This window comes from Eubalaena glacialis, chromosome 17 (genome assembly GCF_028564815.1).
Source record: "Eubalaena glacialis isolate mEubGla1 chromosome 17, mEubGla1.1.hap2.+ XY, whole genome shotgun sequence".
Classification (NCBI taxonomy): Eukaryota; Metazoa; Chordata; class Mammalia; order Artiodactyla; family Balaenidae; genus Eubalaena; species Eubalaena glacialis.
This window is the reverse complement of record NC_083732.1, coordinates 88,523,477-88,657,893: the sequence shown is the minus strand read 5'-3', so window position 1 is coordinate 88,657,893 and position 134,417 is coordinate 88,523,477. Positions and strand designations below refer to the sequence as shown.

Sequence of the window (134,417 nt, the reverse complement as noted above, 5' to 3'; positions counted from 1 at the left end):
AGACATCCCTGAGATCCCCGAGAGCATCAAGTTCTGCAAAGCCCTGGAGATTGCAGATTTCAGTGGGAATCCTTTGTCCAGGTGGGTGGTGCCCATGGCAGGGGTGGTAGTGGGGCTTGGGAGGTCCTGCAGCCTTTGCCTGGGCATCTGAGGACCCCTTGCTCCACTTAGGCTCCCCGAAGGTTTCACTCAGCTGCGCAGCCTGGCTCATCTGGCCCTGAATGATGTGTCCTTGCAGGCGCTGCCTGGGGACGTGGGCAAGTGAGTGCATTCTTGGGGGGTGGGGGGGCTCAGTAGAGCCCTGTTCCTGCACCTCTCCCCACCGTCCTGCCTTTCTCACGCCCCGCCCTGATCTTTTTCAGTCTCGCCAATCTGGTGACCTTGGAGCTCCGGGAGAATCTGCTCAAGTCCTTGCCTGCGTGAGTGGGCTTGGCCCTGCCAGCGGCCGGCCTAGGCCTCTTGGCCCCAGGGACCACGGGCCGTGTGGCCACGACAGAACTTGCTCTGTTTCCTCTGCAGGTCCTTGTCTTTCCTGGTCAAGCTGGAACAGCTGGATCTGGGAGGCAACGATCTGGAAGTGCTGGTGTGGAGAGGGCGGGGCTGTCGTGGGTGGGGCGGGGCCAGGCAGGGTAAGTGAGCCTTGGCCGTCACTCTGTCCCTGTCTCTTCTTGCAGCCTGACACCCTGGGGGCCCTGCCCAACCTGCGTGAGCTGTGGCTGGACCGGAACCAGCTGTCAGCCCTGCCCCCGGTGAGTGAGGGTGTGGCTGCTCCCGCTTCACGCTTGTCCGTCCCCTGACTCTCTGCACCTCCCTCCAGGAACTCGGGAATCTACGGCGCCTGGTGTGCCTGGATGTGTCAGAGAACCGGCTGGAGGAGCTGCCTGCGGAACTCGGGGGGCTGGTGCTGCTCACCGACCTGCTGCTCTCCCAGAACTTGCTGCAGTGCCTTCCTGACGGCATTGGTTAGTGCTGGGAGGGGTGTGGCTGGTGGCGAACCCAGGTCTAGAGAGGGGTCCTGGGGTAAGGACCCTGATTTTGCTGGGTCTTGGGACACAGCCGTGAGGAGAGGGAGACTGGCCTGAGGCCGGAGTGGGACGGCTGGTGCTGTTCCTGAGGAGCCGAGGCAGTTTGTGGTGGCAAGTGGGGATGGTGAGCTCGTGAGGGCACGATGGCAGGTCGGGGGCAGCGGGTGCGTGGGAGCTGGTGGGCGTGGTCAGGTTGGCAGCAGGATGGCAAGGGTTGGGGGGGTGAGCTCTCAGTGTTCTCGAGGCACAGGAAGCAGGGTGAGGGGCAGGCTGTTTCAGTCGTGTGGGTGACTGGCCTCCCTGCCTCACTGAGTCCCGTCACCATGTTTTCCTAATGCCAGGTCAGCTGAAGCAGCTGTCCATCTTGAAGGTAGACCAGAATCGCCTCTGCGAGGTGACGGAGGCCATTGGGGACTGTGAGAACTTGTCAGAGCTGATCCTCACGGAGAATCTGCTGACGGTGGGGCCCAGCCCTGCTGGTGGCTGGTTTCAGAGTTAGCATGGGATGCAGAAGGGGGGACGTCTGGAGGCGTGCAGAGTGGCGGGAGACCAGCGGCTGGAGGGGTCGGGGCCCCGGAGCAGGAGCAGAGACCGCCCCCCGAGAGCACTCATCTTCCTTCTCACGCTCCCCGGGGGCTTCTGCTATCTCTGACCCTCCCTCCTCCCGGCCAGGCCCTGCCCCGCTCCTTGGGGAAGCTGAGCAAGCTGACCAACCTCAATGTGGACCGGAACCGCCTGGAGGCGCTACCGCCTGAGATTGGGGGCTGCGTGGCACTCAGCGTCCTCTCTTTGAGGGACAACCGCCTGGCTGTCCTGCCGCCGGAGCTCGCCCACACGGTCGAGCTGCATGTGCTGGATGTGGCCGGGAACCGGTGAGTAGCCCCCATGCCCGCCCGGCCTGGCTCCCACTGAGCTGACCGTGCCCGCTGTGCCCCCCCACCTCCCCCACCCGGAGCTAACCGCGCCCCCGGACCCCAGTCTGCAGAGCCTGCCGTTCGCACTCACGCACCTCAACCTGAAGGCCCTGTGGCTGGCGGAGAACCAGGCGCAGCCCATGCTTCGGTTCCAGACTGAGGACGATGCCCAGACCGGCGAGAAGGTGCTCACCTGCTACCTGCTGCCCCAGCAGCCCCTGCCCAGCCTCGGTAGGTTGCTGGGGGGCGGGATGGGGCGTGGCCTTGGGCGGGGCTGGGCTTTCCCTTGATGCGCGCTTCCGCAGAGGACCCCGGGCCGCGGAGCAGCCCTTCGGAGAGCTGGGGTGACGCCCCGCTCAGCCGCGTCAGCGTCATCCAGTTCCTGGAGGCCCCCGCGGGCGACGAGGACGCAGAGGAAGCCGCTGCCGAGAAACGGGTATGGGGGGGGTGGGGTCCCCGGGGGGCTCCCTCCTCCCCACCCCCGCCTGACCCCGGCCCCGCCCCGCCCCTCACCCCTGTGCCCACTGCAGGGCCTGCAGCGTCGGGCTACGCCTCACCCCAGCGAGCTCAAGGTGATGAAGAGGGGTGTGGAGCGTCGAAGCGAAGCCGCCTCCTGCAGGCCCGACTCCGCACAGCGCTCACCCTCACCCCCGCCCTCGGAGGAGGTGCCTGGGGGGACCCGCGGGGCGCGGGAGGGATGCCTGCCTTACGGGCTCTCCTGCTCGGGAGCCCCAGGCTGGGTGCAGGGTTCCGGGGCCCGGTGTGGGCATGGGGAACCGGCCAGGAGAGGCCCCAGGTTGCAGTGGGGCAGCTCAGGGCCAAGCGCCCACACCCTCCCGCAGAGCAGGCCGCCTCCACTGAGGGCTGCCAGGCAGACACGGGGGGTCGTGTGGCGTGGACGTGCGGGCAGCTCCAAGAGAGGAACCAGAGGCAGCTGGGTCCTTGGCAGGGGGGACCGAGTAGTGGGCCCATTCCCTGTGGCGTCTTTCTTGGGCGCCTACGTTGTCAGCTTTTGTGAAGGGGGCTGGGGCCGGAACCAGGCAGGCCTAACTCCACTCATTCAGGAGTTTTGGCAGCAGAGTCAGGGGAAGCTTCAGGGCCCCTGGGGTACAGCAGAGCAGCTGGTGCCTGGGGGACAAGTGGCAGGGCCTGTGTCTGTGACGCAGAGCCCTCCCCCCTGGGAAGCTGCCGCAGCTCGTCTGCAGAGGTGCGCTCACGTGGGGGTGCCTGCCCTTTCCCGTGCTGGCATCACCGTGGGTACTCGCAAGACCTTCGAGGGTCCGCAACACAGAACAGTGGCTTTGTGTGCCCATAGCTGTTTGGTGGAGCGTGGCTTCCCTGGGGGTGGGACAGTGGGCACCCCAGAGGGCTGAGCACAGATTCCACTCCCTGCAGGGTAGGGGCAGCTGGGAGGGGGAGCCCACGAGGTGCTGTGGTCAGGCAGCAGGGAGCCCCGGGGTGGGTAGCCTGCACTGTGGGGTCCCCCGGTAGGCGGCCTGACCCACCACCTGACCCCGCCACAGGAGAAGAGGCTGAGCACCGAGTCTGGCCTGAGTGCGGACTCGCACCTGTCTGCCAGCACAGCCTCCCAGGGTGAGCCCGAGGGCCCGCTGGCCGAGGTGGAGGGGCCGAGCCAGCAGGAATCCACGCCAACCACCCAGGAGGAGGTCGTAGAGGAGATCTATGAGGAGGTGAGACTGGCCTTGGAGACTGCTTGCCCAGGGGTGGGCCTGCCGGGGTGGGCCTGCCTCCCCCTGCCCCTCCTCCTTCCCAAGTAGGTTGCTGTCAGGACCAGTCAAGGTGCAGGTGGGTCCTGCAGGTGTGCTCTTTCCTATGTGGAGCCCAGCAGGAGCCATGCTGCCCCAGGCAGGGGTGAGGGCCTGGGGATGAGGGCCTCCACCCCATGGCCAAGTTTGGCATGGGCCCTGCCCTCCCACATCCGTCACCGCCTCACATCCCCCTTTTGGGTTGTTCCCAGACCCCCCAGGGACCTTTATCGTGGCCCTGACGGGAACCCCAGCATCAGGCTGCTGAGAGCACAGTGCACGGGGTGGGCAGAGCCTCCTGGCACCCCGATCCCCATCCTTCTCTGATCCGAGCGGCGGGGAGCCTCTCAGAGCCCCTGTCTGCTGCCACCTTCCCTGGGCCCGAGTGGGGGTGGGCCAGACCGACGTCCTCTCGCTCGGCCTCTCACAGCCCACAGTGCGCTTCGCGGAGGACACGCTGCTCCTGCCCAGGGAGGATGGCGAGAGCGAGGAGGGGCAGCTGGAGGGCCCCTGGCCCCTGCCGGGTGAGAGACAGAGGCTCATCCGCAAGGACACGCCCCACTACAAGAAGCACTTCAAGATCTCCAAGCTGCCCCAGCCGGAGGCCGTGGTGGCCCTGCTGCAGGGGGCACAGCCAGATAGTGAGGGCCCAGTAGGGTCTGGGGGCTGGCACAATGGCCCCCACGTGCCCTGGGCTCCTCGAGCCGAGGAGGAGGAGGAGGAGGAAGACGAGGAGGAGGAGGAAGCAGCAGCAGGAGCTGAGGAGGCGGACGAGGAGGAGGAGGAGAGGGAGGAGGCCGTGGCCTCTGCACCCTCTGTCAAGGTGGGTCTAACCCCACGCGCCAGCCCAAGCCGGGCCGGCCAGGCCCCTCGGTCCGCGCTGGCTGGATCTCAGGTGACACTTGAGGCCCGTGTCTTGAAACCAGCTGGTGAGGGAGGTGCCTGTCCCCACCTGCCCGCCCTCCTCCTCAGGCTGGCTGCTGACTCCACCCAGAGCTCCCTGCTGGCCTCGCAGCCCCATCCCAGGGCTCTGGCGGCCACTCTTTCTCTGCCCGGGCTCCTCTGCCTTCCCTGGCTCTCCTGAGGGTTGGCCTTCAGGCCAGCCGTGGGGCCCTCACCCGCCTCCTTGTCCTGGTCCTCAGGTGGCTCTCACGGGGCTCCTGGGGTCCAGTCTCCTCCGTGGGCTGCCCCTCTGCCACAGCGCCCCTGTGTCTGCGTCGTCAGTGATTCTGCCCTGAGCACGGCGGCATGATGCCGTGACAGCTGAGAGGGCCTTGGACAGTCAAAACCGGGACAGCCAGGCCTAGGCTCAGTCCGCGGTGGTGCCCTCCTGTGACCCCGTTTGGCAGGTTGGCAGAAGCAGCCAGGCCTCCAGACTGGAGGGGACCCCGCGCCTGGGGCAGCGCCAGGCACAGGCACAGGCAGGAAGGGCCCGGCACTCAGGCTGTGGGAGCTTGGTGTGGTCTTTTCTCTCTTTCCTGCTGAGGTGGGGCCGGGCGAGGTGGTGGCGGGGCTGGGCGTGGCTGACCTGCATGCCCTTGCTGGTCCTGTCCTGACAGGGGGTGTCGTTTGACCAGGCCAATAACCTGCTGATAGAGCCCGCTCGCATTGAGGAAGAAGAGGTCTGTACTCGCTTGCCGCTCTGTGCTCTGTACCCCAGGCTGCCGCTGGCCTCGCTTCCCGGGCTGCGGGCTCTGCGTCTCCTTCCCCCGCTCCTGCGCAGGCCTCCTCCTGCCACCTCAGAGCCGGGGCCTGGGGCGCCTGACGGCCCTCTGGCACAGATGGGGGGGGACAGGGCGCTGGCCTCCAGGTGAGGGTGGCCAATCTCGGGGGGGTGCTGGGCGTCTCCCACCTCCCTGCCTGCGGCACCCCGGCCCTGGCACCGTTAGGCAGCCTCGTCACCCTCAGGCGAGGGCTCTCTCCGGGTTGTGCTCCCTCAAGCCCCGGCATCGCCCGCCCCATCCAGCTCCTCTGTGGCCCGAGCCAGCCCTGGGAGAGGTGGTCGGTGGCCGGAGGGGACTGGGCCCTCCCCGCCTCCCGCTGAGTCCACCGGCAGCCCCGCTCCCTCGGCCCTCTTTGGACACCGTGTGTCTGTTCTGCTTCCAGCTGACGCTCACCATTGTGCGGCAGACGGGGGGCCTGGGCATCAGCATCGCGGGCGGCAAGGGCTCCACCCCCTACAAGGGCGACGACGAGGTGAGGAGCCGCTGCTGCCCTGCCCACTCTGTCCTGCTTGCGCCGCTTGGTGGCCCTGAAGACTGTGGTGTCCCCGTCCCCCAGAGAACGAACGGGGATCTGGAGGTCGGGGCTGCCCCGCCTGCCCGCAGTCTTCTTTAGCCTCGCCTTCCTTCGCTAGTTGCCGCTGTGCTAGGCATGGAGTCAAAATTCTCTGGAAGCTTTTGACCGGCACCTTCTCGCTCCCTGACACCCGGGACCTTGTGACGGCCCGCGCCCAGCCCCTCTGACCACCCCAGGCCCACTTCTGCTTTTCCCGCACCCTTGGGCGTCTCTGCAGCCCAGACTGGGGGGCCTCTGGGCCTCACAGAGCTGCCAAGGGCCCCTCCCCCAGAAGGGCAGGGTGGAGGCCCCTCCGTGGCCTCTGCCTACGCTCTCGGGCTCAGTTCCTATCTATCCTCCAGGGCATATTCATCTCCCGGGTATCTGAGGAGGGCCCTGCGGCTCAGGCTGGGGTCCGAGTAGGTGACAAGCTCCTCGAGGTGAGTTGGCAGCCCCCGGCCCCTGTCTGAGTGAAGTACTGGGCTCTCGGGGCCTCACATCCTGGCTGTCGGGTGCTCGGCTGCCTCTCCTGCAGCCAGCTCTTCTCCTGAGAGCCCCAAGCACAGGACCTCTGGTGAGGCGTGCAGCTCATTAGCCAGAGCTTCAGGGGGCCCAGATGCCAGCCCCTGAGGCAGAGACCCCCGTCTGGGCGGGAGGCCTGGTGGGGTGGGGCTCTGGCCATGCCAGGAGCAGAGATCTCAAGGAGGGATCCGCTCCTGAGGGCTGGTCTAGGAGGGGCTCAGACTTCTAACACGTTTGGGTGGCGGGTTGGTTCCTGCCCTGGAGCCCTTGCCTGTGCACCTGGCCACCCAGCCCTGGCAGGTGAGCTCATCATGGGAGGCCACGTGCCGGTGCTCACAGCTGTCACGACAGGGCAGGGTCTGGGGGCAGTGTGCCCGGCCCACGGGGCAGGGGGGGCCAGTGGACAGAAGGCTGCAGGGCCAGGCGGGGCTGGTCCTATACCCGAATTTTATGGAGGAACTGCTGTACCCCGACGTCTGGGAGAGCCTGAGTCAGGGTCAGGGTGGAGGCAAGGGGCCAGAAGCCCAGAAACCACAGGCACGCTTGGCTGTGGGATTGCTCAGATGAGAACGTGGCAGGGGTGTCCAGATCTGGGAGGCCAGGTGTGGACCAGCAGGAGGGGCCTCCGCCTGCTCTTCTCGGCCTGCTGGCGTCCTGGCCCTGGGCTTGCACAGGTGGTGGGCTCGTAGATAGCCAGTGCCCACAAGCAGGGGCAGTGACGGCCCACCACTTTCCCTGTGGCCTGTCCCCTGCTCTGCCTGCCCACCTGTAGAGGGGCCTGCCCTGACGAGCGCTGTGGCCTGCAGGTGAACGGCGTGGCCTTGCAGGACGCCGAGCACCAGCAGGCCGTGGAGGCGCTGCGTGGGGCGGGCACCACTGTGCACATGCGCCTGTGGCGGGAGCGTATGGTGGAGCCCGAGAACGCGGTCACCGTCACGCCTCTGCGGCCTGAGGACGACTACAGCCCCCGGGAGCGGTGGGGAGGCGGCCTGCGCCTGCCCCTGCTCCAGCCCGAGCCCCCCGGGCCCCTCCGCCAGCGCCACGTGGCCTGCCTCGTGCGCAGCGAGAAGGGGTTGGGCTTCAGCATCGCTGGGGGGAAAGGCTCCACACCCTACCGGGCTGGAGACCCGGTGAGGCGGGTGGGCGGGGCCAGGGAGGGGTGCTGGGGGGCAGGGCCAGGCCAGCCTGCAGTAAAGAGCTCTCCTTCCCTCTCTCCTGCAGGGTATCTTCATCTCCCGCATTGCTGAGGGGGGCGCCGCCCACCGGGCGGGCACCCTGCAGGTCGGCGATCGCGTCCTCTCCGTGAGTGGGGGCAGTGGGGCCCTCCCAGTACCCAGCTGCATCACTCACCCCATGGGGCCCCCTGACTGGCCACACTCTTGCAGATCAATGGGGTGGACATGACGGAGGCCAGGCACGACCACGCTGTCTCCCTGCTGACCGCTGCCTCTCCCACCATCGCCCTGCTGCTGGAACGGGAGGCCGGGGGGCCACTTGCCCCCGGTCCTCCGCCACACTCCCCCCCACCCCCTGCTGCTACCACCACCACCGTGGCCACTGCCACCCCTGGGGAGCCCGGGCCGCTAAGGCTGGCCCCCAGTTTGCTGGCCGCTGCCCTGGAGGGGCCGTACCCAGTGGAGGTGAGACCCCAGTCCCCAACCCTAACCACCCCCCAGCCCCCTCCTCTACGTCCACACGGCTTTAGGTATGGGGTGCTAGCTGCACCGGTGGGAAAGCAAGTACTTACGCCCTCTGCGGCTCCAGGACACCGGGGCATCGTTCAGTAGCGGGTCTCCTCCTCTTGTGGTCTCTTGTGCACCGCAAAACGGCCTCCCTGCAGTGGAGCGCCCTGATCCCACACACTCTCTGGGCTTGGAAAGCGCCCCTTTGGTACTTTGCCAGGCCTGTTCCAGCCACCCCTCCCACCCCTCCATGTCCCCAGGAGATCTGTCTGCCGAGAGCTGGGGGCCCCTTGGGGCTCAGCATTGTCGGGGGCTCCGATCACTCCAGCCACCCATTTGGTGTCCAGGAGCCCGGCGTGTTCATCTCTAAGGTAGAGCAGACCCTGCAGGCATCTTTGTGCACAGAGGGCCCAGCCCAAGCACAGGGCGGCCAGAGCCCCAGCCCACTGTGCACCACCCTCCCCCAACAGGTGCTCCCCCGGGGCCTGGCTGCACGCAGTGGCCTGCGGGTTGGGGACCGCATCCTGGGAGTGAATGGGCAGGATGTGCGGGACGCCACCCACCAGGAAGCGGTCAGCGCCCTGCTCCGGCCCTGCCTGGAGCTGGTCCTGCTCGTGCGGAGGGACCCGCCGCCCCCGGGCATGCGGGAGCTCTGTATCCAGAAGGCCCCTGGAGAGAAGCTGGGCATCAGCATCCGTGGGGGCGCCAAAGGCCACGCAGGGAACCCCTGTGACCCCACGGACGAGGGCATCTTCATCTCCAAGGTGAGCGCCCCGCCTCGTCGGCCCCGCTCCACTGCATTCCTCGGGGCAGAAGGGGGCTCCGGCATGGGCTGGTCCTGAGCTCTGGGGCCGGGTCTCCCCACAGGTGAGCCCCACAGGAGCAGCCGGGCGAGATGGCCGCCTGCGGGTGGGGCTGCGGCTGCTGGAGGTGAACCAGCAGAGCTTGCTGGGCCTGACGCACGGCGAAGCCGTGCAGCTGCTACGCAGCGTGGGCGACACCCTGACTGTGCTTGTCTGTGACGGCTTCGACACCAGCGCCCCCGAGGTCAGTGCCCCCGCCCGGCCGGTGCTCTGCCACGGGGATTGGGTCCTTCCCTGGACGGGTCCCGGTGACCTGACCCTGTGCGGGCCGGGAGAGCTGACCCTTTCCGCCTCCAAGCCTGGGACGCGCTCGGCCGTCGTGAGTCAGCCCCAGGGGTGACCAGGGCGGTGCCGGGCCCTGGTCTTGGCCACCGCTCACGGCCTGTGGAGGCTCTGGCCCAGGTTGGACGAAGCATGTGCACATACGGCCTGGTCGTGTCTTGAAAGAAAAGGCTGAGTCACCTGCCTCCAGGTGAGCCTGTACCTGTACCGCGTGGCCGCTGGGCCAGGGCAGGATGGCGCAGAGCCGGGCACACGGCCTCCCTGCAGACTCGCACAGGACCCCATCCTGCTGGCCCAGGCGCCGTCCTGCTCTTCCTGGCAGCGCCTCAGCAGGGAGCTCAGCGCCCAGGATCCCCCCATCCCAGGTGGGCCTGTGGCGGAACCCAGCTGTCCTCCCTCCTAGCCCCCTGGAGAGTGTCTGGGCTCTGGAGGCCTGGTGCCTGGCCCGGTCTGTGTCCTGGACAGGCCTGGCTTCCGAGCCTCAGCGTCCTCTCTGCTCGGGAGGGTCCCGCTGTCCTGCTCTTTGCCGTTTTGTTTTCTTCACCGCTGTCCCCGGGCCCCCGGCATAAGCTGATGCCTGCCCGGGCCTCCGAAGGCTCGTCACCTGCAGTGGCTGCCAGCTCCACCCTGAGGGTGCCCTTGCTGGCACAACCTCTGGGATGGGGCAGTCACCTTGGTTTCGCCTGCAGTGGATCTTTGGGATGGTGACTTACTGCCCCACTTTCCCTGCGCTGCCGGGGAGGGATCACCCTCATTCCGTGTGTTGTCTCTTGAACGGGGAAGGACTCTGCATTCGTGTTCTTTGCTCCAGGGCTGGATGCTGGGCTGGAGGCCCCACTCCCGGGGTTCTGGGGCTACCCTCTGCTGGCTTCCGTGCCCACATCTCTGTGTAGTCACTGGAACCCTGTCGTTTCTGGGGAGCAGTCTCTCTCAGGTTTCCAGAGAAGGCTTTGCCTTCCATTTACTTAATTAAAATGTGTATTTAAGTGTTTTAGTCCATACATTTACTTATTTTAAAGCTTTTTGTACAAAGAAAGAGAATAAATACAGCTTCATGGTAAAGGGTAGGGGCTGGTGTGTTCCAGACTTTACAGGGGGCCTTCACTGTGTCCTGCCGGTGGTTCTTTGACTTCCTGCATCTGGCCTTCTCTCCAGTGTTGCCGTATCTGTGCTGTGTTACCAGCCAGAGCGCCCAGGAGCCCATCTTTATGCTTCGGGGGGAGTTTCTGCAGGAAAGAGTCCTGGAAGAGTGGGTGCTGGGCCAGAGGCCACAGGCTTGCCCTGTCTCCCACCCCCTCACAGCCTCAGGCAGCACCAGCTTCGGTTTCCGTGGGATCTGGCAGGCAGTGCCATCTCGTTTCCTCGTCCTTTTCCTTTTGGGAGTTTGTCTTTAGTCACTAATTCATGTAACTCGTGTAACTTGCAGTTGCTCCTTTGTGTTGTAAGTTTCAGTCTTTTATTACATAGGGCATGAGTGGTTTTGTCTTTTGCTGTTTAGGAACGGCCTCTCTGGGGTTACAGAAATGGAGATGTCTATGAATTAAGTCTTCCAAACTTCTTTATGATCTCTGGGTTTGGTTTTTGCTTAGGAAAATCTTCTCTGTTGCAAGATTGTCAAAGCACTTTTTTAGAAAACATACGGCTCTGTAATCCACCTGGAATTGCTTTTCAAGCAAATGGATCTTTTGTCCCAATGGTGTGCACTAGAACGCCTGTCATTCTCCCACTGATATGGGGAAATCTGACTTCCTTGTGGGTCAGATCCACATTCCTGTGGCCCAGGATGTGGCCCTGGGGAGCCGGACGCGCTCTTGGGCCAATGCTGCTGTCCTCAGTATAGCCACTTTAGACTGTGTTTCAAGACCTAACCGGTGAAGTCACCCACCTTTTTTTCTTCTTTTGAAAAGTTTTAGTCTGTTTTCATGTGTTTCCTAAATGGACCTGCCAAGTTCCCTAACAAAAGTTGGTTGGGACTCAGGGATTAGCTTTGATCTCTGACTGTGTAAGTTTTCCCCAAGCACATTCATAGGTTGCTCGTTTCCTTATTCTCGTCAGTGACTTTCTTTCATCCCCTAGCGGAAGCCCTGCGTGCGGCCCGATTGGTGGCTGCGGGTCCCCTTTTCCTGGGAGGTCAGGCCCCTCCGTCCCCCCGGGACCCGGTGTTGGTGGTGGCCAGTGGCCTTCCCTTGTGCCGACTTCCAGGCTGTAGTTTATATAACATTTTTTTTTAATATGGAGGGCTGTTTCCATTTATAATCTGTAGGAATTATTCTCTGAAGTGGGTGTTGAGTTTTCTGAAGTCCCTTCATTGATGGTTTTTACAGCCCTGTGCCAACTGGGGTTGAGGCTCAGCGCACAGGTTTCCTCTGGCTGGCTTGGTGCTTGAAAGGAAAAGGGGTAACACCATTCGTCCCCCCACCCCCATTTCTCTTAACCTCGGCCCACCTGACTTATCTGCATTGACCCATTCGACCCCTATAGGAATCAGAGTTTGCAGCCATTTCCCCGAACTTTGATTGGATTCTGCAAACCCACCTTCGTGTCAACCCGCGCCCTGTCCCTCCTCCCCGGCGCTCTGCACGGTGGTGGGGCGGACTGTCGTTAGTACCTGCCTGTCTTGCTCTTGGGCCGCGGCCCCTGGGGGCTCCTGTACAGTCGGACAGCCCTGGTGGCCGGTCTGCGGCTGGAGGGCCTTGGGGGCCGCTGTGCACTTTCCGAGATGCCTCCTTGCTGGAGTTCTCAGCATGGTGGTGCGAGGTTGGGAATATTCTCTCTCTGCCGCCTCTTCTCTTCTGTGGTTCTGTCACCTTTTTGATCTGATTTCTGTTGCCTCTCTTCCTTTTCATCATACTCACCAAAGTCTTGTGTATTTGAACGGACTTTTCAAGTAACCAGCTTTAGGATTTTGATCAAGACTGCCTTTCTTTGTCAGTATTTCCTTGATTACCGCTCTAAGGAAGGAGGCTTCAGTTACTCTTTCTACGTCTGTTGCTTTTAGTTATTCTACTGACCTTTCTGTAAGGAAGAAATTTTCTTTATCAGCTATTTTTTTAATCCTAAAATAAGATTTTATACAGGAGAGGTGTGATAAATACTTTGATTCTTTCCTTTCATTTGTTGATTTTTTAAATAACAAGCTGGTGCCTTGGAAAACCCCAAAGATGGCTACAGAGGTGTTTTTCTGTCTTTGTTTTTAGGGTCTGTGTATTCTCGGTGTGCCGTCCTCGTTGGGCAGTGTGGCTCCCGTGTCCTTTGAGTGTGACACCTGTCGTTCGTTAGCGTCCCGCTCTCTGGTGTGACCAGGTGTCCATGCATTTCCTGCCCCAGCCCTGGGCGTGGGGTTCAGAGCTGTCACTGGCCGGGTGCTTGTGGCTCTGAGCTGTCGTTGCTTCTGGGCCTCTGCAGCACACGAATCCTGGGAAGTGGATATTTTTGGAAGGAGAAAAATCATGAATTTGTACTGTTACTTTCAATTCATATTTAAGGTTACAGCGTTTTGGCTTTTTTGATTTTATATTTGTATTTCTTTTTCTCATCCTAAAAACTGTTTCAGTAAATTAAATAACATTACCATAATTATAATTTCAAAAAGCAATATCAATATTATTACTAATAATGAAACCATTTAATAGCATCTTTTTTTTTTTTTTTTTTAATTTATTTGGCTACACCGGGTCTCAGTTGCAGCATGTGGGATCTTCGTTGTGGAACGCAGGCTCTTAGTTGCAGCATGCGTTATCTAGTTCCCTGACCAGGGGTGGAACCTGGGCCCCCTGCATTAGGAGCATGGAGTCCCAACCACTGGACCGCCAGGGAAGTCCCCATTAATAGCCTCTTAAATTTCTTCACGTCCTTAGGGTTTATCCACCGAGGAGGCACAGTCAAAATACTGTGTGTTTAAGTCACTTGAAATAATTCTCTGAATTGTTCTACTGCCAACTTGACATACAGTTAGGCTTACTTGTTTTCCGTTTTTAGAGATGACTTTAAAAGATGTTTCTTATTATAAGTCTTACGTGGCCCCAAAGCCAAAACTACGGACACGCACCTTGAGGAATCAGTCCCGTCTCCGCCCCACAGGCCATCATCTGCCTTAGTGTTGCTGTCTCCTGCCACTCTTTCTTTCTGAAAGATATAAGCAAGTATATAAAATAATTTTAAAGTTGTAGGAAAGCGTCAAGAACACTCACTCAGAGGCCCCATGTGCGTCCCACCAGCGGTCTTGGGGCAACGCCGAAGGCCACGGTCGGGGGCATGCGGGTGTCTGGTTGCCACGCCTGCTCACGTCTCCCTGACTCTGGCCTTGAACTTCGGACGAGCACAGGCCATCACTGTGTGGAACAGCCCTCGCTGTGGGTCTGTCCAGTGTTTCCTCAGGACGGGCTTCAGTGGATGCCTTTTTGGCAGGGTTGTCACAGAGGTGACACTGTCTTCAAGGGCCTCCCCCCAGGACGCGTGGGTGGTGGTGTCCCGTCAGTGACCCTCCACGGGGGCGTCTCCGGGTTGCTGCACCGCAAAGTGACTCTTTCCCCTTGAAATTAACGAGTGCTTTGTGGGGAGGTGCTGTGAGACTGTGTAACTATCCTGCTCTTCACTGGGCTCCCCCCAAGCATCAGCCCCGCTGCTGTCCATGCCTCAGTCCCTGGTGGTAGCTCGTGCGCCGTCCCCGTTGTTCCTTCCACATGTATTGGGCGGCTTCCTGCCCTGACGAGGAGTTTTCCCTTCTTCCTTAGCATAGATTTGCCAGTTTCCATTTTACTTCACGGGTGATAGTTTGTCGCTACTGCTGTTGATTTTGCTGCTCAAGCCACCCCAGACTTGGCTGATGAGAGGGGCTTCTGGCTGGCCCTGGCCCTGTTAGCATGACCCGCCTTCCTTTAAGCAGCTTACTTTCTGGCACAAGATGTCTGGGGTCATTTCATACTTTCCCACCCAGGAGCACTGGCTCCTTTAGTGGAAAGTGATACTTAGAAGCCAAAATTTGGGCCCTGGGCATGCTCACGGCTGTCGGGGTGTCATGGTCTCAGGACCTCTCAGTGGCTGGAATCACACCTGTGAACGTAGGCACGTTTGCATCCGCGATTATCTCTGTTAATTCTGGAAAAGCGTGTGTTCACATCATGCCTTTATCACTCATTTCAGTCAACACCACGGATCAGCTCTTCCACGTTCGAACAGACTTTTCTGGTGTGAGAACCAGTGTTGGCCTCCTTGCCGCCTGGACTTCCGCCTCAGTCCCTCTCTGTGCCGTCAGCCACGTTGCTGCTCCACGCCCCCACCCCTGCCATCTTGTTGTCGGTTCTTTGCTCCCCGGGCTGATTGTTACGTGGCCAGCCTTTTCCGCCCCATGGCCCAGCGTCACTGCCTGGGAATCCTGCCCCGCATCAGAACATCCTCTGGTGCACGCAGTGGACAGACGTGACCTGTGGGTGCCCCGAGTCACAGACAGGATGATGGCATGGTTGTCCTGAGTGGGCGGCGGCGCTGCTCACAGAGCCCGCCCCCAGAGGCCACCTCAGGTACGTGTGGTCACTCAGCCCGCTCCTCCCGCAGGTGTCCCCAGGCGTCATCGCCAACCCCTTTGCAGCGGGCATTGGCCGCCGGAACAGCCTGGAAAGCATCTCCTCCATCGACCGGGAGCTGAGCCCCGAGGGCCCCGGCAAGGTCAGAACCGCCTGCAGCCAGCAGCCCCAGGGCTCGGGAGCCTAAGGCCATCAGTGCTGACCACTGTCTCTGCTCACAGGAGAAGGAGCTGCCTGGACAGACCCCACAGAGGGGGCCGGAGGCCGTGGTGAGTGTCCGGGTTGTCCCTGCCCTGCACGGCGGGCTTCTCCGCACGCGGGCCCGTGGCTCCGAGCTCTGGCTGCCCACCCCGCCCCCCTCGCAGCTGCGCGTCCCACACTCGGTGGCAGGCACAGCCCCTGGTAGCCCTGTGTCCACTCTGCTCCCCAGGGTTGGAGCCTGGAGAGCCTGAAGCTGGACTGCCGTGCCCTGGCCGCCACACCCAGCGCCGGCAGTGTGCAGAGGGTCAGTCCCTGATTGTCACACCCCTGTCCTGGCCTCTGTCTGCTTACCTGTCCGTCAGTCCTGCCCCCGTCTTAACCTCCTTCCCTCCGCCTGAGACCCTCGCAGGGCAGGGCTTTCAGGCGGCTGCCCCCAGGGGGCGGGCTGAGGCCTGTGGAGGGCCCTCGCGTGGCACAGGGGCTGGAGGAGGGGACTGGCCAGGGCGCCCAAGCTGGAGCGCCACCTCCCAGCCTGACGCGTGTCTCGTCCTCCCGAATCCGTGAACCAAGCCGTGAAGCGGATGCTCCTGCCCCCTCCTTAGAGCCCGGCACGTGAGGTGCGGCGTGGCAGGGCCGGCTTCCGAGAAGGCCCTTGGCCTCCGCCCCAGCCCTTCTCTTGCCCTCAGACTCACCCGGCAGGCTGGGCAGAGGGGCTGTGTGGGCCCAGAGGGCTTGGGGCAGGGCCAGAGGCAGGGGCAGCTTGAGGCCACCGGAGTGGTCAGGGTGGGATCGGGCCCCAGCCACGGTGGGGAGGACGGGCTGGAGCAGCTGCGGGAGCCCCGGAGACCATGGTTGGCGAGGAGGCCCAGCGCTCCCAGCTGGGGGTGGGGACGCCGGACGGGAGGCGTGTGGTTCTCATTCCTCTCCCAAAAGCTAGAAATAACCCCTCCCGGAGGGTGTGCCCCACCAGCTGCTGCTGGGAGACCCCGCAGGACCGACCGTGAGTGGTCGGGAGGAGGCTCCAGGAGTTGCAGTGGGGAGGCTGCGCTGGGTGAGAGGCCGGGTGGGGCCTGGGGGCTGAGGGAGCCTGCTCAGGGGCTTTGTGAAGACCCTCCCTCCCTTGGCCACAAACAGGCAAGAGCAGGAAGTCCCCAGGATGGGTGGGAGCCCAGTGTCCTCTGACCAAAAAGGGGCACAGCTACAGGGGTGGCTGGCAGGAGTCGGGGCCTCCCTGGCTCATGGATCTCTGAGGCTCACGGGGAGGGTGGGTGGCTCCGCTGTGGGGAAAGCCCGCCTATCTCGGGATGTTCCCTGGGCTGGTCAGGTCAGGGAGCTGAGAACCAGCCTCTGCTACCAAAGCAAGCACCCCACCCCCCAGGTCCTCCTTGTGGGGCCCCAGCCCTGCCCAGCCCTCATCCCACCCACCACTCGGCTCCTCCAGGTACCGTCTGGGGCAAGCGGCGGGAAGATGACTGAGGCCCCCTGTTCCCCTGGCCACCAGCAGGTGAGTGCACACGGGGGTGGGGGGGTGGAGGACTCCAGAGGGGTGCTGCCTGCAGAGCCCCCTCCTCTGGGAAGGGGGTTGCCAGGGGACAGCACCTCCCCCCAGCTGCCATCCGTCACTCTTGAGGACACAACCTGTGGGCCTCTTCCTGGCAGAGCTGGGTGGCGTGGGGCTGGGGAGCTCCTGTGGCTTCCCTGGGCAGATGGGCTGTGGGTGGTCAGGGTGGCCTCACCCCCATCCGTTCTCCCGTCTGGGAGCCCCTGGGGGCCAGCTTGGCCCTGCCCCCACCCCCACCTGCTTGCAGAGGCTCCCCGGTTCTGCTGTATGGGGAGGGCCAGGCCGTGGGCACCCCCCCTCTCGCCTGGTGGCAGGGTCGGGGTGGGCACTGGAAGTGCCAGCTTGGAGCCCAGCTCCCAGCCTCTGCCCTTTCCCGACACGGCAGATGGGTGAGTGTTGGCCTCACACCCTGGACACCCACCCAGCCGCCCACCTTGGCTCCATCTCTCTTTTTTCCCCGCCCTCCCCCCCATCCTCACATCCCCTCACCTGAACCGATTCCTCCTCCTGGCCCCTGCACCTGCCCTTTGCAGACAAAGCCTGGGGTGATCCAGCCAGTGGCTCAGGCCTGGCCAAGGGGCTCCCCGGCCCTCAGGGGCAGAGGTGATCCCCAATCCGTGAGTGCCCTGACCCGTGGGGGCGGGCGGGAGGGGAGGCAGTCAGCAAGGACAGCTGGTGGTGGGACGGGTGGTGGCTGCAGCCGGGACAGCTGCCACCACACGCTCACTGTGCCCCGTCCGCCAGCCCCCCTCCCCGCCCTCCCCTGATGAGCTGCCCGCCAACGTGAAGCAGGCGTATAGGACCTTTGCTGCCGTGCCCGGCCTGCACCCGCCCCTGGAGGCCCCTGCCCAGGTAGGTGGTGGGCGGCCCACCGGTCCCCTGCTGCGTGTTCCTGCCGGGGTGCGAGACCCGAGGGACCGGCTCTCAGGGCGCGCTCTCCCCAGCCCCCCACGCCTGGGCCCACGGCCTCCCCGGAGCAGCTGTCCTTCCGCGAGCGGCAGAAATACTTCGAGCTGGAGGTGCGGGTGCCCCAGACCGGGGGCCCCCCTAAGCGCGTGTCGCTGGTGGGTGCCGACGACCTGCGGAAGATGCAGGAGGAGGAAGGTGAGCAGCCGACTGGGTTGGGGGTGGTCGGGGAGGGGAGCACCGGCTCGCGGCCTGACCCGCCCCTCCCCTACCCCCCCGCCAGCCCGAAAGCTGCAACAGAAGAGGACGCAGATGCTGCGCGAGGCGGCGGGGGACGTGGCGGACGCGGGGCGCCCGGAAGGCGAGGCCCCCGAGGACGAGGAGCCCGAGGAGGAGCTGCCCTGGGTCGGCCGGGGCCCCGCCGCAGGGTGAGCGGGGGGAGGGGCCGCCCCCCAGCGTCTCCCCCTCCCCGCTCTCCGCCCGCGCGGCGCCCCTCCACCCGGCTCTCCTGTCGCCCGGCCCAGGCTTGGCCCCGCGTCCCCCCCGCCGCAGGGAGGCGGCGCTCCAGTGCGGACGGCCAAGGCCGAGCGGCGCCACCAGGAGCGGCTGCGCGTGCAGAGCCCGGAGCTGCCGGCGCCTGAGCGGACCCTGTCCCCGGCGGAGCGCCGCGCCCTGGAGGCCGAGAAGCGCGCGCTGTGGAGGGCGGCCAGGTGAGGCCCCGCCCCGCGCGCTGCTCCCGCCCCTCCCCTCCCCTCCCCCGCCCGCCGACCCTGCCCAGCCCGCCCTCCGCTCCCCTGCCCGCAGGATGAAGTCTCTGGAACAGGACGCCCTCCGCGCACAGATGGTCCTCAGCAAGTCTCAGGAGGGCCGAAGCAAGCGGGGGCCTCTGGAGCGCCTGGCCGAGGCCCCCTCGCCCGCGCCCACCCCGTCACCCACCCCCTTGGAAGGTCTGTGCGTCGTGGGGAGGCGGGGGGCTCAGCCTGCGGCGCGGACCTCTCCCGACGTCCACTTCTTGTCCCTCCAGACCTCGGCCTCCAGACCGGCACCTCCCCGGGACGCTTGGTGAGGAACCAACGGCTGTCACCCTTCCCTGCACTCCTCCCCTGGTGGGGGGCAGGGATCCAGACTCCCCCACCCCTCTTTCTTCTTACGCTCTGTACCTCTCTCCGCACGCTGTCCTTTCAAGGCCTTGTCTGGGAGGAAGTTTGACTACAGGGTGTTTGCAGCCCTCCCCTCTTCCAGACCTGTCTTTGACATGCAGGTACCGGGCCCTCCTGGCCCTTCTGCAAGACAGCCCAACCAGCTCCTGCCACCTTTCTGCTGTGCCTGTCACCCAGCCCTGTCCCCTCCTCTGGTACCCTCCCTGTCTCTCTGTGGCCCACCTCCCATCCAGCCAGGGCTCAGCAGGGAGCCACCCAGCCTCAGGTGGGTGGTTTCAGGCAGGTCTGGGGCGGAGCCCTGAGCAGCCCTTCTCCCCATGACAGTCCCCAGATTTTGCTGAGGAGCTGAGGTCCTTGGAACCGTCTCCGAGCCCTGGTGAGTCGGCAGGCGCGGCCCCGGGTGCTCCCAGGGTGCCCGGGGCCCATCAGCTCACTCCCTGCCCCCGTCGGCCAGGTCTGCCAGAGGAGGATGGCGAGGTGGCCATGGTGCTTCTGGGCAGGCCTTCTCCAGGCGCCGTGGGCCCCGAGGAGGTGGCCCTGTGCAGCAGCCGCCGCGCCGTCCGGCCGGGGCGCCGGGGCCTGGGCCCGGTGCCCTCCTAGAGGGTCAGGGTACCTCCCCCGACTTGGGGTGGGGGCCCTGCCAGCTCCAACACCACCCTTGCCTCGAGTCTTTTAACCCGGCCATTAGCATTTTAAAGAGGTCCCCTCAGGAGTTCTGGCCGCTAACTGCCCCCTCCCCAGCCGGGACCACCTGGCGAGACTGTAACTAGTGATGTTTGTACAACCAAAGACTCTATTTTGTGGTTTAAGGAGAATAAAATTGACTACGTTTTACCTCTAGTCTGTCTGTCTGTCCACCCGCCGGCACAACCAACGCCCACCCCTTCTGCTCCTCCAAATGTGGGGCCGGTGCGGCGACCATGAACTCCCACGTCGCCCCGACCGTGCACTGCCTCACAGCGGGAGGAACTGATTGGGCCCGCCGGCCGGGGTCCCCCAGCTGGGGCTCCCGGCCGGCCCCCTCCCCTGCATGGCGCACGCCCAGAGCCCTGATGCGGACGCGTGCACGTTCGCGGACCCGGCGCCCTGGGGCGCAGCGGCCACCGAACCTTGGTGCCGAAGAAGAGGCGGAAGTGCCCCAGGCGCGCCTCCTGGCACTGGCTGGGGCTGTACTCGGGCCCGTCGGTCGGCCGCAGCAGCGACAGGTTCCTCTCCCGCTCCAGCAGCCCGAGGCCCAGCAGCTCCTGCGCCAGGCCCGGCTGCACCGCCTCCAGCTGCCGCTGCGCCGCCAGGAACAGGTCCACTTCACGCAGGTCGGACACCCGCGGCTTCCCGAACCTGCGGGGAGGGCGGGGGCGGGGAGGGCCGGGGCGCCCCGCCTTCCGCCAGCCTCACCCGAGCGCCCCCAGCAGCGCCAGCCTGATCCTCTCCGGCCTCAGGTGGTCTGGGTTCACAGCGTTCACACAGTTGGTGTCCTGGTAGCGCAGGAAGGTGGCCGCCTGGCCCGAAGGGTCGATGACAAGAGGCCACCTGGGGGTGGCCGCCAGGTCACCGCCGTCGGCCCGAAGCCTCGGCTCACTCTTCGCCCCTCGCCGGCCGGGACCAATGAACTGCCGTCAGCGCGGATGCGATCACCCACGTCCTTCAACAGCACGTCGTGGAGCTCGGTGACCTGACACTTCAGCCCGGGCGCCTCCTCCTCCCCTGTGGGGATGTAAGTGGGGGGCCAACCGGAGGGCTCGGCGCCCGATCCCCCTCCCCGGGCCCCTCTGGCCCCCAGCCCGAGCCCCGCCCACCCTCCTGGGCCCGCCCCCCGCACTCCAGCCTGGCCAGGGCCAGCGTCTCCTCCGCCTTTTGGGCCTCCTACCGGAGCCTGTCCACTTGGGCCTCCGCGTCCTTGACGGCCTGGAGGAGGGGCCCTACGCTCCGCTCAGGGCAAGGCCGGACCCCCACCCCCGCCTGCCGGGCGCAGCCGGGACCCCTAAGGAAGGGGCTGGGAGGGGGGCCGCCCCGCCCCCGCCACGCGGCTGCTGGAAGGTGACACCCCGGGTTTGGGAGTCTGGGCCGAGGGGGAGTAGCCAACCTGCCAGGGGGAGTAGCCAACCTGCCGAGTGAGCTCAGCCATGCCCGCGCCCCTCCGTTAACCCTTGTTGTGCTCGTCGATCCTCGATCCTCGATCCTCGATCCTCGGGTTGAGCTCGCGGTAGGCCTGCTGCTGGTTGGGGGGTGGGGGGGGGGGTGGGGGCGGGGCCGGCTGAAGCCCTCCGGACCAGGCTGGGGGCTCGCGGGGCGCCTCTCAGCACCCAGCTCTCCCTCCTCCCACCGGCTCCTTCCGGGGGGCTGGCTGCACACGTGTTGGTGACACTTGCTGCTCCTTGGGCAGCTGTTGCACTTTGAGGTTCATGCTGGGGTGGGGGGAGGCGGGTCAGAGGAGCTCCTGGCCGCCTCCCCCCACGCCCACCCCCACCCCCACCCCCCTCTTCAGCACCACTTGGCCTCCGCCTCCCTGTGCTGCTTGGTCTCCTGGCCCCGGCGCTGCCGCTGGGCCTCCATGTTCTAGAGCATGGCATCTGTGAGGCTCAGGTCCCAGGACTGCAGCGTGCTGACCACCGCGTCCAGCGAGGCCACCTAGCGACAGAGGACAGTGGTCAAAAGCCCAGGGTGTGTTCTGTGTCCTGCCTGACCTGGGGAGATGCTGTTACACTCCCACTTCAGAGAAAAGGACACCGACTCACAGAAATGTGGCCCTCACAGCTGGCCAGGGATGAGCCCCGAAGCACTGACCATCATGGTGCCGCGCCCCCCAAAGCCAAGCCCCCGAGGTCCTTGCAGTCCCCCTGCCAAGACCACACGGGCCTCCACCTTCCTCTCCTGCCCTCCTCCCTCCACACCCCTGCCACCGGCCCCCGGGGCTCCCTGCTTGTGTCCACTGCATGCAGGTCCCTGGCTGCAGTTCCCTGCCTTCGCGGTCTCCCTACAGACCTCAATCTGCAGGACACAGCCCTTGGGGCCACACTTATCCCAAATCTCACCACTCCTGTTCCTCTGAAATCCCCCCCACCCCCACCCCCCACCCCGGAGTGATAAAGGGGCCACAGAAAGCAGGGTTCTCAGAAGGGAGGGATAGGGTTCTCCAATATTTTATTTCTTGACTCAGGAGGTTAATCCAGGAGTATTTCCTTTGTCATTTAATCGAGCCACACAACGTTGATTTGTACAATGTTCAGTATGTGGTTTGTGTTTTAGAAAGGAAAGTTCAAAGATGTGTGAAATCAAGGATGAGAGAGGAATGGATGGATGGAGCAGATAAATGAATGGAAGAGTGAACACAGGAATGGGTCCATGAATTATTAACTTAAGGAACTGTGAATACCTACTTAAAAGAATAACAGCTACCATTTATTGAGCACTGTGTGCCAGGAATTGTGCTAAAGAATTCCATTCATTGTCTCATTCGTCTTCAAAATATAGGAACTGTTATTAGCCCCATTTATGAATATATGGAAGCTGATATTCAAATAAGTTTAAAAACCTGCCAAAGGTTAGTTTGCAAGTAGAAGAACTGGAATAAATGGAAAACTAAATGAGTGAACAGATAAAATAATAATGTAATGGGTGAATTTATGAATGAGTTAATGAATGGACAAATAATGAGTAGATGAATAAGTTAATGAATGAATTAAATGATAAAAGAATGAAGGATTCTTGGATTAATTGAATGGATGAAATATGAACTGATACATGAAAATTAATAGATGAAGGGATTTAATGGATGAATAACTTAGATAAGTAGATGGTTGGTTGAGCAAATGGATAGATGAATTGATGGGTGAGTTCAATCATTCACAACTTTTGAGTGCCTTTCGTGTGACAACCAAAATGTATGACATTGGAGAATACAACTGTGGAGTGAACTAACATAGTCCCTGCTTTCTCGAAATTTTCTCTCAAGTAAACAGCATGAAATGTGTGTATGAATGCACGGATGAAGAGATGTGTGAATTAACAGTAGTTAAATAAATGCATACATGAGGATGACTTAAGATGGTAGTAAGGCTAAAGTGGATACAGTAATGAGGGGATAGACTGGCAAGTTTATCAATAAATGATTCATAAGTTAATGAGAAAATGTGTGAATTGATGAAACAGTGTCAAGTACTGGGAAAAAAGATTGTATTCAATGGATAAACTTATGAAAACAATGATAGATGGGTAGATGAACGATAAAGGGATGATGGAGGGAGGGACAGATAATGATTGATAGTTATTTAATTCTTCTACATCATTACTGATTTTTCTGTCTACTTGTTTCACCAATTATTGAGATAGGGATGTTGAAATCTGCTACTATCATTGTGGGGTTAGTTCTCTTTGTAGTTCTATCAGTTTTTGCTTCATGTATTTGGAAGCTCTGTTAGTAGCTGCAAAAACATTTAGGATTCTTACGTCCTCTTGATGAAATGATCCCTTTGTCCTTATGAAATGATTCTTTTATTCTCAGTAATATTCTTTGTTCTGAAGTCTACTTTTTCAGATGTTAATATAGTCATTTCAGCTTTCTTATATTTAGTGTTATACTGGCATATTTGTTCTATCCTTTTAATTTTCACCTATCTGTATCTATTTTATTTTATTTTATTTTACTTTTTGGCCACATTGCACGGCACGTGGGATCTTAGTTCTCCGACCAGGGATCGAACCCATGCCCCCTGCAGTGGAAGCGCAGAGTCTTAACTGCTGGACCGCCAGGGAAGTCCCATATTTTAAGTTTGTTTCTTACAAGCAGAATATAGTTGGATTTTTTTTAAATTTATCTTTATTTTTTTTGGCTGCGTCGGGTCTTAGTTGCAGCACGCAGGGTCTTTCATTGAGGCACGTGGGATCTTTTTCGTTGTGGTGCGTGGGCTCTTTGCTGCAGCACTCGGGCTTCCCTCTAGTTGTGGCCTGCAGGTTTTCTCTCTCTAGTTGTGGCATGCAGGCTCCAAGGTGCATGGGCTCTGTAGTTTGTGGCTCTGCGGGCTCTCTTGCTGAGGCGCGCGGGCTTAGTTGCCCTGCGGCCTGTGGGATCTTAGTTCCCCGACCAGGGATGGAACCTGCGTCCCCTGCACTGGAAGGTGGATTCTTTACCGCTGGACCACCGAGTAAGTCCCTATAGTTGGACTTTTTAAATCCGAATGACAATCTCTGCCTTTTAATTGGGGTGTTTAGACCATCTACATTTAATGAGATTATTGATATAGTTGAGTTAAAAATTACCCTTTGCTATTGTTTTCTACTGGTTCCATCTGTTCTCTTTTTCTTTTCTTTTTTTTTAAAAAAAATATTTATTTATTTATTTATTTATTTGGCTGTGCCAGGTCTTAGTTGCAGCACGTGGGATCTTCGTTGCCACGTTCGGGATCTCTGTTGTGGCATGCAGGATCTTTAGTTGCAGCATGCAGGATCTTTAGTTGTAGCATGCAGGCTCTTTAGTTGTGGCATGTGGGATCTTTTAGCTGTGGCATGCAGGATCTAGTTCCCTGACCACGGATCAAACTGGGGCCCCCTGCACTGGGAGCGTGGAGTCTTAACCACTGGACCACCAGGGAAGTCCCTGTTCTTTATTTTCCTTTTCTTCTTTTTTTGCCTCCTTTCTGATTGCATATTTTTTAGAATTCCATTGTATCTCCTTTATTATCTTATTAACTGTAACTGTTGATATTTAGTGCCTACTTTAGGGTTTACAGTACATATACACCTATAACTTATTACAATCTACTTTCAGATTATATTGTACCACTTCACATATAGTATAAGAACCTTCCACAGTATATTTCCATTTCCCCCTGCCAACCTTTATAAAATTTTTGTCACACATTTGAGCCAAACAACTATAATTTGTGCAGTTTTCAGTATGTGTATCTACATGTGTTATAAAATCCCATGACATATTGCCATTATTTTTGTTTCTTCAATTACCTTTTCAATAAATTTAAGTAATAAGTCCCTATCTCAGATATTTACCTAGGTAGTTACCCTTTCTAGTGGTCCTCACGTCTTTGAGTGGATCCATATTTACATCTGGCATCCCTTTCCTTCTATCGGTAGGGCTTCCATTAACATTTCTTATAGTGTGAGTCTGCTGGTGATTGATTCAGCTTTTGTATGTCTGGAAAGGTATGTCTTTATTTTGCCTTCAGTTATGAAAGATATATGCACTGGGTATAGAACTCAAGGTTGACAAGATTTTTTTTCCCCCTTCAGTACCATTAAAGATGCTCTCCACTGTCTCCTCACTTGCATTGTTTCCAACAGGAAATCTGCCATAATCCTTATCGTTGTTCTTCTGTCTGTAACATGTCTTTTTTTCCTCTGGCTGCTCTTAAGATTTTCTCTTTATCACTGGCTTTGAGAAATTTTATCAAATTGTGCCTTAGCCTGATTTTTCTTCCTGCTTCTTGCTGAAATTTGATGTTTGCTGAGATTTTGGGAATGTGGTTTATACTTTTCATCAAATTTGGAAACCTTAAGGTTATTATTTCTTCAAATATATATTTTTTTCTGTTTCCTTTTTTTAAAAAATAAATTTATTTTCAGCTGCATCGGGTCTTCATTGCGGTGCACGGGCTTCTCATTGCGGTGGTTTCTCTTGCTGCGGAGCACAGGCTCTAGGCACACAGGCTTCAGTAGTTGTGGCGCATGGGCTCAGTAGTTGTGGTTCACAGGCTCTAGAGCGCAGGCTCAGTAGTTGTGGTGCATAGGCTTGGTTGGTCCACGGCATGTGGGATCTTCCCGGACCAGAGCTCGAACCCGTGTCCCCTGCATTGGCAGGCAGATTCTTAACCACAGCACCACCAGGAAAGTCCATCCTTTCTCTTTCTTCTCTCCTTTGGAGACTCCAATTACATATATATGAGGCCTCTTGAAATTGTCCCACAGCTCGTTGATCCTCTTTTCGTTTGGAGGAATTCCTTTTTCTCTGTGTGGTTTTATTTGGAGTAGTTTCTATTGTTTAGCCTTCAAATTCACTAATCTTTACCTCTGTTCTGTCTAATCTGACATTAATCCCATCCAGTGTTTTTTGTTTTTCATCTCAGACACTGTCATTTTTACCTTTAGAATTTAAGTTTTTTATACCTTCCATGTCTCTATTCAATTTTTCAAGCATCTGGAATACAGTTATAATAGCTGTTTAAATGTCTTTTATGCTAATTCTAATATCCACATCAGTTCTGGGTTTGTCTTGATTGGTTGAGTTTCTCGTTATGGTCATATTTGTATGCATCTTTGTATGTCTGGTAATATTTAATTGGATGCCAGACAATGTACATTTTGCCTTGTTAGGAGCTGTATATTTTGTATCTCTATATGTATTCTTGAATTTTGTTTTGGGATATAGTTAAATTACTTGGAAAGTTTTATCCTTTGGGTCTTGCTTTAAGGTGAGGCTGTACCAGAGCGGCATTTACTCTAGGACTAATTATTCCTCCGAGGCAAGATCCTTCTAAGTGCCCTACCCAGTGCCACGTGGATTGTGAGGTTTCCTGCTTGGGCTGGTGGGAAAAGGCTAGGCACTGCTTCCTTCCCTCCTGACAGATGGCTCTGTCCCCAACCTTGAGACATTCCGTCACACACATGAGCCATTGAGTACTCACCTGAATCCCCAAAGGGGTCCCTACACACCTCTGGAATGCTCTTTATCTTTTTTTTTTTTAAATTTTATTGGAGTATAGTTGATTTACAGTGTTGTGTTAGTTTTATGTGTATAGCAAAGTACATCAGTTATACATATACATACCACTCTTTTCTAGATTCTTTTTCCATATAGTCCATTACAGAGTATTGAGTAGAGTTCCCTGTGCTACACAGCAGGTCCTTATTAGTTATCTATTTTATATATAGTAGTGTGTATATGTCCATCCCAATCTCCCACTTTATCCCTCCCCCCATTTCCCCGCTGGTAACCATAAGTTTGTTGAATACATCTGTGACTCTATTTCTGTTTTGTAAATAAGTTCATTTGTACTATTTTTTTAGATTCCACATATAAGCGATATCATATATTTGTCTTTCTCTGTCTGACTTACTTCACTCTGTGACAATCTCTAGGTCCATCCATGTTGCTGCAAATGGCATTATTTCTGAAACGCTGTTTCCCTTTGCAGCTCTCTTCTCTCTGGCACTTGCAGTCTGACTGCCTTGGAATCCCTGGACTCTGAACCCTGTCTCCTTAACTCAGGGAATTGACCAGGCTCTGCCTGGATTCCCCCTTCCTGCACCACAGCCTGGAAGTGCTCTCAAGGTGGTTAGCTGGGCAATCAAAGGGCTCACATAGTTTATTTCCAGCCTCTTGGGGATCACTGATTATTCCCTGATGCCCAGTGTCTTGAAAACCATTGTTTCATATATTCTGTCTGGGTTTTGTTGTCGTATTTCAGGTGGAAGGATAAATCAGGTTGCATTTACTCCATCCTAGAAGCAGAAATCTCTGTTCATTTTTTTTCAACCTTCTTTCTGTGTTTCATTTTGGGTAATTTCTATGTCTTCTAATTAACTAATTTTTCTTTCAATGTCTAATCAGCCATTAATCACATCCAGTGTGTTTTTCACCTCCAACACTGCAGTTTTCAGAAGTTTAGGAGTATGTACAAAAAAATAGAGACAGATGGATGTAGAGGTGTGCTGTGTGAGATACAGCTGTAAGTTTTAATGCCCTTGTCCACTTATTCTGTGATCTGTGTCATTTCTGAGTCAGTTTTGATTGATTTTGCTCTTCACTATGGGTTATATTTTCCTGTTTCCTTGCATGACTGGTAATTTTATTAAACTTTTATTTGCAGACAATTACAGGTTTACAGGAATTTGCATGTACCCTTAACAAGTTTTCCCCAATGATGGCATCTTATACAACTATAGTGCAATATACAAAGCAGGATATGGACATAGTACAATCCACAGACCCCACTTACTTTGTTTCAACAATTTTACATGTATCCCTTTGTATGTCTACAGTTACATGCAGTTTTATCATATGTGTAGATTTGTGTACCCGCCACCACAGTCAAGATGCGACCTGTCCCATCACCACAACGCTCCTCTGTGTCACCACTTCTAGTCACATCACCTCTCTCCCCTTTCCTTCCCTGCCCCTATTTCCGCCCCGCAAAGCACTGATCTGGCCTCCGTCTCCATTAATTTCATCGTTTTGAAAATGTTATGTGAATGGAATCAGACAGTGTGTAACCCTGTGAGATGCGCTCTTTTTTCACTTGGCAAAAGGCCCTTGAGATCCGTCCAGGTGTTGCTGTATCACTAGTTCCTTCCTTCTCACAGCTGAGGAGTGTTCTGAGGTGTGGACTGGCCTGAGTTGGCTTAACCTTTCACCTACTGAAGAACATCCAGGCTGCTTCCGGTTTGGGGCTGTTACAAGCAGAGCTGCTGTGAACATGCGTGTGCACACTTTTATGTGGACACAGTCCTCACTTTGCTGGAATAGAATGCCCAGCAGTGTGTGCTGAGTCCCATGGGAAATGTATGTTCAGTTTCTTAAGACACAGCCCCACTGTGTTCCAGGGCAGCTGCACCCCTTTACGTTCCCACAAGCACTGGGTGAGATCTGGCTTCTCTGCACCCTGTGCCATCCTCAGTGGTTTCCATTTCAGCATTTCTACCAGGTGTGATGGTGTTGAACAGCTTGTGTTTATTGGCATCATTATATCCTCTTCAGTGAAATTTCTCTCCATGCCCGTTGCTCAATTTATAACTGGATTGTATCACTTACCATTGAGTTTTGAGAGTTGTTTGTATATTATAAATATGGGTCCTCTGTCAGATATGTGGTCTGCAAGGATTTTCTCCCTCTCTGTGGCTTGTCTTTTCATCCTGTTAACAGGGGCTTCAGCAGAGCAAAAGTTTTACATTTTTAGGAAGTTCAATTTGTTGGGTTTTTTTTTTTTCTTTTATCGATTGATTGTGCTTTTTGTCTAAGAACCCTTTACCAAGCCATAGGTCCCAAAGATTTTCTCCTGTGTTCTTCTAAAGGTTTTACAGTTTACATTTTGCATTTAAATCCTAATCCATTTTGAGTTCGTTTTTTATAGGGTGTGAGGTTTAGGTGAAGGTTCATTCCTTCGCCTGTGGACGTCCAATTGCTCCAGCACCAGACTGTCCCTCCTGCAGCCAGTGGCCTCCCGCCCCCCCGCCCCCCCCACCCCCGCCACCAGTGTGCTGTCCTCTCAGTGCCCCCTGCCCCCTGCCCCACCCTCAGGCACCGGCGGGCTGGACATCCTCCTCAGCACCCCTCAGAAGGCCGCCTGCATGCTTCTCCAGCCTTCATGCCCCGTGCCCACCGCCCGGGCCTGCCCCAACACGACCCGCAGAGAGGTGGGCCTCCCTCTGCCCCCTCCTCACTCCAGCCCCTCTGAGGCCATGCCAGGCCCTTTGGTCCTCCTAGCCTCACATTTTGCTCCTTTGAGGAGGAAGCAGGAGGAGTTTGAAGCCAAAGGCTCTGCTGGTCTTTTAAAGCTTGTCCTGTTGCTTATTAAAGAGGAGAAGCCAAGAAGAGTGGAGGGGATGCCTTCCAGGACAAGGGGGCAGCACCCTGAGGAGGCAGCTGGGGGTGAAGGTGGCGCCCGGGACACGGGGTCCCCAGGTGGCAAAGGCCCTGGCACCCCACAGGTGGAAGCAGGGGCTCAGCAGCAGACCCGGGCCAGTCCCACATTTTCCAGCCAACACCTCGGCTCTACAGGCTGGGGTGGAAGGACACACGGCTGAGATGGGCGAGGGCCTGAGATTCCAGTCAGACTCATTTAAAGAAATTAAGGCCGTGGCACTAGGTGATCCAGCTTCATGGCTGCTCCCACAGGCCCTGGGTCAGCCGCATCTGACCTGGCCTCCTGGGCCGGGGAGAAGTCCAAGCGCCCGTGTCCCCAGCCTGGCCCAGGGCCTGGGAAAAGGCCCCTTGACATCGTTCCCGGGCGCCACGGAGGAGCTGCCAGGCCGAGCCGCCTTGCAGGGTCATGGCTCCGAGCCCTAGGGCTCAATTTTCTCAGAGACGTGGAAATTCTGAGTGAGGGGCCAGGTGGGCGGGCCTAGTGCTGCCCTCAATGCCCCAGAGCTCCCGCGCTGGCTCCCGAGGAGCCAGTCTGTTTCTCCACCTCCCATGGTAACACTGCTTCCAAGGTGGGCTGAGGGTCCAGGGACGTGAGTAGAACCCCGGCCACAGGAGGCCCTCAGAAACTGGGAGCTGTGGTCTTGATCGCACGTGCCCGGTAAGGCTCATAGCGAGGACTTCGGGAGGGGAAGGGCCTGCAAAGGCCTTGCAGGTGGTTCTGGGTCCTGGAAGGTTCGGGACCAGCCGGGGCGGGGCCCCCAGGCTCCTGACAGCTTTGGGGGTGGGGGAGCAAGCGCCCCGGCGGCTTCTGCCCACGCCCGCGCACCTGCTCGGGGGTGCTTCCGTCGTCCGCATACACCCGGGGGTCAGCTCCGAGCTTCAGAAGCACCTCCACGGCTTCCAGGTGGCCCCCGAAGGCCGCTCGGTACAGCGGCGTCCGGCCGAAGGCGCCCTGCTGGACGCGCTCACTGAGCACGGCCCGCCCCGGCGAGGCGCGGCCCCCAGTCCTCGCCCGGCGCCCACCTTGCTGTTGCGACTGGCGCCCTGCTCGGCTAGCAGCTGGATGGCCAGAGACTGCCCGCCCGCCGCCGCTGTCCTCGAAGTCCACCAGGGCCAGGCGCCGCTGCAGCCGCCGCGCCGCCCGCGCCGCGTCGCAGCTCACGCCCTCGCGGTTCAGCAGCGCGTCCACCTGCGCCGGGCGGCAGTCAGCGGCGCCGCGAGCTCAGGGCCCGCCGCCCCGCCGCCCCGCCGCCCACCTCCCGCAGGATCGCCTGGATCTCGCCCAGGTTCCCGTCGAAGGCCGCCTCCAGCAGGCGCGCCCCGCGCTGCCGCTCCTCCTGCCGCCGCCGCTCGGCCGCCGCCGCTTCTTCCCACTGCCGCCGGGCCGCCTCCTGCTCCCGCCGCAACAGGGCCACGAAGGCCTAAGGGCGGCCCAATGCGGTCACCGCCCCAGCCCTGGGCCCCCAGCCCCGATCCAGGCCCGGGAGCCCTGCAGTTCCCGCCCCCGAGCCCTCCTTCCCCGCCCCCAGCCCTGCGTCCCCCCGCCCTAACCCTGCGTCCCCGCCCCCATCCCTGCGCCCCGCCCCCAAACCTGCAGTTCCCGCCCCCGAGCCCTCCTTCCCCGCCCCCAGCCCTGCGTCTCCGCCCCCAGCCTTGCGTCCCCACCAGCGCTGCGTCCCACCCCCCCCGCCCTAGCCCTGCGTCCCCGCCCACAGCCCTGCGTCCCCGCCCCCAGCCCTGCGCCCCCGCCCCCAACCCTACAGTTCCCGCCCCCGAGCCCTCCTTCCCCGCCCCCAGCCCTGCGTCCCCGCCCTCAGCCTTGCGTCCCACCCCCGCCCTAGCCCTGCGTCCCCGCCCACAGCCCTGCAGTTTCCGCCCCCGAGCTCTCCTTCCCCGCCCCCGAGCTCTCCTTCCCCGCCCCCAGCCCTGAGTCACCGCCCCCAACCCTGCAGTTCCCGCCCCCGAGCCCTCCTTCCCCGCCCCCAGCCCTGCAGTCCTGACCCCACTCCGACACCCACCCCCGTAGACCTCACCTCCCTCTGCAGCTTCTCCATCAGCTCCCGGTAGTCCTGGTGGTCCTGATCACGTGGGCCTGCTCCTTTCTCGCCAGGAGCTTCGGGAAGGCTCACTGGATGGTGGTGGCTGCTTGGTCCTCGGCGGTTGGCCCTGCTAGTGGGGAGAGGGCTTATGGATCACAGTGCTCCCCGCCACGCTGCGGTCCACGCGGCTGCAGGACCAACACCAGGTGTGCCCGAGCTCCAGGTTAACAAGGCGAGCGGAGCAGGCGAACTCCCTCCTGACCTGACGAAAGGATCAAAAATGTTCTAAAATCCACAAACACGACTAAACCAGAGTAATCCACCGGCGGAGAGCAAGTGAGGAGGTACAAGGAGTGGCAGCCGAGAGCGGAGAGAGGAGCCGGGTCTCGGCACAAAGTCTCCTGCCCTTCCCCACCCCAGATACAGCTGGGACCCTGCGAATACCTTCTGAGCCCCCAGCCTGGGAAGATGGTCTGGAGATGTTGGTGGGAAACCCGAGGAAGTCTGAGAAAAAAGGCTTCTGGCAGAGAAGCCCCTTGTGGATCCCCACAAGACCCCTTCCCTCTGAAAGCCAGAAGGACCTCTTCCGAATTCAGGCACCCGCATCCATAGGCGGGGCTGACTGGGCTGAAGTGGGGGTGTCTCAACCCACAAGCCCACTGGAACTCAGAATAGGGAGCCCAAGGCCCCTGAGAGCTGTGATCCACTGGCGGCACACGCGGCCTCGCCCCAGCAGCGCCCTTGGCTACAGGGAGGGTCCGAACGCCTGCCCTAGGAGAGACGTCCACACCCACCTGCCACTCTCTGCCCATGTGATGAGGCGACCAGTTAGCCTCTCTGGGCCTCAGTGTCCCTTTCTCTAAAATGGGGTGATGGTAGCTACACCCCACAGGGCTTTCCAACAGTCCAATAATAGAACACTGTGAGTCCTGAAAGTAACTGCTCAACCTATGTTTCCGTAATTGAGACTCCAAGCAGAGGAGAGCCAGACCCAGTGGCCATGCTCACCGTGAAAGAACTGGCAGGCGAGAAGGTGCAGACATGCCATAGGGAAGGGATGACACGGCTTTCAGAAGACGCTGGAAGAAAACAAGCAGAAAAGCCAGCTGTCCAAAAGCACCGCAAGCTAGGGAGGAACTTAATAAAAACAAATTCAGTAGAACAAGGGATCAAAGACAAGATGGGAAAAACAGAATGAGGAGGTAAAAGAGTCATCACAGAAAAGAAGACAAATGGAAAACAATACTCAGTTCTGCAGACCAACAACTAAAGCAGGACCAGCTGAAAATAGAGCCGATGTGGTGCAGAGTGGAGCTCGGGGCAGGAGAGAAGGGTTTGGGAGGGTCACAGTGAATGCTAGCAAGGAGATGGAAACCGGAAGGAGGAGACACAGATGATGACAATAAAGCGTGACAATAATTAGTGTCTCTAGAATGCAGAGACTAGTGATGGGGAAAGTATTTAGAGATAAAATACAAAAAAATTTTCCTGAAATGAATCTTAAGACAAAAGGGACAAAGAATATACCAGGAAACAAAACAACTGGCAGGTTGTTTTTAAGGTTGCTGACTCTTAAAAAAAAAAAAAATGTTATTGGGATTTCCCTGGTGGTCCAGTGATTAAGACTCCATGCTCCCAATGCAGGGGGCCCGGGTTCGATCCCTGGTCAGGGAACTAGATCCGGCATGCCACAACTAAGAACCCGCTTGCCACAACTAAAAAAGATCCCACGTGCGGAAACGAAGATCTCACATGCAGCAACGAAGATCCTGCGTGCTGCAGCTAAGACCCGGCACAGCCAAATAAATAAATAAATATTATATATATATATAAAGTTACTCGAGGACCCAAGCAGAAAAGAAATCAAACTACGCTCTCCTAGGACTTTTTTTTTTTTTAATAAATTTATTTACTTATTTATTGGCTGTGTGGGGTCTTCGTTGCTGCGCGCGGGCTTTCTCTAGCTGTGGCGAGCACGGGCTACTCTTCGTTGTGGCACGCGGGCTTCTCATTGTGGTGGCTTCTCTTATCGTGGAGCACGGGCTCCAGGCGTGCGGGCTTCAGTAGTTGTGGCACGCAGGCTCAGTAGTTGTGGCTCGCGGGCTCTAGAGCGCAGGCTCAATAGTTGTGGCGCACGGGCTTAGTTGCTCCGTGGCATGTGGGATCTTCCTGGACCAGGGCTGGAACCTGTGTCCCCTGCATTGGCAGGTGGATTCTTAACAACTGCACCACCAGGGAAGTCCCTCTCCTAGGACTTTTTATAGCAGCATCAAATGTAGAAGTCGATGACTCAGTATTCACAGAATTCCAAAGGGAAAAGAGTAGCTCCAGAAGCTCCTGCACGTGGCTCTGCTTCTGCCATGTCAATGAAGGAGGTTAGGACCAGTCTTCCCAATGACAGCAATAGAAAAGACGGACAGAATGAATATGCTGTAAAACGTGTCTGAAGGCACTGCAAAGATGAACGAGGTGAGCTCAGGGCAGGAGAGCGCAGGAGTGGCCCCAGACCAGCAGACAGGCTTCCCCTGGCAGCAGCCACCAGCACCAGAAGCACAGCGCCAGGGGGAGGGCAGGGGCACAATGTGAGCAGGGCTTCTGCAGGTCTCAGCAACAAGGGGACAAAATCTGTATTCCAGAGCACTGGGTAAGGGCTTAGGGTTGCCAGGTTTAGCTAATAAAAATACAGAACATAATCCTGAGGACATACAGTAAGAAAGGATTTATTTTTTATCTGAAATTCAAATTTAAATGAGTGTCCTGTATTTTATCTGGCAATTCTATTGAGTAAGAATCCTGAAGAACTCCATCCTTTGGGAAATAAAGCAACCCTTGTGGGAACGGAATCCTCAGCTTCAAATCACTCAACCCCCTGACTAGATTAAGGTAATCTGAGTTGCCTCTAGCCTTGGTGCCTACCAGAAACTAAATAAGTCTCCTCTGGAGGAAGATGTCATTGTCCAGGACTTTAGCATACCTCCAACATTTTTAACAGGCAATGTACAGCAACCAAAAAATATCAGGCTAATGAGGAACCAAGATATGAGTGAAAAACAAGAAAAATGATGAACAATAGAAACAGACCCAGATGCAGCCAATAATGGAGTTCTTGGACATAGACTTTAAAATAATTATGAGTGATATATTCAAGGAATTAAAAGACAAGACTGAAAAGTTTGGGCAGAGAACTGGAAACAATAATAAAGAACCAAATGGAAATTCTAGAATGTAAAAATACAAAACATAAATTGAGAGTTCAATGGCTAAGTTTAACAGCATAATAGACATAGCTGGAAATAGAATTAGTAACCTGGAATACAGTACAAATGAAAATATCCAGATTAAAGACAGAGAGACAAAAGGAAAGGTCTGACGCCGATGTCATGGGAGTTGCAGGCACGAGGGAAAGAGAGGATGGTAGTAACGTTCAAAGAGAATTTTTCAAAACAAACAAGAGATCAAGTCAGAGCTTTGATACGCATGAAGAATCCCAAGCAGGATGAGTACAAAAACAAACAAGCACACACAAACACCAGAGCACACCATAGTATAATTGCCAAAACCTAATGAAATGAGAACAATCTTCTTCACCCCTTCAAAGGGGTAAAAAAACAGTTTTTAATGCAAAATAAACACACCTTTGGACAAACAAAACTTTAGGAGGATTCAGTAGCAGCAGACCAGCAATGAAGAGAAAGACAAAAGAGAAAGAAAAAAGGCAGAAGAGACAAAGCCAAATGGGACATGGAGGTGCAGGTAGGGAGGGTGCATTGGAAAGAATACACGTAAGAGTTGTGCAAAACAGTAGCACCAACATCACAGATATATGAAAGCTAAAACACACACAAAATAATAGCATATCTATTGGAAGAGGGTAAGTGTAGTTAAAAGGGCTAAGATTCTTGCATTGTCAGAAAAGTAGAGAGGTATAGTAGACTTGAGAATTCGAAGACATGTTGTAAACTCTAGGGTAACTACTAAAGATTAGTAAGAGAACGTTGTGGCAGACACACACTAAGGTAATGCCCTGTGGCTTATGCCCTGTGTGAGCCCTCTCCTTGAGCGTGGGTAGAATCTGTGAAGTAGCTTTAATCAGGCAAAGGTGATAGGCTGTCACTCCCATGGTTACGTTACATTCTGGAAGATTCCATCTTAGCAGACTGACTCTCCTGCTGGCCTTAAAGAAGCAAATGGCTGTGTTGAGAGCTGGCTGCAGAGGGGCCATGTTATGGGGAGCTGTGGGCGGCCTCCAGGCCTGGAGAGCACCTCCAGCCAATGGCCAGAGAAAAGCCAGGACTCAGTCCTCCAAGGAGACGGATACTGCCAACAACCCAAAGGAACTTGGAGGTGGAGTCTTCCCCACTCAAGCCTCCAGTGAGACCACAGCCCCAGCTGACACCTCGACTGCAGCCTGTGAGGTCCTGAGGGGCACCAGGTGGGTCACCCTTAGATGCCCGACCCATGGAAACAGTGAGATAGTAAATATGTGTTGTTTTAAGGTGCTAAGTTTGTGGTAATTTGTTATGCAGCACAGAAAATACAAATTTATACCTAACTGCTAAGAGTAGAAAAAATTGGAATAATAAAACATTTTAACAGATTAAAAGAAGGCCAAGAAGGAGAGTAAAAAGGGACACCAAGTAAATTGAAAATTATGAAGTAAACACTAACATGAGATTTAAACACACAAATGTGATTGATTACATGTATTGGGTTGGCCAAAAAGTTTGTTCCGGTTCAATATCTGCAAAGCAATCAATGTGCTACACCACATTAACAAACTGAAGAATAAAGATCATATGCTCATCTCAATAATGCAGAAAAAGCTTTTGACAAAATTCAACATACATTTATGACAAAAACTCTCCACAAAGTGGGTATAGAGGGAAGATACCTCGACATAATAAAGGCCATATATGATAAGCCCACATCATACTCAATGGTGAAAAATTGAAAGTGTTTCCTCTAAGATCAGGATCAAGACAAGGATGCCCACTCTCACCACTTCTATTCAACATAGTTTTGGAAGTCCTAGCCACAGTAATCAGATAAGAAAAAGAAATAAAAGGAATCTAAATTGGAAAGGAAGAACTGTCACTATTTGCAGATGACATGGTAATGTATGACTTTAGGATAGAAAATCCTAAAGATGCCACCAGAAAACTACTAGAGCTCATCATTGAATTTGGTAAAGTTGCAGGATATGAAATCAATATACAGAAATCCGTTGTATTTCTACACATTAACAATGAACTACTGGAAAAAGAAATTAAGGAAACAATCCCATTTACCATTGCATCAAAAATAATAAAATACCTAGGAATAAACCTACTAAGGAATTAAAAGAACTGTACTAGGAAAACTATAAGACACTAATAAAAAAAAAAAATTGAAGATGACACAAACAGATGGAAAGATATACTGTGTTCCTGAATTGGAAGAACTGATATTATTAAAATGACCATACTAACCAAAGCAATCTGTAGATTCAATGTAATGCCTATCAAAATACCATGGACATTTTTCACCAAACTAGAACAAATAATTTGAAAATTTGTATGGAAACACAAAAGACCCCAAATAGCCAAAGCAATCTTGAGAAAGAAGAACAAAATTGGAGGAATCACACTCCCTGACTTCAGACTATACTACAAAGCTACAGTAATCAAAACAGTATGGTACTGACACAAAAACAGAAGTGGAGATCAATGGAACAGGATAGAAAGCCCAGAAATAAACTCATGCACCTGCAGTTAATTAATCTATGACAAAGGAGGCAAGAATATACAATGGAGATAAGACAGTTTCTTTAATAAGTGGTGTGGGAAAACTGGACAGCTACATGTAAAACAATGAAATTAGAACATTCTCTAACACCATCTACAAAAATAAACTCAAATGGATTAAAGACCTAAATGTAAGGCCGGATACCATAAAACTCCTAGAGGAAAACATAAGCAGAACACTCTTTGACATAAATCACAGCAATATCTTTTTTGAATCTGTCTCCTAAAGCAAAGGAAATAAAAGCAAAAATAAATAAATGGGACCTAATTAGACTTAGAAGCTTTTGCACAGCAAAGGAAACCATCAACAAAACAAAAAGACAGCTTACAGAATGGGAGAAAGTATTTGCTAATGATATGACCAATAAGGGGTTAATATCCAAAATATAATAAACAGGTCATACAACATCAAAAAAAATTTAAAAATGGGCAGAGAACCTGAATAGACATTTTTCCAAAGAAGATATACAGATAGCCAAGAGGCACATGAAAAGATGCACAACATTGTTAATCATCAGAGAAATGCAAATTAAAACCACAATGAGATATCACCTCACACCTGTCAGAATGGCCATCATCAAAAAGACCACAAATAACAAATGTTGGTGAGCATGTGGAGAAAAGGGAACCCTGGTCCACTGTTAGTGGGAATGTAAGTTGGTGCAGCCACTGTGGAAAACATTATGGCAGTTTCTCAAATAACTAAAAACAGAACTACCACATGACCCAGCAATTTCACTCCTGGGTATATATCTGAAAAAAATGAAAACACTAATTGGAAAAGATACATGCACCCCAATCTTCAGAGCAGCATTATTTACGATTGCCAAGATATGGAAACAACCTAAGTGTCTATCAACAGATGAATGGATAAAGAAGATGTTCATCTATATATATAACAATGGAACAATACTTAGCCATTAAAAAAGAATGAAACTTCATCATTTACCACAAAAAGGTTGGACATGTCCAGTATTATGCTTAGTGAAATAAATCAGAGAGAGAAAAACAAATGCTCTATGTTATCACTCATATTCAGGATCAAAAAAAATAAAACAAAGAAATGAATATAGCAAAACAGAAACAGATGAACAGATATAGAGAACTAGTAGTTACCAGTGGGGAGAGGGAAGGGGAGGAACAAGATAGGAGTAGGGAATTAAGAGGTAAAAACTACTGTGTATAAAATAAATAAGCTACAAGGCTATATTGTACAACACAGGGAATACGGTCAACATTTTATAACTATAAATGTTTTATGGGACTTCCCTGGTGGTGCAGAGGTTAAGAATCCGCCTGCCAATGAAGGGGCCATAGGTTCCAGCCCTGGTCCAGGAAGATCCCACATGCCGTGGACCAACTAAGTCCGTGTGCCACAACTACTGAGCCTGTGCTCTAGAGCCCGCGAGCCACAACTACTGAGCCCACGTGCCACAACTACTGAACCTGCTCGCCTAGAGCCCATGCTCCGCAACAAGAGAAGCCACCGCAATGAGAAGCCTGCGCACCGCAACGAAGAGTAGCTCCCACTCGCCGCAACTAAAGAAAGCCCGTGCGCAGCAACAAAGAGCCAACACAGCCAAAAATAAGAATAATTAATTAATTAAAATAAATAAATAAATAAAAATAAATGTTTTATAATCTATAAAAATTGTGAATCACTGTTATACACTTGAAAGTAATATAAATATTGTAAATCAACTATACCTCAATTAATTTTTTAATTAATCAAATTTTTTAATTTAAAAATAAATAAAATAAAAATGCAAAACTATGTACCTCCTACAAATGTTATTTATTTATTTATTGCCATGCCCCATGGCATGTGGGATCTTAGTTCCCTGACCAGGGATCAAACCCAGGCCCCCAGCAGTGGAAGCGGGGAGTCTTAACCACTGAACCACCAGGGAAGTCCCCCTCCTTGCAAATTTTAAAGTTGACATCTAAGATTTTTCATAATAAGTTTAAATAGTTGCAAAAGATCAAATTTGTGGTATATGATAAAAATTTAAAATAAAACTCTTACTTTGTCAATGGATTACATATACCATAACCATTTCATACCCCTCATCACCCTTTTTAAAATATACACAAGCAACTTCTTTTATAATTAGAAATGGCACCTAGTGACTTTCTCCTTGAAATTTTATATCTATCCCACTTTCTTCAAAGATTTATATCCTAATATATTTCATGCCTTTTACTGATAATCCTGTAATATTTCCTATAATATATAGTCATAATAAATTCTTTTGAAATTCAGTTTTAAAGTTTTCCCTGTAAGTACAAGACTCTACATTAAAAAAAAAAAAAAAATTCTCCTGTATTGAGTTGTCATTACTGTTAGTGTTAGCACACAATTGTTCAAAATGACTAATGTATTACAAAATTTGGCTGTGTAATCATTGAACATAAAGAATGGAAGCTGTGTAGGAAAGGCATACTGTAGTGAAACGGGTGGAATTTGTATCCGACGCACCTAGCAGCCCGGCCGCCCCCTCGCTCCTGCCTGCGCCCCTCTGCGCCCCCTTCCTGCTCCCTGACTCCCCGCTTGGCGCGGACACCTGTCAATCACGCTCGGACTGCTGAGCCCACGTGGCTCCGGACAGCTCCCATGGCCGTGAGGTCCACCTGCCCTCTGGCTCTGCGCGACCCCACCTCTGCGCTCTGCTCGTGCGCCCACCGCCCCTTCACCGTCAGGCACCTGCCCTTCTGGACCGTGCCCGGACGGCTCAGGAGAGGTCAGGCCCCCAGCGACCCGTCCTCTCTGCCCGCTCGGAGGTCAGAACAGCCGGGTGAAGTCCCAGCAGCCCGGGCTGCACTGAGCTGACCGCTCTTCAGAGCACGTTCCCGGCCCCCACGGGCTCCCCGACAAGCTTCTGGATTCTGATCTCCCCGACAGCTTCTCTTTCTTCCCATGGTAAAGGAGATGGCTGTTTCTGAAAGGGTCCCTGTGCCTCTGTGTCCCCTTCTTGGTTTTTTTAGACTTCCAACAGCTGTTCAGCCAACTCTCATATTAAAATCCGTCTTTTAAATTTCGTTAGTCTCTTGTTTTCCTGACTGCACTCTGACAGGTTCCAGAAGGTGCCAGGAAACAGACCCTAAGAGGTACTAGCATGCAATCTACTCAGTCATGTTTTTGTCCTTGACCTGGCACCGAGCTCCCTACCAATGGGAAATGAGATGCCTGTAATCCAGGCGAGAAGCGGTAGGTGTCACAGCAAACCATATTCGCACCTGCATCCCTCCGGGAGGGAGCCCACAACCCACCCCGGTGTGAACAGATCTGCCTCCCAGCCTCCCTAAGGGCCCTGTCCACTTACTAGAGTGACCATGCCCTGGAGGAAGGGCAACAGCCAGACTTCTCAGGGACTAACCTCCGGTTCTGAATCAATTCCAGGGGCCCCAAAACACCACTGTGGTCCACTAGTCAAAGTGGGGACTTACCATGCGCAGGAGAAAATGGAATTTGGCTCCAAGTTCACGGTGTATTGGTCCTGGCAGTTCTGCAGACCCACCCTATGGTTGTTTCCCTGGTTCCTAAATGTGTAAGTAAAAGATACATTGTCAGATGCCCTCTGGAGAGGCCCACGTAACAAGACCGAAAGCCAGCAAGAAACTGAATCCCTCATCCAAGGTCCCCAAGGGAGCGAACCCTTCCCCAGTCGAGCCCCGAGGTGAGACCACAGCCCCAGCCAACGCCTGGTAGCAGCCTGTGAGACACTGAACAGAGGGCCCCGCTGAGCTGTGCCTGGATTCCTGACCCACAGAGACCACGCGGTAACACAACAGCCACTAAATCTGTGATCTGTGAAGCAGCGCTAGGTAACTGACACTGGTGCTCCCCCAGCCGAAGGACTTGCCAGGAGCCAGCAGGCAGAGCGGAAGTGGCTTCTCTCGCTGTTACGTCTAATGACCCACCGAAGGTATTTTTGTTTCCTCTCTCCATGACTCTGAGGTCTGCTGGTTGAGAAGTCTTAGTTCCCAGGATAGGAACACTTCCACCAGGTGACATGAGGATGGTTTGAATTGAACACTGAGACCTCTGCCTGACCACTAAATTAGCGGACAAAGAAGGGAGTCACTGCGCTGACTGGGGTAATAGATTCTGACTACGCAGGAAGGTCAGTTCACTGCCCCTTACGCAGGTAAGGAGGACTGTCTGGAACCCAAGGTATTCCCTGGGGAGCCTGTCACTCACACATCTGATAGTAGACGTTAACGCAAAACTAAAGCAACTGAAAACAAACAACAAACAAATAAGCACCGATGAGGATTCAAATCCTTCAGGTAAAGAGCCCAGACCAGCAGGTGTCCTAGCTGAGGGCAAAGGGCACATGGAATGGGAAGTGGAGGGAGGGAGCCCATGGTCAGTTACGGAGATGAGAACAGCAGTGGCTGTGTCTGTTTCTTCCTTGTTTGTTCCATGTATTTGTATATATTGACTAATTTCCTTTTCCACTCTGTTTTATTCTCCTATATTTTATGTCAGGTTTGTTGGTGTTGGTAAGCTTTACAATTCTGTATTTAAGTTTCAGGAAATCCAGGTTCCAGGTGAGACGTGAATGAATTTAAGGCGCAATTAATATCACCCAGGGATGTAGAGGCCCCCGGGACACTGTTTTCACTTTTTGGAAAGACAGTGAGACCATCTTCATCCACATCCAGGACAGTTGCACCCTGTCAGGAAGAAGCACACGCTGCCGTGTGGAAGCTCACACGCGTGGGGAGGGCGTGTGTGGAGGTCACAGCCCAGGGCGAGAGCGTCGGTCAGCACGCCCTCCCTCTCAGCATCAAGCCCACCCATCCACGGTCCGCTTTGTGCTGCTGGGGCCGCAGCAAACCACGCAGCTCCTGCGCCAGCAGGGGGCACGAGAGGGGACCTGCAGGCAGGAGGCAGCAGAAGGGCTCCGCTCTTCTGTCTCCTTGACGCTCTCGTGCTGCCCCGGCAGTGGCCACACTCGCCAGCATTAGCTGCTGGTTCCGCACCAGAAAACGTCTCCTGCCCCTGTGCCAGAGGAGAGAGGTCTTTGTGAACCACGATGACCTCGCCTGAAGTCCCTAGGTCCCCCTTTGCTGCACGCAGGCCAGCAATCAGAGTCAGGGGTCGGGGCAGACGGAGTGGGGAAGTGCAGGTCGGCTCCAGAAAGAGGTGGACCACTTCCAAACAGCGTTTGTTTGTTTGTTCTTACAGGAAATGGCTAATGTTAGCCTTGAAGCCTCCACCTGACTAGGACCCCTGGGAAGGTTCAGAGGGCACCCCTTCATCAAAACAATGAAAAAACACACCCGTGAGCTCAGTGGTGGCTCTCCTCTGGAGGCTGGGCTGGTACTGGGGAGGCCAGATTCACTGCCCTAACATCAATGGGGTGACGGGATTCCAGAACAGAAGAGGCTAAGCAGCAGCACTTAACTCTCAGAGGTAAGATGGTATCGCGATAGGCAGCAGGCAGGGTGGCGGTCAGGAGGCCTTGACCCGGGGCGAGATGCAGGGCAGTCTACGGGATATTGCTCAGTTTGTGTAGTCAGAGAAACACCAGGCTCTGCCAACCAGAAATCTGACATCAGCCACTAGTGTCTAGTTCCCAGACATAAGTCAAGGTCAAAGACTCACAGCTCCTAGACTGAAGAAGATGCCAGATGCCCTTGGAGAAGGACCGTGCGATGCTTCTACAAGTGCTCTCCCAATGATGACTATTCTCCCAAGCCTTCCCTGGAGGGGTCGGTGGCCTCTGCCAGCATTCATTGTGCACTGGGAGATTGGGATTGACATATATACACTATTGATACTATGTATAAAATAGATGACTAATGAAAACCTGCTGTATGGCACAGCGAACTCTACTCAATGCTCTGTGGTGACCTAAATGGGAAGGAAAGCCAAAAAAGAGGGGATATATGTATTCATATAGCCGATTCACTTTGTTGTACAGTAGAAACTAACACAACGTTGTAAAGCAACTACACTCCAATAAAAATAAAAATAAAAAGTCCATTAAAAGTATTAAAGAACAAATAAAAATAGTAAGGAATTCCTGGGACAACATCTAGGTTAAGGCAGAGCCCAAAGAGATAAGCCCAACATTCAAAGTTGCTTAATCCTAAGGGCATTTGCCAAATATCAAGCAAAAGCTATAAATCCAAAAAAAACAAAAGAAGAAGAAACAATTGATAAGCGGGACTTCATTAAAATTAAAAGTTTCAGGACTTCCCTGGTGGCGCAGTGGTTAAGAATCCGCCTGCCAATGCAGGGGACACGGGTTCGAGCCCTGGTCCGGGAAGATCCCACATGCCGTGGAGCAACTAAGCCCGTGCGCCACAACTACTGAGCCTGCGCTCTAGAGCCCGGGAGCCACAACTACCGAAGCCCGCGTGCCTAGAGCCCGTGCTCCGCAACAAGAGAAGCCCGCACACCACAACGAAGAGTAGCCCCCGCTCGCTGCAACTAGAGAAAGCCCGCGAGTGGCAACGAAGACCCAACGCGGCCATAAATAAATAAATAAATAAATTTATTTTTAAAAAAAATTTAAAAATTTCTGCTCCGCGAAAGACTGGGAGAAAACATTTGCAAAAGATACAAATGATAAAGGACTGTTATCTGAAATATACAAAGAACTCTTAAAGCCCAACAGGAAGAAAACAACCTGATTTTAAAATGGGCCAAACACCTGAACAGACACCTCACCAGAGAACATATACCGATGGCACATAAGCATATGAAAGCTGCTCCATATCATCTGTCATCAGGGAAATGCAAATTAAAACAACAGCGAGATACCACTCCACACCTATTCCAGACACTTACGACGCCAGATGCAGGTGAGGATGTGGAGCCGCAGGAACTCGCATTCATTGCTGGTGGGAACGCAGGGTGGTGCAGCCACTTTGGAAGACAGGCAGTTTCTTATAAAACTGAATATACTCTAATGATTCGGCAGTTGTGCTCCTTGGTATTTACCGAAAGGAGCTGAAATTTTATGTTCACATCAAATCCAACACACGGATGTTTATAGCAGCTTTATTCATAATTGCCAAAACTTGGAAGCGACCAAGATGTCCTTCAGTAGGTGAGTGGATAAATAAACTGTAGTCCATCCAGACAATGGACTGTTACTTAGCACTAAAAAGAAATGAGCTATCAAGACACAAAAAGACATGGAGGAACCTTAAATGCAGATTACTAAGTGAAGGAAGCCAATCTGAGAAGGCTATAATACTGTATGATTCCAACTATTTCACATTCTGGAAAAGGCAAAACTATGGAGACAATAAAAAGATTGGTGGGGACTTCCCTGGTGGTGCAGTGGTTAAGAATCCGCCTGCCAGTGCAGGGGACACGGGTTCGATCCCTCGTCCGGGAAGATCCCACATGCCGCGGAGCAACTAAGCCCGTGTGCCACAACTACTGAGCCTGCACTGTAGAGCCTGTGAGCCACAACTACTGAAGCCCACGCGCCTAGAGCCCGTGCTCCGCAACAAGAGAAGCCACTGCAATGAGAAGCCCGCACACAGCAACAAAGACCCAACACAGCCATAAAGAAATAAATAAATTAATTAAAAAAAAAAAAAGATTGGTGGTTGTGAGGGATTGAAGGGGGTAGGAGAAACAGACAGAACACGGGAGAATTTTAGGGCAGTGAAAATACTCTGATACCATAGTGATGGATACATGTCATTATACATTTGTCCAAATCCACAGAATGTACGACACCGAGACCCCTAATGTAAACTATGGACTCTGGGTGATGACGGTGTGTCTGTGCAGGCTCATTACTTGTCACCAGTGTCCCACTCTGGTGAGGGATGTTGATAATGGGGGAGGCTATGCATGTGTGGGGACTGAGCATCTATGGGAAAGCTCTGTGCCTTCCCCTCAATTTTGCTCTAAAAAAATAAAGCCTAAATTTAAAAAAACGAACAAAAAAAAAAGATTTGAGGAAAACAGGTGCGGTGGGGCCCATCACATCTCCATTAAACTCACCTGTCTGGCCTTTGCGAGAAACAAACAACCATGGAAGATGGTGGATGACAGGAAACTTACACAGGCAGCAGAAGCAATCAGGGCTGCCAGGCTGGAAGTGGCGTCTCCACTGCAGCAGATCCACACAGCCTCTGGCACTGTGGCGTGTAACGGCTGACTGGCCATGGCTTTCTCCTCCTGTCCGTGCCTGCAGAGCGTCCAAGCAGCAGACCTTCCCTGTCCTGTCTCAGGACCACGGTTACTCTCTGGCTTCCTGTCACAATATAGTTCATAGGGACCGTGGTGGGCAGAATGGCAGCCCCCCGACGACATCCTTGTCCTGTTCCCGGGAGCCGGTGAATCCACTGTGTTACATGGCAAAAGGCAATCAAGATTGGAGATGGAACTAAGGTTGCCAATCAGCTGACCTTAAGATAGGGAAACCCCCCGGGGATTATCTGAGTAGGTGCAATGTGATCACAAGGGACCTTACAAGTGGAAGAGGGGGACGGGGGAGACGCAGAGGGAGCTGTGACTTTGGAAGAAGGTTGCTGACTTTGAAGATGGAGGAAGAAGCCACCAGCCAAGGAATGTGGGCGCCTCTAGGAGCTTGCAGAGGACAAAGACACAGATGGTCCTCTAGAGCCTGCAGGAAGCATGGCCGGCTTGCCGAGACCTCGATTTTAGCCCACTGAAGCCCACGACGGACTTCTAACCCACAGACCTGCAAGATAATACATTTGTGCTCTTATAAGACACTAAATGTGCGTTCATTGTTCTTATAGCAGCTACAGGAACTAATACAGGAACCTGGGCCATCCTGACAGTTCACTGATCCAGAAGTTCCAGAGGGTGGGAGATAAAGCCACGCTAATGAAGTTTTTAGGGTTCATAGATCTGGGACATGCCAGGGCACCTTAAAGGAAAAGATAAATTGCTATGCCTTGGACCTCCTTCCGTCAAGAAAGAGGCCCAGCGCTTGGCAGGCCTCTCAAGACTCTGGAGCAGCAAGTGCCGTATTCAGGAATAGCACCCCACCCACGTCCTGGGAGACCCAGAAGGCTAATGCTCAAGCCCAGAGGTCATGGCAGAGGCGTGGGCTGCCAGGCTGCCGGGCCAAGTGGCCAGCAGGTCTGATAAGCTGAAGGTATTTGTGGGGAGAAGGATGCCGTGTGGGACCTCCGGCCAACCCGGTTGGAGGGCCGCGGCACAGACTTCAGGCTCCAGAGCAAGGCTGTGCCTTCCCTGGTAGAACACAGTTCTGGGTCTGGAGAACAGCTCCCGGGATGCTGTGGGCCCCAGTGGAGCCTGGAAGTCCAACGGAGGCACTGGAGGCGGTTCGGAGCCGGGGTCAGCGGCCAGCAAGGCGGGAGGGAGGGAAGGAAGCCGGAGCACAGAGAGCCGTCCCTGGGGGTGGGGGCTTGGGCACAGGCTCAGCAGGGAGCAGTCGCGGGAGACCAGACACGCGAGAGGAAGGCCGTGACGGGTGTGCGCTTTGGATGCGCTGTGGAGCTTGAGGACACCCAGGGGAGGGCTGGGATGCGCCTGAATGTGGGTCTGGGCCGCAGGAGGAAAGACTTGGGTAAAGATTTTTGGGTAAAGATTCGGCTCTGGAGGCCGCTGCCGAGAGGCCACAGCGGAGGCTGCGCGCTGAGAGGACAGGGCCTGAGAGGCCGCCGTCCCCGGGGTGCCCACGCCCCGAGGTTGGCTCCCGCCACGGCACGCAGAGCGGCCGGCGGGGAGGACCGGGCGACCACCTGGAGCTGGAGGCGTCGGGGAGAGGGGCTCCGCACACACGGCGCGGGCGCCCCCTCCCGCCGGCCGGCCCGAGAGCGCAGCCGGGGCCCGCGGGCTCTCACCTGTCGGGGCCTCGGGGCGCTCCTGGGGTGCGGGGCCCGTCGCCAGCTGGCGCCTCTCTCCCGGCTTCCCGGGGGCAGGGGGGCGGTCAGCGCGGCGGAGGTGCGGACGTGTACGGGCCACCGGAAGAGGGGCCGCGTCCCGGCTGTGCAGGAGCGGCCGCCCGCAGCCGCATCGCGAAGCCACCACGACGGGGCCACGGCCTCCGCAGCAAACACGGCCTCCGCGGGGCGCCGCAAGGGGCGCCCGCGAGCGCCCGCGGGCAGGACCGCCCCGCACCTGGGGCCCGAAGCCCAGGCTCGCGAGCCCAGGTGTGGAGAGGCCTCCGGTGGGCGGACCCTCTGCCCGCCCTACCCCACCCCTAACACTGCCCCCCCCCGTGCCACTCCCTTGCGGGGCGCCCACCCTGCTCCCCGGGGGTGCTGGCTGTCGACCTCCCCACCAAGCCTCCGGGGAAAGGGCTGAGTGGGAGGGGGTGCAGCAGTCAGGGCTGGGCCAGGCAAACCAGTCGAGCCAGTGTGACAGAGCTGGCTGGGATGGGGCCCTGGGCGTGGGTGTGAGTCAGCGGCCCCGGGCTGGGGAAATGCTGGGGAGGAGTCGGTCCCAAGCCTCCCTCCCACCAGGAAGCGGGAGGTGGGGGGCACCAGCACTCAGGCTGGCCCTGCACCTCCTCCCCCAGTTGCGTCCCCAGGGCTCCAAAGCCTGGCCGGGTGGGGTCTCCTTGGGCCCCTGCGGGCTGATCAGCCGGACCCCCCAACCAGGGCCTCTCCAAGAGCCCTGCCCCACCTCAGGGCAGGCCGGCTCTTCCTACCCCCCATCTCAGTCCACAAAATGCCACCTGGGCCTTTCAAGGTCCAGTTTCTTCCACCAGCCCCCGGCGCAGCCTGGCCCCCAGCAGGAGTCCACCACGAGGGAGCGAGTGGGTCCATCAACGCCACAGAATGCCCCAGACAAGCTTGGGCGCCCCAGGCTCCTCCGAGCACGCTGGCTGGGGGCTGAGGTGCTCAGCGTGGGCTGGGCCAGGGGCTCCTGTGGTAGTTGGGTTAGGATTGTCTGTGGCTGGTGAGCGTCTTGTCTGGATGGCCAGTGAGGCTGGGGAGGCAGCTCCTAGCCCTGTGGGCTGCAGTTGGAGTTTCCTGCGACCGGGGGTGGACGGGGTGGGACAGGGGTGGTGGGGCACCGGTGCCCGCCCAGGGCAAGACCAGACTCGTTGCTACACACAGCCGGCGGTCTGGCTGCCGAGAGTCACCTCCTCCAGTTTCTCTCAGTCTCCCTCCCAGTCTGGCCAAAGAGGCCCGTGCCCATACAGTCCTGCGCTGTGTCAGCCTGTCAGTCAGCCTTCACGCCGGGTGAGCCACCGCGACGCCGAGTCCCTATAAACTGTCTGGCGTGGCCCAGCCTGCGTGCAGAGTGGGGCTGTGAGGCCCACAGACAGATCCCAGGCCAGAGCCTCGGCGCTGTGGGCACCAGCCAAGGGGAAGGGCAGACACGAGGGGCTGCAGGAGCAGAGGGCCCACCGTCGTGGCCTCCCAGGGATGCCCTCTGAGCCCGCCTGATCGAGGCCGGCCAGCCGATGAGCCTGGGCCCCCGGGGAGCAGACACCTGGTAACACAGGCGCCAGATCAGGGCCATGTCTGGCAGACGAAGTCGAGCTCGCAAACCCCGGGCCAGGAGGACGGGCAGGGCACAGAAGACCACGGGCCAGCAGGGCCCTGAGGCCAAGCCGCTGCCCCCTGCCCCAAGGGGCCCTCGGGACGAGGCAGGGGTGGCCCCTGCGGGGCACGTGACTGGCAGCAAGCTGGCTCCCCAGGGACACCCCAGAGTGGCCAGACCAGAGCAGCCACAGGTAGCCAAGAGGCCGGAGAAGGCCACCGCTCTGGGGTCCGAGCTGGCGCCGGTCCCCGCTGCGGACGTGGAAGGCTGCGGGGCAGGCGGCCTCACGCCGGGCTGGGGCCCCGAGCCGCTGAGGCTCCGCGAGGTCCAGCTGTGCCTGGCCCAGAAGCAGCTGCAGCTGGAGGACCGGCGGCGGCGGGTCCAGCTGCAGATGCAGCTGTGGCCGCAGCAGCTCCGGGAGGAGCAGGCCTGGGTGCAAGTGGAGGGGCTGGAGCTGGCCATGGCCTTGGAGCAACTGCGGAGCGAGGGCCTTGAGGCGCTTCGGACCCAGGACCGGGTAAGGCCTGGAGGGGGTGTGGAGGTGCGGGAGGCTCCGGACCAGCCCCGGGGGCGTGGTGACCCTGCGGGCCACCTACAGGTCCTGCAGGGCTCCAGGAGGCCGGAGCCCGGTGGATGTGTGCCGCGGCACACCTGTGGGCCCGCTTTCACGTCTGCACAGTGAGGCTGGTGCCCACCACACAGGGCACGGCAAAGACCGCTGCACAGGAAGCCCTCTCGGGCTGGCCCAATGCTTGACAGGTAGAGGGAGCCCAAGGAGAGAGCTTGTTTAGGGAAACTGAGGCAGAGGTGTCTCTGCAGAGAAGCCAGGCATCCTGGCCAGGTGGGCCGGGGCGGGAGCTGCCCAGCGCAGTGCTCATGTGTGGGGTGAGGGCTGGGTCCAGGGCCCAGGTGGACAGTCAGCAGGTAGCAGAACTGAGGTCCGTCATCCCCCCTCCCTCCCCGACACAGTTTCCTGGCCCACCGGCCCGGCCTCCTGTCTACTGCAGAGCCAGTTCCTAGGGCTTGAGGTGGCGGAAGCCGCACGTGGCGCCTGAGGCTGTCATCCTCATTCCTGGACAGCTGCCGCCTCAGATGCGGCTGGGGCTATTTTGGGGAGCTAGGGGCTAATCTGGCTTGGTGTGAAGAGCAGTCGCCACCCTCCCTCCAGATCTTGGGATCTGGGAGGCCTCTGGGGTCCAGGCCCACTCCAAGCAGAGGGGCTGCAGCAGAGCAACAGGGTGTGGGGCTCTCTTAGCAAGCACAGACCCCAGTACAGGCCTGGGCGCTGGGAGGACCCGGAGCCGCAGCCTGGAAGGTGCTGGCAGCTTAGCAAAGAACTCAGATGAGTGTCGTGACGGAGAAGAAATGGGACTCAGAGAAGAAGAGTGACAATGGGTAGGGGTGGACATGGGAGGAGATGCCCTTCCTGGCCCATAGCAGGACCAGGAGGCCAAGGACAAGCTGTCACGTTTCAGCCTGGAAGTGGCTAAAGAGAGGATGGCCTGAGGGAGCAGCAGCAGACAAGAAAAAGCACAGGATAGCCTAGGTGGAGCAGAGGGTCAGAGTGGACCACATGCTTAGTCTGAGAATTCCCAACATTAACTCAAGCCCTGCCCTGTTTCAGAACCTATATTCAGCCCACATGGGCCTGCTTCCCATCTCCATGTGTCCTAAAGCCATGTTCCTCTGAACACTGTCCCCGGGACCCCAACCACAGTCCCAGCCCCAGGGGTACAAGACTCAGGGTCAGGGTCTGGAATGGACATCTGAGCTCTGAATTCTCAGTCTACCACACTCAAGCCTGACTCAGAGATCCCCTGAAGGCCATTCTCAGAGAGAAAGGTCTTCCCGGAAGGACTGTCCCTGGGTGGCTGCATAGCATGTGTCACAAATCAGAGTTTGAGCAGGGTTGGACGTCAGAGGGCTCACACTCACCAGCAGCGGCTCTTGGCTTGGCTCTGTGGAAGGACGTCTGCCACTTCCCTGACGCAGCTTTGGGTCCCTGCTTCTTACTGCTCATTCTCCTGGGGGTGAGTAGGAAAGGTCAGGGAGGGTGTGGTCAGAGTGGCAGGCAGTAGGGGCAGCATCACACACTGGCTTGGACCTGTGTGGACGGACAGCAGGTGCCGAACTGGGGAACACAGGATCACCCCGACAACACAGCTTCCTGCCGGCTTCCTGGCCCACCCGCCTGCCCCTGGTTCCTGGGGTGTGTGTGTCCAGCAGCCTGAGTGGGAATGCCTGGCAAGAACATCTGGCCACAGCTTGTCCCCCTTGCCCTCATTCCCCTGGCCCCTCCACCCTGGCTCACCCATCCTCACCCCAGGGTCGATGTCGGGTACGCATCTCCCTGCTCCAAACTACTGGGCTGCCAGCTGGACCAGCTTCATCCTAAACACAAGCCTGAACCAACCCTGCCTTGCTGAAGCCTCCACGCCCCCACTGTCCTCAGCCCCCACTGTCCTCAGCACCACCGCCAGACACTGACAAACGCCCCCCGCCCCCTGCCCACACCGGGCATGCCCAACCTCTCTCGTCTTGGCCTCAGCAGGTGGTGTTGTCAGGGCCTGGAAGCAACACCCCTCTCCCTAGTCCACTCAGTTGACCCCAGAATTCATTTCCTCGGGAGGCCAGCCCGCAGGCGGTGGGTTCTGAGTAGGGATCTGAAGTGTTTGCGGGGGACGCTGGGGGGACCGAGGCACCTAGGGGCAGCTGAGGGCTTCCGTGTGTGTCTGTGCATGTGTGTGCACACATGCACACGGAAGGAGCATGTGGGGCTCAGAGTGCTTGCAGGGTCCCACGTCCGTGTGGGGGTCGGTAATGCAGGGTCCCCGGTTCGTGAAGGACTCTCAGTGCTCATGTAGTATCCTGTATGTTGCAGGGTTCTGTGGGGGTCAGTGCATGAGGGACCCCCCGTGCATGCAGCGCGTCCTGTGTGTGTGGAAACTGGCATGTGCCCGAGTATAGCAGGCGCAGGACTTGGTGTGCTTGTAGGGTCCTGTATGGATGCAGGGTTCTATGTGCACGGGGGGGGTCCTATGTATGTGGGCGTTCAGTGTGCGTGTGGCATCCCTTGTGTGTGCAGGTCACTGTGTGCCTGTAGAGTCCCCTGCCCACAGGTGTGTGCAGAGGACCCCGTGCAGTCAGTGTCTGTTACGCGTGAGCGTGGGCGTGCCAGTGGGGTCCAATTATGTGGAGGGGGCTCGGTGCCGGGATTGGTCTGGGAGGGGACTGGGAGGGGACACGTGTGGGAAGGAAGGTCCCTTGGGTGCAGTGCTTTTCCTATACGTGTGTGAGGTCGGCGTGTGTCGGGGATCTGCGGTCAGGGTCCCTGTGTGCCCGGGGTGGGGGGGGGGTCCCAGGTACTTATGGGCATCCGAGTATGGGGGCGTGTCTGTGCGGGCGTCGGGGTGGGGGACGTCCGGGTGTGGTGCGGGGCCCCTGTGCTCACAGGTCCCCAGGCCCTGCCCTGCCCGGGGCTCGGCGCCGCCTCCACCGTCTCACCTGCTTCACCTGCCTTCCGCAGCCAGTAGGCGAGGCCAGAAGCGCCGCCCCCCGCGTGGGGCTGGCCCGTTTCCTAGCGACTGAGCCGGAACTTCCGAGTCACCCTGACTTCCGGGGCGAGGGTTCAGGGGTCGGGCTCAGGGACCTTAAGCCTTCGGCGAACAGATGGGCGCTTGGGGGCGCGGGGCCCTGGAAGTCGGGGTCTTAGCGGTCTCCAGGGGTAGCGGGCCGGGGTCCCGGGGTGCGCCGCCGGGGGGCACGGCCGGGTCCGGGGCGCGGGCGGGGGTCCGGGGGAGCCGGGGCGCGGGCGGGGGTCCCGGGGGCGGCGGCGGGCGGGCGGCCGGCGGAGGAATGCGGGCGCGCCGCGGGTGGGGCCGCTCCGCCCCCAGGTGCTGCCCGGGCAGGCAGACGGCAGGGACGGCGGGCGGGGCGGGGCGGGGGCGGAAGCGTGAATCAGGCCGCGCGGCGGGCGGACCGCGGCAGGGAGTGGCTGCCGGACCGACCGGACCGCGAGGCCGCTGGGCGGCGGTCGGCTCCTGCTGCCCTTGTCCCGAGACCCCGCGCACCTGGCCAGGTAGGGCCCCCTCCCCGGGCTCCAGCCGGGCGGGCCGCGCGGGAGGGGGAGGCCGCGGCCGGGCCGGCAGGGTGGGGCGGGGTCGGCGCCACCGGCGCCCCCCCGCGCGGCCTCACCTGGGCGGCCCGCCGGCCCGCACCTGGGCCGGGTCCTCGCAACCCAGAGCGGGGCGGTGGGAGCGCAAGCGCGGCCGCGTGCACGGGGGTCGGGCGGGTCTGCCCGAGCTGGGGGCGAGGGGGCGCCGCGGCCGCGTGTGCCGGTGTGGACGCGGGCGCCCTCGCTCGACGCCGGCCCAGGAGGAGCCGAGCGGGGAAGAGGCGTCGGGCCCGGGTCGAGCCAGCCCCGGCTGGCCCGACTTGCTCCCGCCCTCGCGGCCTAGCTGGAGTCTGGAGAGGGTGCCGGGCCTGGCCTGGACCCTTCCCTGGGGCGCCCCTTCTAGGCCGCCATGGCCTGTGGGTGGCCCGAGTGGCCAGGGCTCGGTCTGGTTCGCGCCGTAGGGTGCAGGGGCGAGCAGAAAGCCCCGATTCCCCGGCGCCCAAGTCCCTGGACTGGGGTGGGTGGATGGGACACCCGGCCCAGTCAGCCTAACTCCCTGGGGTTCAGTAACCCCGTCTGGCCCTGCAGTGTGCACCGGAAAACTGCAGCTCACCCACTTCCAAACCATGAGCCTCCCCTGCCGGGATCTCACCCCCATCCTCCTCCCCTCAGCCTAATGCCTCTGTCTCCCTGGCGCAGGGTCCGTTCACCTTGTGCGCTCGCCCCAGATCCTTCCCTCCGGATGAAACCCCAGGCCTGCCCTGTGGGAAAGACTTCCGGTGGAGGCCCCTGGTAAGGGAGCCCACTAGAGCCCTGAGGGCCGTGCCTGGAGGCTTTGACGCTGTGTCAGAGGTCAGAGGTCAGCTGCCAAAGCGCGGGATTCCTGCTGAGTCATCGGCCTGGGTGGGATAAGCGCCCCTCCCTCCCTTAGGGCAGGCATTTGGTAGGCAAATGTGAGGGGAGGCACGCTGCTGGCTTCTCCACAGCTGGCTGGGAGTGGCCACTGCCCGGTCCACAGTTCAGGGGTGTGCAGACCCATGAAAGGAAACAGGCAAAGGAATAAAGTCTTCGTGATCATGGGTATAGCTGTGTGGGCCAGGGCAGGGCCACCTGGCGGGCTCACTCACGACGGGCGCCCCTTCCTGACCAGTCCTGTCGGATGAGAAGGTTGCTTGCCCACCCTGGGATCCCCTGTCCCCCCACTGCATGCAGCCTGGGCAGTTCGTGTTGATTCCCTTCCCCAGTGAAGGAGGAGGGGATGACCTCCCTTCTAGCAGGTCTCCCCGGCTTGGGAAGCGGCACCCTCAAAGGCTGTCAGCGGGATAGCGCCCCCCACCCCAGTCACATACAGTTCGAGATCACACACACACCCTGCTGTCAGATACGGGGGTCCCCCGCAGTGTGGGGGAGGGGTGGGAGGAATTGGGAGTTTGGGATGGACGCATATACACTACTGATGCTATGTATAAAATAGAAAACTGATGGGAGCATATCTATAGCGCAGGGAGCGCTGCCTAACGCACTGTAGTGTCCTAAATGGAGGGGATATATGTATACGTGTGGCTGATTCATTTTGCTGTGCAGTAGAAGCTAACACAACATAGTAAAGCAACTATACTCCAATAAAAATTAAATTTAAAAAAAAGACAGTGTGAGACACCCCCCCCCCCCGAAAAAGTGTCATCAGGTACAGGGTGAAAACCTAGTACAAACAGGCCCGCACCTCATACCCGCATGTGCTCGGCCTCCGTCTGGTCCTGGTACAATGAGGCCGTATGTAACCAGATACAGTCAGGGGACGGTGCCCCCTCTAAGGCATGGCAGAGCAGCTTTTCCTCAGACAATCAGACCAAGTAGCATCTCCGCCAGGTGTGACTGAATGACACACGGGTATGCCCCATCCCCACCTCCATGTCACATTCAGTAGCCTGTCACCTCCCAGGGAAGGCAGGCAGGAGAGGTTCCCCAGGTCATCCTGACCCCCCAACTTTATCAGGCAACAGTTTCCAGCGGGCTATGGACCCCATCCAGTCAGCATCGTCCAGCTGCACCTGCAGGGCGCGGGGGGGCGGGGGGCACTCTGGGTTGTCTGGCAGAACCGCCTCCCCAGCCAGGACCGACGTTCAGGGAGCCACAGGCTAGGCAGGATTGGCTTCCAGCGGACCCTCCTTCCAGGCTAGGGGGATGAGCATCCAGGTAGTTCAGGGATCCTGGGGAGATGGGCCCTGGGAGCCAAATAAAGACCCGCACCTGGCCTTCCAGGACCAATGACCGCTTTTACCCAGGCCAGGCCCCCATGCAGGCCCTTTGGAGGCAGGTGGGCTGGAGTGGAGCCAGTGGGGCGTGGCTGATGTGAAGTTGAGGTGAGCGGTGAAGGTGGAAAGGCACCTTTGGAGCCCAGGACGAGCCCAGTGGCCACAGCAAAGGGCTCTGACTTCCTCCGGCGTGCGGCAGGGAGCCAGGCAGTGACCAGAAACTTGGAAAGGTTGCTGCTGCCACACAGGGCCAGGCTTGGCAGGGACAGGCCTCTAAGCTCCTGCCAGGATTACAGGCCTTGGGGAGGGCTGGTGCCTGGGGTGTGGCCCAGGGAGGTGTCTGAGATGGGATGGTGGACAGGGGCAGAGAGCAGGGGTCAGGGTTCGGAGGGCTGAGAGGTCAGCAAGTGGATTGTGGGGCTGAGAGTGTGTGACCCTGTAGGGCTGGTGCAGGGGTGGCCAGGATCTGTGGATGGGGCTTAACGCTGCGTCCCAGGACAAGCTCTGTGTCCTGGGCCAGGTGTGCTATCAGGTCAACCCTGACAGCTGCATTAAAAAAAAAGTTTTAATACAATTTTTAAAGGTTACACTCCATTTACAGTTACTACAAAATATTGGCTCTATTCCCCCTGTTGTACAAGGCATCCTTGGGCCCCTCTTACACCCAATACTTTGTACCTCCCCCTCCCCCATATCTGAGTCTGCTTCTTTTTTATTATATTCACTAGTTTGTTGTATTTCTTTTAGGTTCTACATACAAGTGATATCATACAGTATTTGTTTTTCTCTGACTTGCATTTTACAGTGGAGGTAGCAGGCCAGAGAGGCACAGGGCGCAGCCCAGGTTCCCCCGGCACAGGGGGCAGAGACACACAGGCAGCGGCCCAGCTTGTCCAGCACTCACAGTGCCAGGGGCCACGAAAATGCATTCAGGTCATAAAATCAGAAGAAAAAAGTAAATGTAACAGTAAAGCCTGGATTATATTTTCTTTATTCCAACTATCATAAAATATCATTACTGTTTTCTTTTTTTTTAATGGAGGAAGGGGTCCACAGAGGCCATAAAGTGACCTGAGTGGGGTTTGTGTGGAGCCAGAGCCCCTGGCGGGAAGCTGGGGCACCAGATGCTCCCTGGCTCCTGGTGAAAGCAGGGGCCTGGCCAGTACAGCCAGAGCGACAAGAGACAGCTGGGATGCCTGTGTCGGGGCGTTCTGATGTTCCCCCAGCTAGGGGGCATGCTAGGTTCTGGGGGTGCCCTGGAAGACCTCCAGGCACGGGCTGAACTCCACAGCCCACGCAAGGTCACTGACAGCCCCTTCTATGATGCGTATCCACGTGTGTGTGTGTGGGGGGGCCCAGAGCCCCTGCCCCTGTAACACGTCTCCCTGCCCTTCCCCCAGCTTCCTGGCCCCAACATGGCCCGTCGCTCCCAGAGCTCCTCGCAGGGGGATAACCCACTGGCACCCGGGTACCTGCCACCCCACTACAAAGAATATTACCGCCTGGCAGTGGATGCACTGGCTGAGGGCGGGCCAGAGGCCTATAGCCGCTTCCTAGCGTCCGAGGGAGCACCTGCCTTCCTGTGCCCTGAGGAGCTGGAGCACGTGAGCCGCCACCTGCGGGCCCCGCAGCACGTTGCCCTCGAGCCCCCCGAAGGCAGCCCTCCCAACATGGACTTCGATGGCTCCTCGGGCACCTACTGGCCTGTGAACTCAGACCAGGCAGTGCCTGAACTCGACCTGGGCTGGCCCCTGACCTTCGGCTTCCAGGGCACTGAGGTTACCACACTGGTGCAGCCGCCGCCACCTGACAGCCCCTGCATCAAGGATGAGGCTCGAAGGATGATCCGCTCTGCCCAGCAGGTGTGCTGTCACAGGCTCAGTGGGCAGTGGGGAAGGGCAGCCTGAGCTGGACCTTGAAGCATGAGTAGGAGTGTGAGGGTGAAGGAGAAATAGCATGCCCAGCTTAGGGGGCAAGGGTGGGGCCAGGGCTGGCTGGCCAGGCCTCTCCAGGCTTCACGCTGCAATGAGGGCTCCCTGGCAGACTTCCCGGGTCATCAGGGGTTTGGTTATTGCAAGCTGCAGACTGCACAGGTTTGCTTGCCCAGGGTCATGGCCAGTGCCCAGAAACTCAGGGGCTCTGCGATGGTTGGGGTCCCTCCTTGCCTGGCTTTACTGTTCAGAGAATTCTCTCTAGTTCTGCCCTTGACCTAGCTGATGGCTTCTTACCCCTGTGCCCTCAGCACCCCAAACAGTTGGCAAATAGCAATGGGAGCCTGTTAAACCATGGACCCTAAGGCAGCAGGTTCAGACGCTAAAGACCCCTGCCTCTGCCCTCTGCCCCCCGCCCCCCCGTGGGAACCCTCTCCCAGGGGCAGAAATGGAGCCCGGGGCTCAGCCCCGATACCTGCCCTGGGATCCTGGGAGCTCAGCCGTCTGTAAGGCAGGGGGGTTTGGGGGGCCTCATCTGCCTTGCCCCCTGCGCCATCAGGGCTCTCTGCCCGGGGCTGAACACCCACCCCTAGCTGAAGGACAGCCCGCCCCTAATAAGCTGCAGGCCCTGTGCCTGCCTCAGGCTCCATCATGGGCCACCTAGCAGACCACCAGCCCCATATCCCCTCTGACAGCCCCCTTCCTTCTGACCGCCATTCCATGACAGGGCCCCACTCTCCCCTGGGATGGGCTAGTGGCCATTGTTGGCATCCACAGACAACCTGCCCTGGGGGCGGGGGCATGGAGGTATGGCTAGAGAATGGTGGGGACCGCGGAGGGGTCTGTCCTCCGTCCCTGATTCAACCCCCCCGCAGGTGGTGGCCGTGGTGATGGACATGTTCACCGACGTGGACCTTCTCAGTGAAGTGCTGGAGGCCGCTGCGCGCCGCGTCCCGGTCTACATCCTCCTAGATGAGATGAACGCACAGCACTTCCTGGACATGGCCGACAAGTGCCACATCAACCTGCACCACGTGGACGTGAGTGACCGGGGGGGCGGGGAGGGGATGGCTGGGAGGGAAGGGGTAAAATCCCTCTTCAGAGACGTAACGCCTCTCCTGCCCCAGTTCCTACGCGTGCGCACTGTGGCGGGCCCCACCTACTACTGCCGTACTGGGAAGTCCTTCAAGGGCCACGTGAAGGAGAAGTTCCTCCTAGTGGATTGTGCCGTGGTGATGAGTGGGAGCTACAGGTGCGCCCAGCCCCGTTGCCCCCACCCCCCCGCCCCAGCACCTCCCCATTAAAGGGCCTCCTCTCCAGAAGTCCTCCTCCTGGAGCCCCTGACACAGCTCCACCTGGTCCTGCCGGGCCTGGGTCATTACTCGGCCCCGCCCCTTCCCCCTAACCCTGGCCCCGCCCTTTCCCCGACTGGTCACGCCCCCTCCCTCTGACTGGCCCCACCCTACTCCCAGCTTTATGTGGTCCTTCGAGAAGATCCACCGGAGCCTGGCACACGTGTTCCAGGGCGAGCTGGTCTCCAGCTTCGATGAGGAATTCCGCATCCTCTTCGCACAGTCCGAGCCGCTGGTACCCTCCGCCGGGGCGCTAGCCCGCATGGACGCCTACGCCCTGGCTCCATACGCGGGGGCTGGGCCCCTCATGGGTGGCCAGGTGACCGGGGCGTCGACCCCTTTCTCCTTAGCCAAACGAGCCCACCTCCTGTTCCCACCGCCTCGGGAAGAAGGCCTGGGCTTCCCCTCATTCCTCGACCCCGACCGCCACTTCCTGTCGGCCCTCCGTCGAGAGGAGTCACCGCGGATGCCGGGGGGCGCCCTGGAGCCGCGCGCGGGGCTGTGGCCACTGTCGCGGCATCTGGACGCCGAGGCCGGACCAGGCGGGGAGCTCTTGGGCCCGCGGGGCTTCTTTCAGGCGCGGCACCCAGAGATGGACGCCTTCAAAAGGCACAGCTACGCGGCCGCCGACGGCGCGGGAGCCGTGGAGAATTTCGCCGCTGCGCGACAGGTGTCGCGGCAGACGTTCCTCAGCCACGGCGATGACTTCCGCCTGCAGACCAGCCACTTCCACCGCGACCAGCTCTACCAGCAGTGCTACCAGTGGGACCCGCAGCTTGCGCCGGCGCGCCCACAGGGCCTGTTCGAGAAGCTGCGCGCCGGCCGCCCTGGCTTCGCGGACCATGACGACTTGGCGCTGGGCGCCGGGCAACGCTTTCCGGAGCTCGGCCCGGACGGACACCAGCGGCTGGACTACGTGCCATCCAGTGCCTCCCGGGAGGTGCGCCATGGCTCGGACCCTGCCCTCGGGCCCGGGCCCCACGCTCTGGAACCGGCCGGGGCCCCACGCCCCAACCTGGGCCAGCGCTTCCCTTGCCAAGCGGTGACGAGGCTAGGCCCAGAGACTGTGCCCAAGCCAGAGCCCGAGCGCAGAGGCCGGCCCGAGGGGCGGGCGGGACTGCGGCACTGGCGCCTCGCCTCCTACCTGAGCGGCTGTCACGGTGAGGACGCTGGCGACGAGGGCCTGCCTGCACCCATGGAGGCCGAGGCCTATGAAGACGACGTGTTGGTTTCTGGGGGCCGGGTGGCCGCCGGGGACCTGCTGACCTCGAGCTTCCGTGCGCCCGCGTCCTTCCCGAGCTCCGGCAGCGGTGGTGGCGACGGCCCCGAGCCCGAGGGCCTGGAGGCAGGCCTGGCCAAGCAGGACTCTTTCCGCTTGCGCCCGAACCCGTTGATCCAGCGCAGCTCACGGCTGCGCTCCTCGCTCATCTTCAGCGCGTCGCAGGCGGAGGGCACGGGCGGAGGCGCTGCGGCCACCACGGAGAAGGGGCAGCTGCCGCCCAAGGAGCAGGTGGTGAGCGAGATGCCGGCGTCCGGTGGCGAGGCCGTGCGCTCTGCTGTCTCCACCAAGGTGGCCGAGCTCCTGGAGAAATACAAGGGCCCGACTCGAGACGCCGGCGGCGTGGGGGCAGCAGTCACGGTCGCCAGCCACAGCAAGGCTGTCCTGTCCCAGGCGTGGCGGGAGGAGGTGTCGGCCCCTGGGGGCGGTGGCAGCGAGCGCCGCAGCCTCGAAAGCTGCCTGCTAGACCTGCGCGACTCCTTCACGCAGCAGCTGCACCAGGAGGCTGAGCGGCAGCCCGGAGCCGCCGCTCTCACCGCCACGCAGCTGCTGGACACACTGGGCGGGAGCAGCGGCGGCGCTGACCGGCTGCCCTCCCGCTTCCCCTCCGCCCAGGGCCGCTCCGCCTCCCCGCGAGGGCGGGACAGCCCCCCACCCGAGCGGCCCGGGGCGCACCAGACGCCCCACTCTGAGCCAAAAGGGAACCCCACCTCAGCTTACCCCGAGCGGAAGGGAAGTCCCACTGCAGGGCTTGCCGGCCGCAGAGACAGCCCCACCACGGGATTCACCGAGCAGAAGGGGAGTCCCGCTTCCGCCTGCCCTGAGCGCAGGGGGAGCCCGGGGCCCCCGGGGCCCCCTGTGCCGGAGCGCATGGGCAGCCTCACCCCCCCCTTCTCCGGGGAGTCTCCAAAGACCGGGCCCACGGAGGAGGCGCCTGGTGGCCCCATGGAGATCCTACGCAAGGGCTCCGCGCGGCTGCGGCAGCTGCTGAGCCCCAAGGGTGAGCGGCGCGCAGAGGATGAGGGCAGCTTCCCGGTGCCACAGGAGAACGGGCAACCTGAGAGCCCCCGGCGGCCGTCGCCAAGCCGGGCTGACAGCACCGAGGCTGCCACAGGAGATGAGCGGGGCCCGCGGGCGCGCGTGGCCTCGGCCACGGCCAATGCCTTGTACAGCAGCAATCTGCGGGATGATACGAAAGCCATTCTGGAGCAGATCAGCGCCCACGGCCAGAAGCATCGCGGAGTCCCCGCGCCGACCCCGACCCAGAGCAGCCCTGAGCTGGGCCACCCACCAGCTGCCGGCGGCCTGGCCCCTGACATGTCCGAGAAGAACAAATGTTCTGCCATCTTCCCCTCAGACAGCCTGGAGACCCAAGGCCGGCTGAACCGCACGCTGCCAGCCAGCGCGGAGGAGCGCGACCGACTGCTACACCGCATGGAGAGCATGCGCAAAGAGAAGCGCGTCTACAGCCGCTTCGAGGTCTTCTGCAAAAAGGAGGAGCCCGGGGGCCCGGGGGCCGGGGAGGGCCCGGCAGAGGACACCAGGGACAGCAAGGTGGGCAAGTTCATGCCCAAGCTCCTGGGTACGTTCAAAAGCAAGAAGTGAGTCTCCTGGCCCACCAGCCCGGGTCGGGGTGCCGGCATCACGGTCAGGCAGAACACCTGGTCCTCAGCCGAAGCCTTCGGAACCTGGCTGAGCACAGCCAGAGCTTGGCTCCACTTGAGGCTCACCTGGTGGTCCTCCCTGCCTCTTGCCCCTTGGCCTCTCCTCCCTAGGGGCTCCAGCCCCTAGCTGCCCCCTGCTCTACTTCCCCAGTTCCCGCTCTTCTCACACCTCAGTCTCTGGACCCTCAGCGCCACCCGCCCTTCTTCTGCATCTGACTCCACCATTTATTTGGGCTTCAGGTCCCCTTTGGATCACCTCAGGGACCCATCTCTCTGTGCCTCAGTCCCCCAACTTTCTGGGGGCCCGCCTCTGTGCCTCAGTCCCCCATCTTTCAGGGGGCCCTCCTCTGTGCCTCAGTCCCCCGTTCTCTGGGGTCCTTGTGTCTCAGGGTGTCTGTGTCTCAGGGGTCCCCTCTGCTCATGGCCTTCTGGCTGTGCTGCGGCCTCTCCTCTGTGCCTGGCAGCCCCATCCTCTCTCAAGGCCTCCCACCTTCTCAGGACCTGCCCTCCCCACCTGCATCCTAGGTCGCCTGGTTCACGTCCTGCCCTGCCCCTCTCCACCCTCCCGGCACCTTTCCTGGCGGCCCATCCCTTCAGCGTGGGGAGGGGGCCCCTGAGGGGCTGCCCTGGCGAGGACCGTGGCGCTGCTCCCGCAGGGCGCCGGCGAGGAGCGAGCGTGCCAGGCTTTGCGGCACAGTAGTCAGGTGGGTGCTACCCTCACAAAGGTCCCTGGCAGACGCGCGTTCACAGGTGCCATCCCCAGCCGCGCCGCAGAAAGGGGCTGGATGCAGAGCTCTTGTTCTGTGAGGGCAGAGGACAAGGTGCAGTGGCACCCGAGCCCCAGCCCACTGCTCCGAGGGGTCTCCGTGCCCCGTGAGGTGGGAGTGGTCCTTGCCCTGCAGGTGCCCAGCAGACCCCAACTCCGCCTTGTTCTGCATTCTTTCCACCTTTGTCACCAACCCCCCAAAAATCTGTCCAAGGTTCCCCACTTAGCTTTCTTGTATCTTTTTTTTACCTCCGGACAGTAGATCTGGAATGACACATTTGGGCCCCCAATGCTTAGAAAGCCCCCCACAGTAGGTGCTAGTACTGTTAAATTAGTGTTTGTGCTGTTTCTTTTTAAATAGTTTTTTGTTGTTTGTTTTTAAGTATAAGGAACCCCAAGTGCTCTGGCTGGGAAAGGATTTAAGGAACAAGACTGCTGAACGAGGCAGCAGGTCTGACTGAGCAGCTGGAAAAGGGAGGGGAGGTGGGCGAGGGGGGCACCTGCTCCCTGGCGGCTCGCAGTCTGGCTACCAAAGCCACCACCCAGGAACCACAGCAGAGACTTTGGTTCGAATGGAAAAGGTCACTGGGGAGCCGGACGAGCTGGAGCATTTCTGGGCCTTGACGTGCTTGTTGACGAGTTTGGTTTTACCTGGCCTGGTGCACAGCTGTTCTTAGCAGACCTGGCCGGGCCTATCGCTGAGGGAGGCCCTCGCAGGAAGTGGAGGTTCTGCCCAGGGAGAGGCCAGAGGCCTTCAGAGCCTCCCATCTGCATCCTCCACATCGTGCTCAATAAGACATCTCCTCAAATGTGATTCTGCACATTTTGGTGTTAATAATAAAACAATGCACAAAATATTCCAGCATGTTCCCAAATATATGTGTGTGTGTGTGTATGTATGTATATAATTATATGTATACAATCACCCAGTTATATATTGCCAACTTTAGCCTTATGAACTTCTCAGATTCCCTCTGGACACCACCACCCATCCCTGTGGAGTGTACTAAAGACCCCTCCCCCTCTATACTGCCATACCTCTACCCGCATCTTCTAACCAACACAGACCCCTTCCACCTCTCAGCCCCTTCCTGTGCAGGCCTCACTTCACTGCCACACTTAGCTGCCTACTGCCCATCCTCGCCGCCGCCTGGCCGTCTGTGTAGGCACAGCCCCTGGTTGCCTAGCCCAGCAGACACTTCCCAGCCTCGTCTCGAAGCTCCCGTTGACCTGGGGCTTCCGCTGGCCTGGGTGCCAAGCAGCCACTTGCCCAGTTGTTTGGGCCTCCCTAGCGCTCCAGTCCCAGCAGCACTGCCTCTGCGCTCAGGGCTGGACTTCTTGGGCCCCCTGCCCCTTTCTGGGCAGTGGCACTCATCCTACAGTCTCATTTGTCCCCCTTGTTTATCACTTGGGGCTATGCCTCAGGCTCTAGAAATGCAAACAACTGCCCCTTGGGCAGTCCCCATCTCGTGAATAGCTCACCTCCAAGCCAGAACTGTGGTGGCCCCATCCTTGGCCTTCCCCCAAGCCCTGTTCTCTCTGCCTTTGAATCTCTCTTGTAGCTGCCAGGTCTGGGTCCTCCCTCTGCCCAGCTCTCCTTGCCTCGCCCTTCCCCCTCAGCAGCCCGTGTCTTTTACAGTAGGGCAGAGCTTCCTGCTCCTGGCTTCACCGCACAGGCCGAAACCCTTAGGCTGTGAGCTCCTCCTGCCAGGCAGCCGAGAAGTGGCCTCCCTGTGTCCTGACCGCTGCCCAGGGTCAGATGCGGTGTGAGGCATGCATGGGACCAGGAGACACCTCAGCGCCCGCTGGGCCCCTCCCACCTCCTTGGGCCCCCCCCACCCCCCCCAGCCTGGGCTCACACCAGGCCCTTTGCCTGGTGATGACCAGAGGAGGGAGCCTTGAGCCCCGCAAGACATTTCCAGCTGTTCTCCCCCTCCCCCAACCAAGGCCTGGAGACACACTGGGTGCCAGTCACTGTGTTGATGGGGCACGGGCTGGGCTCGCTGACAGTGACTCCAGTCAGGGCCGCTGCCCCATCTTGTCCCTTTTCCCGCTCTGGCTCAAGGCCACAAATGTGGTCACACGGTAGCTTGCACCCAGGCAACAGATGCACTGCACAAGACCCTCTCCTGCCAGGACCACCCTGGGCACAGCCTGCAGCAGCCCCAGCTGGGATCTGATGTGCTCAAGCACCAGGCAGGCCTGCTGGGGACAAAGGTGACCAGACAGGAGCCCAGGGTGACAGCATATGGTGCCCACAAGGCTTCTCAAGGGCTCTGTCCTCGGAAAGGGGTGGGCTGCAGGAAGCCGAGGAGGAGAGTTGGGTAGGCAGGCTGGCACAGACCATACTTTATCGGAGAAGGTGATTGAGGCTGGAGTGTGAGCCTCATCTACTCCCCGAGAGGCCTGGACAAGCTCCAGAACTCAAACGTGGCCAGGAGAGGGCGGGTTGGGGAAAAGGCGGGTGGAGAGCACTGGGGTCTCGGGAGGGGTGGGGGGGGCGGCCTGGAGGAGGGGCAATCCAGGGACTGGGGGAGGGGCGCGGGGCTGGGCTCCGGGGATGGCCGGTTGAAGAACCGTAGGGCGGCTCAGGCGCGGGGTCCGGGGAGCAGAGGCAGGCAGCCCAGCGCCGAGTGGCAGACGGTCCCGTAGGCTTGGGAGTAGCCCCCGAGCGCGGCCCGCGCGGCCCCCTGGGCCCCCTGCGAGGCCGAGGCGCTGAACATCCTCCGGCCGGGCCGGGCCTCCCGGGGAGGCCGGGTAGGAACCTGCAAGCAGACGAAGATCGTCGTAGGAGGCGTGGAGGGAGCGCCCTGAAGCGAGGAAAGCGGACGGGGGAGGGGGAAGGAAGGTGGAAGGGAGGGGAGGGCGGGAGGGGCGCGGGCTCACCGGTCGCGCGCCAGCCGCGTTGCCACCACGGCCCGGGTTCCGGTCACTCCGAATCAAGGCCTGGACGGCCACCTGGGCGGCGGCCTGCGAGGTCAAGGAGGGCGCCGCCCCCCTCCCGCTGGGCTTCACCTGGGAAGGGGCGTGTCGCAGGATCACTGGCACCGTCGCGAAGGATCTGCGGGAGGGGTCCTCCCGTGCCCCCCTTCCCACGACCTACCCAGCAGGATGCCGAGGGGAGCCCTGCCGTCGCCCAGCGGGGCCCTTTCCCTCTCCCAAGACCTCCTGGGGGCGGAGGCTGGTGCAGGGGGGCCGAGCTCTGCCTGGGAGGGTCCTTGGCTCCGCCGGGGACATCTGTGGGGTCGGAAGATCAAGTCCCGGAGTTAGGGGTCCCGCGCTGCTGACGGTTGGTGGTCCCACACAGCAGGGACCCCAGCAGCTCCGCGCGGGCGGCCGCCAGACCACACACAGTGCGCGGGGCCGTGACCGGGGTTACTTCGAGGCCGGCGTCCGGGCTTCCGCGCAGGCGAGTCCGAGGGCAGCTTGGCCGCGGCTCTGGGTTTGAGCGGGGGCGCCGGGGGCGGGGGGACGCCGCCCAGGCCCGTCTCCCTCGGGACGCGGCCGTTACCCCCTGCGCTCCAGGATCATCTGCGAGAGGCGAGGGGGCGCTCGGAGGGGCGCGGGGTGGGCGTCAGGGGGTTGGAGGTTGCTGGGGCAGGGGAGGCTTCGAGGGTGCGTGCACGGGGGATGATGGGGGTCGCGGGCCGGAGCACCTGATAGAGGCGGCTGCGATACTCGGTGGCCGAGATCTGGGCTCCTTCGTGCACCGGGGGCCGCACGTCCGCCTCCAGGGCGCACTCCCGGGCCGGGCAGTGGAACCTGTGGGGGGCCGGCGAGGCGGGTGCTGGGGAGGTGAGACCTGGGCTGCCGGCGGGCGAGCCCCTGCGACCTCTCCGGCCCACGGCAACCCCTGCCCGGCCGCCGGGCCTCCCCTACCTCTGCACGTAGGGGTGCTGCCGGGCCTGGGCCGCGCTGAGCCGCTTGTCGGGGGCAAACACCAGGAGTCGCTTGCGGAGGTCCAGGGCCTCTGCGGGGGTGTCGGGCGGCAGGAGGGCGTCCAGTGTCTGCCCCGGCCTGTGGGCAGCCGGCCTATCCGCCGCTCCAGGGTCCGCCCCCCCCTTCCTGCTCCGTGCTCCCTCCCGAGCACCACCCTCAGGCAGCGGGCAGGTTCGTCAGACCCCTGCTTCCCTTCAGGTCCCCTCCTCTCCAAGGCCTGGTGCAGCTCCTGCCGCCGGCCCAGGGCGAGCTGCGCCCACACTGGGGCCTCCTCGTTTTTAGCCTGACCAACAGTTTCTGGGCTGGGGAGCCCGAAGGTTGCGGGAAGGGCGCTGGGGCCGGCTCCGAAGCCCCCGCACTCACCGGGACCCCAGGCGCTGCACAACCGAGGCGCCGGAGCCAGAGCCGAGAGCCAAGAGGTCTGGGAGTGGGCGCAGAAGGCGGGGCAGCTCAGGGGGGTCGCCGGCCACCGCTTCTGACCCGTTGAGCGACCTCCTCTCTGCAGGGCCTCGGCTCTCTGGCAGGGCTCAAACCCCGAATACCGGGTCGTGCGCCGCCACTCGTGCATAAGCACACCCACACGTGCGCCAGTCCTTACACACTCCTGCACCCTCCGTAGGCTGCACGCTCACACGTGCACACGCGTCCCCCATACCCTGTGCTCCCACCTCCACAGGGGAGCCCCTTGCCTTCTCCACCAGCGCAGAAACCCGGGGAGAGGACAGGGCTCCTCCAACGCTGTCCTTCGTCCCCCTCCCCCAGGGAGAAGGAAGGACCCCTGCGGCGCCCCCCCCAGCCGCCTCCCTCCATCTCTTTGCCAACATCCCTGTCTGGCTTCCAGCACAGTGTGGGTTCCGCCCCTGTCACCCCTCCGCAGAGCTAGTGCCCTTGTCCTGACCCGGATGGACCCTTCATGAGCACTCTTTGACCCTCGTGGACCCCGTGGCCCTGGTGGACTCTGTCCAGTTGCTCCCCGAAGCCCCCAGCAGCTCCCCTCTGGGCCCACCCTCGGCAGGGCCTGCCCTTTCCATTCTTCCCAAGGCTTCCGGACGCTCCCCGTCCCTCCACCTTCACGTTCCCACCCCCATCCCCTCCCCGGCTGTCCTGCATTCTCAGTCCTGGTCCGGCAGTGCTGTCCCTCCCACAGCTGTGTGCTCTGACCCTCAGGGTCCCTGGTGCCCGGCGGACCCCCGCACACACGCTCACCCTCCTCGGAGGGTGGTGGGAGGGCCCCAGAATCAGCTCCAGCTGGAGGAGCGTGGAGGCGCCGGGGAACAGGGGCCGCCCCGCTAGCATCTCCCCCAGGATGCAGCCCAGACTCCACATGTCCACCCCGGGGGTGTACCTGGGGCAGGGAGGGGTGGAGCTGTGGGGGGAGCCCCAGAGGCAGAGGTGGGGGTGGGAGGAGGTACTTCTGCGGGGTCTCGGACACTGGGGGCATAAGCAGGCCCAAGGGCCCTGGCAGGGCAGGAGAGCACAGGGGGACTTGCAGGGGGAGGTGGCGGCGGGGTGGGGGTAGGTCACCGTTACCAGCTCGAGGACAGCAACACCTCCAGAGCCCGGTACCATCGCATGGCCACGTACTCCATCAGGGCATGGCCCTCGGGCCCCTCAGGGAGGCCGCTGAGGGAGTGGGCGAGGCCAAAGTCACAGAGTTTCACCAACCAGCTGGCGTCCAGGAGAACGTTGGATGGCTGGGGAAAAGAGGTGGGCTGAGGGATGACATGGGTGGCGGCTTGAGGACCCTGGAGTAGGGGTGCGGGCCGTGGAGCTCAGTGGACGGGGCTTGGGCGGCACCTTCTGGTCCCGGTGGATAACTCGTCCTGAATGAATGAACTTGGTGGCCCGCATGAGCTGGTAGAAGATGTAGCGCTTGTGGGTGTCCTTTAGCAATGTGCCCTTGCAGATGACGGCATTCAGGTCGGTGTCTGGGGGTGTGTGCAGGTCAGTCTGGTGGACCTGGGGAGAGCGGGCCAGTCTGGCCCACTTTGAGCCCTCATGGGGGCGCCTCAGCCTGCCCAATGCCCACAGACCCCAGGTCCCACTGGCCAGCCTCAGAGCCGTGTCCTGGATGCGTGCACTGCCCAGGAGCCCCTGATGGCTTCTCAAGCTTGCCCACTGTCTTTGCTGGCACAGCAGTAAAAGTTTGTGGAATTATTTTTATACTTTATTTCATGTTGCCTTTGTTTTATCAAATGAGTAGAAAAAAGAAAATGCAGGGCTTCCCTGGTGGCGCAGTGGTTAAGAATCCGCCTGCCAGTGCAGGGGACACGGGTTCGAGCCCTGGTCCGGGAAGATCCCACATGCCGCGGAGCAACTAAGCCCGTGCGCCACAACTACTGAGCCAGCGCTCTAGAGCCCACGAGCCACAACTACTGAGCCCGTGTGCCACAACTACTGAAGCCCGCACGCCTAGAGCCCGTGCTCTGCAACAAGAGAAGCCACCGCGATGAGAAGCCCGCGCACCGCAACAAAGGGTAGCCCCCGCTCGCCGCAACTAGAGAAAGCCCGCGTGCAGCAGCAAAGACCCGATGCGGCCAGAAGTTAAATAAACGAATAAAAATTTTTTAACTTAAAAAAAAAAAAGAAAATGTAGCTGCAAACAGTGGACAAAGCAGAAGCCACATAGACAGGGTTCAAGATATTTGCCACCAGGCCTTGGGGGCTGACACTCTCCAGCTCCACAGGGACATTGCCCAAGCTGAGTGCACTGGCTACTGCAGGGACCCAAGCAGCAAAGGAACATACAGAGGGAGCCAGGCCACTGGGATGTGGGTGGGAGGATCCTGGGCCAGGACAAAGGTGGGGCTGGGGTCTGAGGGAGGCCTCACTCACCCATAGACTCAAACAGCAGGTAAATGTCCCTGTCATTCTCCGCCCGGATCACATCCAGGAGGCGGACGATGTTGGGATGGTCCCCAAATTCCTGGGGAGAGAGCGGGGGCTGTGCCCTGGGGGTCAAGGGGCCAGACTTCCCCTTATTTGGAGAGACTGCACCTGGAGAAGCAGACAGACGGCCTTGGCCACTCACCTGGAGCAGCATGATTTCCCGGAACGTCCTCTGGAAGGAGACAGCAACGTGAGCGTGGGTGCAGAGCAAGAAGGAAGCCCGTGTCTGGAGAGGATGCGAAGGGACTGATGCTCGCCACCTGCATACCCGCTGGACCATGAGGTCGCAGGGGGCGGTGCTCTGAGAAATGCCAGAAACCTGCTGTGACTGAGCTTCAAGGTGTGCCTTCCGGACACAAGGCAGCAGGGGGGCCACCCCACAACCCTGCCTCATCCTTTCCCACACCGCTTTCCTACTCACTTACTTGCGCATCCGTCTTATCCTTGAAGGCATCAAAGATTTTCTTGATGGCCACGACCTCGCCAGTCCTCTGACCCACCGCCTTCCACACGATGCTGTAGGCCTGGGGAGGAGGGCGGTCAGCCTGCTGGGCACAGGGCCATCCCCTGCCCGCCAGACCGCCCCCTGCAGGCATGAGCCTCCTCCTTCCTGCTCTGGTTCCAGGGAAGGGAAGCTGTGTGGTGAGGGGCGAGGCCCCCAAAGCTGCAGGCCTCCAGAGGAGGCTGATAGGAACAAAGGGGGGTTGGAGGCCAGAGAGTATCTGGGGAGGCCCCAGGAGGATATGAGGTCACAGATGGGAGGGAGCTCCTGGGCAGGATCTGAAGCCTGTCCCTCCTCCGACAGCCTTTCATCCTTGCAGTCACCCTGAGCCCCTCTCGTGTACCCCATCCAGCCTGTCAGCAAATCCTGTTGGTTCCACCTTCAGGATTCATCAGAATCCGAAGACTTTCTACCATCTCTGCTGCCCCCGCCCTGGTCTGGGCCTCTCGCACCTCCAACCTGTATCACTACACTGACCTCTTAACTACTCTCTCTCACCCACTCCCACTGTTCATCCTCAACAGAGTGGGGGCAGGGTGAGCCTTGTAAAGTGGTACCAATGGCTGCTACCCTCCCCGTGTCACTCACAGTAGGAGCCAAAGTCCTTGCAGTTCCCCAAAGCCCCACTTGATAATACTGTCCCCCTAGAACTCCTATCCAGTTACCTCAACTCTGCTGTTTCCCAGCAGCCCAGCAGGTCCTTGCCTCAGGGCCTTTGCACGGCTGCTTGCACTGTCTGCAACTTTCTTTTCTCCCCTCCCTCATCACACACTTGCACACACCCAGTGACACACCTTCACACATACACTCTCACACAGTCCCACATGCTCACACAATCACAGTCACAAATGCACATGGGCTCACACAAGGTTCTGGCCTCCACTCTGCCCACTGCATTTACTGGGATAGTAAATGGAGTGGGCAGAGCCCTTCTTGGGCAGAGCCTGGGATCTGCCCTTCCCCCTCAGCGACTGGATGACGTGTGCCCGGTCTCCCTAGAGCATTCTGTGGGCACGGGAGAGGCAGCGGGGGTGGTGGGTGGGGACGGTGGGTGGATGGGGCACCAGGGTCCGAACTGAGGCCTTAGGGGTCCTGGCTGTCACCTGTCTCCCAGAGCCAGGTGACAAGTTCCCTGGGAACAGGCCACACCTCCAGCTCCTGGGGGAGGCAGGACCCAAGCCCAAGAGTCCCTGGCAGAGTGGAAGGCCACAGTCCTCCGACTGGCCCTGCCCACGCCCTGCAGGTGGCCTGGTCCGGCGGACGCCCGGGCGCCTCCCCGAGCTCACTCCCTTCCCGAGACGCCGCTTGAGCAGGTATCGCTGGGCAACGTGACGGTCCATCTCGGCGGCGCACATGCCGGCTGGTGGGCGCCAGGAGGCCTCCAGACACGCGCTGGGCTCGAACTGTTGAAACCGGTTGCCTTGGGAACCGACGGCGAAGCCCTCCCTGCGCCTGCGCCGGGGCGGGGCAGAGCGCGGTCTGCAGCCCAAGCCCCGCCCAATCCGGGGCTGCCGTGGAGCCCCACCCCTCAGTCCCGCCCCCTCGGCACCGCCCCCGGACCCTCGCCGCCTTGGCGACTGCCCTTCCGCGTGGCCCAGGCCAGAGCCCCGGAAGGTGCCCCTCTCCGCCCTCCGCCCCCCGCCCCACCTGCGCCCAAGGAGCCTGCTGCAGCCTCCAGAACCTCTCCACCTATCCGGGCCTTTGCACGTGCAGTGCCCACCGCCCGGGACGCTCTTTCCTCCCTCCGCCTTGCTTCTCCGGTCTCTGCTAAGGGGGTGCCGACGGTTAGGGTGTCATTCGCAGACAGCCCCTCCACTCCTTGGGTATTTGGCGGCAGGGGCCGGGCCATCCCCAGCGGGTGCGGGCGCTTGAACTGGGCAGGTGCTGAGGCACCGCCAGGAAACTGGGGGTTAGTTCCAGGGCGGGGGTCCCGGCAAGCGGCTGGGAGAGCAAAGCTGGAGGGGGTGAGAGTCTATGAGACTGGCTGAGAGGGGGCTGCAGTGCGCAGAGGTCAAGCGCCAGACGGTGACCAGAGCCTTGCAGAAAAAGGAAGCCAGGTAAGGGGGCTGACGGGCGGGGGTAGCCAGGGAAGGAAGTGGGAGCACAACCCCTTGGACGTTGGAAGAAGAGCATCGAGGGGACAGCTAGGCAAAGGCCCCGAGTGGGAGTGTGCCTGGCGCGTTGGAACCACAAGGAGGCCCCTTGTGGCTGGAGCCCTGGGATGGAGACCAAGGTATCAGCAGAGGGCGGTGGGCAAAGCTGGAGGGGAGGGCCGTGATTGTGAATGAGACCCGGGCTGTGGCAGGGTCTGATCACGCTGGGGCGGGGAGGAAAAAGGGGAGAGGAGGAAACGGTGGAGGTGAGAGAGAGTGGTTCTGGCTGCAGTGGAGCCCCTGGATTTGCTGTGGTGGGGGGCTGTGGGTGTGAGAGAAAGAGGAATCGCAGATGACGGCCAAGTTCATGGTGGGGGGGGGGGTTGTCTGCAAGAACGGGGCTGAGATGGGAAGGCAGCTGATAGACCAGGTTTAGAGAGACGAGGAATTGGGACACTTTAAGTTTAAGAGGCTGATAGGACATCCAAGTGAAAATCATAGAAAGACCTGACTGTGGAGTTGAGGGATGAAGTGACATGCACTGGGGGTGTGGATGCAGGAGGTGCTGATGATTTAAAGCAGTAGCGAGGCAAGACCGCTGGGCCGAGCCCTGGGCCCTCCAGCACTCAGGGTGAGCTCCCAAACTGTCTGGGGACCAGAAGTTTTAAAATCTTTCAATCTGTTGTGGACCCATAATTTTGTAAAATACAATAAAAATGAATTACTAGAAAAAATTTTAACCATAGATATACATAAAAGTCCAACATTTTTATTAGGTTCAACAGTCATAAAATTACTCTGTCCTATAGCTAGCTATGTTTCTCAACTCTTCCTTGTTATTTCTGAGTTACTTCATTGTAGACCTGTCACAGTTTGTGAGATGACGCTATAGACCGAGGAGGCATCTGGGCGGTGGGATGAAGGCCAGGGACACGTGTGCTGTCGAGTGGCCACGTGAGGACATAATGTCTGAAATGGAAAGAGAATGCAAATTAGGACTTGAGATACACTACATCCTAATGGAATGGCTGCCCTTAAGAAGACTGGCCCCACCAAATGTTGGTGAGGGTGTGTGGAGACTGGAACACTCATACTCTGTCGATGGGCATATAAAATGCTACAGCCACTTTGGGAAACCATTTGGTAGTTTCTTAAAATGTTTAACAGAAATTTACTGTGACCCAGGCATTCTACCCCGAAGTAGCGCAGGCTCAGTAGTTGTGGCGCACGGGCTTAGTTGCTCTGTGGCATATGGGATCTTCCCGGACCAGGGCTCGAACCCGTGTCCCCTGCATTGGCAGGTGGATTCTTGACCGCTGTGCCACCAGGGAAGCCCAATAAACATTTGTTAAGTTAATGAATATTATGTGCAGAACTAAATTCGCAAGTTCTTTGAAGGAAAAAACTACTTTCTGTATCTTTCAGCATCTCCTATAGCATTCATAGAGTGCCCTGTTCTTAGGTGCCAATAAATATTTTTGATAGATGTAGGGAAGAAGATGCTTCGTCATATGATTTTATATAGCATGCTGAATGATCTTTCTAGAGGATATAATTTTTTACAAGAATAATTTCCCAGTGATATGTAATAGAGCACTGAGTCAACAACTAGTAGTCAAGAAATGGAGCCTCTAATCCCAATTCTGGAACGGTGTCACTGTGTGACAATGGACAAGTGACATAACTTTGCAACTCTGCAGCATCCTCATCTGTAAACAGGAATACGAAAAAAATCAGAGCTAGAAGGACCTGAAAGCTTTTAGTCACATAGAAATACTAGCACATTGTCCAAAATATACAAGAAAGTTCATGGCAGTATTGCTTGCAATAGTGAAGAACTGGAAACAACCTATGAGTACATCAAGAGGAGACTACATAAATGAGGTCATGAAAAACAAAGGAAGACAGAAATTGTCACAGACCAGAGAACACTAAGGAGATACGATAACTAAAGGCACCGTGGATTGGATTCTGGAACTGCAAAAGGACAGCAGTGGCAAAACTGGTGAAATTTGAATCAAGTCTGGAGTTTAGTTTATACACAGGCTATACAATGTCCCGAGAGGACTTATGATGAGAAAAATGTCAATCACAGCTTTAAGCCCTTGGTTTGGAAGGAGCCAATGAGAAAGCGGATTGGAAGGGGATGTATGTACAATTTCATTCACAGGAAATCGGTAAAGGATGATACTTTCCTTGCACTATCCACCCCAACAATAACTTTGTGCTCCTGGTGCTTGAAGAGTCTCCATATCCTGGTGAAGAGAATTCCCATGCTTGGGCAACTGACCCCCTTTCCAGCCACCTGGGTGACCTGGACACCCCCAGCTCAGGCTGAAGCGGGGGAGGAAGATGTGCTGAAGCCGACACCTCTGCTCTGCTGCTCCTGCACTGACCGCTGGCCAGCTCCCTAGGAACCAGAGGGAGGCGAAAGTCCAGGCCTCCCTGCCACACGCGTGGCCCCGACGCTGCCTCTGGGGCACCCTTCTGGCTTGCGGACGTTGCCTCCATGTTATCTGCAATGAGCCTCATGGACCACTGTCCTCCTCTAGCTCAAGTGACTTGGCTTGAAATTCAGTAATTCATTTTTCTGATTGATCAAGTCTGCTGTTGAAGTTCTCCACTGGGTTTTTAATTCTTCATTTCTATTGTATTCTTCAGCACCACAATTTCTGTTTGGTTCTTTTTTATGATTTCTGTCTCATTGTTGAAATTCTTGTTTTGTTCATGTGTTGTTTTCTTGGTATTGTTATCTATCTTTGTTCTCTTGTAGCTCACTAACAATTTGGCAATCTCTATAAAAAATGTATAATGCATGTATCGTTTGATTCAAAAGGAATTTGTCATACAAAAATCTCACAAGCAGGCAAAAATAGTTTTCAGTAGCATTGTCTTAGTAGGGAAAAGTTGGTGACAAGGTAAGTGTTCATCAGTATCAGACTGGTTAAATTAATCATACTTCAATTATGCTATACAGCTATTATTATGTATAGAATACCACATAGCTAGTAATGTGTTTTATAATATTATATCTATATATACTGCCCTGAAAAAGTTACTGAAGATATATTGTTAAGCAAATAAAACATTTACAACCAAAAAATAAATAAAATTATGGACAAAGGATTTGAATAGACATATCTCCAAAGAAGATATACAGATGGTCAGCACCACAGGAAAAGATGCTCAACGTCATTAGCAATCAGGGAAATGCAATCAAGACACATGAGGTCACACTCAGTCAATAGGATGACTTTAAAAAAAAAGTCTTGGCAAGGATGGAGAGAAATCAGAACTCTCATACAGTGCTGGTGGGATGTAAAATGGTGCAGCTGCTGTGGAAAACTGTTTGGCAATTCCTCGAAAAGTTAAAGATAGAATTACCATATGATCCGGCAATTCCACTTCTGGGTATATATCCAAAATAACTGAAAACAGATATTCAAACAAATACTTGTACACAAGTGTTCACAACAGCCTATTCACAAAAGCCAAAAGGTGAAAACAACCCAAATGTCCATCAACTGATGAATGGATAAAGAAAATATTATCTATACAGACAATGGAATATAATTCAGCCATAAAAAGGAATGAAGTACTGATATGTGCTACAATGTGGATGAACCTTGGAAACATGCTAAGTGAAATAAGTCAGATACAAGAAGTCGCATATTATATGAGTCCACTTAAATGAAATATTCAGAGTAAGTACCTCCATAGACACAGAAAGCAGGTTGGTGGTTCCCAGGGGTTGGGGGGAGGGGAGATGGGTAGTGACTGCTTAATGGGTACAGGGTTCCTTTTTGGGGTGAAGAAAATGTTTTGTAACTACATAGAAGTGATGGTTACACAACATTGTGAAAGTACCAAATGCCACTAATGTGTATACTTCAATATGGTTAATTTTATGTTATGTGATTTCACCTAAAAAAAAAAAAAAGTTACAAGGCTTGGGAGGAAGCAGGAAAATGGAAGCCGTATCCAGGAGAAAAATAAGCTGATAGAACCAGACCCATAAATGACAGAGATGATGGAATTGGCAATGACTTTAAAAACAGCTACTATAAATATGCTCGTGGATATAAAGAAAGCATGCATATAGTGAAATAAGAAAGGCAAATTATTAAAAAGAACCAAATGGAATTTCTAGAGCTGAAAAATAAAATATCTGAAATGAAAAACTCATTGGATGGACACAGCATAAAAAATGATCAGTGAACTCAAATACACAGCAATAAAAACTATCCAAATTGAAACCCACAGGAAAAAAAAACCTCACTGACCTGTGGGACAGTGTCAACAAAAGGGGGGTGCAGAAAGTATGTTTGAGAAAGTAATGGCTGAAATTTTTGCAAATTTAAAGAAAAAATGATATATTCACAGATCCAGGAATTTAAATGAAGCCCAAGTAGGAAAAACACAAAGGAACTCATAACTAAATTGCTGAAAAACAGTGATAAAGAAAAAATACTAAAAGTAACCAAAGAAATTTACATGCAGAGGAACAAAAATAAGCATAACTGCAGAGTTTTTATCAGAAAAAAAATTCAAGCCAGAAGAAAAAGCAATGACATCATTAATGTACTCAAAGGGAAAAAAATGTGAATCTAGAGTTCTTGAACCAGTCCCTAAAAATGCAGTGTATAGAAAGCATACAGAACAGATTACAAATGAGAAGCTGGGTACGGTTAAAGTGGAACCCAGTGTTAAAAAATTAGAAGAGTGGCCAAACAGAAGAGGTGATTCTTCAGGCTGGAAATGAACTAAATCTGGTGAGAAACATGGTACCGTGGAAACCACTGGAGCCTTTAGTGGAAAAGCCTCCTGCCAATGGAAATGGCTGATATAATCATCATTAAATGACTCGTGCATTGATGGGAAGAGGATGTAATTAAACGTTCTGTTGTATTAAAATTGTTTTCATATTATTGACATCTTGTAATCAAGAAGACTGATACAGAACATAAAAAATAAACATAAAATTAGAAAACTAACACAGGAATTACTAGTGTCAGGAATGAAAGACTACATTCCTACCAAATCCTTCAAACATTGAAAATAAGGGTTTATTGTCAACAACCTCCCACCAATACATTTGATAACTTAGATGAGATGGCAAGTCCATTGAATGACTGGGATTATTCCCCAAATATAATCAATAATAAACATAAAGATAAACTGAAAAGCTCTATGCCCACAAGGACGGAGAGAAGAACAGAAGGCCCATCGATGGAAATGGAGGAAGGACTGATAACCACTTGGACAGGCTGAAAGGGATGACAGCTGGACTCACTACGGAGGGTCCGAGGTGAGGAGCGGGGCTGAGAGGCCAGGAAGGTCGGCACACTTGACTCGGAAGGCGCAGCTGGGCGTTCCCCCAGCTGCAGGCAGCAGGAACGGCAAGTGGGAGCCTTAGTAAACTCAGTCGACAAGAGCGGGGCCTGGTGAGGGGGGGCGCGGGGCAGTCCAACGCAGCTGCTGAGGGCAGTGGGACCTCTGGCCTCTGGAGCAGCAGGGACGTGTGACAGCTAGCAGGCCAACCCCTCTTCTCCCTGCCTGCCCCCAGGAACCCGCAGCCAAAGGAGGTCTCAACCCTGCCATTCTGCCACCAAGAACGTGGCCCTAAGCAGAATTATCCCCAAATCAGTGAATTTCAGTAAAAAAGGAATTCTGCAGCATGAACTTCATTACATTTACTTAATTATTAAATCAAATTTTCAGTGGACATTTGATTCATCCATTAGTTATTTTTAAATCTGCTATTATGTGTTTTCTCTTGGGGCCGTTATTTCTACCCAGTCCAACTTTCCCATGTCCAAATATCCTTGCAGATATAAATTTTGTCAAGAAGTTTTTATTTTCTCATCAGTTGTCAGTTGACAGTCAGTTTTATTGCGTGCAGTTGTAACCTTCACCTTAGTTTTGAGTGCATTATTGACTCGGGGTATTTATTATGCATTGAGAAGAAGTGGACTGTGCCTTTAATTTTTAGCTGACCCGTGGGGAGATCCTGTGCAGTTTGGGGGGCCTCATCCAGGAGGCCCAGAGTTAGGGGGAGCGGGCCTGTGGCAGGTCAAACCCCCCAGGTTGAAACGATTTGGCCTAAACCTCCTGCTTCATCCATCACCAGCCTCCTTATGACCAGGAAGACCAACTCACAGGGCTCCCACCTCCCAGAATGCAGAGTGTCACAGTCTGAGTGTGGGCCCTGCCCCTCCCTGTGTGTCACAGTCTGAGTGTGGGCTTTGCCCCTCCCTGTGTGTCACAGTCTGAGTGTGGGCCCCACCCCTCCCTTCCCCTCAGTGTCCAAGTCTGAGTAGGTATCAGCTGTGTCCCCATGTGTGTCACAGTGTAGCCCACCGCCCACCCTGTTTCCGGTGCAGCCCCCGACCCTGTGGGGTGGACCTGCTGTGCTCCCCTGCACCTGGGTCTCCGAAGTTGGGCTCTCCTCTCTCCTGCTCCCAGCGTGGGCTATGGACCCAGGTACCCCAGGTCACTCCAGGCACCTGCCTGCGCCCCTCCCAGGAGAGCACCTTGGGGCTGTAGCTGTGGTTGTCTCTAGATCATGTGCCCAGACTTGGAAACAGGGGGACCCCCGAGGAGGCACGCCCCCCAGCTGGGCGCCTCCTCGTGGCTGTCTCTCAGGGGCATCTCTGAGCCAGCCCGTGGAGGTGGGCGCTGGCATCGCCATCGGAGCCTGCGCAGGGCTCTGGACTCTGGGCATCCTTCTGTTTGTCATCCTCTTCCTCACAAACAGAGGTAGGTGAGCACCCCTGGGGGGGGGGGGCATGCAGACCAACCTGGACCACACCCCGAGGCCCAGCTGCCCCAGTCTGGCCACTCAGGGAGGACCAGGGAGCCGAACCCACAGGCCCTGAGCTCCAACGAAGCCTCTCCCGGAAGCTGCGACCCCGCTGACCCTGAGCAGGCCAGGGCCCGGGTCACCACGGCAGCATCATCACAGAGCCCCAGCCGGCCCTCACGTGCTCTGCACATACACGCACCCCGGGGCTCCCGCCGGCTCCCACCTGCCTTGGCTGATGGGACTTGGGTGGCGGTGCCGCCATGTCCCTCACTGCACCGCGTGTCTGGAGAGGGCACTTCCTCCAGGGGCAGCCATGGCTGTGGGAACTGACGCACATCGTGGTCTGGATCTGGTCCTTCCACCTGGGGCTGACCGTGAGCCTGGTGTGGGTCTGGCACCGATTCCAAGGTACTTGGCTGTGGAGGGGCCGCCACTTGAGGAAGGGTCCTCTCTGAATGCCCAGCCCAGGGCCAGCTTAGGTTGGGGGGAGGGGAGGGGGTGGGGCAGGTCTGCAGGCAGCACACAAGCTGGGATATAGGGGAGGGGGCAGACTTAGGTCCTGCCCAGGGCACAGAGAACAGCCAGGTCTGGGCTTTCCAGGGCTTGACCTCAGCCAGAGGACGCACTGGATAGACAGGCTCTCCTGGACCTCACTCACATTCCTGCCCATCTTCCCCTTTGCCATGGTGATCGCCATCAGCGCTGCGCTTCTGATCAAGGGACAAGGTACCGGGGTGGGGCTGAGGCAGCCCTACTGCCAGGCCCCCAGGGTCCCTTTGTCTGACCTCTGTTCAGCATCTGGCCGCCTCTGTGGGTCTCAGGCTCCCACCGGGGCTGAGCTCCAAGGACAGGGTCTCTGGCATCACCTGAACCCACCCCCACCTCCACAGGTACACTTGGCCTTGGCAGGTGGAAGGGTCATAGGCACTGGCCATGTGGCCTCAGGCTGCCGTGGAGTGGGATTCCATAAACGCAGCTGGCTCCTCCCTTTGCCGCAGGGCACAGCGCAGGGACAGGAGAGGACTCAGCCAGAGAGGCAGTGCACACAGTGGGAAGAGCCCAGCAAGGTCCAAGTCACAGACCCAGTGGTTTCCGGAGTCCTTGGGCGACTCACTCTGTGCTTGTTTCTCCGTCTGGGAAACGGGAGCAGAGGCCGCTGGAAGTGCTCACCCCCCGGGGTCAGACACACAGCCCAACCCCACTGGGACTCCTGAGAAGGGGCGCAAACCCCAAGTCTCCGGAGTTCAGTAGGCAGGGCTCCGAGGCAGAAGGAACAGCAAGCGAGGGCAGGAAGGTGTGCCCTCCGGCGGCCTGGCCAGGGTTGGGGGCAGCGGCTGAGTGGTGAGAGCAGCATCCCAGGAACAAGCCGGCGGGGCATTCTGCCGCAGCCTTCAAGGTCCTCGCAGGCCCCTAGCAGAGCCCGCTGGGGGGAAGGGGCCGGGGTGGGAGGAGAAGGGGGACGGGAGGGGGGCAGCCTTGCCAGAAGCTGAGCAGACTGCTGGCCCTCTCCCTCCCGGTGTCTTTCCAGCTCGGTGTCCCTGCCAAGAGATGAGTGACCCTCCAGACGCCTCCCTGCCGGAGTCTGAGGGAAATGTAGTCTTGGCCCCGGGAGGGACAAAGACCCCCACGCCATTCACGAAGGGAGGGGGGAAGGACCCCAAGGGTGGGGAGAAGCATCAAGAGTAACACTTGGCTTTGAATCTGGGCCCTTGGAGGTGAGTTCCGTCTCCCGTGGGCGGCGGTGGGACCTGGTGGACAGCAGGCACCGCTTTCCCAACACAGTGAGAGAAAGCCACCAGACGTCCGGAGTGGCGGGCATCTCAGCCCGCTTGCAGGCCGGGCGCCCCCCTCTTCCCTGGGAGAGGGGCTGCCCCCGGAGACACCCAGGCGCCCCGTGGCTGTCGGCGGGGAGCGAGCCCGAGGAAACGGAGGGGACAAGGTCCCCTTCTGCCCCTAATCGCCGCGGGGCAGAGGCAAAGCGCAGCCTCTGCGGCCGGGCTGGGAGCGCAGAGGCGGACGCTTGCGGCTGGTGGCGGGGGTGGGGGTGGGGGGGGCGGACCGGGCCGGGGGCGAGGGGCCGGGAGGGAGCCGAGCCCGGGTTGGGCGTGGTTTGGAGGTCTTCCGGGCAGGACCAGGGCTGGGGGCGGGGCGGGGGCGCGGCTTCCCTCAGGGCTCCACCTTCGATTCCATCCGGATTGCGTAATCGGGAATTGCAGCGCCGGGAAGAACTCGGTCTCGAGGAATCCGGAGACAGAGGAGAACGAAACGCTCGCCACACCTCTTCTGGGAGGAGGCGTTTATGAGCTTTAACGCGAGGACACATCGCCGGGGAATCGGGAGGCCCGGACGACTTAAAATTTAAAAACCTCTGCCCATCGGTTGCCTTGCTTCGAAACAGAAATTAAAAGACCCAGGTCGACCTAGACACTCCTGCGACAGATGTGTGAGGCGCAGAAGCCCGGGAGGGGCAGGGGCGGCCCACGGTACGGTGTGGTCTGGGAAGGAACAGGGTCCGAGACTGCGGAGGACCGGCCCGGCCTTGAGAGCAGGCCCCGACCTCTCGCAGTCTGTTTCGCAATCTGTCAGATAGGGACAGTGGCCCCAGGAGGGCCTGAGGGTGGCGAGGTGGAGAGCGTTGGTGGCTGCCCCTGCAGGCAGAGAGACCCTGTCTGGAATGCCAGGCCAGGAGAAGGAGCGGTACCAAATGGTCCCAAATGGGACTACGGGATCATGGCTGATTCTTCCCCTGGTTCTACTTGGGCTTTGCCCAATTTTCTGTAAGAAGCCCACATCATTTAAGGCCAACACTCAGATGCTGTTTTAGGAGTTTATGATTCAGCGTTTCTTTAAAAATGTTTAATGTGAAAACAAATGGAAATTCTGCATTGTCTTGAAGTTTATGTCATTTTATTTTTATTTACAAAATACATTTTTATAAGGAGGAAAATGCCTCAAATGTGTTCCTAATTTTAAGAGGCTCTGCCACATCTTTGGTGCAGGTGTAGCTAACTAGACCAAGTCCAGCCAGACCTCCTAAGATAGTTTTCAACACAAGCCTTCCCACACATGTGGTTTCCTAAACCGTGCTCCTCACAAAGTTACAAGTCAACAATTCTTGAATCTGTCCATATTGCAGCAAATGTGGACAGACCTGGATAGAAACCCAACTATATGATGACAGGACCGAAATAGGTATAGATTTAAGTTACTTGTCAAAGGCATCAGACAGGATGGGAGGCTGGACCAGCCATACTGGCCAGCTGGGAAGCGAAGCCGATCAAGCCCAGGTCGCTGGGGTGAACTGAACAGGTGCCTCACGGGCGGGCTTAGAAGCCTCAGAGAGGAAATCCCAGAGAGAAACTCGCTGGACTGGGGGATGGCATCCGAATGGGCTCGACCTTCCCAGTCACCCTAACTCCCATGAGGGCTCCAGAAGGAGAAAAAGGAATCACAAGGTGCTTCGAGGAAAACTAGGGTTCCCGGAGCGATGAAAAGCTGTGGGGAAGCGCTCTGTCCTGACAAGATATACGGGGATTTCACACGTGTGTGTGTGTGTGTGTGTGTGTGTGCGTGCGTGCGTGGTGGAGGAGGCCAGGAACTTGGCGAAGCCTCTCCCCATATGGGGACACCTGGGGGAAAAGCCCGCCGGTGGAGAGGCTTCAAAGGGCCCAAGTCTGGCACGTGGAGAGTGGGGGCTACTCCGGCTGCTGCTAGGTGTGTTAGATTCGGAAGCCAGCCCAGCATCGTCCTCCGGGGAAAGCCGAAGTGCTGCCCGTCTGGGGTCCGACCTCTGCCGGACGCGCACACAGGCCGTCACACACAGACTTCGAGTGAGGGAGTTGTGGGGAACGGAGGAAGGGGAGTCGGGCCGTTGCGCAAGCAACGGGGCAGGAGTTGCGGAGGGCGACTAAGTTCTGTTTCCAGGGAGACCGTTCGGGCTGACCGCCAACACAGCTAAAGGTGGACAAACCCCGACGCAAGGCCAAGGTCTGGAAGGAGCCCCCTAGTAAAGGTTGGCGACGATGCCCTGACCCTTGATTGACCACAAACTCCTGATTCTGCCTCTCCCAACCTCGTGACCCTGAGACGCGTCGAACCCCGCCAGAATCTTCGGGCTGGTCGACGGGAAGGGCTGAGCTGGAGGAGCGGGCTGGAGGCCTCGACCCATGGTGCCCAAGAGGAAGCGCGGGCCGAGCGCCGGGCGCCGGTCTGGCGCGGCGGGAGAGGGCACCGAGCCGCCGCTGTCGGAGAGCGCTCAGTACTTGCAGCGAAAATACAAACTGCTCTCGGAGCAACTGGACGCCTGCGAGGAGCACGTCGACCAGGCGCTGCAGGAAAACGCCTTCCTGGAGTGCGAGGCGCTGCGCCTGCGCGAGGAGAGCCGGCTCTACGCCAGCTACGTGAGCACGCGCGCGCAGCGCTGCGCCAACGCTATCGTCCGGCTGGAGGAGCAGCACCGCGCGGACCTGACGCAGATCCACTGGCAGCGCGCGGAGCTGGAGTCGCTCTACCGCGGGCGTGAGGAGGGGGTGCGCGCGCAGCTGCTGGAGATGGAGGCGCGCGCGGCGCAGATGGCGCGACAGGTGCAGGAGCTGCAGCCCTACAAGGCCAGTGCGCGCCCCCGCGGGAGGGCCGGGCGCGGGCAGGGCGAGGTGGGTGCACGCCGCGGCCCGGCGCTAACCCGCGGCCCCGCCGCAGGAGCTGCAGCTGGAGCAGCTGGCCCGGATCCGGGCGCTGGAGCGCGAGCTGCTGCGTATGCGCGTGGAGCACATGCAGCTGCTCCACCGCGAGAAGCGGCGTTTCCTGGAGGACAAAGCAGCCTTCGAGCGCGAGGCGCACCAGCGCGTGCAGTCCCTGGCGCGGCGCGCGGAGCGGGAGGCGGCGCGCGCGCTCATCGCGCACACACAGGCCGTCAGAGGGGACAATGGGCGCCTGCGGCAGGAGCTGCTGCGGCTGCTCCGCCGGGCCCAGGTGCTGCACGACACGCGGCGCCGGTTGCTGGAGCAGCGAGAGCAGCTGCGGCGCGAGCACGAGGACATGCGGGACCTGGCGCGCGTGCACAGCTGGCTGCGCCGGGGCCCCGAGGGCCCGCCGCTTTGGCAACCGCCGCTGGCCTCCTCGCACCCCGAGTCCTTCGCCTCCACCACGATCCAGTCGCGCGCGACCTCCCGGGTCGCATCAGTCTCGGCCTCCCGGAACCCGTCTCAGGTCTCGTGGCGCGCGGCCTCTTGGGCCCCATCGTTGCTGTCGAAGCTCGCGGTTCCCTGGGTCCCGTCATCGGTCCCGTCGCGTGTTGGCTCCAGGGTCCTGTCGCTGGCCCCTTCGAAGGCGGGATCACGGGTCCCATGCCAGGACCCTTCGCACGGGAGCTCCAGGGTCCCGTCCTTGACCCTCTCGCGCCCAGGCTCCCGAGTCCCGTCCCTGACCCCGTCACGCCTGGATTCCTGGGCCCCTTCTCGGTCCTCATTGCGTGCCGCCTCACAGAACACCACCCTCTCTGGGAAGTCCGTCCCCGGGTCGGGCTCTTCCCGTGTCCCAGTCGAAGGAGACCGTGAATGTGATGCTGCAGGCGAAGGCGCCTTGGGGAGATCCTGAACCTACCCGGAGGAAGGCCAATGAGGCCAGACGGTGCGGGGGAGATGAGGGTGCGCAGGACGCGGATTTGGTGAGTGGATTATCAATAAAGGTGTGACCCCCTCCACCCCTCTCCGCTCTGGCACCGCCTGCTTCGCTGTCCAGCATTTCCGGCCGGCGCAGGGACCACTCATTATGGCTCCCAGTTTCCAAGCTGCAAGGTAGCTTGATCGTCCTGTGCCCTGTGTGTCTGCCAGGATTGAGCATCCCTCAACCCCACAGCTGACCTCTGGCTCCTCTGGCAGGGGCAGAGGGAGTCGGCCACGCCATCGTCCTGCCCATGAGGGCTGACAGTCTGGTGGCGGAGATGGACATCACGAGCATAGACAGGTAGTATGAGAGCAGGAAGGGAGTCTGGCGGGCCAGGGAGGAGCTGGTCCACTGCGTGTGGCGGCCGGGAGGGCCAGCGTGGTTTGAGCTGCTCAAGAGAGCCATTGGGGTGGGGGTGTGGGCTTTGTTCTGGCGCCATGGGGAGCCACGGGCGTTTTTATGTTTAACCTATTGGTTTTTTGTGTTTTTGTTTGTTTGTTTTTGCCACGCCCTGCGGCTTGTGGGATCCTAGTTCCCCGACCAGGGATTGAACCCCGGGCCCTGGCAGTGAAAGTCCTAACCACTGGACCTCCAGGGAGTTCCGGGGGGGAGGATAATTTTAAATTTTGATTTAGCTGTCAGTCCAAGCGCACGGAGGCCGGTTAGTACGCTCTCCCTCACCTGTGGTTTGCATTCATCAACGGCTGCATTGGGGAGGTGGAGCGTGGGGGAGACCAGGGCGGACGCGCCACCGTGGCCCATGGACCTGGGCCCTGTGGAGTGAGGAGTTCAGACCGCAGCTTTCAAACAGAGCCCCCCCAGCCCCCACCAACCTTGCCGTGGAAATTTAGTTAAATGTTCTGGTTCTGGGTTGGAAGTGCTGGTGGGCGGCTGGCAGCATCAAACACAAATTCTCTGAGAAGAGTTCACTTGAGGGACTTCCCTGGTGGCGCAGTGGTTAAGAATCCGCCTGCCAATGGAGGGGACACCGGTCAGAGCCCTGGTCCGGGAAGATCCCACATGCCACGGAGCAACTAAGCCTGTGCGCCACAACTACTGAGCCCGTGTGCCCCAACTACTGAAGTCTGCGCGCCTAGAGCCCGTGCTCCGCAACAAGGGAAGCCACCGTAACAAGAAGCCTGCGCACTGCAACGAAGAGTAGCCCCACTCGCCCCAACTAGAGAAAGCCCGCGCGCAGCAACGAAGACCTAACGCAGCCAAAAAATAAATAAATAAATCTATTAAAAAAAAAATGAAATCTTGTTACCAATAGGTTCTTTTTTTTTTTTTTTTACTCCATTGCGGTGTGTGGGCTTCTCATTGCGGTGGCTTCTCTTGTTGCGGAGCACAGGCTGTAGGCGCTCGGGCTTCAGTAGTTGTGGCACGTGGGCTCAGTAGTTGTGGCTCGCGGGCTCTAGAGCGCACGCTCAGTAGTTGTGGCGCACAGGCTTAGTTGCTCCGCGGCATGTGGGATCTTCCCAGACCATGGCTCAAACCCGTGTCCCCTGCATTGACAGGTGGATTCTTAACCACTGCACCACCAGGGAAGGCTTATAACAACATTTTAGTTTTGCCTGGACTTTTGTTAAGCCACAAATTAGACATTGTTACTCTTTGTGAAAATTCATCCACTTGCATACTTACCATTTGGGACATATCTGTATGTACGTTATGCTTTGGTAAAAAGTTCACTTTAAGAATCCTGTTGGGCTAGTTCTGGTAGTTCCTTCTTCCTTGCACAGCTTTCCAGCATCTCCGTCTTAACAAGCTGCTCAAACTCAGCCCTGGTCTGCCCGGCAGGCTGCCACCTGATGGTGCCTGTGGGGATGGAGGAGAGCGCCACCCCCTAGGCCCCGAGGAGGTGGAGCGACAGGAACTCCCCATTCATTGCTGGAGGGGATGCAGACTGGTGCAGCCACTCTAAGAGACAGTTTGGTGGTTTCTCACAAAATTAACATACTTGTATAAGATGATCCAGCAATGACACTCCAACCCAAAGGAACTGAGAACTTATGTCCACACAAAAACCTGCACACGGACGTTTACAGCAGCTTTGTTCATAATTGCCAAAACTTGGGAGCAACCCAGATGTCCTTCAGTAGGTGAGTAGATAAATACATGGTGGTCCATCCAGAAAATGAAATATTAATCAGCACTAAAAAGAAATGAGCTACTCTGTGACATTCTGGGAAAGGCAGAACCATGGTGACAGTTAAAAGATCAGTGGTTGGGCTTCCCTAGTGGCGCAGTGGTTAAGAATCTGCCTGCCAATGCAGGGGACACGGGTTCCAGCCTTGGTCTGGGAAGATCCCACATGCCGTGGAGCAACTAACCCCGTGTGCTGCAACTACTGAGCCTGCGAGCCACAACTACTGAAGGCCACGGGCCTAGAGCCCGTGCTCCACAACAAGACAAGCCACTGCAATGAGAAGCCCACACACCACAACGAAGAGTAGCCCCCGCTCGCCACAACTAGAGAAAGCCCGCACGCAGCAACGGAGACCCAATGCAGCCCAAAATAAATTTATTTTTTTAAAAAATTATTAAAAAAAAAAAAAGAAAGAAGACAGAGACACAGAGGACCACACCTGTGTCAGCAGAGCCGAGGCTGGAGCCCTGTGGCCACGAGCCAAGGGGCGCCAAGGATGGCCGGCGCCACAGGAAGCTGGAGAGAGGGAGGCTTCAGAGGCAGCACGGCCCAGCTGGTGCCTTGACTTCACACTCTGGCCTGTAGAGCTGAGACAGTAAGTTCTGTTGTCTTCAGCCACCCAGGTTGTGGCGCTTTGTTACGGCCATCCCAGGAGACCGATAGAGCCCATGCATGCACAGACATCAGGGCAGGAGGTGGCCTCCCATGGGACACGTGTCATGACGCTGTTAGAAGAATAGGGACGCGGAAGGGCCACAAGAGATGGACAAAAGCACCCGTAGAAGGACGTGGAGAGTACGAGTCCATTATTTTGAGGACAAGAAACCAAAACCATGTGCTTATTTTCACAGCACAGGACAGGCGCTTGAGGACACACTCTGCCATCAGCAGACTATCCCTCGGGCCAGGTGAGGGGATCTTTCGCTCTTTGCTGTTTCCCAGAGGGAGATACTTCATTTAGTGTGAGGCTCATGTTGACCCCTAACTTGGAATAAATCTCACTAAAACAATACGACTTGGCTCCCTTTTCTAGACAAAAGTTGCCTGATTTATCGGTCAAGGGAGCCAGGACCTCACCCCTCTCCCCAGGGTGAACGTCCACAGGAACTCCTGGGGAGGGGGTCCAGCGGGTCATGAAGGACAGGGACGAAGCAGCAACGGCCCACCAGCTTGGGTTTTCTGGGCCCCGAATGGGAGGTGTGGGATGCTCTGCTCCGCGGGCCAGGTCCCGCGGCAGCTGCTCAGGGACAGATCGCACGTGGTGGGCGCATCCGGGCAGAAGGTGTGCGGAGGGGGTGGATGCCTCGGGCACCAGGGGCACACCCATCCCTTTCCACCAGCCATGGGACAGCCCGCTGCTGAGAAGGCTGGTGCTTCCTAAGGACACCTGCCCCTGGGGACGTGGGGACAGGGAGCTGAGGTGCAGACCTTACTGTGCCTTCACGTTACTTCACCACCACGCTTCTCCCCCCAGGGTGCCGCATCCAGCAAAGGGTTCTCAGGGAGCCGCGCACAAGGACACAAGGAGGCAGCTGTGTCCCTGCCGTCTGCCCGCTGCCACTCCCTCAAAGGGTTCGCCGCCAGGGCCTGCCCAGCCGGGCACAGAGGGAACTGCAGGCTGGGACAAACCAGCCAGCAAGGGAAGCCGGATGTGCCACTGTTCAGCAGCCACTAAGCGCCAGGGTGACCCACTGGTATCACTTGATAATCGTCATCAGATGGAATGTAGTTAATTGCACAGTTCTGTGTTGTTCACACTTAATTCCACACAATGGCATCACGAGGTGAAAGCATCACAAAGGAGTAAAAACCAGAAACAGGTGACCCGGACGCATGGCCAGCTGGCCTGCAGGACAAGGCTCGAGTCTTTGTAGCGCTTATTGCCCAAAGACCCAAGATAGGCCATCCCAACTCGCACTCAGAGGCCATCTGAAGGCCTCCACAACTCCACACGTGGGGTGGAAACAAACCAGGCACTTCCCTGCTCACAGCTCTGAGCTGGAAGAAAAATATAAGCACGGGCACAAAAGTTTGGATTTTATAAATAAGAAAAGCCACTTGGATGTTCCAAAGGGCACATTTCTATTTATTCCAGAGGGCCGTGGGCCCCGCGCCCTTAAGGCCTCACTGGCCACGATGGGGCCACCCTGAAGGAGCAAGGCCCTTCCCCAGCTGCTCTGTGGGCAGGACTGACCCAGAGAAGCTTCTGCTATAAACTGAATTGTATCCCCCCTCCCGAATCCTGTGTTGAAACCCTAACCCCAGTGTGGTGCTGTTTGGAGGTGGGGCCTCTGGGAGGTGATGAGGTGAGATGAGGTGGTCGGGTGGGGCCGTGTCATGGGATTAGAGCCCTTATAAAAGGAAGAGACACCAGCGCACTCTCTCCCTTCCCCACGTGAGCACACAGTGCGAAGGCGCCATCTGCAAGCCGGGAGGTGGGTCCTTGTCAGAACCGGCCACGTGATCTCCGACTTCCGGCCTCCAGAACTGTGAGAAATAAACTTCCACCGTTTCAGCCTCCTGGTCTGTGGTGTGTTGCTATGACAGCCCGAGCAGACTGACACAGCTTCGTACCTTGATAACTTAATGGCTGTTTTCACCCATCTTCAGTATGTATTGATGAACTTAGAATATAAATATCCTGTAAAATAAAAACAATGTGGGAAAGTTCCAAACATACTCATCGCTTAGCTTCAACAACTCACTTTGCCGATACTGTTTTGTCTTTCTTCTTTTTATTCGAATTTTAAAGCAAATCCCATACATGATGCCATTTCACCCATAAATTTGTCAGAATGCATCCTTCTTAAGGACTTTTAAAAACAGAACCGCCCTGTCATTATCACAGCAAACTCCTTAATACCACCTAATACCCAGTCCATGTTCAAATTTCCATGATTGTCTCAAAAAAGCCTTTTTACAACTGGTTTGCTCAAATCGGGGTCAGGTGGTCCCTCAGTGCGATGCCTCTGGGGCTCTGCTAGCTCCTCACGGCCCCCCACGTTTTCCTCTCTGGAATTCAGACAAAAATTAAAATCCTTCACCAAGCCTTTGGATAACCTGAAATAGCGTTCCCACGAGCAAGGGGGACTGGTGTTCTGCCCAGTGACCAAGTCTCCAAGTGCGAGCCGGTGCCCTAGAGAAGCCCACTCCGCAGGTTTATACTTCGGGGCTGGGCAAGCAAAGACGCCTGGAGTCTGGAACAAAGAGGTCGCCTCTCCCCCCAAGTCTCCCTGATGTGAACATGGCCAGAGGAACCCCACGCACGCCTCCACTTCCCCTCTCCTGGGGGTCCCCTGATGCCTCGTCAGGAAGCCCAGGTGGCGGACGCCCTTCCCGCAGCGGCTCCGGTGGGTGCTGAGGCCCTCGGGCCCGCAGAGCCTTGCCGCACACGGTGCACGTGGGCGGGAGGCCTTCCCGCCGTCGCCACGCGGGTGAGGCTTGCGCTCTGAGCAGACCTGGCGACGCGGGCCCAGGCGGCCTCTCAGGCTGAAGGCCTGTCCGCACACCTCGCAGCCGAAGGGCTGCTCGCTTCTGTAGTTCCTCTGGTGTCGCAGAAGGTCCGGGACCCGCCTGAAGGTCCGGCCGCATGGGAAACGCTCGAAGGCCTTGGTTCCCGTGTGACCGTCTGGGGAGCAGCGAGCAGCTGTGACAGCTCAGGACTGTCCCACACGTGTCGTAGATGCCGGCGGCCCCTGCGCCCCACACGCCCTGCACCCGGCTCCCGGCCCAGAGCAAAGCCCCTCGGAAGCCAGCTCCCGCCACTCCCCACCCCACCCCTGGCTCGAGGGCTGCCAGAAGCGATTACAGTGTCTCCCCGGGTAAAGGGCCTCCCTTGCCCGGTGGAGGAAACAGGCACTTATACAGGCTGGCGGCGAGACAGGAGAAAAGCCACACAACATGTCTTATCAGCTCACTCCCATCTAATTAGGGATTCACTCCAAGAAAGTGGCCCAGCAGTGAGAAAGAAGCACACAGATGAGCTAAAACTATAAATGGTGGAAAGCTGAAAATGAACGCAAGTGCTCACCCAGATGAGGTCACGGTTAGGTCAACGCTGGTGTTATCCACAGGAGGGAGGGCTGTAACACTGGGCGTTGACCTAAACAGCCGGCTAGTACCTTACATACTTGTGTTTACACAGGAACAAAGACACCAGTCAGGATAGAGACTGTGCTCTCTGTTCCCCTAACCAGGCCCGGCTCCTGGGTTGGGGGAGGGTGCCGGGGACAGGGACCCACGTCCTTCAGAACCACTCACCCTCGGCTTCCCTCCAACCTGGCACCCGAGACCCTCTCTGTCTTGGGGCTCCACACAACCCAGTGTCTGCCCAGCTGGTCTCATTTCCACACGTCTGCGTGATCTCACTTCTGAGGGAATCTGAAATGAAAAACAGAAGACCACCACCATAGTCACCACCTCACGTAAGGCAAGGAGGCGCCCTCACATCCCTGGGACGAGCACGAGGAATAAGGCACCTGCCCACGGCCACACACGAAGCCCCTCAGAGCAGGGGTCAGGCCCTGTGACCTCATCCCGGGCGTGCGCCTGCTGGGGCGGCCGCGAGGTTGGAGCACCCACACCCTCTCAGGCCCCCCGCCGCGCACACCCACGGCGCCCGCCGGCTCGGCACTCAGCAGAGCAGCGCCCCGTGCAGGGGCGGGGCGCCAGCCCGGGTTTCCAGGGTCCGATCACACAGCAGCTCCTGCCCACAGTCCCAATGGGAGAGGAGAACGCCATTGGTGGGTGCTGGGTGCTGAGCTCACCTGGGAGCTGAGGGAGGCCCTGGGGGCCCCTCCGCACTTCCTGAAACGCGGGTCTCTCCCGCCCCGCAACCCGCGGCTCACCCCACTGTTCCAGGCGAGAGACGCAGCCAGGTATGGGGCCACAAAATCCTCCAAGGAGAGAAAAGGTGCGGTTTTCTGTACAGAAGACAAAGTGAGGGTGCCGGCCAGCCCTTGGGGCAACGTCCAGGAAGCCACCCCAAAGCAGAGAAGACAGACAGGGAGGAGGGAGCCAGGGCCAAACCATGACAGGCTCTCCCCACCCTCCTTGCTGGCGGGGCCAGGTCTAACAGTGGACGGGTCTGAGGAAGGAAGAGTGGGCTGCCTCCAGACTTGGTGCAGGACGGCCCCTCCACAGCCACAGGACAAGAGCTCCAGCTCCCACACCCCCTTAGCCTGAACTCGAGGCCCTGGCGCCGTCGAGGGGCTGGACGGGCTCTGCAGGCCGAATTCAGCCGAGCTCCTGAAACGGCCAGCATCACCGCCACCCTTCCCTTGAGAAGTGTATGGCCACCTGCAACACGAACAGCTCCCTGCCAGGAGCAGGACGTCAGACCTGGCCGCTCCTGAGGCTGCAGGACAGTGGGAAATGGAGAGAAGCTGAAACGCACGTGTCTGGAAGAAAAGGCGGGGGGCCGGGGGGTCTCAAAGGAGGAAAAATCTCAAAAGGCCTGAAGCTGAGGCTCAAGGGAAGGCTCCTGTCATGGACTGAATGTCTGTGTCCCTCAGATTCATCTGCAGAAGCCCTAACTCCCAGTATGGCTGCATTTGAAGGTGGGGCCTCTAGGGAAGTATTTAAGGTTAAAATAGGTCATAGGGTGGGGCCCTGATCCGATAGGATTAGTGTCCTCGTAAGAAGAGACACCAGAGCGCTCTTGCACCCTCTTCCTCTCTCTCTCCTTCTACAAGCCAGGAAGTGGGCCCTCACCAGAACCAACCATGCCAGCACCCTGATCTGGGACTTCCAGCCTCCAGACTGTGAGAAATCAACCAATAAATGCACGTGTGCTGAGTTATGGCAGCTTTAGCAGACTAAGCACCTAGAGAAGCAAGTGTATTTTCATGTTTTCTATAACATCCACTACGGTCTTAATGTAAATGAATCACATTTCCCCCCACTCCATAAGACAGACCTGGCAGGCAGGCAGGCAGTCACAGACCTCTGAAGCCACCATAGTGGACCAGTCCCATGGGTGAGCTGGGGGCTGGGGCCCTGGTCAGCCTGCAGGGCACAGGGAGGTGGTGCTCACCTGGGACACATCCGCGGGAACAGCAGAGGCCTCTGGGGAGACGTGTGGGTCCCTCCGGGGAAAGGCAGGTGCTGAGGGCTGATCTGTGAGACAAAGAAAGTGAGTGAGAGCTGCAGCTCAGAAGCCCCCACCTGACCCCAAGAGCCCTGAACCTTCTCAGTGGACCAAGGGGGATTCAGGAAAAACCAGTGACACAAGCCCATGCACGCTCCATAATGGAAGGGGAATTTGGGGGTCAGGTGGGGGCCAGTATCACTGTAAGGAAACCACTGGGTGCCCTGGGTCCCCCACCCCCAGACACATGGACCCTGACATTCCAGAGAGCAAGCCACAGGCTGTCACCAAATGGTGGCGAGACCATCATTTACGGCTGAAAACCAGCAGCTTAGCCGCAGACAAGTGACTGGCCGGTGGGGGCTAAACCCCACCCTAGGTGCTTCCCCAGGAGACAGGACCAGGATGGCCCATGCCTGCAGCAGTGCACACATGAACGTTCTTGGGCACTTTCCCCTGAATCAAATTCTTCCACCAGAGCTTCATTATTCTTCACCAAGTTTTGGGAATAAGCCGCAAGCTCCCCTAAACTGTGCAGACATGGTCTGCTTAGATCCTACTTCTGCCCCCAGGTTTGTTCACAACCACCCTCCTCAGGATCCCAAAGTCTCCGGCCACAGTGAGTGCCTGTGTCTTTCCTGGGTGAAGTGCGGAGCCCCGAGATGTAGAAGAGGACAGTTCCCAAGACACCCAGAGAAAGGGGCCAGCTGGACAAAGATGCCTAGTTCCCCACATCAGGGATGAAAGAACAAGGTCACATTATAGATCCTACAAATGTGAAAAGTAGCATTACTTCCACTATGACCAACTCTATGCCAACAAGTTCTGCAACTGAGATGAAATTGACAAATTCCCTTATAAACACAACGTTATGAAACTTACAAAAAACAGGAAAAAACCCTGTCACAGAGAAAACACCAGACCCAGCTGATTCACTGGTCAACTCTACCAAATCCTTAAGGAAGCCTATACCAATCTCAGAAGCCTGTAGGAGAATGACGAACAGCAAACCTTTTCCAGCCTGTGTCATGAAGCCAGCAAAGCCTCGACACAAAAACCTGATAAAGACATCATAAGACAAGAAGCTTACAGGCTAGTATCTCTCATAAGCAGACACAGAAATGCTTAACAAAACATTAGGAAGCCCAGTACAGCAATTTACTGAAAGAGCTCTGTGTCATGACCAAGTTTATGCCCAGAACACAAGGTTGGTTTGCTCTCCATTCCCGGGAGTGAGGGACTCCAGGGCTGGAAAGATTCAGAGAGCTTCCAGGTTGGTGAACACGTGGAGATTTGAGAAGAGTGCAGTGTTTAGAGAGACCTTGGAAGCTCCGGGCCCTTTCCCCATACTTTTCCTATGCAACTTCCCCCTGCTGTTCCTGAGCCTTATCCTTTTATCATGAACCAGTGATCCAGTAAGTAAAATGTTTCTCTGAGTTCTGTGAACTGCTCTAGCAAACCAATCAAACCCAAGGCAGAGGCTGTGGGAACCTGCAGATCTACATCCAGTCAGTCAGAATCACTGGTGGCAACCTGGACTTGAGATTGGTGTCTGAAGTGTGGGGAGAGGGGCAGTCTTGTGGGACTGAGCCCTTAACCTGTGGGATCTGATATTATCTCCAGGTAGAGACGGTCATAATTCAGTTAGCTGCTTGGTGGTGTGGGGAAAAACCACACATCCGACCTAGGAATATATTTAACAAAGGATGTACAAGTCTTCTACTCTCAGAATTAAAAAACAATGCTGAGCAAACTAAGTTGGAAATAAATTGAGCAATATCCCCTGTTTATGGGTATTAAGTTGTCAATTCTCCCTAAACTGATCTAGAAATTCAACACCACTCCAAGCAAAATCACAGCAGTTGTTTTGGGGTTTTGTTTGTTTGTTTGTAGAAACAGACAGGGTGATAATAAAATTTATATGGAAAAGCAAATGACCTCAAATAACCCACCTTGAAGAACAAAGTTGGAAGACTTACACTCCTTGATTCTAAGACTAACTACAGTAAGGCAGTGTAGTACTGGCACAAGCATAGATATATAGATCAATGGAACAGCAGAGATTGCAGAAACAGACCCACACATACAGTTAAGTGTTTTATGACAAGCGCATCAATGTAATTCAAAATGTAAAAGTTGTTATTTTTTTTCAATTAATGGTGCCAGAACAATAAGGGGAAAAATTAACCTTAACACGCCCTACCTAACACCATACCCAAAACTAATTCAAGGTCGATCTTGGGCCTAAATGTGAACGCTGAAACTATAGAGCTTCTAGAAGAAAAAAATTGAAGAATATTTTCATAATCTTGGGGTAAGCAGAGATTTCATTGGTGGGACCCCAAAAGCACTCACCTTAAAATTTTTAAATTCATAAATTGGACTTTATCAAAATTAAAAGTTTCTGCTTATCAAAAGACAGTTAAGAAATAAAAAGGCAAGCCACGGACTGGGAAAAAATATTCCCAATATATATATCTGACAAGAGACTCATATCCAGAACTAGAACTCTCACAAACCAATAAGAAAAAGAAAAATGAAGCTCAAAATGGGAAGAATATATGGACTCTTCCATTAAAAGATATACATGGCCTATAAACACATGAACAGGTGCACTGGGCACAGGTGTCAAGGGCAGTGCTTAGCATGAGAGCCTGAGCTCCTCCACCCACTAATAATGATCACAGCGATAAATAAGAAGAGCTCCCTGCACTGGGCATCCACTATGGACTATAAATGGGCTGGAGCTGGCCAGCTGGAAAGCAGAGAGTAAGGGGGAGAACTGTATGGGTTATTGCTACCGAACCAGACTTGGGTCTGTTCGCCTGTGCGCAGTAAAGCCAATCTACTGACACTGGGTTGCGGGGAAGGAAAGTACAGCATTTATTGCAGGCACCAAGCAATGAGAACAGGCAGCTCATGCTCAAAAGACCTGAAATCTCTGACGGCTTTCAGGGAAGGGGTCTTAAAAGCAGTGTGAGAGAGGGGGGCTGCAGGGTGTGTGATCAGCTCGTGCATAATTCTTGGATTGGTTGGCATCCAGGTGAAGTTTCAAGCATCATCAACCTTCTGGTTTCAAGCAGTCTAGGGTCTATGTTCTTGCAATCACCAGTTTTCATCTGGTGGGTTGGCTTCCTGTAAATACAACTTAGGAATGCGTGTCAGGCCTTTATCGCTATCTTTCAGGGAACTGGGAGTTCGGTGATTCTGCTATGTGGCAGATTTATAGTCTAAATTGTTACCAGTGCCCCAGCCCAACAGCTATTCTTTGTTTCTACATCTTCACATTTCCCAATCATTAACTCTTGAGCCAGCCTTTTACTTCAAAAGACAAGGACGCAGGGGCTTGTATACCGTTTCAATACGGCCAGAGAAGCGGGCAAGGGCTGCAGTACCCAAGGCATCCTGGGCCATGGCTATACATGAAAGGCAGGGACGGTCTAATACCTCACCTCTGTGATCCCGTACACTTCTGAAAGACCCCCCCCCCCCCACTGCGGTGAGCCAATCAGAAGGCGGCAGGACAACACCAGGTCGGGGAGACAGGGAGACGACCACCGACCACTGACGTGGTCGAGGGGAGAGATGAAGGGGGCCGGGACGTACACGTGGAGGGTGGGAACGGAGAGACGGGAATGACTCAAGGCCACCACGGAGCTAGAACGCCAGACACTTTGCGTGATGGTCTGGGGCAGGAGGACGCGGCTCCCACCTGCGGAGGAGCCCCGAGCGGGGTGTTTTTGATACTAAGCCGGCAGCTGGGCACAGTGTCGGGCTCCCACCGGAGCGGTCCAGGCTGGACTCGCAGACGTGGATGGCGCCCACGACCACGGACGGGGCCGCCCGGGGAGGGCGCAGCCGGAAGAGGAAACGGGCCCGAGGCGGAGGACGCGCCGGGAGGGGCCTGAGGCGGGCGGGCGCGCGCACGCTGACCGGCAGGTGGACCCCTGCAGGTAAGCCTAACCGGACCTCCGCGAGCACGGGATCGGGAACGGCCGCGGCGGGAGAGCGAGAAGAAAGCTCCCCAACGGAAGTGCTTCTCCTGCCGCCGGAAGCTGCGCTTCCGCCCCTCTAGGAGTTCGTCTCGGTGGCGGAGGGCCCTGGGGCCGACCGGCCCGACCCCGCCCACACTCCCGGGCCGCAGGAATAATAATAAAAACACAGTACGTCAGTCTGTGGAATGCAGCTAAAGCAGTGTTTAGAGGAAGATTACTGGCTTTAAATGTTTACATCAGAAAAGAAGTAAGGTCTAAAACTAATAACCTAAGCTTCCACTTTAATAAACCAGAAAAGGGAAGGGAATCTAGCTCAAAGTAGAAGGAAAGGAATAAAATGGTTCTATTTCAGTGAAATAAGAAACAAACAATAGAGAAAATCAAGGAAAACGAAAGCTGCTTCTTTGAAAGGACTAATAACCTTGGTAAATCTGTAGCTAGACTGATCAGAAAAGCAGAAGGAAGACACAAATCACCAATACCAGGAAGAAAAGAGGAGACACCATTTTAAATATAACTCATTAAGATAGAATGTAAAATACAATGTACAAAAGCAATGAAATGTTTCAACAACCTTATGCCAACGCCTCAGTTATATTAGATGAAATAAGTAATTCCTTGAAAGATACAAGTTACCAAATTGGCACAAGAAGAAATAGAAAAATCTGAGTAGTGCTATATCTATTACAGAAATTGAATTTGTAATTTTCCCACAAAGAACTCCCCAGGGTTTCACTGGTGAAATGTATCAAAGGTCTAAGGAAGAAATAATGTCGTTATACAAACAACTTCAGAAAATAGATGTGGGGAGACTAATTCACAACTCTTTGAGAGCAATGCTACCATGATATCAAAACAAGACAAGACATCCTCTCACTTCTAATGAAAATTGTATAAGATGCCCAGCAATAAAGCAAGAAAAAGGAGCAAAGTCTATACAAACTAGAAAGGCAGAGTAAAATTCTTTGATTATCTACATAGAAAATGCTGAAGAATCTAGAAAAAAGCTACTGGAACCAATAAGTGAATCCATCTAGGTTGCTGGATACAAGGTCAATTAACAAAAATCAAATGTATTTCTACACACTGGCAATGACAATTGGAAAAGGCTTTTAAAAAACCAAGACAGAAATCAAAAAGCGTAAAATATAAAAATTTTTGGTAAATTAATCAAAAAAAATTTTAATCTGATCTTCAAAAGACATCATTAAGAAAATTAAAAGGTAAGCCAGGAACTTGCTGTCGGCCTTCGGCTGCTTCATCACTGCCGCCTTCAAAGACTGGAGCAAGTCTCGTGCATCACGCTGAAAAACGTAGAAGACGTCACGTTTTTGAAAGATATGAAAAAAATATTTTTTCTTTGACAATGGAAATGGTCTCAAGGGAAACAGGAATGTCACTTTAACCCTATCTTGGAAAGTTGTACCAAATGCTGGCTGGAACTCTACCTCGTTTGACAGGATCAGGACATGTATCTGTCCCATTTCCAGATACATATGAAATAACAAAGTTATTATTCTGAATTTGAAACAACATATTTTTACACCTAAGGAATTGTATCTCATTTATCTCTTCCCTTGCAGCATCTTCATCTGTTTTTTGGTTGTTAATTTCTTTTTTCTTTTTGGTGTAATAATGAACATCAAAAGGCATATTTGAGGGGAAAGGTTAATGTGCTACTTAAACTTAATTTTACAAGCAAAAACAAAGGCCACCAGAGTGGAGTATTACAAGAATAAGACAACCACATAGTAAGGATTTGTAAAATATTTATATTTGAAGTATTCCCCATATTTCCATTATTCTTTATGTAATATGAAGTGAGCACAAAGGGTAGTTAAAACTTTCAGGTGCCTGTGGAGTTATAAGAACTCTATTTATGCTTTGCATTTATGCAAGTTCACATTGGATGTGATTTAGAAGCAGACATTCTCTTTTATCTTTTAGGGTATGTCTGAATACTGGAAAAATTAATACAGTTATTGGTGAGAAGCCTGGTTATAGCCAAAAGTGATGAGATTTTATTCCATTTGTCTTAGGAATGCCCACAATGCTTGTTTTTCTTACAGGTGACTAGCAACTTTCTCCACTAAAGACTAAATACCACTTTATATGCTGTAAACCACTCCAAATCATTTTAAAGTCTCGTAAGTCAAAAAAAAAAAAAAAAAAAAAAAGGTAAGCCCAAGGCTAAAAGGAAGTATTCATAATAAGTATATGTTTGGGGGAATTCCCTGGCGGTCCAGTGGTTAGGACTCAGCGCTTTCACTGCCGAGGGCCTGGGTTCAATCCCTGGTCGGGGAACTAAGATCCCACAGCCGTGTGGTGCGACCATAAATAAATAAATAAATACATGTTTGGGAAGAGACTTTGACCTAGAATATAAAAAAGACTCTCATAAGTAAATAAGACAAACCACCCAATTTTAAAATGGGCAAAAGATGTGAACAGACACATCACAAAAAATGATACAGATGCTCAGCATCATCATTCAGCAGGCAAATATATATTAGAAGCATAAAGAGACATTGCTATATGCCACTGGAGTGGATTAGGGTTTGGGACCGTGACAATACCACATGTTGGTAAGGATGTGGACCAATGGAACCCTGCCAGTGCAGGAGTGTAAAAGTCTACAATCACGATGAAGAACTTTTTGGCAATTTCTCGTAAAGTTAAAATTCACGTATCTTATAATCCAGCAATTAAATTCCTAGGCATTTACCCAAGTGAAATGAAGAGGCACGTCCAAATAAATACTTTTACGGAAATGCTCATAGCAGTTTTATTCATAACAGCCAAAGCTGGAAACCCAAATTTCCATCAACAGATGAATGAATAAATGATGCTTACCCATACAATGGAACACTACTCACAAAGAAAAAGAGCTATGGAAACACAGAACTACTCAGCTGAGTCTTTAAAACATGCCAAAGTGAAAGAAGTTTGGATTACACAGGATTACATGCCATATGAATCCATTTATATGAAGTCCTGGAACAGGCAAAACGAATCCACACTAACAGAAAGTTGTTACTTGGGCCTGAGGTGGGATTAACTGGGAAAGGACAAAAGGGAACATTTTTGGGTGACAGAAATGTTATTCTTGATCATGATGATGGTTACACAGGCGTATGGATTTGTCAAAATTCTATACACTTAAAATAGGTGTTTTACTGTATGGCAACTGGACCTCAACTAAACAAAGTTGGTTAAAATGGTCTGGTAATATCTGCTTCTATACCATTTGAAACATCTCCAGTAATGGTGAGTTTTCCAAAAGATGGAGTACTGTATGCTCTTTTTTAATTATTTACCCCCTCAAGGCTTCTAGGGTTGCTGGAGTTTAAGAACTCAAGATATGCCCTCATGGGCAATCCATTATCACAGCATTTCAAAACTGGTTGTTTTGTTAATGTTCAGATAAAAGAAATTCAGAGGGAACAACTAACAGTTCTGCTGTGTAATGAAACTGGCCTGCTTTTGAACAGCCCTACCCAGAGAGGGATCCGCCAGTCCTCCCGTTTCTCCGGATTCCCTCCCAGATCATCCTCTGCTCTAGCTGACAAATGTCTACTTATCTCTGTAGACCAGTTTGCTGTCACCTCCTCTGTGAAGCCGTCCCAGATGCCCCATGCCAAATTAATCACCTCCTTACCTATGCTCCTGCACAACTGGGAACACACTTCTCTTTCAACACTTAACTCAGCGTACCGTGACCTTCCTGCCTCCCCCATCAGACTCTGGACGACTTCAGGACAGATGGTGTCTCATTCATCTCGGTTTCCCAGTATTTAGCACTGGTCCTTTTAGATAATTACATTTTCAAATCAATGACAAAGTGAGCCAGAGAGCAGGGAAAGGGGAAGAAGTTGGGCTCAATCATGGAATGGCTGAGACAGGAAAAGTCATGTAGCGTACCAGGACTGTGTGCCCTTTGAATGAATTAGAAAGATACACAGACGATTGACTGAGGACAAGCCTCCCCCAGAGCAAGTGGACAGTCATGGACAAGCTGTGAAGGCAAAAACACAAGGGGCGCCATCTTACTCTGGCTACTGCCTGCAAGTGCTGAACGCAGTACGAGCCGAAGACGCCAGCAGGGCCGAGAGGAGGTATTTCTGACAGACCAGCAGATTAGACAAAACAGCAACAACAAAAAGAGCATCCAAAAACATATTTTAAACAGCAGTATAGAGAGGACAAACCAAGTACTCAAGGACTGGGGTGTGCTTTTTACTGCCTTGCTCTAGACGCCAGGGACACATAAATCAGTCAGATACGCTCACTGTGCTCTAGGAATTAACACTGTAACAAGGAAAGAGAGAGGATCTGAAACACGACTTTGACATATCAGAGTAAGCGCAGTAACAGAGGTGAAGGACCACCGAGGAACGGAAGCAGAGGGGTAGCGGGCTGAGCCGAGAGTCAGCCGGGTGAGGAGAGGGGGCATTCCAACCAGGACAGAGGCAAGGAGGCAGGAGCGGCCTGGGTAAGTGGGGACGTCCAGCAGTTAGTGCTGCCGCAGTGCCAACGGTGCGGCAGGGAGTTAACCGGTGGGAGAAGAGGCCCCAGGAAGCAAAAGGCCTTCGGATGCAGGATGGGGAGATTGGAACTTATCCTAAGGACGACAGGGAACCAACTTGTGGTTTTAGATAAGAAAGGATGTTTCTCCAACTTGCCTTTCTGATAGATCAAAATATGCTAAGGAATACTCTTTTAAAGTGATACGATTAGATACATAATTCTACTTTAGAAGGGATTTAACTCTGGGGTGAATTGTAATTGTGCAATGAAGCAGAAGAACCTTCTCCCGAGGCCGAGCTCCTCCCCCCAAGCTGGTCCAGCTCCAAGTCAGCTGTCCAGTCACGTGGCTCTCCCGCTGGCACGTGCTCCCAGCGGAGGAGGAAGACGGCGGGCCGGCTGGGCAGCCAAGTGGGAGGTGGCAGCCCACTCCAGAGGCAGCCCTGCCGGTGACTCTGGGAAATGCTGACACGTCCAAAGCCGCATGACTTAGGGCTCACACCACTCGCTTCGAGTATCACTCAGTGAGTTGGAGAATAGTTACAAGTCTGTGTGTTCCCCCTGACCTACATACTTCTCACCCAAATGTATGGGGGTCTGACTCAAGGGAAGTCCCTCTTGGTGAACCTCTTGACTACCTTTAAAGTTTGGAGTTGAGGTGAACTCTGTCCCATACTGACTACATTCATAGAGTTTGTCTTCAGCATGAATTTTCTGGTGCTGAAGGAAGTTTGACCTCTGAATAAAGCCTTTCCCACAGTAACTACATACATAGGGCTTCTCTCCAGTGTGAATAACCTGGTGTAGGAGGAGCTTGGAGCTCTGAATGAAGGCTTTCCCACAGTCCTTACACGCAAAGGGCCTGTCCCCAGTGTGGATCTTCTGATGCTCAGTGAGATGGGCTTTCTGGAGAAAAGCTTTCCCACATTCCTTACACTCATACACCCTCTCTCCAGTGTGGATCTTCTGGTGTCGAATAAGGTATGAACTCAGAAAAAACGCTTTCCCGCACTCGTTACATTCATAGAGCTTCTCTCCAGTGTGGATCCTCTGATGCTGAGTGAAGTTCGACGTCTGGCTGAAACGCTTCCCGCACTCGTTGCACACGTAAGGCCTCTCTCCAGTGTGGATCCTCTGGTGCTGGATGAGCTTCGAGCTCCGGATGAAGGCCTTCCCGCACTCGTTGCACTCGTAGGGCCTCTCCCCGGTGTGGATCCTCTGGTGCTCGATGAGGTCCGAGCGGTGGCGGAAGGCCTTCCTGCACTCCTCACACTCGTACTGCCTCACCTCCGTGTGGACCTGGTAATGTCGGATGAGGCTGGAGCTCCGGATGAAGGCCTTGCCGCACTCGTTACACTCGTAGGGCCTCTCCCCTGTGTGGATCCTCTGGTGCCGGATGAGCAGCGAGCTCTGACTGAAGCCTTTCCCGCATTCCTTGCACTCGAAAGGTCGCTCCCGGGTGTGGACGCGCTGGTGGCGGATCAGGTCTGAGCTGTGACAGAACGCCTTCCCACACTGAGCGCACTTGAAGGGCCTTTCTCCCGCGTGCGCTTTCTGATGCGCCACAAGATCCGCGTAGAGAACGAAGTCTTTCCCACACGCGTTACACACGTAGAGTCTGTCTCCGCCGTGAGCGCGCGGATGCTCCCCGAGGTGGGAGCTCTGGCCGAAGCCCTTCCCACACTCGTCACGTCTGTGAGATTTCTCCCCAGCCTGAGAAACCTGATGTCTGACCAGGTCCGAATTAAATGGGAAGCTTCCGCAAGCCTCGCGCTGGTGAGCCTCCCCTTCGATCAGCTCTCTCTGAAGCAGGAGGTTTGAGCTCAGGACGGGGCTTCCTCCTGACTTCCTGCCCACCTGCGCTGCCTCTCCTGTTTGGATCTTCCAGTGGGTAACTGTCACCTGCTTGAAACCTCCCTCCTGGGAGGGGCAGCTCCGCAGGCTCTGCCCGTCCAGGTTTCCCAACAGCCCCCCTAATCTGGGTTCAGGGCCCCCGCCAGGCTCAGGGGCGGCGAGCTCCATCACTGTGAGGGCCTCGGACACTGTCTTCTGCAGATTTCCATGCTCAGAAATTCAGGCTCCGGAGTCACCTTCTAGTCACCAGTCTGTAATCAAAGAGAGTACGGTTATCTTTCCCCTTCCTTCACAGACGGGAATCTGCTGGAGCGGGCGGACGGGCGGGCAGCAAAACGCATATCCAAGGAGTGGGAGAGAGGAAAATGTTCCCTCTGCCCTCCCTCCCGGCCCAGCACCGTGCTCGGCTCACCCCGCCGGCCTCTCGGCTGGCGAAGGCCCCTTCGGGCTCCACCGCTAACACCAACTCCAGGGGACAGACTGGCCGATGGCAGATGGGCGGGATGTGGCTTGGACTCCACTCAAAAATCAAGACATATTCCAAAGAAACACAGATGGATTGCTCTTACCACCTCTGCGCTGCCCCTCCTTCCCCAGCTTAGATGGTCGATGGGATTATACTCATTTGGGGTATATGTCACACTCATTCTCTTGCATATTAACCCTAACTCCCCTGCCCTTCCCCTCCTCTGTCATACTTGTGTGGGAAAACCCCAACTCGAGTAAAATGCAGCTTGCTTCCTGATCGGTGTCTGCACCGCTGCCGACTCAGTTCTCTCTACATTTATAACCACTTGCCTCACGGACCCTGAGAGCTGCCACCAGTTTCTACACTTGGCTAACTCCCCTGTAAGGTCACCTCCTGGTTTCTCCTCTCCTCTCAAATGTCCAACACCCCGTCCTTCCTCTCAGGGACGAGGACCTTGTGTCTTCCTTCAGTGAGAAAATAGAAGCAATGAGACGAGAATGCCCACTTTCTCCCACATTTACCAACCTACCTGTGTTTGCGCCCACACCACACCCTCCCTCTTTACGGGGTTAAATGTCCTTGATCGAATCCAAGGTAAAGACGTCCTCCTGTGCACCCCCGGCCCCGCCCTGCAGAAGTCTGGGGTTGGAATGTTCACCACAGCCCTGTTCATAATCACCAAAATATCCATCAACAGAAGAAAGGGTAAACTGAGGAGTCCTCCAACAAGGGAGGAATGCATAGCAATGAAAAGACCTGCCCCACACAAAAGCACAGGTGAACCTCACAGATGTAACGCTGAGCCAGAGTTCATATCGTATGATCCTACTTATACAAAGTTCAGAAACAGACAAAACCAACCATGGTGGGAGACTCGAGTCAATGATGGTCTCTAGGGAGAAGATCATGGTTGGCAGGGGGTGAAGGGAGGCCTCGGGGTTCTGGTGACCTGCACGTGGGCCTCGCTCCACAGGTGTGTTTGCTTCGGAAAAGCCTGTGCTTATTTAACCTCCCACGGTCTCTGGGACGCTGTGCCCAGCTCCCTTCTCCAGCTCTGGAATTCTCGCACCCGGAGCTCCGTTGCAGTCACGCCCTCTCCGTTGCGAGCCATCCATCGCTATGTAACAGTTCACCTCAGACTTCCAGCAGAAAAGGGACCCGGCTCCCATCTCACAGGGCCGTAGGTCGGAAGCCCAGCCTGGTACGACTGGGGCCCCTGAGAAGGGTCGCACAAGGTGTCAGCCAGGCTGAGGTCTCCTCTGGAAGCTCTGGGAAAACGTATTTCCACACGCTCAGGTTGTTGGCAGAATGTGGTCCCCTGCGCTTGTGGAACTGTCCCCGATCACCGGCTGGTGGCCCCTCGGGAGCACCCGCACCTTCCAGGCAGGAGCAGCTCAGACGCCCTCTCTGATTCTCTTCCGTGACCAGCTGCAGAAACCCTGCTTTCTGAGGGCTCCCCGACTAGCCCTACCTTATGTCAACTGACCGCCAGAGCCCTCCCTGGCAGCCGGGAGGGGTGCACAATCGGGGTCATCTCAGGACCCTGCCTGCCACACCCCAGCTGGGGCCCAGCCCACGACGGAGCCCAGAGCACCCCAGTCTCCACCTGGGGCAACTCCCAAGGGCCACCCAGCCCCAAAGCTCCACTGGGATGTGCCTGGGCCTGTTTCAAACCCACTGCTCAATCCCCTCCTTCCTCACAGGTGCATCCCCGAGCGCGCCCCCCAGCTGCGCCCACTTCCCAGGAGCTCCGTCCAAGACGACCCTGCATGATCGCCTCTCACCCCAAATCTGCACCAGTGGGAAGCAGACCAGTTGCTATGCAGCCCCACAAAGCAATGCCCTCCAAAACCCATTTCCAACGTGGCTGCCAAGGACAAGGATGTGCCCCTGAGGACAGAGCCAGGCGGAGGGGAGCAGCCCGGGGGCAGGAAAGCCGGTGTAACCAGGTAACGCGAGCTCTACGGCCGCAGGGCTTCTTCCCAACAGGCTGTTCTTTTTTCTTGGCGAGGGACAGCTCGCATCAAGTGCACACATCTCAATGAACTCCTGGCGAACACCGGCCTAACCACCACCACTTCCATAGCCCAGAGGCTCCCCCTCCAAGGGGAACCATCTCTACTATTATAGGTGAATTCTGCATGTTTTCAATTTCAATTAAATGGAATCATACAGGTATGTTTTGTGTCTGCTTTTTATTCAACATGTACCCACTTTTTATGGAGATAGAATTCACACACCATAAAATTCACCATTTTAAAGTGCACAATTCAGTGCTTTTTAGAACACCCCTAAGGTTGTAGAACGTTCCACACTATCTAATTAACTCCCGAGCACGGTCATGACCCCACCACGTGTCTGCTGACACTGAGCGTCACGCTGGGGAGGCCACTTGTGTGGCACAGGCCTCACGGTGTGCGGCCTCCACCGCGTGAACACACCGCCACGCGCCTTCCTCTCTCCTATCCACCAACACCGAGGGGATGGCAGCTCGGGCTTGGGGACAGAGCTGCCATAACCGGTCCTGTGCTTGTCTTCTGGTCGACAGAGGTCCTCATTTCCGCTGGGTCCTGGGACTCCTTCGCTTCAGTGGCCACCAGTTCAGGCCGCCCTTGCAGACTCCACTGGGAACCGCAGCCGCTGTGGACCAGCGACTGCTGTGGGTTTGGGGTTCTTCCCCTTCCTGAGTGGAGGCATCTATGTGGTGGGTGAGGAGACAGCATTTGGGGAGGCCGGGACTTGTCTGAGTTTAGACTGTGGCCACGTGAAGAGGCCCTGGTGCCGGGAGAAGGCCACACACAGAGATCCTGGCTCTGGGCGGGAAGCAGTAACTGAGCATGACCTGGTGTGGGACCCAGGGTGGCCCATGGGGTAAACTGTGGCAGAGACACACTGCCCGGCGTCCCTGCTTCCTCTGAGTGATAGAAACCCCTCCAGAAATTTTAGTGGACACACAGCAGCAAATGACTTCATTTCCTGAAGTCCCCTGAAGTGAGGTGTGACCCTGTGACTGATTCCAGCTGTGAGACAGGAACGGAAGGGATGTGCGCGTGCCACCCGCCTCCCACCCTCTCGCCCACCTGTGGTGACGTGCACGAGACAGCACGGCAGGCTCCAGGGCGCTGGAGGGGCAGAGCCGCCCACCTGCCTGTGAGATGTAACACGAGAAACCAAGTTTCCTGTTGGAAACACTATTTTTGTATCTGTTACAGCAAAATGAACCCATGCTTAAATACTGCTATTAGACAACCTGACTATTCAGATGCAACGCTCCCTGAGATGATAAAGAAACTGAGCCCACACACCAAGAGCTGACAAGAAGGATGAGAAGCTGAGCACCAGTCTATGCGAGGCATTTCTCTCCGTGTGAGATTTGCAACACAGCTTCCTGAAGCAGCAGCCCTCTTGGGGTGCCTGTGACACAGCATTTGCGACCACTGCCTGGTGACGTTCGCTGAGAATGTTCTTCTGAGTTAAAGGCCCACTAACTTGGTTTAAAATCTTTTCTGCTTATAAAAATTACTTTTAACTAGTTATTTTTTCAAGGTATAAAGGTAGATTATGCTATTTAAGAAAAACTTAAAAAATAACAATAAAATTACCCTTAACCCCACCACTCGGATTACATATGGACATTTTTCCTCTAGTGCTTTTCTGCACCAATGTATTATGAAATCAGGACCACACTCCTCAGTCTCATATCCTGTTTTACTTTACTTTTATATCTTAATTCTTAGCGATTAAAAACATAAGATACACATTGTAAAAATATTTCAAGTGGTAAACATAAAATATAGACTATGATAACCCCCAGCAATCCAACAGAAAACCAGTTAGCTGTTCAGTTTATACCCATTCATCCAGACCTCTGATTAAACAAAAACAATGATACATTTACTTAGGTACACACGATTTTCAGATATAAACATGGGATCACACCATACCCATCCATCGGCAACACTTTCTGGCATTCTTCAAGTTCATCCACAGATGCACCTGGTGTTCTGAGCAACAGCACCGTCACAGGCGCCCAGAGGCGCGACTGCACGTCAGGCGCTGGGGGGGCAACCAGCCCTGTGCCTCCCGTGCCACGAGGAAGGATGCTCCCTGACGTATTCCGCCCACTTCTCTTCCCCAGACGGGTGGAAGGAGTTCGCCAAATGAAAGGTTTGAGAGAATAACTAGGCATGCAGCACCCAACCTCTTCGACAGGGTGTCCAGCAGGCAGGACAGTGTCTAACCAGCACTCGCCTGAGAAGTCCAATGTCACTCCAACCTAGGCTTTGACCAATAGTGAGGTGACCTTTCGCTCGTCATGGGCCGCACTGGTGCAGACTTGGGAGGGCAGGAGGGGTGCTACTGACGAGGGCCCCTCAAACCCCAACCAGGCGGTGCTGAACTGGCCTGCATGGTCTCAGGGACACCTCCAAACCTTGTGAGGCAGCTATTACCTCTATTATTTACTCTATTTCACAGAGACTGAGAAAGTCAATTACCCAGGGCTGCTAAGTGGCAGAGCTCAGGTTCAGAGCCAGGCCTGTCTACCTCCACTGCCCATTTCCCGCTGTCGAAGATTTTTTCCCTTCCCGACTATGATGTCACTTTTACAGGATATTTTGCTTAGATCAGCTGGGATTAGTATTACAAAAGTAAGCTTATATTTTAAATCTTGTTATTTTTCTTAATTCAAAAAAAGGGGGGGAAGACTTGGTTTTTTGTTTTGGAGGTGATATTTTCTGATTTTTTTGTTTAAAATGACTGTTATACCACCTGAAAACAGACTTGCATATATTTACAAGAATATAGCTTTAAAAATGTATGCCTTTTCATGATTTTCATAACTTTTTTTTAACTTTAGAGGAAGTTTTAAAAATTAAATATACCTTGCTTTGAATAAACATTTATCTTAAATTCAGCAATCTTTCAGTTTCTGCTTAGCTCCTTTTTCTTCTGTGAATTCAAGCAAAATTAAATTGATACTCTTTCATTTAAAGAAACCTGAATGGAACGAACAAAGGAAGTAAAAATACGCCAGACTTCTGGTTCCATAATATCTGCGGCTAACGTGGCCCACTCTTCTGTTATAACATATAGAATTTGCTGGACAAAATATAACATGAAACTGTCTAAATACACAGTTGATGCTGAGAGATGGGGCAAGCCTCAGTGCTGGGAATGAAGTGGAAGCTTAGCCTGGGAGTGCAGCCTGTGAGCAGCCCAGAGGGGCTCAGAGATGGTGAGGGGGGCAGTGCCCGCTGCAGGCACTAGAAGCTGTCTGCACTGGTGAAAGGGTGTTACAGCCTTGGGCTCACAAGTTGGCCAAGGTCGCTGTCTGCTGCTTACAGCCTAAAGAAAGGAAGCAGGAAGGCTTGCAAAGCTTCACCCTTGGGAATAATGGGAAAAGGAGAGTAAAAAGACACACGAGGAAGACACGGACTAGAGCTCCAGGAGAAGATGCACCTCTGCGCTGCCTCGCGGCAGCCACCGTCATCAACCTGAGCTTCTGCCACTGCAGCCGTGTTGGGGGCGGAGTGCCTGGCGTGTGCTTTTCTTCTTTCCTCACACCCATCCATGCGGTTTGGGGAGGTGACTCGCTTAAGGCTGAGCCAGCTGCTAGCTGCTATCTCCTCCTCCCACCCCACCGCACGGCCATTTGGTTTTTGCTCCCAGGGCTCTGCCCAACGATGCCAACGGTCTTCTCCTTTCCTGACAAGTTCAGTGTCCTTTCAACAGTCATCTCCCACAACCCGAGGCAGCACTGGACACGCCTGACAGCTCCCTGAACTGGTTCAAGGCCTCGCCCTGTTCTGGGTCGGCTGCTTCCCTGAGCACCCCTTCCATCACCGGCTTGTGAATGCGGTCTGGGACTTCTCAGCTCAGCCTTGCAAGCCCCATCGTCCCCAAGACCTTTCCGGGAGAGTCAGGAATCCATCACCATCACTCCAGGAAGGGCTGGAGCCCCCAAGTTAGGCTTGTGAAAATATAGAGTCCGCCCCCCTCATTTCTCTCTCTATTCTCCATAAGAGAGATGCTGCAGTTATCACCATTATTAAGATACCGTTACAATGTTACATCTACAAAAAGTCCCACCTCTGTGGACAGGAGCAAGGTATCGCCTGAAGACTCGGTTAGATTGGCATCTCTCAGACCCTAGGTGGGCAAAAGACATTTCTGTCATTCATTGGGACTGGAGCTCGGGGAAAGGATGCGCTGCAGAAGGCTGCAGCGTGATGAGCTCTACAGACAAACTGCCTGAGTTCAAACTGGCCTCCAGCTAACATTCCTGGGAACCCACAGGCACGCTACTCAGGCCCTGAAGATCCCATGACCACCATGCAGCCACTGCATGAGGGGGTAAGACGTCCAGGACATCAGCAGAGACGGCCACCGGGTTCAGATACGACTCTAGAATGGAGCCTTCAGGGAAGAGCTGGGACAGCGCAGCCCATCACCCCTCCCCACCTGGGAGTTCTCCTTCGGGACCAGGGCTGGAGGGGATCCTGTTCATCACCTCTACCCCCGCCAGGGCAGCGGTGCCGGCTCAGCATCTCCTCCAGCACAAAGAGGCTCGAGGCCCCGGCCACTTTCCCAGCATCATTTGGAGAGCTCCCTTGGGCTCCTGGGAGAGGAGGCAGGCTTAGAGCAAAACAGTAGTACTAGCCGCACCTGTGCCCCCCACCCCCCGCCAGGCCACCTCGGAAGGGCTGGTGGGCTTGAGAACTGCGACACAGACGCTGAAGCTGGAGGCTCTACAGCTTGGGTGTGTGACCCCTGGAGCCAGGGAAAGGAACCAAGAGAGTGGAACCGGGTATTTACCCACACGACGTTCCTTAGGGAGAGAAGCTGCGGGCCCCGGGCAGGACTGCAGCCCAGCGGGGGCGGCCGTGACGGCTGCCAGGAGCCGGGCTCACCGTGGCCCAGGCTCCGGGACCCCCGTGCGGGGCCGACCGCGCTCAGCCCGCCCGTCCGCCCGACCGGAGGACCCTGCCGCCCCCGCCCGCGGCCCGGAACGCGCCACTCACCCGGCGCCCAGCGGCGAGAGGACAGCGCGCGCCCCGCACGCGGACCGCTGGCCGCCCGCCCCGCCGGCCTGCTGACAAAGCCCGCACGACCGCCCGCACGCCGCGGCCGGAAATCGGCCCGAGGCCCCGCCCGGGGAGCTTCCGGTGCCGCTCTAGGCGCTCAGAGAGCAGCCGGCCTCTCGGTGGTGCGGACCTCCGGCCGGCCGCGGGCGACAAGGAGCCGGGCAGGGGACAGAGCGGGACGGCAGCTCCCCCGGCCCCGCAGCCTTGAGCGCCGCCTGCCCGCCAAGTGTGAATGGCTGCCAGGGGTTGTGTCTCCCGGGAGCTGTAAATGCTGGCGTTGAGAACCAGGCGGAGCTCCCGGCGCCCAGCGGCCCCGGGCCCCAGGGCGTGCGCCCCCCCTCCGCCTTCGGGCACGGGCCGAGGGCCGCTCCTCAGAGAGGCGAGGCCTGGTGTGGCGCGGGCCACCGAGGGCTTCCGCCTCCTTCCCGCGGCGGGCAGCGCTTCCCGAGCCTTCCCGCAGAGGCTCGCTCCAAGCCCACGAGGAATGTCCTCCAACATCTTCCTTCTACAGACCAGGGACTGAAGCTGGAGAAGCCAGATCACTTCCTCGAGGTCACACAGCTAAGGAGTGGCCAGGCCGACCGCCTCGAGGGCCACGCTCCTGCCCTGGCTGTGCGTTTGGTCCTGCGGGAGCAGGAATGGCCGCTGGGGACAGTCGCGGGAAATCCCGCTGATTCCCGCCCCCGCCACGTCCGGGTGGAAGAGCATGCATCCAATTTCTAAACCCAAAGCCGAGCAAAACATAATCCAGCTGGACCTGGGGAAGGGCAGTATTCACAAGCACCAGCTCTGTCAGGGGGTGAGATGCAAGGAGCAAGCAAGGGGGTCATTACAATAAGCAGTGCCAAAGAGGCGCCCTGGGCCCTGAGGAAGTGCTCCTGACCGCCACCAGAGCACACACACACACCCCTCTGCACAGCAGGGAAAGCTTCGTGGAGGAGGAGGCCTGAGAGGAGAGAGGGATGTCTCTTAACAAAACATGGACAAGATCTGTATGCTGCAAATTAAAAGATGCTGATGAAAGAGATCAAAGAAGAACTAAATAAATGGAGACACATTATCATGTTCATGGATTGCAAGACTCAACATAGTAAAAATGTTAATTTTCCCCGAATTAATCTAAAGGTTTAATGCAATTCCTATCGAAATTCCAGAAAGAATTTTAGTAGACACAGATAAGCTTATTCTAAAATGTATATGGACAGGACAGGCCCTAGAATAGCTTAAAAATTCTTGAAAAAGAAGAATAAAATGGGAGGACCACCACCTGATATTAAGACCTACAATACTGCTGCTGTAATCAGGACAGTGTGGCATTGGTGGGGGGATAGACACCTAGGGCTATGGATCAGAATAAAGAACCAGGCACAGATCCCACACAAATATACCCAGTGGACTTTTGACAAAAGTACAAAAGCAATTCAATGGAGACTTCAGTTACTAATAACATATCAATGTCGGCTCATCAATTGTTAAAAAAAAAAAAAAAAAGCCAAACTTGGATTTTTTTGTTGTTAAACTTTCCTCAACATTATTAATAAGCAACAGTCCCTCTCAAATACCTGTGGGTGGCGCAAAGTCAAGAGAAATTTCATTTTCTACTCAAGACCAAGATTTGCTCTTTATTTGAGAACCTTACGTTGTTTTGCTTAATTTTTTAGGTTCTTCTAGAATCTAAATTAAATCTACTTTCTTTAAAGCACTTAGCATTCCCATCACATGTCCAAGGGCAGTTACAAGGTCATATGTGTCGTGTTTTTCCAAGATGTTTCATCTTTGGGCAGATCCAGAAAATCTTGCATATAATCTTTTGATTGTTCCAGAGAATGTCATCATGATCAGCACAACTGAGGTCAGGTCTCCCAGTGACATGACACATAACACAAAAAAATGCTTCTAGATTTTTGGCCAAAATTCTGACTTCTACACAGCTTTACCTTCTCTAACCATGTGAGTGCCAGTAGCACCTACTTGCCCTTGGTAATTTTTTAAATCAATGCCTAAAATGGTAAGTTTCTTTTTTTCAGTCCTTTCCTTAAGTCAAATGAGTGTTTCATTTAGACCTACCTATATACAAATTCAAGAGAAGTGTGAATTAATATTACAAAATGTTTCTCAGCCACTATTGCAAGTACTGCATTAATTCCTGAGTACTGCTGGAATCATAGATTGGAAATGGGAAGAAAAGCAAGAAAGATCTGACCCATTAGTTAATTTATCTTTTTTCGTACCTAAGTGCCTCCACTGCTCAACTTCCCCTGCACAACCCACAGATCTTCGTGGCCTTCAAAAAATTCTCTTAAGAGGGGACTTCCTTGGTGGTCCAGTGGGTAAGACTCCACGCTCCTAACGCAGGGAGCCCAGGTTCAATCCTGCATACCACAACTAAGAAGTCCACATGCCACAACTAAAGGTCACGCATGCCGCAGCTAAGACCCGGCACAGCCAAAATAAATAAATAAATATATTTAAAAAAAATTCTCTTAAGGGGATGAAAAGGCAGGCTGCAGACTGGGAGAAAATATTTGCAAATCACATATCTGACAAAGTATTTGTATCTGGAATATATGAAGAATTCTCTAAACTTAACAGTAAGAAAACAAATAATTCAATTAGAAAATGGATAAAAGATTTGAACACACACTTCACCAAAATATATATATACAGATGGCAAATAAGCACATTAAAAGATATTCAACATCATTAGCCATAAAGGAAAATGCAAGTTAAACCCATAATGAAGTATCTATCAGAATGGCTAAAATTAAATAAAAATAGTGACAACACTAAATGCTGGTAAGGGAGTGGATCACTCCTACATTGCTGGTGGGAACATAAAAAAGAACTCTGGAAAAGAGTTCGGCAGTTTCTTGTAAAGTTAATCATATACTTGCCACATGACCCAGCAATTGCATTAATTGGGTACTTATCCTACAAAAATAAAAAAGGTATGTTCACACAAAAGCCTGCACCTGAATGTTCACAGCAGCTTTATTCACAACTGCCAACTGTCCTTCAACAGGTGAATGAACAAACAAACCCAGGTCCATCCACAGCGTGGGAAACAACTCTGCAATCAAAAGGAACAAACTTTTGATGCAACGTGGGCAGATTACAGGGCATTATACTGAATGGAAAAGCCAGTCTCAAAACGCTGCATACTGTATGGTTCCAGTTATACGACACTCTTGCGTTGACGACATCATAGTGATGGAGACTCAGGGTGGTTCCCAGGAGTTAGAATTGTGGGGAGGTGTGACTATACAGAAGTACCATAAGGGTGTTTCTTTGTGGTGATGGAGCAGGGCTGTGTCCTGATTGTGGTGGTGGTTACAAGAATCCAGACATGTGACAAAATTTCAAAAAACTATACACCCCCTCCCAAAATAAAGAGTGCGTGCGAAACTGATGAAATCGGTTAAGGTCTGTACATGAGTTAATACCATCCTCAATTTCCTGGTTTTGACAATGTAAGATGTTTTTATTGGGAAAAGCTGAATGAAAAGAACATGGGACTTCTCTGTAGTATTTTGCAAATTCTTGTGAGTCTAAAATTATTTCAAAATAAAAAGTTGAAGTTAAAAAAACAAAACATAAGTTATAGTTAATGAGTATAAAGATGTACAATAAAAAATTATATAGGGCTTCCCTGGTGGCGCAGTGGTTAAGTATTCACCTGCCAATTCAGGGGACACGAGTTCGATCCCTGGTCCGGGAAGACCCCACATGCCACGGAGCAACTAAGCCCATGCGCCACAACTACTGAGCCTGTGCGCCACAACCTCTGAAGCCCGCGTGCCTACTAGAGCCCATGCTCTGCAACAAGAGAAGCCACTGCAATGAGAAGCCCACACACCGCAATGAAGAGTAGCCCCCGCTCACCGCAGCTAGAGAAAGCCCGCACGCAGCAACAAAGACCCACTCAGCCAAAAATAAAATAAATAAAATAAATAAATTTTTAAAAATTATATAAATGAAAAATGTCAATATTTAATTATGACTATTTTTAAAAATACATTTGAAAAAATTGTACAGTGACCACTCACGTACCCAGTATCCTGTTTCTACTGTTGCTGTCTTGCTATATTTCTTTATCATGTATTTATTCATCTGCCTATCTATTCTGTCTACCCATTCATCTTATTTTTTGGTGCATTTCAAAGTAAGTTGCAGACATTAGTACAATTCACTCCTAAATAGTTCAGCACGCAAATCACTAACTAGAGTTCAATATAATTAGAGGAGACATTTTAAGGTAAAATTTATAGTGAAATGCATATGTCTTACGTGTACCCTTGCGTGAACTTTGACATACGCAGACCCTTGTGTTACTCAAACCCCGATGTACATAAGGAGCATCACCATCACCCCAGAAAATTCCCTCAAGGCTCTGCCCAGCCGATGCCCCCCGAATCCTAAAGACACAAACACTGCTCTCATTATCTTCACCATAGATTGGTTTTCCCTGCTCTTGAGATTTAAAGCTGAAATGTTGAAATTTAATTTTTTGAAAATTTAATTTTCATTAAATATGTTTATAAAAATAAAACATTTGCAATTCGGGGATTCAGTGTCCGTCTAGTTGCCAAGGTAAAAAATCAGTATCAGGCTGAATGCATGCAATGTCTAAACCTACAAATGTACATGCTTATGAGGAACATGAATTCCTTGATAATGCAAAATGTACAAATATTGTGAATACTACAGGAATTTGTGAGGATCTCTGAAGCCACGAATTGCAGCATGAAGATGTAACAGTCTGCATTCTTAGACCTTTGAGTGCTGGCAGCTTTTAAGCCTCACCTCTCCCTCTTCCCTTTGCCCCACATCTGGGCAAGCGGATGGGAACGCCTGGGTGCCCCCTCCAAGTCCCTGCCTGCAAGTGGGAACCCTCAACCTGGCCCACCCCCTAACCATGATCAAATCCCAATCTAGTCTTCTTTGCCTGCTTTCTCAAGCCATTTTCAGAGGGCTGCCCTGCTGTCCCCAGAAAAGCCTCCTTATGTAAGTAGTAAATCTTTTCATACCTTCTTGGTGTGTGTGTGGCATCATAAGTCCACATCACAACCAAATTTTTTGTGGGGTCTATTCTGTCCCTGCAGCGTGATTGCTACAGAAGAGAAGCAAGAGTAGGGATGGTCCTCACTACTACCAACTGCCGCTTCCTTATGCTGGATCAGTTGCGCGCCAAGGATCTAAGTAACTCATCTGTATTTCCTCTCACCTAAGCAGCACCTCCGCTGCTCCAATCCTCCTTGTACCTGGAAGCAGTACTTTTCCAACACCAGTTGGTCACAACCACAAACCTTCCTGGTATCTGGACCAATCGCTTTTTTTTTTCAAAGACAGAGCTGTGGGACTTCCCTGGTGGCGCAGTGGTTAAGAATCCGCCTACCAATGCAGGGGACACGGGTTCACATGCCGCAGAACAACTAAACCCGTGCGCCACAACTTACTGAGCCTGTGCTCTATAGTCCTCAAGCCACGACTACTGAGCCCGTGAGCCACAATGACTGAAGCCCGCGCACCTAGAGCCCATGCTGGGCAACAAGGAGAAGCCACCGCAATGAGAAGTCCCCGCACCGAAACGAAGAGTAGCCCCTGCTCGCCGCAACTAGAGAAAGCCCGTGTGCAGCAACGAAGACCCAATGCAGCCAAAAATAAATAGATTAATTTATTAAAAAAAAAAAAAAGACAGAGCTGTGTCAGCGCCAAGCCCAGATCCTGGGAGACAGAGGTGCCCGTGTGTGTGACTGACTATCAGGCCTTCCGAAGTCGCAGCCCAGGGCGGCACCCGCCAGGCGGTGGAGGGGATGCGGACTGTCCTAGGAACAGGAGGGTCTGGAACAGGTTCTTAAGTCTGCCTTAGAAAGAGTCTCAAGTTGATTCCCAAGTTCATTCAGATCCACGGAACCAGAACTCCCTCGGCAAAGGCCCGAAACCTGTGCCTTCCGCAAGCGTCCCAGATGATCCAGCGCAAGTAACCGAAGGAGGCGGGCCCTGGGCGCGCACGCGCGGAGGGGCTGCAGGGGGCGGTGCCTGTGGAGCAAACCGGGAGGAGGAAAGGGGCCTGAAGGAGGCGGGGCCTGAGAACCTGTCCGAGGGCGGGGCGGGGCGGGCCTGCAGAGACAAAGAGGGGGAGGAGCCGGGCGGGGGCCGCCCCGCCCACCGTGCGCGGGCTGGGGCGGCCCGTTTCGGGGTTTGGGCGGCCCGTTTCGGGGTTTGGGCTTCGGCGGTGAGTCCGGCGCGGCGCCGCTCCGACCCCGCTGAACCGCGGAGCCCGGGAGATGTAGCCTCGCCCCAGGCAGGCCGGGCGGAGTGGTGGGTGGACTTCTTCCGCTTGCCCGCGCGGCGCCCACCCAGCTCCCCTGCTTTATTATGGATTGACCCGCGCGCGCGGGTCCTCAAGTCAACGCAGAGCGTCGGCGTCCCCGGGAGGCCCCCGTCCCGGCCAGCCTCGTAGCTGACGCCGCTGAAGGGCCGGGGCTGGGTCCGGACCCCCCGGGCCCGCCGCCCTCCCCTGCCGGCTCTCCTCTCCGCAGCCCTCTGCCCTCGCCTCGGAGGGACCGGGAGCCGGCATGGCGGGCAGCTCCCCGGCCGCCGGGCCCCAGGTGAGCGCGCCTGCCCCCCGGACCTGGGCTCCTTGCCCCCCGGAAGATCTTTCCGCGGAGCCCGCCTCACCCGGGACCCTGAGTCCCAGGTCCTCTCTAGGACGAGGAGACTCACTGGGACGTCCTTCGCTCCTCCCTTGTTTTCCCCCGGGGCCTCCCTGAGGCTGGGGAGGGACACTCAGCAAGGAAGACGGTAGGGAGCAGGTTGGGGGATGGAGGGTGGAGAGAAATAGGGCCAGCTGGACAGGTTGGGTTGAGGGTTGTCATTAGGGGTCCCCTGGCAGGCAGGGTACCTGGGATGGGGTCCAGGGGTCCCACACGCCTGCTAGTGAGCCATCTGCCTCCCCCACCTTGAATTCCCCCACCCCGTCCTGAGGTGGTGACCCCACGGGCAGCACCAGTGTTGTTTCAGGGCCTGCTGACCTTTGGGGACGTGGCTGTGCACTTCACCCAGGAAGAAGGGGCACGTCTGGACCCGGGGCAGAGGGCCCTGTATAGAGACGTGATGGTGGAGACATACAGGAACCTGGCCTCCCTGGGTGAGGGGTCTCAGCCCCACGCCTTCCCTCCTCCCCACCCCCAGCCCCCACTCAGAGCCCAGGTGGGATCCCAGAGGGGCCAGGCTGGCTGTGACTCCAGGACCAGAGCCAGGACCTTCTGCTCCCAGGCCCAGGGGACAGGTGGGCTTTCTGGACCGATCCCCGGGGCAGGGCCTTTCCCAGCACTTTGCTGCTGGGTGATGGGAGTGTCCACTTCTCTCACAGCTGTGGACCTCGGCTGAGCCCACGTCCCTGCCCTGCTCCCTGTGCCCCTCGACCTCCTGGGGAGACCCCTGTTTCCAGGCCTGCGTCCTGGGTCCAGCTAAACCCCAGTCCCAGGCTACCCCTGGGGCGGGAAGCCAAGGGTGCCGTAAGTGCTTCAGTTCACCCGTTTCCTCTCGGGCAGGAGTTCCAGGATCCAAACCAGATCTGATCTCCCAGCTGGAGCAAGGAAAGGAGCCCTGGGGCTCGGACCTGCTGGGGGCCCAGGAAGGAGAGACCGCGGGAGACCCCAGCACAGGTGAATGAGGGATGCTGCGGGCCTCAGGTTGTTCAGTATATACGCTCAGTACACACAGCCAGTGTCGTGAACGGTCAGACAGAAGGACAGTCACATGGTCGTCCCCGTGGGACGAGCTATCAGTCAGAACCCTCAATTGCAAGGAACCGAAAACCCAACCCAACCGGCCAAAGTTGTGGGGAGGCTCTTGGCTCAAGTCCTGAAAGTTGGGGGTGGGGTTGGTTCTCTGCGCTGTGGGTCTCAGGCTCCAAATGATGCCGTTGGCACAGGGGTGAAAGCCAGAATATTTAACGTTGGTTGGGTCAGACATCCAGCCTCCAAGAACGGCTGCTGGCCATGTGTGGTAGTGGCCCGCTGGTGACCATCGCACCATCAGGACATGTCTGTCCACCTGCCGTTAAACAGAAACTTCTGTTCTCTATTTCTCGCAGCAACGCTTCCGACACCAAATGTAGGGGGTTCCTCACACCAACCAGTCTCCACCTCTCTGCACATCAACTGGGTGTCCTACAATTTAGTTCTGACACTGACCACGCGGAGTTAGCGCAGACCCTGCCCGTGAAGGGCTCAGTCCCACAATACCGCCCCCACTTCAGGTGCCAATCACAAGGCCAGGCTGGCACCTGTGCTTCTGATCGACCAGCTGTAGATTGGAGGTTCCCACGACCCCATCCTTGGACTTGATTAATAACGCTAGGACAGCTCAGAACTCAAGGAAACACTGTACTTAACAGTTACTGGTGAGTTACCGGTTTATTATAAAGGACACAACTCAGGAACAGCCCAGTGGAAGAGAGGCACAGGGAAAGGTCTGGGGAAGGGGTGCAGAGCTCCCACACCCTCTCTAGGCGTGCTCACTCCCCAGCACCTCCACGTGGTCACCAACCCAGAAGCTCTCCGAACCCCTTTGCATAGGGTTGTTATGGAGGCTCCACTGCATGCGTGTGATTGATCAAATCATTGGCCACTGGGGATTGAACCCAGTCACTAGCCCTTCTCCCCTCCTTGGAGGTCTGGGGGTAGGACAGAAAGTGTTTCAGGTTTTGCAGGCCATACAGTCTCTGTCGCAGAGCCAAAGGTTCTAGTAAGCGGAAGCAAAAATGCTGCATGTGGGTCCCGGGGCAGATGGCCCTGGTTCCTTGTACACCTGCCGTTGGTTGAGTGCCTGTGCACCCCAAGGAGGGCCACAGCTGGTTCCTCAGTAGAACCTTGCCATGTTGCATCAGGCTGCTGCCTCTAGTGATGCATATATGGGAGGACCAGTGTTTTTGGAGGCCCTGTACCTCCTGTTTTATCTCCTTTGCCACAAAATGGATCCCTTGATCTAAAGCTATGACCTGTGGCTCCGACGTCCAGAAACCCGGGTTGGGCCCTAGAAGCAGGGTGCTGGCAAAGGTGCTTCAGGCAGACCTGTGTCTGGAGTAGGTATCAGTGTTGGTCGGGACCAGCCACTGTCTCCTCCAGGATGGAAGGTCCTGTGTGATTAACTTGCCCACAAGCACTGGTCAGTCTCCTGCAGGTTTCACATTGAGGATTCGGCCTTTGCTGCTGACAGGTCACCCGTTCAGTGGGGACAGCAGCTAGAGGGGCCTCCACAAGAGGGAGCTATGTATGTCCCCTCCCTGCACTGGGGTTCCTCTTCCCGTGGGCTCACCTGTTCAAGCTCTGGTGACCAAGGACAGAGGCTAGCTGATATCCACAGGACAGGCCATCCTGTCCCCTGGTCCCTCAGTGCCTTCCCCACAATGGATCTGTACACCGTCCATCGCACGCCTCTCCCCAGGTGTGACCTTGCCCTGGGATTCACCTGCATCCTCACCTCGGAGCTGGTGAGCAGGCACCCTGCCCTGAGCTCTGCCCCTGGGAGATTGCCCCACCCCTGGCCAGGTTTGGAGCCCACCCAGGCAGGTAGTGGGCCCTGGACCACCTGGTTGTTGGGGTCCCAGGGAGGCCCCGGAGACAAGCTGAGACAGCTGCTGGTGTCAAAGAGATGAGTGACGTGAGGACCCGGGCCCTCACTCCGATGACTAATTGTGTCTTCTGGACCTGCCAGGCCTGTTTAGATGCATCTGCCTGTAACCTGTCTGCTGGTGGCCGCTCTGACCACATGGTCATTTTCTGTCCCTTGTCCGGTCTCTGCAGAGCCCCGCGGCACATCACACACCACTTTTGAAATGGCAAGTGTGTCCTTGCCTGGAATCTAAGGGCTCTGCGTGGCACAGCTGGCCAGGGACTCCACGCAGGGTCCCGTGGCTCCCGTCCCCTCGCAGCCAGGACCTGAGGCAGAGCCCTGGCTTTTTTCCAGGCCCTGCTCGACACTGGCAGCCTCTGGGTCACTCAGCGACAGGTAGGGGCAGTCTCCCCCGTGTGGCGTGTGCTGCTGTCCCGGAGGGAGGAGGGCGAGGTCACCTGGGCCTCTCGCCATAGACTCGACGTGGCCCTGGCCCTTTGTAGGTTCTGCCCCACCCTCTGCCGTGCAGGCATCTTTCTAGGGTATCCGGAGCACGTAACACTTCAGTGCATTCACTGCATCCAGTTGGCATGAGGTCATCAACACAGTGACAGCCGGCCCGCTGTGGATGAACACATTTGCCAAATTGAGAGCCCCTTCCCGAGTGCAAGGGGCTGCTGCTCTGGCCATCACAGGCACCGCGTCTGGCCCAGCAGCTGAAGCCAAGCCTACACTTGGGCAAGCTCCCAGTGGTTCCCAGCAGCAGGCATGAGCCATCGGGTGGTTCATGGGCCACACAGGTGGACTGAATGGGGCTGTGGTGGAGCCACCGTCCCTGCATCCCTCCGCTCTGAGGTGGCCATGTGCGCACAGCATAGCTGCTGGTTGAGGACCTTGGCCGGGGCTGGGGGCAGTTTCTGGGGCTTCCACTTGGCCCTTCCCAACGTAATGGCTCTTACTCCTCAGGTCAGGAGACTATGAGAGGGTTCTCCCCGCTGCTAAGTGCATCCATCCCGATGAGGCCCTGCAAGTGGGTCCGTGACTTGGTTCCCCACCCCTTTTGTCACCCAGCTTCCATATGCCCAACTCTAACGGCATTTTGGGGCCCTATTTTCAGTGTTGGCTCAAATCCTGCATCCAGCAGCCTTCCGGGTATGGGCATCCCTCTTTTCCCAGCATTCAGCTCTTTGGGAAGGAGAGTATCTATTGTGCTAACTTGCAGGAGGTTTGTCTCAAGGGCACCCAGCCTCCCCTTCGTCAGCGGGTCCCAGGTCTGAGCACTGCCCAGATCTGGGTGAGGGATTGGGCTCTCCAGCATGGCGGCTGATCTTAGCCTTCCCCTCTCCATCTCTTGGCCTTTTCTGGTTCTACAAGTCAAGCAGCAGCCTGGCCAGCTGCTCACTGTCTGGCACACCGTGATCGATTACCCATCGCCAAGTACCCCCACCCCGGGCCCCAGGGTCCTGCTCCTCACCTCTCCGGGCCTTAATCTCCACCAAGGCGATGGGCCAGCCTGTGTCTTCAGAGGCCTTGGTGTTTGGCCTTATGGCTAAGCGTGTGCCCCACAGTCAGCACAGCCACCGTGGGGAGCTGATGCTCTACAACAGCTACGGAGGCCTCTGGCTCTTGGCCTCCCCTGGGGGTGGCTGCCCTGAGCCTGTCATTCTCCTCAGTGCCGTCCAGGACATTTACAAAGGACAGGCGACCCCATGGGCCTCCCGAAGACCACTGCCCCACATGGCTAGAGGGCAAGAACGACCACGTAACCCTGCGCTCCCCTCCTGCTGCCCTGTCTCCAGCTACTGCCGCAAAGGCCCTGGCCTCCTGATGCTGCGCCGGCTTTCTCACCCCAGCCCTGCACTAGAGGCTTGTGGGCCTCTGAGCAGCGGGGCCTGGTCGCAGTGCCCCCCCCCAGTACCAGTCACTGTAGTTTGGGTCCCCCTGAGCACAGAGCCTGAGAGTTTGGGGTATAGATGGTGTATTTGGAAGGCAGCAATTTTGGAAGCAGGCGAGAAGGAGCAGGAAGAGAGACAGGAGAGCAAAGTCAGTATAGAGTTGCCACTGCAAGTGTGTGGAGCTCGATAGCTTCAGGACCGTGACCGCTGAGAGGCTGCAGGAGGCGTCTGGGATTGTCCATCAGAATGAGGGAGATGGGACACTTGTCCTCTGTTCCCACCCCCGGGGCGGTACCTGTCACGCAGCGTGGGCTGGCAGCACAGAGCTCTGGAGAAGGATTGAGGTGCGCCTGTGCCCCAGAGGATGCTGGCAGTCCGAGCTCTGGAGAAGGACTGAGGTGCGCCTGTGCCCCAGAGGATGCTGGCAGTCAGAGCTCTGGAGAAGGATTGAGGTGCGCCTGTGCCCCAGAGGATGCTGGCAGTCAGAGCTCTGGAGAAGGATTGAGGTGCGCCTGTGCCCCAGAGGATGCTGGCAGAGCTCTGCAGAGCTGTCTGCTGCAGCGAGGCTGAAATCCGAGAGAGGCGGGGGGCCTGGCATAATGTGCTGGCAGCATCAGCTACAAGCTTCCACTAAAAGAAGGTGGGGAGGAAACGGGACATAGGAGGGGAAGGTCCGTGGAGGAGGTGAGCACATGAGCACAGCCAGTGAACCTGGGGTCACCTGTGAGACACCCCACGGAGAGGGCTGGCGCGTGGAGCCTGTGCTCCCGGGCACGGAGGGGGCCCAGGTGGACCTTCTCAAACAGAGTAACACATAGGCCCTTTCTCTTCGTTTCAGATTCCAGCTGGGGGTCTTTGCGTAAGCAGGTGACTGCGAGGGCGAAAATGACTCAAGCCTCAGAGCCTCCAGAAGCATCTGGAAGCTTCTCAGGGGGTGGGCCTCCAACACTGGTCTGCAGAGAAGCCGCCAGGCACGAGGGCAGGCTAGGGAGCCTTGGGAACTTCCTTTTCCAGGAGAGACAACCACACAGAACCTACTGGACCATCTCCAAAGCAGAAGGTGCCCAGAAAGGAGGTAAGTGGGGACCCGAACTTTTCCGCAGCCTGCGCCCCGGGACCCGTGAGAGAAACACGAAACGGCAGCGAGCCCACACGTGCGAAACATGCGCCAAGAGCTTCCGGTACCTCTCGCGCCTGGTGAGACACCGGGCCACGCACAGCGGCGAGAAGCCGCACGCGTGCGGGGAGTGCGGCCGCGCGTTCAGCCAGCGCTCGCACCTGGCGCAGCACCGCAGCGCGCACGCGGGCCAGAAGCCACACACCTGCGGACAGTGCGGCCGCGCGTTCACGCGGCTCTCCACGCTGCACCGCCACCAGCGCGTCCACAGCGGCGAGAAGCCCTTCGGGTGCCAGTGGTGCGGGAAGCCCTTCAGTTACAGCACCCTCCTCGCCCAGCACCAGCGGATCCACACCCGAGAGAGGCCGTTCCGGTGCGCGAGGTGCGGGAAGAGCTTCATCTGGAAGTCCAGCTTTCGGAACCACCAGAAATCACACCTGTGCAGCGAGGCAGCGTGGACATGTGTAAGCTAAGCTCTGGAAGCAGCCGCTGGAGGGGAGAGCTTGGGACTCGCTGCTACTCCAAGGAGCGCCTCGGAAGGATGTCCCCGGGCATGTGGAGCAGTGCCAGAGCGAGACCAGCACGAGGGACCGGATTGTTTCTCCACCCGCGATCAACTTGTGCATTTCGGGTCCTTCCCACGACCGGGGGCTGGCCCAGGCCTGCCCGCCCCGGCGGGCACCACCCGGTAGCCTGCTGGATTCCGCGTGGCTGTGGCACTTCTTGGACAAATTGATGGTTTGAAAGTCACTATTTTCAAGTGCATCCAGATTTTATTTTTAAAACTTAAAACGTAGGTCTTTGTCTCTATTTGCATCATAGGTGGGTTCTAAACGCCTTTGAAATCCAGATGGGCTACAGAGCTTTTGGATAATCAATCTTTCATCACACAGCAGCCCTGGGCACCTGGCGAAGGGCATGGGTAGGTCACATAACTCTAGTCATCATTTGGTTCTGGCTTGTTATTTTCGGATGCTGATTTGTTGCAGGAGGATGTGATCCACCTAGGGCAGCTCAGCCCTTGCGCTGTTGGCACTGTAGCTTTCCTCACTCAGCTTCACTTTCCTGTATGCTCACTCTTTGCTTGTGTCAGGCCATATGAAACACTGAGTGTGCATGTCATTTGAACTGTTCTTTTTTTCCAGCCAGTTCTTCCATACAGAATAGGTTTGCATAGTATGAATGTTTTCTATACAATAATAACATTAAAAACTATTAAAACACATGGTGGAAATATGAGACAACAGGTATAAAAGAAGCCACTGGTCATGAAACACAGAAGATCCATAGGAAAGTTAGTTTGCAAATGCTGCCCAAGCATCAGGGGGCAGGGGGGAGGCTGTGCCTTTGTGTCCTGTGACCACCCACTGAATTCTTGTCATTCCCGGATACATCATACCACCACTTACAGGCTGAGCGTCACCATGTCTAATGAAACTCCAGCCATTTTCCTACAGACATATTCAATAATTTAATTACAGAAGCAATACATGATCATTTGAGGAAATATACAAATATATAGATATAAAATAAAGTAAAATATGGGACTTCCCTGGCAGTCCAGTGGTTAAGACTCCGTGCATCCACTGTAGGGGAATCTCCAATCCCTGGTTGGGGAACCAAGATCCCACATGCCATGCAGTGTGGCCTAAATTAATTAATTAATTAATTAATTTAATTAAGTAAAATATAACAGGAAGTTTTATTTTGACTCATATTGGTGCTGTAGGAACCCAGTAAACTGACAATGAAAAGGGGGGGATTTGGGTGTTGCCCACAGTGTTTCACCCAAACTATGTAGATTCAAAGCTGTAACAGAAGAAAACTTTCCTGAACTAAAGGAATATCTGATTTCAATACTGAAAGACCTGATTGTGCACTAAGAAAAAAATAGAGAACACAAAGTCTAATGAAATTACTGAACCACAAAGATAAAATACTGTACAAACACCCAGGAAAAAGAAGTAGATCACCAACAGAGGAAAAAAATCAGTTTGCCCCAGACTTTAATTAACAAAGACTGTAGCTCTTTCCATATTTATTTCCTTAATGTGTCGTAGTCATATTTTATTTAATTAATTAATTTATTTATTTTGGCCGCGTGTGGGGCATGCAGGATCTTAGTTCCTGGTGCCCCCTGCAGTGGAAACTTTGAGTCTTAACCACTGGACCACCAGAGAAGTCCTACAGTCACATTTTAAAGCTTACTTCCTTTCTCTTCCCTTTACCTCTTTCCTACTAGTGTGTGATAGCAATAGTTAAATTCAGATTAAGTTCATAAGATGCAAAAAATATGATGGAATCTTGCCAGAAATAAAGGAGATGACATGGCTCCGAAACACTAGGTGAAACAGGATGCAATTAATGAACCAGACACTGGATTATCTTCCTTTGGGGAGGGGGAGGGAGTAGTTTCAGAGCTATGTAATAATTGCATTATGTTGGAATGGTTTGAGAGGAAGTTTTGAAATTGCTTTTTGAGAAAATGTGCTTATGTGGATATCAGGTTTTCAAGGGGTGGATTGTAATGAACATCTCTTGTTTCAGCCCATGCCACATCCATCCCCTCCTCCTTTCTTTTTGTAAGAGCACCTCACCTTTGGTTTGCAGCACTTCCTAGGATCTATTGTAGGAAGTCACAGTGGTGGTCTCAGTCTGGGTGCACCCCCTCCCGTGGCCACTGGTCAACCCAGGAGGAAGCTAAGGCAATCAGACCCTCCCCTCCAGTCCATCACTGAAGGAGAAGGTGTGTATATATCTCATGTCATCTGTGAGTAGTGATAGATTTACTTCTTTCCAATTTGGATGCCTTTTCTTTTTCTTGCCCAGTTACTCTGGCTAGAAATTCCAGTACAATGTTGAACAGAAGTGGCAAAAATGGTTATTCTTGTCTAATTTCTTACCTTAGGGGGAAAGCTTTCAGTCTTTCATTCATTGAGTATGATGTTAGCTGTGGGCTTTTCATAAATGCCCTTTATTAAGTTGAGGAAGTTCTCTTCTATTCCTAGTTTGTTGAGTGTTCTTATCATGAAAGGGTGTTAGATTTTGTCAAATGCTTGATCATCAGCTGAGATGATCATGTATTTTTTTCTTTGTCCTTTTTTTTAAAAACAATTACAAGGCGTTGTTTTATTTTATTTTTTTATTATTTATTTTAAAATTTTTTGGCTGCGTTGGGTCTTCGTTGCTGCACGCGGGCTTTTCTCTGGTTGCGGCGAGCGGGGGCTACTCTTCGTTGTGGTGCGCGGGCTTCTCATTGCGGTGGCTTCTCCTGTTGCAGAGCAAGGGCTCTAGGCACACGGGCTTCAGTAGTTGTGGCACGCGGGCTCAGTAGTTGTGGCTCACGGGATTAGTTGCTCCGCGACATGTAGGATCTTCCCGGACCAGGGCTCGAACCCGTGTCCCCTGCATTGGCAGGCGGATTCTTCACCACTGCGCCACCAGGGAAGCCCTCTTTGTCCTTTTAATGTGGTATATTACGTTGATTTTTTAATTTGAATATTGAACCATCCCTTGCATTGCAGAAATAAATCCCACTTAGTCATGGTGTATAATCCTTTTACTATGCTGCTGGATTCAGTTTACAATTGTTTTTATTCCAGCTCTTTACCTCCCTTGGTGAAAACTCCACTCACCATACTTACAGTGACCTAGTTAGAAACCCAGGCATATAGATATAGATATAGATATAGATTTATCTCAAGGAATTGATTTACGTGACTGTGGGGCTGGCAAGTCTGAAATCTGTAGGACAGGCTGGCAGGCTAGTGCTCACAGGCAGCTCATGCTCCAGTCAGTCTTGAGGCAGAATTTCCTCTCCTTCAGTGAAACCTCAGTTTTGCCCTTAAGGCTTTTCAGCTGAATGGATGACAACCTCATTATGGAGAAAGTCTCGTTTTCTTAAAGTCACCTGATTGCAGATGTTACCATCTACAAAATCTCTTCACTGGCAACACCTAGATTTGTGTTTGATTGAATCACTGGGTGCTACAGCCTGGCCAAGTTGACACCTAACACCAACCATCACACCAGGAGTCATTCCTAACTTCCTCCCCATAACTTGCATAGCCAGTGAAGCATGAGTCCCGTTAATTCTACCACCTCGATGTTGCTTAAGTCAGTAAACTTCTTTTGAATCCTCATTACCTGAACTACAGCAGTGGCCCCTAAGTGGTCTCCTGCTTTTAATAATCTCCTGAAACGTGTTTGTCTTTTTAATGTATTTATTAAAGTATATTTTATATACTGCCCCCTCAGTGTCCCGAATATAGTTACAGAGTTGCAGTTGTTTCTCACAAATGCACAGTGTTTGCCCTAGGAAAGCACTGAGGAGTTGCAGCTCCTCCATTTTTAGAATGGTGTTTGCTTCTGCCGCCTCTCCTCGGTGCACAGCTTGCGGGCTTTCGGAGACGCGCCGCCTCTCCTCCTCTGCCACGCCCCCACGCTCTCCAGCAGGGGCCTGCGCCCAGCGCCAGGCTGGGTTAAGGGCGGGTCGGGGTCCGCCCAGGGGAGGCGGAGCCGGAAAGAACTACATTTCCCAGGCTGCTGCGCGGTGCCGGACTCCACTTCCCAGCAACGCCCGGGGCGCCCCTCCAGGACTCCATTTCCCAGAGTTCCGCGGGAGGGCCCGACCTGGTCTCGCTGCCTCCACCTAGCCCCAGCGCATGGCAGGACTCTCAGCCGGCGCCTGAAGCCGCTCTCCGTGCAGGTCGGGTAAGGCGCAGGTGAGACAGCGCGAGGCACGAGGGGACCCTGGTGGGGGGCGTGGTGTGGCGAGCCGGGGCCTGGGCCTTGGGTGCCCAGCCAGAGGGACCTGAGGGGTGCCAGGAACTGGGGACGTAGGAGGGGCCTGGAAGCGTGGGAGGGGGCCCAGCTGCAAGATGCGGTGGATTCGGAGGTGGGGCTAGGAAGGGGACCCGGGGGCGTGGGAAGCGCCTGGGGGACGCGGAGGGGCCCGGCTGTGGTGGGGTCTACCCCAAGGCCTACTGCCGCGCTGCGCGCGCTCTCGAGAACAGCGGGATTTCTGGGCAGCGTCTCCTCCGGTCGGGGCTGCCCGTGGGGCCCTGCAGCGGGGTCAGAGCCGTCCTGTAGCGGCCCGAGCGGATTTCCAGCCCCCAGGAAGGGTCCTCAGAGGTGGTGGCGCCCCGAGGCCTGAACATTTCTTAGCCAGAAGCGCAACCTGCCCAGAAGGAACCAGGCTCTCGAAGGCTAGCTGGGATCAGCTGGCATACACAGGCGCCGCCCCTTTCCCCTCTGTAGCATATGGACTTTGGCTGGGAGCAGCCCAAACGACCTGGGCCAGGAGCCCCCAGCCCCAAGGTTGGCTGCCTCCCCTCTTGTTAGCCAGAGGGGAGCCGAATGTTCCCTTTCTTGGCCCAGTGGGGGTCAGGGTTGGGCCTGCAGGGCAGAGCCTGGCTCTCCCAGCTGGGTGGTAGCCCTAGGGCCTCTGTGCAACTCTAGACAGAGGGCTCCCTGGGGAACAGGGCTGAGAGGAGGGGTTGACTCAGGCTAGATGGGTCTGTCTGGTCCCCAGTGCGCAGTCTCCCTGCTGTGCTGACCTTATACTGTGCCCGTTGCCCCAGGCCAGCCCTTGGAAGTCACAGTGGGGCCCAGTGCTAAGGGCAGTGACCCTAGGCTGGGGTATCTCAGGGGAGTGGGGTTCTGTTGCGTGGGAGCGGGATGGCCTCAGCCTCACACCATTTGGCCCTGCAGGTGCAGCCAACATGGGTGAGCCCCAGGGGTCCATGCGGATCCTAGTGACTGGGGGCTCTGGGCTGGTGGGCAGAGCCATCCAGAAGGTGGTAGCAGATGGGGCCAGGCTGCCCGGAGAGGACTGGGTGTTTGTTTCTTCCAAGGATGCTGATCTTACGTGAGTGGGCTCATCCCTGGAGCAGCCCCACCATGCCCTCTCCAGACTGAGAGCTCTGGGCCAGGCCTGTTCCTGGGCCTGGTAGCCTTATGTGTGGGCCGTCCCTGCCAGGTGGCTGGCCTGGCCTGGGTGTGTGCAGTTTTGCTCCTGGGCAAACTTCCTCCCATCTCTTCCTGTAAGCCCACGCCCTCATACCAGCCAGGGCCTGACCCGGCACACTTTCCCTTTTGGCAACCCCTCCCGCCTTCGGCCCTGCCTGGCTCCCGCCCCCAGTGCTTTGAGCCAGGGTGCTAGTTCCCTCGGGCCTCCAAGCAGCCCCTGATGGCCCGGCTCCCCCTCAGGGATGCTGCACAGACCCGAGCGCTGTTTGAAAAAGTCCGGCCCACACATGTCATCCATCTTGCTGCAATGGTGGGGGGCCTGTTCCGGAATATCAAATACAATTTGGACTTCTGGGTAAGTGAGGGGGCCCCAGTGAGCACTGGGAGGCAGGACCCCAGATTCTGGGAACTTCCTGGCCAACTTCCCAAGCTCACGTTCCGGCCCCAGGAAGTGCCTGAGGGGCCCCCAGTGACCCACACTTGATTGGTAGGTAGAGGGGCACGCAGGTGGACGTGGGGGTATTTGGCCCAATAGGAAAAGCCTCAGAGCTAACCTGGGGGTTGGAGGAGCTGAGACAAGCCAGTGTTTGCCGTGTGACCCCCGGCTGGTTCCTGCTCCCTGGGTCTTCAGACCCTCCTGGTCCCAGGAGGTCCAGCTGCACTGAGCCAGGCCCACGGTGCACTCAGGGGTGCAGAGGTGTGTGAGCTGGGCTCTGGGTCTGCAGCATGTGGCCTGAGGGGTTGCACGTGTGGGGTAGGGGCAGGAGGAGAGCTGGGCTCACCCACAGCCCTCCCCCTGCCTGGCTGGGCCTCTGAGGGCTGGCCCCATCATCTCTAAAATTGGCCTTGGCCTGGTTTGGCCCTGCATCGGGCCTGGGATGGCAGAAGCTCAGACCACATTTTCCCTGGGGGCCCCTGTCTCAGTGACAGCCTTCCCAGCAGGCTGCCTGGCCACCACCTCTCCCCAGACCACCCAAATGCCCTGGCCAGCTCAAGTCCCCGGAAGGGGCCGGAGGAGGGGTGTGGCCAGCCAAGGCTTCACTGCTACTGAGCAGTAGAGCAGGGTGAGATCCTGGGGGTGCGGGAGTGGAGGGGCCGCTTCTTCCTGCCCCGCCGCGGGGCCAGGTTGGGCCCCCTGGGCTCCTGGCTCGTACTTCACCTGCCTAGCCCTCAGCAGCCCCTGTGGGCAGGCTCGGCCCTGAGCTTAGGGGTATGGCCCCCTCCTCAGGGCCCTCCCCAAGCCTCAGGGGAGGCAGGCCTGGACCCTCCTACAGCCCTGGGGGTGGGACTAACAGGCTGGGAGGGGGCCGTGGTTTCTGGACAGTGGGTCCTGGGAGCAGGTAGAACAGCTGGCTCAGGTACTGCCTGCAAGGGTGTGTCTGAACTTCTGTCCCTGGAAGGGCAGGTAAGGGCTGGGATCCTGCCTGGGGCCTGAACCCGCCCTGCCCCTGCCCCTCCCTCCTCAGAGGAAAAACATACACATCAACGACAACGTGCTGCACTCAGCCTTCGAGGTGGGGGCGCGAAAGGTGGTCTCCTGCCTGTCTACCTGCATCTTCCCCGACAAGACCAGCTACCCTATTGATGAGACCATGGTGAGGGGCGGGGCCGGGGCGGGGCCTGGCCTGGGGGCAGGGCTGAGAAGCAGTGGCTCCTCTGCTCCCCCAGATTCACAACGGACCTCCGCACAGCAGCAATTTTGGCTACTCTTACGCCAAGAGGATGATCGACGTGCAGAACAGGTCCTCTTCCCGCGCGTGCCAGGTTGAAGCCAGCCAAGAATGGGGAAGGGGGCCCCAGATGCCCTGTGGTGGGTGGGCCCAGGGGGCAGCCCTGGCAGGGTTCCCAGATCTCGGCTCCCCTCCTCGCTAGCCTCGGCCGGGGTGGGACTCGCCCGTGATCCGAGGATGAGGGCCAGAGGGGATGCTGTGCCCCCGCAGGGCCTACTTCCAGCAGCACGGCTGCACCTTCACCGCTGTCATCCCCACCAACGTCTTTGGGCCCCATGACAACTTCAGCATCGAGGACGGCCATGTGCTGCCTGGCCTCATCCACAAGGTGCACCTGGCCAAGAGTGAGTGACTGCCACCCATTGCCCAGCTGGTTGCCTGCCTGATGGGGCCCCTGGAGCACAGCGGGGAGGAGGGGCGGTGCTGGCACATCCCCTCTGACACCTGCCCTCCCCAACCCGCAGGTCGCGGCTCAGCCTTGACAGTGTGGGGCACAGGGAGGCCTCGGAGGCAGTTCATCTACTCACTGGTTGGTGCCGCGAGGGGCACAGCTGTTCCCCAGAACGTCTCCTGGAGCTGCCGTGCTGGCTCTGGGGAGGCATGAGGGAGCCTAGGAAGGGCCGGGTGTCCAGGCTGAGCCCCCAGGGGAGCAGTCACTGGTCCTCGCTGGGTCCGTGTAGGTTCCTGTCCCCAGGGAAGTTGCTAGGTACAGCTCTGAGCTCATCAGGAGAAAGGACTTGGGGCTGAGCTGGCCAAGCACTGCCCACAGGGGGGTAACCCGGGCCCCAGCCAAGCCTGGGCTGCACCCCGCCAAGCAGGAGCACTTGGGAGAGGTGACCTGGGCCCATTTGGCCGTAATTTGTGGCCTTTGACCCTGGCTGTCTGACCTCCAGGACCTGGCCCGGCTCTTTATCTGGGTCCTGCGGGAGTACGATGAGGTGGAGCCCATCATCCTGTCAGGTGGGTGCCCTGCAGCCCCACCCCCATTGCATGGGGCAGGACACCCGTCTGTCCTGAGAGCCACTGAGCAGGGCAGCGGGAACATCCGTGGGGCTGGGTGGCAGCGGGTCCAGGCAGAGGAGGCCTGACCTGGCCGTTGGCCCCTCGGTCCCCACAGTGGGCGAGGAGGATGAGCTGTCTATCCAGGAGGTGGCTGAGGCCGTGGTGGAGGCCATGGACTTCCATGGGGAGGTCACCGTATCCTTTGGTTCTAGGCAGGACACCGTGGGCCTCCCTGCAGGAGGCTGTGGGTCTGACGCACCCATGGCACTCACCCTGGCAGCCGGGGGTGAGGGGGTCTGCTGCTCTCTCCTGGAGGCTCCCCCTGGGAAGGCTAGACAAGGTTCAAGGGCAGGCTGGTGGGGGGGTGGGCTGCCCCTTCTGCTGTGTCCTTGACCAGGTGCCTAGTTTGATACGACCAAGTCGGACGGTCAGTTTAAGAAGACGGCCAGTAATGGCAAGCTGCGGGCCTACCTGCCCGACTTCCGGTTCACGCCCTTCAAGCAGGGTGAGCCCTCCCAGCCCATCCCTCAGGACCGCCCGGCCCCTCCTTGGCCTTGGGCCACCACCGCCCCTCCCCAGGCCTCAGCTTCCCTACTGCCCGTTGGGGGTGGACGCCCTGCAGCTTTGGCCTCCACACCCTCACCGCGGAGGCAGGACACGGGTGACTGCCCTACGTCCCTGGGCCTCACCCGCCCGCCTCTGCAGCCGTGCAGGAGACCTGTGCCTGGTTCACTGACAACTACGAGCAGGCCCGGAAGTGAAGTGCGCGGCGGGAGCGGGTGCCGCCTTCTCCCCGGCGCTCAGCCGGCAGAGCCCAGCGGCGGCCACTCAGAACCTGCCGGGGCTGAGGGCACTGCCCTCGTGGCGGCGGGCCCCTGCTCCACGCCCTCTGCCGGGGCAGGCCTGGCTAACTGTCCGGTGAGGCCCACCGTTCACACCCGTCCTCAGGGAAGCCAAGGCCTGGCCAGGCCCGGCACCCTGCTCCCCAGCGCCAGCCGCAGAGCATGTACACTTCTGATCCCTGGGAGCCAATAAAGTGCATTTCCACAGGCCTGGCCCCGGCAGCTCTGTATCGGCCCCCCATCTCCCCCGCCCCCAGCACTGCCTCCTGAGCCTGGCCAGCCCCCAGGAGCTGCTGGGCCACGGTGGCCAACTGTCCCTGCGGTGGAAGGGTAGCAGCGGCCTGAGACACAGAGAGGTGGGTGTGTGGGCAGGTGGCAGGAGAGGCTGGACCGTCAGCCAGTGGGGACAGAGGGCAGGCGCCTGCGGCAGTCCCCATGGGCTGCGGCCAGAGCCGAGCCTCTCCACGCACAGCCAGGTGCAGGCCTGGGTAACCTGCACTCCCCGGGCTTACCCCCGCTCATCCCCAGGACTTTGGGGAGAGAGGCTGGGTCTGGATTTGGGCAGGCTGAGCGGGCACGCAGATGGATCTGAGGAGAGCAGTGGCGATTGGTCAGTTCAGACCTGGCCCCTCATCTCCCTAGCCCTCAGGTGGCAGCTTGGGTGCTGGGGCCTGGCCTGCCCTTCTCCCATGGGCAGCAACAGGTGTCACGCAAGAGTGGGCCTGGCAGGCATGGAGGTGAGCGGCACAGGCCTCCCATCCTTAGCAGGAATGTCTGGACCGGTTGACCCACTGGCCCCCGCCTAGCCAGTCAGTGCTGGGTGTGCTTCCCCCAGGACCCAGGCACCTTCCCTGGCTCCGGGGCCCACCGCTTCTCGGGTCCCCTCTCCCCTGGGGTACCCTTTGCTATCTTCACACCAGTGACTCCCAGCTTTCTTCTGGCCCCAGGTGCGCCTGCCACGTTCCTTACTTCCTTTGTTCATTCAGGCGCCATGGGCTGTCTTCCCTGTGCCAGGCACACAAGTCCCGACCTCCGTCCCCGTGTCCAGCTGATCCCTCACTGCATTTATTACCACCCCCCCCCGCCCACGGGCCTCTCCAGGGGCCAGTCCTGCCCCTCTCACGTCAGTGCCTCCCCACCTTTTAGGTCTCTGCTGATGGGGTTCTTCCTCTCTGAGGCCCACCCCACCTGCTTGCTTCTCTGGAAACACCTCCCCTCCCCCACCCCCCAGGGCTTGGAGCTCCAGGACCGGGTCGGCCCTTCATGCTGTATCCCCTGGGTGCCAGCCCTTTGTGAATGTGAAGGGTCTGCCCCTGTGGGCGTTCAGGGAGAGGGGGAGCGGGTGGTCCCTGAGTTGGAGCTTGGATCAGCCAAGTGAGAACGGGGGGAAGGAGGCCCAGGGCAGGGCAGAGAGGCCTGGACATGCCTGGCCGGACACAAATAGTGGTTGTGTGTCCTGACTTGTCCCTTGGGTTATGGGGTGTGTGTGTTTATTGTAGAGGGGCTGTCTCTCCAGCCAGAATGCAGGTCTGCAGGGTAGGGGTTTGTGCACTCCACTGCCGTGTGGCCTTCGTTCCCAGCCCAGAGCAGGGCCCCCACGCTGAAGGGGCAGCGTTGAAGGAATGAAGGGATCTCATTGTTGAAGAGCTTAGAACGTGTCAAAGTAGAGTTTAAAGAAAATAACAAAACATCTTTAAAATTCAGTCTTAAAAACTGCAATCTTTGTTCTTCAACCTTATTTTTCCCATGTCAATCAAAAATTACAAGCACAGCCCACACCCACACCCACCCTCCCCCTCTCAGTCTCTAAGGTGGTCCCTGGCCCTGGCCAAGCACTCCGTCTCCCACAGGACCAGCAAGAGGGGCCAGGTCTCCGCTGGGGACCTAGGCCTCACGAAGGTCTCCCCTGCAACTCCCTGAGAGGCCCTCAGAAACCAGAATCCAGGCTGGCCTGAGGACCTCCTTTAACAGAAAAGCAGACCCCTGCTTCCACATTTCACTGGCTGTGCCTATTTTATGCTGTCACCCGGACCCACTGCGGCTTGGGGAAGAGCTGACCACAAGCCCTGACCAGGCAACCCTGTCCTCCACACCCAAGTCCACTTGCAGGCTCCAAGGGCACTCTGTTCCCAGCCAGAGAAACAGGCCTGAGGCACCCACCTGTGGGACAAGACCAGAGGAGCCCCCACCCTTTCCTGCCCTTCGCCTTTAAATGACCAGCTCAAGTTGGCTTTGGGAAATTTCACACTTCAGGACAGA

At 56.2% G+C, this 134,417-nt stretch overlaps 9 protein-coding genes and 1 long non-coding RNA gene across 34 annotated transcripts in view; 6 read left to right on the top strand and 4 right to left on the bottom strand.

Moving 5' to 3' along the window:
• SCRIB (scribble planar cell polarity protein) overlaps positions 1 to 19,515 on the top strand; it is a 21,168-nt gene extending 1,653 nt beyond the window's left edge. Inside the window, exons 3-37 of one of the 9 annotated variants that reach the window (XM_061171448.1) lie at positions 3 to 81; positions 172 to 261; positions 363 to 419; positions 520 to 583; positions 675 to 749; positions 818 to 962; positions 1,367 to 1,485; positions 1,698 to 1,897; positions 2,004 to 2,170; positions 2,245 to 2,375; positions 2,470 to 2,604; positions 3,463 to 3,630; positions 4,136 to 4,528; positions 5,265 to 5,327; positions 5,812 to 5,901; positions 6,345 to 6,422; positions 7,311 to 7,634; positions 7,726 to 7,806; positions 7,890 to 8,144; positions 8,447 to 8,557; positions 8,657 to 8,950; positions 9,054 to 9,233; positions 14,885 to 14,995; positions 15,075 to 15,122; positions 15,284 to 15,358; positions 16,496 to 16,558; positions 17,360 to 17,467; positions 17,560 to 17,719; positions 17,805 to 17,949; positions 18,046 to 18,231; positions 18,326 to 18,468; positions 18,546 to 18,583; positions 18,708 to 18,782; positions 19,006 to 19,057; positions 19,136 to 19,515. In XM_061171448.1, coding sequence (XP_061027431.1) covers positions 3 to 81; positions 172 to 261; positions 363 to 419; positions 520 to 583; positions 675 to 749; positions 818 to 962; positions 1,367 to 1,485; positions 1,698 to 1,897; positions 2,004 to 2,170; positions 2,245 to 2,375; positions 2,470 to 2,604; positions 3,463 to 3,630; positions 4,136 to 4,528; positions 5,265 to 5,327; positions 5,812 to 5,901; positions 6,345 to 6,422; positions 7,311 to 7,634; positions 7,726 to 7,806; positions 7,890 to 8,144; positions 8,447 to 8,557; positions 8,657 to 8,950; positions 9,054 to 9,233; positions 14,885 to 14,995; positions 15,075 to 15,122; positions 15,284 to 15,358; positions 16,496 to 16,558; positions 17,360 to 17,467; positions 17,560 to 17,719; positions 17,805 to 17,949; positions 18,046 to 18,231; positions 18,326 to 18,468; positions 18,546 to 18,583; positions 18,708 to 18,782; positions 19,006 to 19,057; positions 19,136 to 19,281 — 4,649 coding nt within the window. In that variant the 3' untranslated portion in view covers positions 19,282 to 19,515. Of the gene's footprint in view, positions 1 to 2; positions 82 to 171; positions 262 to 362; positions 420 to 519; positions 584 to 674; positions 750 to 817; positions 963 to 1,366; positions 1,486 to 1,697; positions 1,898 to 2,003; positions 2,171 to 2,244; positions 2,376 to 2,469; positions 2,605 to 3,462; positions 3,631 to 4,135; positions 4,529 to 5,264; positions 5,328 to 5,811; positions 5,902 to 6,344; positions 6,423 to 7,310; positions 7,635 to 7,725; positions 7,807 to 7,889; positions 8,145 to 8,446; positions 8,558 to 8,656; positions 8,951 to 9,053; positions 9,234 to 14,884; positions 14,996 to 15,074; positions 15,123 to 15,283; positions 15,359 to 16,495; positions 16,559 to 17,148; positions 17,233 to 17,359; positions 17,468 to 17,543; positions 17,720 to 17,804; positions 17,950 to 18,045; positions 18,232 to 18,325; positions 18,469 to 18,545; positions 18,584 to 18,707; positions 18,783 to 19,005 lie in introns of those variants that run through there. The other 8 variants (XM_061171445.1, XM_061171442.1, XM_061171447.1 and 5 more) reach the window with 8 other exon arrangements.
• Positions 19,487 to 35,533, bottom strand: IQANK1 (IQ motif and ankyrin repeat containing 1). Its single transcript, XM_061171743.1, is given in 16 exon segments — positions 19,487 to 19,730; positions 19,786 to 20,019; positions 20,077 to 20,214; positions 20,295 to 20,385; positions 20,478 to 20,711; positions 20,827 to 20,896; positions 21,005 to 21,086; positions 21,155 to 21,309; positions 30,099 to 30,224; positions 30,296 to 30,365; positions 30,367 to 30,461; positions 30,529 to 30,693; positions 31,306 to 31,361; positions 31,364 to 31,456; positions 32,376 to 32,390; positions 35,443 to 35,533. Coding segments are annotated over 16 exon segments (1,959 nt in total).
• A 5,020-nt stretch (positions 35,534 to 40,553) lies between these two features.
• Positions 40,554 to 47,100, bottom strand: LOC133077206 (uncharacterized). Of its 2 annotated transcripts, none has more exons than XR_009697683.1 (3): positions 46,914 to 47,100; positions 45,136 to 45,778; positions 40,554 to 40,634 (listed from the first exon to the last, which is right to left on the bottom strand). It is a non-coding gene; the product is annotated as an uncharacterized LOC133077206 (long non-coding RNA). The 2 variants fall into 2 exon arrangements; XR_009697684.1 differs by lacking the exon at positions 40,554 to 40,634 and adding an exon at positions 42,362 to 42,637.
• Positions 47,101 to 48,541: 1,441 nt separating this feature from the next.
• LOC133077072 (uncharacterized) lies at positions 48,542 to 49,246 on the top strand. Its single transcript, XM_061171742.1, has one exon. The coding sequence runs from the start codon at positions 48,542 to 48,544 to the stop codon at positions 49,244 to 49,246; it is 705 nt and encodes a 234-aa protein (XP_061027725.1).
• A 2,959-nt stretch (positions 49,247 to 52,205) lies between these two features.
• Positions 52,206 to 62,782, top strand: FAM83H (family with sequence similarity 83 member H). Of its 4 annotated transcripts, none has more exons than XM_061171867.1 (6): positions 52,206 to 52,309; positions 54,941 to 55,041; positions 56,334 to 56,795; positions 57,740 to 57,904; positions 57,992 to 58,116; positions 58,337 to 62,782. In XM_061171867.1, the coding sequence occupies exons 3-6, from the start codon at positions 56,349 to 56,351 to the stop codon at positions 61,098 to 61,100; spliced, it is 3,501 nt and encodes a 1,166-aa protein (XP_061027850.1). In that variant the 5' UTR covers positions 52,206 to 52,309; positions 54,941 to 55,041; positions 56,334 to 56,348; the 3' UTR covers positions 61,101 to 62,782. The 4 variants fall into 4 exon arrangements, 3 of the variants coding, with proteins under 3 accessions (XP_061027850.1, XP_061027848.1, XP_061027849.1); XR_009697675.1 differs by lacking the exons at positions 52,206 to 52,309; positions 54,941 to 55,041 and adding an exon at positions 52,393 to 52,642 and having other exon boundaries at positions 58,337 to 61,863; positions 62,309 to 62,782; XM_061171865.1 differs by lacking the exons at positions 52,206 to 52,309; positions 54,941 to 55,041 and adding an exon at positions 52,393 to 52,642.
• A 1,584-nt stretch (positions 62,783 to 64,366) lies between these two features.
• Positions 64,367 to 70,610, bottom strand: MAPK15 (mitogen-activated protein kinase 15). Its single transcript, XM_061171994.1, is given in 16 exon segments — positions 64,367 to 64,690; positions 64,812 to 64,940; positions 65,029 to 65,162; positions 65,278 to 65,437; positions 65,439 to 65,456; positions 65,582 to 65,687; positions 65,805 to 65,942; positions 66,228 to 66,285; positions 67,071 to 67,097; positions 67,100 to 67,209; positions 67,395 to 67,558; positions 67,662 to 67,792; positions 68,700 to 68,790; positions 68,896 to 68,925; positions 69,179 to 69,277; positions 70,542 to 70,610. Coding segments are annotated over 16 exon segments (1,641 nt in total). The 3' UTR covers positions 64,367 to 64,513.
• An 11,674-nt stretch (positions 70,611 to 82,284) lies between these two features.
• CCDC166 (coiled-coil domain containing 166) lies at positions 82,285 to 83,783 on the top strand. Its single transcript, XM_061172076.1, has 2 exons — positions 82,285 to 82,760; positions 82,852 to 83,783. The coding sequence occupies exons 1-2, from the start codon at positions 82,320 to 82,322 to the stop codon at positions 83,746 to 83,748; spliced, it is 1,338 nt and encodes a 445-aa protein (XP_061028059.1). The 5' UTR covers positions 82,285 to 82,319; the 3' UTR covers positions 83,749 to 83,783.
• Positions 83,784 to 88,700: 4,917 nt separating this feature from the next.
• ZNF623 (zinc finger protein 623) lies at positions 88,701 to 110,021 on the bottom strand. 9 transcript variants are annotated; one of them, XR_009697677.1, is made up of 7 exons: positions 109,919 to 110,021; positions 101,372 to 102,678; positions 92,001 to 92,083; positions 91,265 to 91,365; positions 90,733 to 90,888; positions 89,997 to 90,346; positions 88,701 to 89,594 (listed from the first exon to the last, which is right to left on the bottom strand). XR_009697677.1 is itself a non-coding variant. In XM_061171885.1 (7 exons), the coding sequence occupies exons 2-7, from the start codon at positions 102,593 to 102,595 to the stop codon at positions 88,947 to 88,949; spliced, it is 1,716 nt and encodes a 571-aa protein (XP_061027868.1). In that variant the 5' UTR covers positions 102,596 to 102,678; positions 109,919 to 110,021; the 3' UTR covers positions 88,701 to 88,946. The 9 variants fall into 9 exon arrangements, 4 of the variants coding, with proteins under 4 accessions (XP_061027868.1, XP_061027869.1, XP_061027870.1 ...); XR_009697678.1 differs by having other exon boundaries at positions 88,701 to 88,978; XM_061171885.1 differs by having other exon boundaries at positions 88,701 to 88,978; positions 90,227 to 90,346.
• Positions 110,022 to 116,152: 6,131 nt separating this feature from the next.
• On the top strand, positions 116,153 to 125,302 carry LOC133076754 (zinc finger protein 679-like). 4 transcript variants are annotated; one of them, XR_009697614.1, is made up of 6 exons: positions 116,153 to 116,592; positions 117,005 to 117,272; positions 117,538 to 117,651; positions 119,957 to 119,998; positions 122,336 to 123,536; positions 125,225 to 125,302. XR_009697614.1 is itself a non-coding variant. In XM_061171293.1 (5 exons), exons 1-5 carry the CDS (start codon positions 116,560 to 116,562, stop codon positions 123,085 to 123,087), a joined length of 1,068 nt encoding a protein of 355 aa, XP_061027276.1. In that variant the 5' UTR covers positions 116,153 to 116,559; the 3' UTR covers positions 123,088 to 123,799. The 4 variants fall into 4 exon arrangements, 3 of the variants coding, with proteins under 3 accessions (XP_061027276.1, XP_061027274.1, XP_061027275.1); XM_061171293.1 differs by lacking the exon at positions 125,225 to 125,302 and having other exon boundaries at positions 117,005 to 117,131; positions 122,336 to 123,799; XM_061171291.1 differs by lacking the exon at positions 125,225 to 125,302 and having other exon boundaries at positions 122,336 to 123,799.
• Positions 125,279 to 132,366, top strand: GFUS (GDP-L-fucose synthase). Of its 2 annotated transcripts, XM_061171295.1 has the most exons (12): positions 125,279 to 125,360; positions 127,156 to 127,338; positions 128,327 to 128,483; positions 128,825 to 128,939; positions 130,051 to 130,179; positions 130,253 to 130,326; positions 130,525 to 130,658; positions 130,779 to 130,843; positions 131,208 to 131,274; positions 131,432 to 131,511; positions 131,722 to 131,821; positions 132,022 to 132,166. In XM_061171295.1, the coding sequence occupies exons 3-12, from the start codon at positions 128,338 to 128,340 to the stop codon at positions 132,075 to 132,077; spliced, it is 966 nt and encodes a 321-aa protein (XP_061027278.1). In that variant the 5' UTR covers positions 125,279 to 125,360; positions 127,156 to 127,338; positions 128,327 to 128,337; the 3' UTR covers positions 132,078 to 132,166. The 2 variants fall into 2 exon arrangements, with proteins under 2 accessions (XP_061027278.1, XP_061027277.1); XM_061171294.1 differs by lacking the exon at positions 131,208 to 131,274 and having other exon boundaries at positions 132,022 to 132,366.
• The last annotated feature ends 2,051 nt before the right edge of the window (positions 132,367 to 134,417 follow it).

What these genes read in the sequence shown, in the direction of transcription:
- LOC133077072 (XM_061171742.1), top strand. Translation starts at nt 48,542, where the DNA reads ATGTCTGGCAGACGAAGTCGAGCTCGCAAACCCCGGGCCAGGAGGACG.
- FAM83H (XM_061171867.1), top strand. Translation starts at nt 56,349, where the DNA reads ATGGCCCGTCGCTCCCAGAGCTCCTCGCAGGGGGATAACCCACTGGCA. An exon ending in TGATCCGCTCTGCCCAGCAG is followed by an intron (nt 56,796 to 57,739) that starts GTGTGCTGTCAC and finishes ACCCCCCCGCAG; the next exon opens with GTGGTGGCCGTGGTGATGGA. An exon ending in TCAACCTGCACCACGTGGAC is followed by an intron (nt 57,905 to 57,991) that starts GTGAGTGACCGG and finishes CTCCTGCCCCAG; the next exon opens with TTCCTACGCGTGCGCACTGT.
- CCDC166 (XM_061172076.1), top strand. Translation starts at nt 82,320, where the DNA reads ATGGTGCCCAAGAGGAAGCGCGGGCCGAGCGCCGGGCGCCGGTCTGGC. An exon ending in AGGAGCTGCAGCCCTACAAG is followed by an intron (nt 82,761 to 82,851) that starts GCCAGTGCGCGC and finishes GCCCCGCCGCAG; the next exon opens with GAGCTGCAGCTGGAGCAGCT.
- ZNF623 (XM_061171885.1), bottom strand. Translation starts at nt 102,595, where the DNA reads ATGGAGCTCGCCGCCCCTGAGCCTGGCGGGGGCCCTGAACCCAGATTA. An exon ending in CCAAGCTCCTCCTACACCAG is followed by an intron (nt 92,084 to 101,371) that starts GTTATTCACACT and finishes TTTGTCTCACAG; the next exon opens with ATCAGCCCTCAGCACCTGCC. An exon ending in TTCCCGCGGATGTGTCCCAG is followed by an intron (nt 91,366 to 92,000) that starts GTGAGCACCACC and finishes CTTTTCTTCCAG; the next exon opens with ACACGTGCGTTTCAGCTTCT.
- LOC133076754 (XM_061171291.1), top strand. Translation starts at nt 116,560, where the DNA reads ATGGCGGGCAGCTCCCCGGCCGCCGGGCCCCAG. An exon ending in CTCCCAGGCCCAGGGGACAG is followed by an intron (nt 117,273 to 117,537) that starts GTGGGCTTTCTG and finishes CCTCTCGGGCAG; the next exon opens with GAGTTCCAGGATCCAAACCA. An exon ending in TCTGGGTCACTCAGCGACAG is followed by an intron (nt 119,999 to 122,335) that starts GTAGGGGCAGTC and finishes TCTTCGTTTCAG; the next exon opens with ATTCCAGCTGGGGGTCTTTG.
- GFUS (XM_061171294.1), top strand. Translation starts at nt 128,338, where the DNA reads ATGGGTGAGCCCCAGGGGTCCATGCGGATCCTAGTGACTGGGGGCTCT. An exon ending in GGCAGTTCATCTACTCACTG is followed by an intron (nt 130,844 to 131,431) that starts GTTGGTGCCGCG and finishes CGGTCCCCACAG; the next exon opens with TGGGCGAGGAGGATGAGCTG. An exon ending in ACTTCCATGGGGAGGTCACC is followed by an intron (nt 131,512 to 131,721) that starts GTATCCTTTGGT and finishes CCAGGTGCCTAG; the next exon opens with TTTGATACGACCAAGTCGGA.